The 122,019-nt window shown below is 48.8% G+C and overlaps 1 protein-coding gene and 1 long non-coding RNA gene across 2 annotated transcripts; one reads left to right on the top strand and one right to left on the bottom strand.

Annotated features, from left to right (window-relative positions):
- Positions 1–438: 438 nt before the first annotated feature.
- Positions 439–104,487, bottom strand: LOC116945525 (myotubularin-related protein 5-like). Its single transcript, XM_032959889.2, has 40 exons — positions 104,151–104,487; positions 61,140–61,225; positions 58,966–59,103; positions 58,072–58,215; positions 57,085–57,195; positions 55,804–55,909; positions 51,672–51,804; positions 50,970–51,078; positions 46,546–46,659; positions 43,561–43,638; positions 40,309–40,422; positions 39,675–39,803; positions 38,643–38,741; positions 36,874–37,081; positions 36,046–36,161; positions 34,704–34,853; positions 33,269–33,337; positions 32,432–32,578; positions 31,529–31,767; positions 27,209–27,381; positions 26,293–26,366; positions 25,497–25,695; positions 24,322–24,449; positions 20,971–21,149; positions 19,759–19,895; positions 18,850–19,048; positions 16,413–16,627; positions 15,554–15,694; positions 14,472–14,716; positions 13,881–14,060; positions 13,019–13,120; positions 11,863–12,048; positions 11,348–11,474; positions 11,007–11,131; positions 8,422–8,685; positions 7,153–7,248; positions 5,694–5,923; positions 3,439–3,526; positions 1,396–1,527; positions 439–603 (listed from the first exon to the last, which is right to left on the bottom strand). The coding sequence occupies exons 1-40, from the start codon at positions 104,206–104,208 to the stop codon at positions 505–507; spliced, it is 5,667 nt and encodes a 1,888-aa protein (XP_032815780.2). The 5' UTR covers positions 104,209–104,487; the 3' UTR covers positions 439–504.
- LOC142928908 (uncharacterized) lies at positions 24,297–26,986 on the top strand. Its single transcript, XR_012945202.1, has 2 exons — positions 24,297–24,403; positions 26,249–26,986. It is a non-coding gene; the product is annotated as an uncharacterized LOC142928908 (long non-coding RNA).
- Positions 104,488–122,019: the final 17,532 nt, after the last annotated feature.

Below are 122,019 nucleotides of genomic sequence, written 5' to 3'. Positions count from 1 at the left end.
GTTGCTTTAAAAGTCAGAAGTCACCGTGACACCGACTGCCCGTTCTCTCGCGCCCTGGGCCACGCTGGGCCCGCAGCACGGAGAGCGGTTTCACCGGCTCGTTAATTACCGCGGGGTCCTCGCTAGGGACGCGAGGGAGGAGCTCGGCTTGGTGGGGGGGTGGGTGGGGGGAGGAGCTCGGCTTGGTGGGGGGTGGGGTGGGGGGAGGAGCTCGGCTTGGTAGGGGGGGTGGGGAGAGGAGCTCGGCTTGGTGGGGGGTGGGGGGAGGAGCTCGGCTTGGTGGGGGGGTGGGTGGGGGGAGGAGCTCGGCTTGGTGGGGGGGTGGGTGGGGGGAGGAGCTCGGCTTGGTGGGGGGGTGGGTGGGGGGAGGAGCTCGGCTTGGTGGGGGGGTGGGTGGGGGGAGGAGCTCGGCTTGGTGGGGGGGTGGGTGGGGGAGGAGCTCGGTTTGGTGGGGGGGGAGGAGCTCGGCTTGGTGGGGGGGTGGTGGGGTGGGGTGGGGGGAGGTCACGCGTCCGAGAGGCAGCCCTGGATGTGGTCGCTCCACTGCTGCGCCGACGCGGCATCCTGGGCGCAGAAGTTGTAGACGCGCTTCGTGGTGCGCACCTGTGTGCCGACAAGAGCGCCCATTGTTTACCTTGCAACCGTTATCGGGTTCCAAAAGTGCAGTGTCGCCGACAGAAAGTTAAATGATTGACTATTATTGAAAGTTGCTTTGTTATGCTGTACTGCGCAGCGCTGCGAAACCTCCCTGTGGTCTGGTGCGCGTAACACATTTAAAAAATAAACATGTTAAACTAAACTATTTTCATTTTAGCAGGTCAGGCCCACTGAGCTATGTAGCTCTTTAACAGAAGCGACCGGGCCACAAATGATAGTTCAACTGAAAGTGGCTCATCATGTGGAAAGTCAGGGGTCAGAATCAAACCCACGGCCTCCTGTAAATCAGGCGAGGTAGTTAACATCTTGCCACCGTATCGCCCCTAACAGTACTCCTCCCTTGTCTACATTTATTTAATCCATGAATGTAATTTGTATGTACTTGAAGTATGACTAGGCTTACATTCAATGTTTTCAGTTTGTGGGGATAATTATGAATTGGAAATGTTATTTTTTCAATGTTCTTAACTCCCGTTTGTCAGTCAAATGTAGCTACAAAATGTAGTTTGACAATTGTCAAACTGCAATTAACACGACCGAGGGGAGAACATGCAAACCCCCCAAATATACAGCAGGCGTTAGGGTCGGGATCGAACCCACGACCTCCTGCACACCAGGCGAGGACGTAAACATCTGGCCACAGCGACACCCCAAAAATAATTAGAGCCCGGCTCCAGCTCAGTTCCCTCGTTTTAAGGACCCGTGGTGAATCGAGCGGTGGGCGCGGCGCCGACGTACGTCGAAGAAGGCCTTGTCCTCCATGTTCTTGGGGGCTCCCAGGGTGGCAGTGGCCGGAGTCACGGACTCCACGTCCCCCAGGTCGATCTCGCCCCTACAGTGCTGGTCGTCCGCCGTGTCGTAGTAGCGCAGCTGTGCGGGCAGACACGAGTGCACGCACGGTCGTCACACACGCAGTCACGCACAGGGCCACAGGCACACGTGCGCGCAAATACACGCGCGTACACATCCGCCGTCTGGCCGTGCGAGACTTCCAAGTGCTGTTAGCGAGCACCCACGAAGGTCGGTGGCGGCACACGAGGGGGTGGGTGGTCAGCATCACGCCCATCCACTTTTGTTTCCCTCGTGGCGATGTTTACACACTCTACTAGGTGCTCATTGAGGCCAAATTGATCTGCAAATGAAATACGAATAAGCTGTTCAGTTTCTGCGTTGGTGCAATTATACGTGAAACGCCAGGCGAATAGAAAATAACACCAGGTATTTTAAAACAGATACTGCCACAAAGAGGAATAAAACAAAAATCTCAGTTGTTTGACCGAATGGCCTTTTTGCAACAAATAGTCAACAATCAACTGGTTTAAAATATCATAATGATATTTTAAAGGGAACTGCAGATCAAAAAACTTTTTTACCAGGTATATAGCTCTTTTTCAGAAGAAAGCTGGCTATCACAAATGATAGCTCAACGAAGTGGCTTAGCATCTTGTGGAAATAAAGTATTAAAGCTTTCGTGACTGCATAAAATTACTCATTGTTTTTTGTTTTAATATAATTTTATTGTATCTTGTGGAAATTTATAGCAGCCAAATACTCTAAGCATATTGATTGTAAATGTGGAGGGAAAAACCGGAGGACCCGGAGAAAAATCCACGCAACCACGGGGAGAAAGACACCGCAAACTCCAAATATACAGCAGGCGTCAGGGTCGGGATAGAACCCACAACCTCCTGTATACCGGGTGGGGTAGTTAACATCTCACCACCGTGGCACCAGCTCACTGCCTGGCGGCCTTCCATTCTTGTCTGTGGTTCCTCCTTGCAAATACTGTGCAGCATAATGGTGATCTGAAATTAATATTAATTGTTCTTGAGGTTTTCAGGGAAAGAGAAGAGAGAGTCTTAAACAGTGTTGTTGGGGCGAAGGTGGGGGCAGGGAGAAGAGTGGTTGCTTACGGATCGATAAAGCATTCCAAAAAAGTTAATATTTGTTGATTGTCTGACTGGAGCGTAATCAGTTTTTCATCATCCTAATCAGCCGCTGGCCAAACGTGACTGATTAGCACATTTGTAATCAATAGGACTGTGAATGTGAATAAGCTCTTTGAAGTTAAAAGAGCGTTTGAAGATAAGGGTCCTGCACAGTATCTGCATGCCACATGCCTGTAAATGGGGCCGCGTGGGCTGCTTATTGGCGCGTGTAGGCAGAAGACGCATTTTAAATGTACAGTGCCGAATGCCTCTATGGAAATAAAATGTCGAAAGAGGAGAACCAGACATAACTGCGTAGGTTCGCTGCAAACCAACAGATTCACAGGTGACGAATACACTTGAAATACGCACAATTCTTCCACCTAGACAGCTTAAGCAGTGAAATGAGAATTTTGAAAGTAAAATCTTTTCACTTACAGAGGATATTCAGATGGTATCGTGAAGTGAGCCCATGCTAGTAAGCCCACAGATGACTAAACCAGCTGCTGTGCTGACAACAAACATCGGCACAGGCTCAACACCATCCCCCTCCTCACCCTCCCATCCCAATTACCTTCGCTCACCCTCACACACCACTCACTCACACTCCCATCCCACTCACCCTTCCGCCCCACTCACCCTCACTTATCACCCACCCTCCCATCCCACCCTCCCACCCTCACTCACCCTCCCATTCCACCCACCCACATTCATCCTCACACACCACTCACCCTCAAGCCTCACTCACCTTCACATACCCACCCACCGTAATGTACCACTCCAGCTCGCAAACCACTCACCCTCGCATACCGCTCACCCTCACGGCCCACTCACCCTCCCACCCAACGTGTACCTGGTGTTTCGTTTTGTCCAGCACAAACCAGCGCGCCTTCCAGCCCTTCAGAAGGGCACCTCGCTTGTAGAGGACACCTTCGTATGACCTGCGCACACACGAAACAAAGACAAACATCAGCTGCTGAGACCAACGGAGCACGCGTTGTTAATGAGCACGCTGAGACAGTGGGCCCTGGCCGTCTTTGTCTTCCTAGTGTCAACGTGCATGACCACACCACAGAAACCCATACGAGGCTCAGTGCAGGTTCAGGCATCGCTGACGTCGCGCGTGGTCAGGGATCGAATCAAGATCGCTGGGATCGTAGCACCACGCACGATCCACTAAGCCACTGTTTGGAACTCCCCTCGCACACGTAAGACAAATGTCTCCCATATTGCAATATACATCTTTTGGGGGCAAGTTGCTGTGAGTGAGCACCCATTAAAGCAGACACGGCGTTGCTGAGGAGGTGTTGTTGTGGCCGGTACCACGGCTGGCCACCTCTGTCTCTACAGTTCAGTAGTTGTATACACACTGCACCAGGTACTCAGAAACCAAGTACTCGCATACCAGGTACTTGCGGCAAATAGTCTTGACGTCATTGCACTGTGGAGCACAATGTAATGCTCCTAAGGCATCCTGATAGCCACTCTGGTTTCAATGAGAACATTTTTGGCAAGAACAGTTCATCTTCACAGGTGTAGAAGCTTACTTACACACCAAAAGCATTTTCAGCTAAAATGAACATCGGCGAGGCACACATCTACACTGGCAGCCCTGGGTTAGTGGTGGACATTCCACATTGCTTAGGCGATGTGCAGAGTTGGTACTAATTTTGTCAACCTCGCCAACTGCAGGTCTAGTTGAACATTCTGTACTTGGTTAAACGAATTATTTGGTGATGCTACTGCTGCGTTGGCAGTGCTGCACACACAATTAACAAAAACACTCAACCCATTCGTTCAATGAGCATAGGCGCAGGGTTCATAACTGTAGGCCAGTGGTAGAGATTCCTTGGTCTTATGACGGGGCCCAGTTTGTCCGTGGGACATCTGATGCAGATTTTGGAATGAGGCATAAACCCCATGAGAGGGATGATGATGATGATGGCTACAGCCAGTGTGCCAGATAAGCTGCGTGCTGGGTATTTATGCATTAAAAAATATGTATGAATTCTGCATCAAATGTACATTTAATGAATAATAATGTGTTCGTGTTGCCCGCTGAGCCACCTCTATCTTTCTCCAGCCATAATCGTAAGAGAGATTTTTGCATGACAAAAAAACCTGATCACGTAAGCCTCGGGGCCCACGAGGTCACAACGACCTGCACAGACATTTTGAGTGATTGTTACAACCATATATAAAAGAAAAACTAATCTCAAAAAGATGTTGAACAACGTTCTGAGCTGCAGAGCCACGTGACATGCAACTTGATTTCCTGCAGCCTTGCAGCCAACGTTTAACGGGTCTCGATGAACAACAGCATGGCTTTAAGCACTTGGCAGGCAAGCTGCACTGTTTAATTTGAGCCTCACAATGTAATCCTCAAAGCCATATTTCACTCGTAATTAAACCGTGATTCCACACAACAACAAAAAAAACCCATCAAGTTAAATCTGATTCTGCATTGAATTTGGCAAAATTCTAGCTCTGAGACTTAAACAATATCAGTTTGCCTGCCATGCAAAGGACATTACTGTCCGGGACAGCGTAGGATGTCAAGTGTTGCCTCCTATCGCGTGGACCGGCGGTCACTTAAAGGAACGTCAGGATGTAGCTCTGTGAAATCCGCTTATGTTTTTCCAACACAGAGGGCCACGCGCACAGCTCTGCCAATAACAGCAATGGATTCTTCATCTCGTGACATGACACCGGTGGCGTAATGGGGATGAAATGTGGATGAAATGTGCGGAAAAATATGCAGACAATTCAACCATTTCCCAATGACGTACGTCAGCGGGTCTTCTTCCGATTCGGTTCCAATTACCTATGTTTTAGTCATCGGAAAGGAATCGATTCTCATCGGAATCGTAAGTTAAAGTCAAAGTTTGGCGCCAGCTAACGTAGAGTGCGGTCGTGTCGCTATAGTTCTCTGCAGTGAGTACAGTACAATGCCTCTAAAAACAGCGGCGCTACGCCTCCTCTCAACAATAAAACTAACGCTGAGTCGCTTGCGCGTTCCAAGATCCGGCGGTGAACGGGACACTCACCCTGCAACTTTCAGAATTGTAAAGGGTGGAGGAAAATATCAAGAGGTATCGGGAAGCGAACCTCTGCTCCGAGTCGCTGATGGGGAAGCCAGAGTAGTAGTCGACGTCGGGGGTGAGCGGCGGCTGCGGCTCGTCCATGCCGGACGACGTCGGGGCCCATGAGGCCACGCTGTCCCCATCTTCGGGCCCGGCCGGGTCCCCGAAAGGGGCGTCCAGGGCCTTGAGCGACGCCCCCATGCTCCCGAGAGAGGGACGCGAGTACGGGGCCCCCGACGGGACGAGAGAGCCCTTCTGTTGGCACAGCGAGCGGCTCGTTTTTAAATGCCTCCGTCGCTGCTACGGTACCACCCCCCAACATCGTCATAATCAGCCACGATCTGTCTACTGCTGCGTGTGTGAAGGCCTCCTCCAAGCCGGAAACAGTCTCTCGCGGTCCTGCGTTGTCACACTCAATCTACCATGGAGCGAGTTGGCGGCCACCATAATGAAGGTATATATATACACACACATGCACATTATACTCCCCATATAGCCATATGGACTACTGGGGCAAGTGCATTTAGTAAGCACTTATTAAGGCCGACGCAATACATGATGGCATGCTTTTTGGCCAGCATCACTCATGGTTGCCTCTGCCTCCCCCATTGCAAATGTTTACACACTTCACCAGGTACTAATTTAAGTCCACCTAGGGTTGGCCAAAGGCAGGTTCAGATACCGCTTGCCACTGATGCTAACTGTGGATGGAAATAGAACTCAGGTCTCTGCTACCTTAGAGCAGTGTAGACCTAACCACAGTCCCTTTGATAAATAGACACACTGGTAACTACATAAAAATGTTGCATATCCGGCTGCTCACATATCCACCTGGACCGATGAACCGCCTCGCCCAGTGATGTATTTGTACATCGTGAAACTGTCATGCTCTACAGACGTTCACAGACCAAAACTTTTCACACATCTGCTTATACTTCAATCCCCAGAGAGACAGACATGTGACGTTGTACCACTGTACTACTGTATTTGTATTCACGTGAAAGACAAAGACCCCCCACTGCCCCGCATAGACTTCACAGACTGTTGGAGCAAGTGCTGTGTGCGAGCACCTACAAAGAGCGACGTTGGCACACGAGGGGGTGAGTGGCCAGCACCATGCCCTGCGGCCGCCGTTGGAACAGCACAACAGATAAAGACAAAGATCCCCCGTATAGCCTTAACAGACTGTAGGAGCAAGTGCTGTTAGCGAGCACCTATAAAGGCCAACACCGTGCCCGGCCGCCTTTGTCTCCCTAGTGGCGATGTTTCCACATCGCACCAGGTACTCATTTGAGGCTGAGTCGACCGAGGGGAGGCCTAGTACCGGTTCAGATAATCGTCACTGGTGTTTGCCGTGAACGGATCGTCCGGTTCATAGTCCAGCGCTCTAACCGCTACACTACCACTCCCCGTTGGGACAGCACGCACACACACACACATGCGCAGTGCGAGAAGCTACCCCTCTCGGTTCCGTGCAGTCTCACCGGGGAGGTGTGGGGAACCTTGGCCCTGGCGCGGTCCCAGGTCTCCTTCCAGCGCTCGCCCGTGCGGCCCAGAGCCGTCTCCAGCCGCTGGATCTCCTGCCAGGACACAGCGGTAGCAGCAGTGTCAGCCCTACACTCGTCCAGCTGTAGCAGCACTTGTCCACAGACGGCAGGGTGGTGCAGTGGTGATACAAGGCCTGGGTTCGGTTCCCGACTCGGGTGCCTTTCTGTGCGTGGAGTTTGTATGCTGTGGTCCCCTGTTCTGCATGGGTTTCCTTGGGCATCTCCGGTTACCTCCCATAGCTAAAAGTATACAGTGGCATTGGCGTTAGCCCAGTGGCACAATGCAGGGCACCCCTTAATATTTATTATTGGACCTATTGGCTTTCCTGGGTAGATAAGTAATTATTGTGATAACATCCCCTCATAACTTCGGCCTCGTTCGCATGAAAAACTTCACATCGAAACCTTTCAAATGACACCGCATCCAATTAAATTGGCAGAGCGGTCTAGAAAAAAGGTTTTCCGGACAATCCTACACGCGTAAATACGTACAGATTAACCGCTAACTATATTCATGTGCATGTGCATACGTGCGAGCATCTGGGGAGCGGTAGTGTAGCGGTTAGCACGCCGCACTATGATCCGGGGGACCTGAATTCGATTACCGCTCACGGCCAACACCCGAGACAAATATCTGAACCGGTTCTGGGCCTCCTCTAAGTTGACTCAACCTCAAATGACCACCTGGTGCGGTGTGTAAACATTGCCACTAGAGACAAATGGACCTCGTGGTGGTACCCCGGGGTACCATAGTACCCCGGCTCCCGCGTAATGTCCGTGATGCAGTCACTTTTAGTCTGTTGATGGTCGGCGATGCGGAAATCGACTCATCTCGACGAGCTGTACTCACGATGTACTATGATTGCGTACGAGCGTTCAGGGTTTCGGCGCAATCCTCCTCGCTGCGTTGCGACATCGCGGAGTAGCACTGATTTGGGATTGATTGGTAACCCAGTCGAGGAGTTAAGTTACACCCCAGGAAAAAAAAAAAAGTGTCCCAGAAATACAATATTTAATTGCCTCGGCCAGTTTGTATTATTTGGTACCCCGGGGTACCGCCATAAGGATAAGACGCAGCTGGGTGTGGCGCTGGCCACCCACCCCCCTCGTGTATTGTGCCGGCCTTCATAGGTGCTACTCGCGAACAGCCCTTGCCCCAACGGTCTGTTAAAGGCTATAGAGGGGGCGGGATCTTTGTCTTTGCACCTGCAGCATGGCGGTGATGCCATCGGGCTGAGTCCGCGCCACCGCGTCGTAGCCCCACCACAGCGTGCGCCGGCCGCTCTGGGCCACGGCCGTGCCGCAGCCGGGGCCGCCCCCCCCCGCCGCCCCGTCGGGCGCCCACTCGTCCGCCCCGTGCCCCGCTTCGGGCAGCAGCTCGGGGTCGTAGGGGGGCCCCTCCCTGAGAGCCTCGCCGGTGTAGTAGCCCCAGAGGTGCAGCGCGGCCGTGGAGCAGCACAGGCGCAGCACCTGGCATGCGGACGCACGGACGCTTGTTATTGTCGCGAGTGGAGAACCCGTTGCGAGACAGCTCTCCTTAAATTTTGACATAAAAGCTTTCGTGACTGCGGGAATTCAAATTCATGGGTCTTTCGGTAAAGTCACGTACAGTGAAGGAAAAAAAGTATTTGATCCCCTGCTGATTGTGTACGTTTGCCCACTGAGAAATAAACGATCAGTCTATAATTTTGATGGTAGGTTTATTTGAACAGTGAGAGACAGAATAACAACAAGAAAATCCATAAAAACGCAATCAATCAATCAGATTCCAAACTCTCCACAATGGCCAAGACCAAAGAGCTCTCCAAGGATGTCAGGGACAAGATTGTAGACCTACACAAGGCTGGAATGGGCTACAAGACCATTGCCAAGCAGCTTGGTGAGAAGGTGACAACAGTTGGTGCGATCATTCACAAATGGAAGAAACACAAAAGAACTGTCCATCTCCCTCGGCCTGGGGCTCCATGCAAGATCTCACCTCGTGGAGTTGCAATGATCATGAGAACGGTGAGGAATCAGCCCAGAACTACACGGGAGGATCTTGTCAATGATCTCAAGGCAGCTGGGACCATAGTCACCAAGAAAACAATTGGTAACACACTACGCCGTGAAGGACTGCAATCCTGCAGCGCCCACAAGGTCCCCCTGCTCAAGAAAGCACATATACATGCCCGTCTGAAGTTTGCCAATGAACATCTGAATGATTCAGAGGACAACTGGGTGAAAGTGTTGTGGTCAGATGAGACCAAAATGGAGCTCTTTGGCATCAACTCAACTCGCCGTGTTTGGAGGAGGAGGAATGCTGCATATGACCCAAAGAACACCATCCCCACCGTCAAACATGGAGGTGGAAACATTATGCTTTGGGGGTGTTTTTCTGCTAAGGGGACAGGACAACTTCACCGAATCAAAGGGACGATGGACAGGGCCATGTACCGTCAAATCTTGGGTGAGAACCTCCTTCCCTCAGCCAGGGCATTGAAAATGGGTCGTGGATGGGTATTCCAGCATGACAATGACCCAAAACACACGGCCAAGGCAACAAAGGAGTGGCTCAAGAAGAAGCACATTAAGGTCCTGGAATGGCCTAGTCAGTCTCCAGACCTTAATCCCATAGAAAATATGTGGAGGGAGCTGAAGGTTCGAGTTTCCAAACGTCAGCCTCGAAACCTTAATGACTTGGAGAAGATCTGCAAAGAGGAGTGGAACAAAATCCCTCCTGAGATGTGTGCAAACCTGGTGGCCAACTACAAGAAACGTCTGACCTCTGTGATTGCCAACAAGGGTTTTGCCACCAAGTGCTAAGTCATGTTTTGCAGAGGGGTCAAATACTTATTTCCCTTATTAAAATGCAAATCAACTTATAAAATTTTTGACATGCGTTTTTCTGGATTTCTTTGTTGTTATTCTGTCTCTCACTGTTCAAATAAACCTACCATAAAAAATATAGACTGATCATTTCTTTGCCAGTGGGCAAACGTACAAATTCAGCAGGGGATCAAATACTTTTTTCCCCTCACTGTAGATAGCTTCAAAGAAAATAACAAAAAAAACCTACGACGTTTCGATCACAACACAAGCAGTTGTCTCCCTTTTTCCTGAAGACGACCGCTTGTGTTGCAATCGAAACGTCGTAGTTTTTTGTTGTTATTTTCTTTAAACCTATCTACGTGACTTTACCGAAAGACCCAAGAATACAGCTCTCCTTGTTCGTACTTTCATCACAGCCCTCCTGTACTCGCATCGCTAAAAGTAACCTGCTTTTTTGCGTCATGAAATGCCAAGATAATGCAAATTTTGTGAGTTTAAAGGATATTCCAGTGAAATGAATACATTAATTGGAGCACGAATTCAAAAGTTAGAGCGATTTTAAATGAACCATGGTCAGTTTTCTCTGTATTCACTGCTCCCACCTCTTCGGTGTCGCTATATATTATACACCTGAATTTCTTCCATTTCAATTCCACTCAATGCTCATTTATTACATGGGAAATCCAGCCTGTATGTGTGTATGTTGAACTTCTTTCGAACCTTACGTAGCCAAATGTGCCAGTTACTCAGCTAGTTTCGGTGGCAACAGCCCACGGCCAATAACAAAACAGAGTGACTGTTGGGGTGGAGAGGAGCTCAGCCAGCCAGGAAACTCGAGGCATAGATGACTATTAAAAGCAGTACGAATATGACGCCCGTTTGCCCAGCAAAGCCTCGCCGAGTCCGAAGACTCTCTCTGTTCACGAGGGTCCCGTGCAGGTTTCACACTCCGCGCGGTCCCCGCGGAGTCACGCGTGCACCTCGCTGTCCTCGCCGGGGGAGTAGAGGAAGCTGTAGAAGAGTGGCGCCCTGCGGTGCAGCGAGTCCACGTACTCCCAGAGCGACTGCCCGCACGAGCGCGCGCCCTTCTCCTCGAACAGCACGCCTGCGGCACGCGGTCACACGCACGGCAGCCTTCAGGGCGCGCGTGTTTGCGGGTGCGAGCGCACGTGTGTACAGTGTGCTCGCTGGGCTAGGAGCCCGGCGGCCCGAGATCGTGGTGACCATGTGCTGTGTGTGCGTGTCGCTGCCCAGAGCTGCGTCTGAGCGCTCACCCCCGCTCACCCCGCACGACGCGCTCACCCTGCTCATAACCGCTCACCCTGCTCGATGCGCTCGTAGTCCGAGTCGAGCAGGAAGGTGCGGAAGCGGTTGGATACGTGGTGGTAGGCGAGGAACCGTAGGTAGTAATCGTTGAACTCAAACTCCGTGGGAAACTGATACTGCACCTATGGGGGGGGATGGGGGGAGAAGAGCCGGATCAAGCAATGGGTGAAGCAGGTTTGCGTGCATGATGAGCCACTTCATTGAGCTATCATTTGTGATAGCCAGATCGCTTCTGAAAATGAGCTTTACATCTCAGTGGGCCTTACCTGGTAAAATAAAAAAATAGTTTCAATAGTTTAGTTTCAATCTCCAGCACTGATCACGGCCTAGTCTCGGTCTATAACCATCCGTGCTTCCGTCTCGGCTTTGCGGAGTTATGGTGCGTTATAAACGTCACGTTGATCGATCAATCGATCGGAAAACGACCGGCGAGCGAGCGAGCGGGCAGGGGCGAGCGAACGTTGCCAACTGTTTGCAGACCGCTGTCGGGCAGCCGCGGGAGGCAATCACCTGGTGCACGCAGTCGAGGAACTGCAGGAAGACGGGGGTGAAGTTGGCGCTCTGCCCGCCCGCGCCCATGTTGCTGCGCTGCCCGAAGCGGTGCCCGAACGCCAGCCACTCCTTCTCGATGAGCAGCCGGAAGCCGTCGAGCGTGCGGTAGAACGGGTCGCTCAGCAGCTGCACCAGGCTCACCACCTGGCTCGCGGAGCACGGGGGGGGGGGGGGGAGGGCCGCAGCGGGGGCATCGGCCGTCAATCGACGGCGCGTGCACGCCCGCCGACCCCGTGGCGGGCGCGGATGGACGTACGCCCGTAGGCATGTTTCACTACTTTCGCACAGCACGTAGCCAACCATGCTGATCGGATAACGCGATCGCGTCTGCCTCATAGCGAACGGCCCTGATCGCGCCCCGCCTCGTCCGTTTTTCCCGAAGCCAAGCCGCGGTGAGGATCGCGAGTGCTTGGATGGGAGACTGCCTGGGAATACCAGGGCAGAGAGAGGTCGCCGGAAAACAGCAATACAGCGACGGATTCTTGAAATTAATCTCTGCAAGCTGTGTACCCCCCAAGTTTACGTGGGTTACTAAGATAAAGCCTTTCATGACGTGAATTTAACATATGTGCCGGTGAGCCGCTTTATTGATCAGAATTCGATCAACACACTGGCCACTGTGTAACTAGTATCTTTGTAAATGTGACAATCTCCATGGGTCGTGGAGGGGTTTAATGATGAGAATTTGGTCATTGCACTTCCATTTGGCCCACACAGAAACAACTATCAATTGATGTTGCTGTTGTTGTTTCTAGACAGTATCTGGGTTTACCAATAGCGTTATGTTTGTATGTACAAAAACATAGCGGCCATGCACATTCACAGGTGTGTGTGTGTGTGGGGAATGGTAGTGTAGCGGTCAGCGTGCTGCGCTACCAACCGGGGCCCCGAGTTCGAATCCCGCTCACGGCCAACACCAGTGACGATAATCTGAACTGGTCCTGGGTCGGTGTGTACACATCGCCACGAGGGAGACAAATGCGGCCGGGCGTGGTAGTGCTGGCCACCAACCACCTCGTGCACCGTGCCGGCCTTCATAGGTGCTACTCGCTAACAGCACTTGCCCCAACAGTCTGTTAAGGCTATACGGGGGATCTTTGCCGTTACACCGTACCTGCGTGGTCGTGTCCCAGCCATCCTCCAGGCCCACGATGACGGACGATCCTCCCTCCAGGAGCTCCACGACCAGGCCACTCAGCTGCAAGAGGCGCTGCAGCTGTGGGTAAGGACGTCACATTGTGTATGTGGGGGGGGGGGGGGGGGGGAGCGGGGGGAGACAGAGGAAGAAACAGAAAGCTGCGTTTGAATTCCACTATGGGTTCCCCCCCCTTCTCTCTCCCCCCCTACTGCCGAGGCCTACTATATAACCTCGTTCCACGGCAGATCTCTCGCCTACTTCAGCAGTTTGTTATTGCTGTGGTTGTCCCACCTGATGACGATTGTTTGTGTTGCGATCGAAACGTCGTGATATTTTTTTACCACTTTCAGCAATCTTACCGACACCAAACATTGTTTGCTTAGCTGGGGAGATGTGGTTCTCTCGCGCACATCAAGTATTCCGAACGTCGCCGAAGCAGTCACCCCCTCTGTACCCGTAGAACAGAACCAATCACAACGATTCCCCAGATCTCTCGGACTGGCTCTCAATCAACTCGCAAATCATCTGCAAGACTGCGCTCCCTCTCTTCAAGGTCCTGCAGGAGTAAACCCGCTGCCTGCCCTTCTCCCCCCCTCTCTCATTGCTCTACTCACATTCACATGCTCACCCCTCCAGCAACCAAGGCCTCCCCGTCGACACTCTTATCAGTCCAAATTGGCTTCACAAATCTGACAACTTCCCGACGCATTTTCAATTGAATGCACCATGATGGCATCCCGATAACAATCAAAAAGGTGCGAGTGAGCCGAATTCCCAAACCCTTCGGCTAAAATATTACGGTCAGTTCCGCCCGGACACAAAACACGATGGACGGCACCTGTGGCAGCCACTCCGACTGCTCCAGCGCCGTCAAGAAGGCGGAGGAGCCGCCGTCCGTGGGCGCAGAGCTGGGGCAGCACGCGTGCAGCAGCTTACGGAAGCTGCTGCGCATGGCAGACAGGTCGGCCATGTCCACAGGGATGGTCTCCATCGCCACCAGGCCCTCCTTCCTCCAGCCCTGCGGGGTCGGAGGGCGACGGCGGGCAAAAAACACTGAGCGCGGGAACGACGGCGGTCGGTGACCCAGTGGGCTGGCTATCCACGGCTTTAGAGTCAACGTCTCGGGGGAGAGGCGGCAATCGCAACCTCGGTGGAATGTATGTACTGTGTTGAACTTCTTTCGCACCGCACGTAGCCAACCGTGCTAATCGGAGGCACGGGGGAAGGACAACAAATTAAACACAAAAAGCAGTTCCAAATAAATAAAATGTCAATCTAGACGATTTAAGAGTGCATCGCTCCAGTGGTTTTCTAATATTGGAACGGAGAGCGTTCCAGACGGCCACAGAGATGAGCGGGCAGATCGTCGTGTTTGAGGGGTGGTGGGGGTGGTGGTGGGGGGGAGCGGTGGTGGGGGGGGGCCCCCCACCTTCAGCTGGGCCTTGTCTCCCACGACGTAGAGTGCCGCTTTGTGGATGCTCAGCGGCAGCTGGTGAGGGTTGCGGCCGCCGGAGGCCTTGCCGCGCGTGTCCAGGCGGGGCGTGCCGGGCGGCGGGGTGGTGGTGGTGGTGGCCGCCGAATCGGCCGGAGTCTGGTTCAGCGTCTGGTTGCTGCCACTGGTTGTGCTGCTGGTGCTGGTGAAGCGACGGCTCACGCGCAGGCTGCCCCACTTCGCTGCAGTGCGAGTGCGCCGGTGTGTGCATGTGTGTGAGCGTGTGTGTGTGTGTGTGCAAGCGTGTGAGTGTGAACGTGTGTGTGAGCGTGTGTGTGAGCGTGTGTGTGAGCATATGTGTGCGCGTGAGAGTGTGTGTAAGTTATCATTATTGTGTGAGAGCGTACCGGTGTGTGAGCAGTGAATAGGTAAGCATGTATGTGTTAATGTGCGAGGCCACGCCAGTGTGTTAGAACAGAGGGGACAGACATACATAAGCTCATGCCCATGTGCACAAGCACATGCGGAACAGATTAACTTTCACGAACACACAGACAGCACACATGAAGGTGTACACACACACACGCAGACATGCACGTACAGGTGCGTGTGTGCACAATAACAACAGCCACCAGTGCGTAGACCACTGATCTTAACCATTGCTGAGAATTGAACTCCAGCAGTCGTGTTCGCAGTGCAGTGGAACGACCACGACACTGCAGCTCCCCACTATGCACACACCTGCAAACAAGATCCCCCGTGCAGCCTTAACAGACTGTAAGGAGCAAGTGGTGTTAGCGACCACCTATGAAGGCCGGGACGGCACACAAGGGGGTAGGTGGTCAGCACCGTGCACGGCCGTCTTTGTCTCCCCAGTGGCGATGTTTACACACCATCAACTCATTCGAGGCTGAGTCGACCTAGGGGAGGCCCAGAAACGATTCAGATAATCGCTGGGTTTGTAGCACGGCGCGCTAACCGCTACACGACTGCTGCACACACACACGTGCACCTTAACCCGCAGCCTCACGGAGCGTTGGGGCGGGTGCTGTTCGCGAGGAGCGCCCGCGAAGTCTCACCGGCGTCATGGTTGGCCTGGGACCCGCGGACGGTGACCCCGCGACCCCAGATCTCCGCGGCCGCTCCTGGCATGGTGGCCATGATGGCCAGCAGGTACTTCTCCTGCTCCAGACTCGCAGAGGACTCGGACGAGGCCGGACCTGATTCGGGTGTCAAATCAGCCAATCAAGAGATCAATCGATAAATAAGCTAATCGATTGATCAGACCGACCGACCAATAAACAAAATAATCAAACCAAACTGCCGACCGATCGATTTTAATTATCTGATCAATCAGCTGACTGACCAATCAATCAGCTGATGATAAATCAGTCGTAAATAAATTAATCTGGCAATCAGCCACCCAATTAATCAATCAGCCAACCAATCGTACAATCAGAGAATAATTCAGTCAACCAATCAATTTAGGTGACCAATCAATCACTGATCAGTTGCCCATCAGCCAACCAACCAGCTGATAAAATCAACCAATCCCTCACCTGATCAATCAATCAACTTATCATTTGACCAATGAAGCCTGCCATGGCAGCCACAAACACTGCATTATATAATGACGATGACTGCTTTGATTACCCAGGACAGCCTCAGTGGATCTCGTGATGAAGGTGACAAGAGTGATGATGATCGTCCGTAATTTCATCTTTGTTGGACCAGCCGCAGTGACCGCCATTCCCGATAACCTTCGGTCGACTCAAAAATTCAACCGTCGATCAAAACATATGGAAACAAAAAAAAACCCACTTCGTCGACAAACATGAACGTCTCTGATTTCAGTTCGCCAAGGGTTGGGCGGGGGCGGGGGGTGGGGGCGGGGTGGTGGTGGGGGGGGGGTGGCACGAGGGGGTGCGGAGAGCTCACCGAGGCCACCGTTTCCGCTGCCGTGGGGGCTGGGGTTGCGGAAGAGGCCGCCCACAACCCCCTTCTGCTGCAGCCCCCCCGAGCGCAGCAGCACGGAGCGGGCACGCGGGTGGCGCCAGCACACCACGGGCAGCCGGCCCTGGCGGTAGCAGCGAGACACGCGCTGCAGCGCCGCATCGCTCGCCACCTGCGGCACGATCAGCAGCCCCGGGTAGCTGGGCGGGGGGGGGTGGGGACGGTGCACAGGAGGGGAGGAGGTTGCCCACGTGAGTGTCGTTTAACGTCATCGTCACTGCCGTTGCCATTGGTGTCATCGTCGGTAGCAGCAGCTCCAGCAGCATTCCAAATGCAGCCGGAGAAGGAGATTCATCGTCATCATCATCAGCAGCAGCAGCAGATTCATGATCATCAACAGCAAAAGCAGCCGCATTATCGTCATCAGCAGCGTCACCGTCATTATTAACAACAGCCTCATAATCATCTTTGTCTGTGTCACCACCAAAAGCATTGTTATCATCATCATCGATGCTGCAGAAACAGCATTAGCAATATTTCAATATCAGCAGCATGATCATCATAATATTTAGTATCATCAGTCACCACCACTATAAAAATATCAACTTGTCAGCTTCGATGACGCCCACGCTCGGTAAGTGTAGAAGCTATCCAGAAGCATGACGTGCGTACGCGAGTGTACGTACGTGTAGGTATGTGTAGGTATGTGTACGTACGTGTAGGTATGTGTAGGTATGTGTAAGTATATGTAGGTATGTGTAGGTATGTGTACGTACGTGTAGGTATGTGTAGGTATATGTAGGTATGTGTACGTACGTGTAGGTATGTGTACGTACGTGTAGGTACGTGTAGGTACGTGTAGGTATGTGTAGGTATGTGTAGGTACGTGTAGGTACGTGTAGGTATGTGTACATGGGGAGCAGTGGTAGAGTGGTTCGTGCACTGCCCGTGGCCAGATCCCAGCCACGGCTGACGTCAATGGCATGTCTGCTACGTGAATCTGTCCAGCTACCTGCCCTCCTCATGTCGGGCTCAGCCTTAAATCAATACATCGTGCACGGACAGCGGGAGGGCTGGCCACATCACCTCCCTCGTGTATTGTGGAGTCCAGAGGAGGATGCTCCAGTCGCGTAACCACATTATCGACTCAGAGGGGTGTGGCAATCGGTCAGGTGGGGCCCCGATATTTGATTTGCGTGATTTGTGGAGGCCAAACGTTACTGCTCTAATTAAATTTAAATAAAACGTGAAACGTAAATGAAAGCATGTTCATAAAAATTAATGTAAACTGCGTTTTAAATAAGTTGGTGTTGTTAAGAAGATATCTCACTGTGATTTAAAGCGTTCGTGACTGCAGTGATTCATATTCTTGGTTCTTTCGGTAAAGTCACGTTGAAGGGAAACAATAAAATAATAATAATATATATAAAACAATAAAATTCGCACGACGTTTCGACTGCAACAAATGTTCTTGCCGTTGATTTTCACACCTGATGATGACTGCTTGTGTTGCAGTCAAAACGTGGTGAGAATTTTATTGTTTTATATATATTTTATTTTTTCCCTTCAGCGTGACTTTACCGAAAGAACCAAGAATATATATCTCACTGTGGTTGTCAAGGAGGCCCCCCCAACTCGTAGGCTTGGCCACCAGGGGGGGGGGGGGGGGGGCAAGGCACCCCCCTGCCCCAACGCTCGTAACGCTACAGAGATTCTCGCAAACAACACAAAATTCTGTTTGGCTACACGAGGACACCGTCTGTGTACTTATCTACACATAGACGAAGCTTCCAAGGTCAAAGGTGGCGCGGTGGATCAGAGGTCACAGCACTGCTGCTGAGATCGTGGGTTTGAATCTAGAATGAAAGTGAGTTCTCAGTCGTGGCATATTGATGGTCTCAGCCTGGTAACCAATGAATGCGCAATAAAAACATAAAACCTTAAAAAACTGCTTTGAGCTTAATTCGGCCAAATTCTAGCTCTGAGAATAAAGCACGATATTAGTACGATTACCATATGACAAACAATTCTCAGTCGAAAATCCTGTGGTGAGTTGCATGAGTTTCCGAATGGACACTTTGTCTCATGACATGACACCAATAATAGCACGTACACAGATGTACAGCCCTCTATCAATCCGCTGCTAGGTGAGTGCCTCCCCACACCATGTGGGTCATAGCGGTTATCAGACCATACTTCACCACGCTGGATCAGTGTGGCTTGGCGAATGCGGGGATCAAAGTCCGCTACAACAAGAGACACTGCTGCTCACAACAGGAGCCCCGCAGCCCGTAAAAACACCCGTTATTGCACGGTGGTAGCCCATCCAAGCATTCCCGTGTGATTTGCCCGTAAATCGGTAACGGCCATATCGTAACGACACTGGGGAAGGGGAGGCAAAAGCGGAGAGCCGGCCGGCCACCTGTGGCAGAGGTGGTAGAGGCGGTTGGCGGCTGTGATGCGGAAGGGCTCGGTGCCGGCGCGGTTCAGGCTGTTGCTGAGCGTGCCCAGGCCCAGGCGCTGGTAGTCGAGGCAGCACGAGCGCTCCGAGCGCCGCTCCAGCGTCGCCCGCTCCGGCCGCAGCGTGGGGCTGCCCTCGGGAGGCTCGCCGTCCTCGGAAACTGCGGCCGCGCGCAGGCGCGCACGCAACACGGGCGCGCACAATCCCGCCGCACCACATGGTCAGCCACGACGACGGCCGCGTCACCAGCGACGATACCCACGAGCAATGTCGACAAGGCAAAGTCGCGGAGTTTTCGAGCTTCCACGAGTTAGGGCTGCCGATCCTCAGAGACTGCGGCCGCACGCACAGCCGCACGGCCGGCCACACGGCCAGCCAGACCTACAGCCAGCCACATGTGTGAGCAGCCGGTCAATCATAGGCAAGAGGGGGGAAAAAACCGAAGGCCTTGGAGCTTGGAATTCAACAGGGCCAGTAAGTCAACAGCACGGATGGCTGAGTAAAGAGATTTCCTGATTATGCGAGCAACATAAGAGACCTTACACTTGGCAAAGGTTGACTGAGGGCTTGTTTAGGTCGCTGGAGTGGAGAATTCAGGGATATTTCCTCTCCCACTGGTTGGTAAAACGTTATTTTACAACGTGTAGGATAAGTGCAAAAAAACCAACACAATTGGTCATGCCCTGTGGCGAATACCACCGGATGCTAAACGTGAATGGCATCAGTGTGAGGATGTGGCCGTGAGCCCCGAGTAACGGTGGAGAGAGGGAGGAGGGGAGGAGAGGGAGGAGGGGAGGAGAGGGAGGAGGGGAGGAGAGGGAGGAGAGGAGGAGAGGGAGGAGGGGGGGAGGAGCGAGCCGTGTGTCTCACTGGAGAGTGTGTCGTCTTCCTGCATGACGGGCAAGCAATGGCCGGGCTGCATGCCCAGCTTCTTCTTGGTCGGGATCTGTAAGCCGATGGTCCTCATCCCGGCCTTGGCGTTCCTCACGATGTTCTTTGATATCGAGCTGCGACAACAGGGACAGAGTTGCACAGCAACAACCGCAGCGCAGGTGAGCGTGGGTCGAGCGAGGGTGGGCGCGTGAACGAGCGCGGGCCTGAGTTCGTGAGTTGAGAGATCAAGTGGGCGAGTGATGGAGGTAGCGAGCAAAGGAATAAGTGAGTGGGTTCGTATGTGTGGGGCGGTGAGTGAGCGAGCGAGCGAGCAAGACAGGAAATGACTGCTATCAGTAAGCGAAGTGAGTGAGTGGGTGAGAAAGTTAGTGGGGAGCGGTAGTGCAGCGGTTAGCACGCTGCGCTATGAACCCGGCGACACGGGTTCGATTCCCGCTCATGGCCAACACCAGTGACGATTATCTGAACTGGTCCCGGGTCTCCCCTAGGTCGACTCAGCCTCAAATGAGTACCTGGTGCGGTGTGTAACCATCGCCACTGGGGAGACAAAGGCGGTCGGGCGTGGTGCTGGCCACCCACCCCCTCCTGTACCGTTCCAGCCTTCATAGGTGCTCGCTAACAGCACTTGCCCCTACAGTCTGTTCAGGCTATACAGGGGAACGTTGTCTTTGAGAAAGTTAGTGAGCATGTAAACTATCAATTGAGTTATTGATTGTATATATGTTTGTTGAACTTCTTACTTCGCCAACCGTGTTAATTGGAGGTGCGGGGATATATTGAATAGGCTGGTGAGTAAAGCCAATTGAGCTAAGAATCAATTTTTCACGGGCGACTCGGCTAGCAGACAACAACAAAGCATTCCACAATTACAGATGGAAAAAAAAAGTAAGAATAGCAATCATATTGAAAGATTACATTCACACTAAAGTAGTGCAGATGCCAAGAGACGAAACGTTGGGGCAGCTACATTCATTGCTTTTGATCCGAAATGCGTGCGAAACCTCGGAACTGTTAACTGCGTGAGAGAGTGAGCGAGTGAAAAAGCGAATGAGCAAGGACCTGATCAAAAGAGCGACTGAGCGAGCGAGCGGACGCCCGCAAGCGATTCGTCAAGCCAGCGGGACGAGTGCGTGCGGCACCGTGCGAGGGAGCGGGTGAGCCGGGCGAGTGGGCGGTCGCGCGACTCACACGATCGACTGGTTGTGCTTCTCCTTGGGCTTCAGGGCCAGACTCTGGGCGGAGCCGGCGGAGTGCGACAGGGCGAACGTGGCGAGCGCCGAGGGGGGGAATCGCAGGCGCCCCAGGTGCCGCCGGAATCCCTCCACCGTCTCCGAGCTGACCTCCACGTCGAAGCCCAGCTTCAGCAGCTGCCCCCGAGAGTGAGGGGGCAAGCCCGGAGGGAATGATGCACACGTGAGCACTCCGTGCAACGCGCCTTCCTAAACGCGCTTCGTCTCAAAAATTATTTGGATAGTTGATTGCAAACCGGCAGCTAGCCGTCAGGGTAAATGTGTTTGCGCGTTTGCGAATTGTCGTGTTTTTGCTTTGGTTTGCGTCTCCAACGTTTGGGAAACCATTTGATCAATTTGGCCGAATTTCAGAAGGATGAGTCTCGAACAGCTGACGCAACTTAACACTACTCTATTATTATTGGATCATCTTTACGACCGTCACAATCGCCTCCCATTCAGGACAAACGGAGCGAATGCAATAAAAGCATTCAACCTTAGTTGTTAGATGTTAGAAATACTCCCTTAAAGACCACAGGAGCAAAGGCTGTTATAGTGAGCACCTGCTGAGGCTGGGGTGAGACACGGATGGATGGTGTGGCCAGCACCAACAAGAAAACCAACTACTCGTCGCAGTGGCGGTGATGTCACCACAGTGTGCCAGGCTAGGTGTGCCTAGCCTGGCACACCTTGAGGCCACGCACAGTGTCGAAGGCTCGCTGGAAGGTGCATTTTAAGCTGTTTGTGTGTATTTAGCTGTGTGCCAATAACCAGAGAGTGGCATGTGCGGGGTTCTGTGTTGGGTTTATTCAGCTGTGTGTGTATCAAGCTGTGTGTGTGTATCAAGCTGTGCGTGTGTATCAATGTGTGCATGTGTATCAAGCTGTGTGTGTGTACCAAGGTGCGTGTGTGTATCAAGCTGTGCACGTGTATCAAGCTGTGTGTGTGTATCAAGGTCTGTGTGTGTATCAAGGTGTGTGTGTATCAAGGTCTGTGTGTGTATCAAGCTGTGTGTGTGTATCAAGGTGTGTGTGTGTATCAAGGTCTGTGTGTGTATCAAGGTGTGTGTGTGTATCAAGCTGTGCGTGTGTATCAAGCTGTGTGTGTGTGTCAAGCTGTGTGTGTGTATCAAGGTGTGTGAGTATCAAGCTGTGTGTGTGTATCAAGCTGTGTGTGTGTGTATCAAGCTGTGTGTGTATCAAGCTGCGTGTGTGTATCAAGCTGCGTGTGTGTATCAAGGTGCATGGGTGTATCAAGGTGCGTGTGTGTATCAAAGTGCGTGTGTGTATCAAGGTGTGTGTGTGTATCAAGATCTGTGTGTGTATCACACACAGACCTGTGTGTGTATCAAGGCTCCAGTTTAACAGCAGAGGTCTCCGAATCAGTCGAGCGGCAATATCTTTTAATTGGTTGCGTAACGCTGTGTGGAAGCTACCTGGTCTGTCGCTCCGCACTAAGCTTCAGGTCTTCTCGGCCACGGTCATTCCCTCCCTTCTCTACACTTGCGAAACGTGGACCCCCCTAATGGAACATCTTCGCCGGTTAGAAACATTTAGGCTGGCCTGCCTACGATCCATCCTGGGTTTAACCAGACTGGATTGTGTGAGGAGCTCACAAATCCTTGGAAGATCTGGGCAAGGTCCCATCGGTGAGCTCCTCCGGCGGGCAAGGCTGCGATGGCTGGGTCATGTAGCCCGCATGCCCAACCACCGCATGCCGAAACAGCTTTTGTTCGGCCGGGATGAGGGGGCTAAACGGGCGCGGCACGGGCTAGAGAAGAGATGGTGTGACGTGGTACAGGAGGACGTGGAGCTGAGTGGACTTGCCGATGACTGGTACCAGCGGTGTCAAGACCGGCCCTCTGTGGAGGAGGCTCGTGAAGGACGCTACTGGGCAGTTGGAGGTAGTCGCCCTCCAACAACAACGGAGGGCGGAGGAGCGACGCTCACAACAACGAGCGGAGCACCGGGTGGCTGAAGCACAGCGGGTTGGCACAGTAGGGGGCACAGGTGGTGCATCAGCCAGTCATCTCAGTCAGTCGACCCGTGGCACCTGGGTCTGCCCCGTGACCTCCTGCCAGCGGGCGTTCGACACTTCACGTGGCCTCAGGGTGCATATAGCCTAGCACAAGCGTCCTGGTGGCGTCACCGCCACTTAGTGGTGAATGGCGGTTGTTGTTGTTGTGTGTGTATCAAGCTGTGTGTGTGTATCAAGCTGTGTGTGTGTGTATCAAGGTCTGTGTGTGTATCAAGCTGTGCATGTGTATCAAGCTGTGTGCGTGTATCAAAGTGTGTGTGTGTATCAAGCTGTGTGTATCAAAGTGTGTGTGTATTAAGCTGTGTACGTGTGTATTAGGGGAGCGGTAGTGTAGCGGTTAGCGTGCTGCGCTACGAATCCAATGACCCAAGTTCGATTCCTGCTCATGGCCAACACCAGTGATGATTATCTGAACCGGTCCTCCCCTAGATCGACACAGCCTTAAATGAGTACCTGGTGTGATGTGTAAAAATCGCCACTGGGAAGACAAAGGCGGCCGGGCGTGGTGTTGGCCACCCACTTCCTCGTGTGCAGTGCCGGCATTCAGAGGTGCTCGTTAACAGCACTTTCCCCAACAGTCTGTTCAGCCTATACAGGGGATTGTTGTCTTTATGTGTGTATTAAGCTGCGTGTATGTGTGTGTATAAAGCTGTGTGGAAATGACCAATGAGTGGCATGTGCTGGGTCCTGTGTTGGATCCTGTGCTGGGTGTGGTACAGGACGCTGTGCTTTGCACTGTGTTTGGTGCCGTGCTGGGTGCTGGGTGCCGTGCTGGGTGCTGTGTGCCGTGCAGGGTGCTGGGTGCCGTGCAGGGTGCTGGGTGCCGTGCTGGGTGCTGGGTGCCGTGCTGGGTGCTGGGTGCCGTGCAGGGTGCTGGGTGCCGTGCTGGGTGCTGGGTGCCGTGCAGGGTGCTGGGTGCCGTGCTGGGTGCTGTGTGCCGTGCAGGGTGCTGGGTGCCGTGCTGGGTGCTGTGTGCCGTGCAGGGTGCTGGGTGCCGTGCTGGGTGCTGTGTGCCGTGCAGGGTGCTGGGTGCTGGGTGCCGTGCTGGGTGCTGGGTGCCGTGCTGGGTGCTGGGTGCCGTGCTGGGTGCTGGGTGCCGTGCTGGGTGCCGTGCAGGGTGCTGGGTGCTGTGCTGGGTGCTGGGTGCTGTGCTGGGTGCTGGGTGCCGTGCAGGGTGCTGGGTGCCATGCAGGGTGCTGGGTGCCGTGCTGGGTGCTGGGTGCCGTGCAGGGTGCTGGGTGCCGTGCTGGGTGCTGGGTGCTGGGTGCCGTACCTGGAAGGTGGCCGACTGCAGCTGCAGGCCCTCGTGCACGTCCTGGTGGAGCTGCGAGTGCACTGAGACGCGCTTCTCCTTGGTGAGCGACGACACGGGGAAGCTGCGCACCACCGGGTACTCGCCCACTGCACAGAACAAAGACAAAGATCCCCCGTGTAGCCTTAACAGACTGTAGGGGCAAGTGCTGTTAGCGAGCACCTATGAAGGCTGGCCCGGCACACGAGGGGGTGGGTGGCCAACACCACGCCCGGCCGCCTTTGTCTCCCGAGTGGCGATGTTTACACATCGCACCGGGTACTCATTCGAGGCCGAGTCGAGGCCACCGCCACGCAACCTGCCAACTGACGGAATAGTGGAATAACAATTTACGCTGCTGGGCGGACACAGGTGGGAATATTTTTTATAAACTTGCACCTCTGTTTCAACTGCCACGCTCGCACGTCTAACCGGCGACCTCTGGATGGAAAGTACTGTGCCACAGCTGTTAATAACTTGCAGTCAAAGGGGCCGTGGGTTCAAATCCCATTTGGAAGTCAACCCTGCCCGTCAACCCTCGATGCTCATGTTCATAATTACATTCACACCAGCTTTGCGGGAAATCAACGGCGGTCGTCCTTTGGACAAACTGGGCCCAACCGCAGGAATGTGGAATGTCCACCTCTGGCTGCGGACCACATGTGAAAACGAATGCCAAACCACCCTTGCATGAGCAGGGAGACACTTTGTCGACGACAGTGACTTGAGAACTCGCTGAGAGACATCGGGTCTGTGAGCAGGTCACCAGTGTGGCACATTCCCATGCTGACACTGCTGCTGCTGCTGCTAGTACTGCTGCCCTGTTACTGCTGCTGCTGCTGTTTCTTCTCCTACCGTTCTTATTCCTCAGGCTAATATTGGTCTTGCTACCGCTGATGCTCTTCAGACAGTAGCTGATTATTTCGCCTCTGCCGCATCTGTTGCTTCTGCTGCTCTCCACTGCTCATACAACCGCTACTGATGGTGCTCCATCTGCTGCTGCCACTGTTACTTCTATTGCTGCCAGTGATACTGCTGCCAGTAATCCTGCTGCTGCTTCTTCTGTGGCGACTGCAGCCACTTCTACTGCTGTTTCTGCCCCCGCCGCCGCCGCTACCGCTGCAGCAGCAGTGGCTGTGCGCGAGCACGGCGCTCACCCAGGGGGTCGCTGGGCGCCCCGCGGAACATCACGCGGTAGGTGGTGAGGAAGACGGCTCCCTCGGCCGGCAGGAGCGGGGGGGCCCCCAGGAGGCGGCCCCCCGCCGCGCCGTCGCGCCCGTCGGGCAGCAGGACGGCGCGGAGGCCCTCCATGAGCAGCTCCTCGCCGGGCAGCAGCAGCGGGCGCACGATCTTGGGCTGCCGTGGCGACGGCGACACGGGGTGGGGGGTGAGGTGAGGGGGGGAGGAGGGGAGAGAGAGAGGAGGTGGAGATGAGGGAGAGGTGGGGAGAGTGAGAGGAGGAGAGAGATGGGAAGGAGAGGTGGGGAGGAAGAAGGGGATAGAGGGTGAGGAGGGGACATATGGGGGGGGGGGTAGAGGGAGAGACGGGTAGGAGGGAGTGAGGGAGGAGGGCATAGAGAGAGGATGAAGAGAGGGAGTAGAGAGGGAGACATGGGGAGAGGAGGGCAAGATGGATGAAGAGAGAGAGGGAGGTGGAAAGGAGTGGGTGAAGGGAGAAAGAGAGATACAGGTAGAGACAGAGTGACAATGAGATAGAAAGAGACGGAGAAAAAGGAGAGACAGGGACAGAGAGTGAGACAAGACAAAAGACGGAGATTAACACAGAAGGGCAGAGAGAACAGACTCAGTATTGGCAGAGAGCCCAAAAATATATACGTATGCTGTGCGAGTGCATGTGTGTGTACGTGTCCATGTGTATGTATGTGTGTGTTTGTATGTGTCTCTGCAGAAGAGCGATGCTGCTTGTGAGCACACACGACCACACTGCGTTACCTTCTGAATGGGCGGCAGGCGCTTGCTCTCCCGGTGAACAGCTTCCAGGGACTCCAAGTGAAGGGCGACGATTCCTGCAACAAACGTGAACGGCATCGAGAGTTAATGAGCGACCAACCCGCGTGCGGCGAGTTCACGTGGACAAACTCGTCAACGTGTAGAGTTACCGTGAGGGTTATCAGACAGGGGCACCCGGGATGCGAAGTCGAGCTCAGTGAATCATCACTAATGTCAGTCATGGTCAGGAACTGAACTAAAGTACCCCCCCCCCTACCCCGGGGTTCATAGAGCAGTGAGCGAGTCACTGCAACACCGCTCCCCCAAAGTTTGCTGACGTACGGAATATTCATGGAGGAGGAAGGAAAGAAAGGGATGAAAGGGGAGGGGGAGAAGGGAGGAGGAGCGGGGTGAAGGCGTGCCACTGTTCAGTGTGACTTTAGGTAACGAAATTGGGGACGAAAACATTCGCCAACAAAGTGTTTTGTTTCGTCTCTCTCAAATGTAGCAATCTTTGGAAGAACGTAATCAACCAGGTAGGGTGTTGACTGTTATGTTAGCCGACTCTCTGTGTTGTACTGCATTATATTTCTAAGTTTACTAGATTTGTTTTCTCGTTCATTCGTACCTGATGACGATTGCTTGTGTTGCAATCGAAACGTCGTATTCAATTTAATTAAATTTCTTTCTGCGTGAATTTCCCGACAAAAAAACCAAAGAGTGTTTTATTTCGTTTTACCGAGCGACGGCTCCGAGGGGCCAAACGAGCAAGCGCCAAACTCACAGACTGAGACCGTGCACTAAAATCGCTGGCCACGCACGTACATGCATGCAAGATGCTCAACTTCTTTCGCACCGTACGTAGCCAAACCGCGCTAACCGGACGTGCGCGAATACCGCCACCGCCGTCGCCGCTCACCGGGCAGCATGGCGTCCAGCGCTCGGACGTGCTCGTTGGTGACGCCGCACTCGGTGCACACCTTGTCGGCGAAGCGCATCACGAAGCGCGTCACGGTCCCCGCCACGTCGGCGCCGTCCGCCTCCTCGAAGCCGCTCTCCATGTCGAAGCTCTCGCCCACGCTGCCCCCCACGCTGACACGCGGCGCGCACCACGCGCACACTCGTTTACTGCACGACTCAAGACGGCACGCGCTCACACCACTCACTCACTACACTCACTCACTCACTACACGACTCAAGACGGCACGTACTCACTCACTCACTCACAACACTCACTCACTCACTACACGACTCAACACAGCACGCACTCACACCACTCACTCACTCACTACACCATTCAAGACGGCACGCACTCACACCACTCACTCACTACACTCACTCACTCACTACACGACTCAACACAGCACGCACTCACACCACTCACTCACTCACTACACCACTCAAGACAGCACGCACTCACACCACTCACTCACTACACGACTCAAGACGGCACGCACTCACACCACTCACTCACTACACTCACTCACTCACTACACGACTCAAGACAGCACGCACTCACACCACTCACTCACCACTCAAGACAGCACGCACTCACACCACTCACTACACGTCTCAAGACAGCACGCACTCACACCACTCACTCACTACACCACTCAACACAGCACGCGCTCACACCACTCACTTACTACACCACTCAAGACAGCACGCGCTCACACCACTCACTCACTACACCACTCAAGACAGCACGCACTCACACCACTCACACCACTCACTCACTACACGACTCAACACAGCACGCACTCACACCACTCACTACACGTCTCAAGACAGCACGCACTCACACCACTCACTACACCACTCAAGACAGCACGCACTCACACCACTCACTCACTACACGACTCAAGACAGCACGCACTCACACCACTCACTCACTCACTACACGACTCAAGACAGCACGCACTCACTCACTCACTACACGACTCAAGACAGCACGCACTCACACCACTCACTCACTCACTACACCACTCAAGACAGCACGCACTCACACCACTCACTCACACCACTCACTCACTCACTACACCACTCAAGACAGCACGCACTCACACCACTCACTCACTACACCACTCAAGACAGCACGCGCTCACACCACTCACTCACTCACTACACGTCTCAAGACAGCACGCGCTCACAACACTCACTCACTACACGACTCAAGACAGCACGCACTCACACCACTCACTCACTACACCACTCAAGACAGCACGCACTCACACCACTCACTCACTACACCACTCAACACAGCACGCACTCACACCACTCACTCACTCACTACACCACTCAAGACAGCACGCACTCACACCACTTACTCACTCACTACACCATTCAAGACAGCACGCACTCACACCACTCACTTACTACACGACTCACGACAGCACGCACTCACACCACCCACTCACTCACTACACCACTCAAGACAGCACGCGCTCACACCACTCACTCACTCACTACACGTATCAAGACAGCACGCACTCACACCACTCACTCACTACATGACTCAAGACAGCACGCACTCACACCACTCACTCACTCACTACACGACTCAAGACAGCACGCGCTCACACCACTCACTCACTCACTACACCACTCAAGACAGCACGCACTCACACCACTCACTCACTACACGACTCAAGACAGCACGCACTCACACCACTCACTCACTCACTCACGACACGACTCAAGACAGCACGTACTCACACCACTCACTCACTCACTACACCACTCAAGACAGCACGCACTCACACCACTCACTCACTCACGACACGACTCAAGACAGCACGCACTCACACCACTCACTCACAACACTCACTCACTCACTACACCACTCAAGACAGCACGCGCTCACACCACTCACTCACTCACGACACGACTCAAGACAGCACGTACTCACACCACTCACTCACTCACTACACGACTCAAGACAGCACGCACTCACACCACTCACTCACTCACGACACGACTCAAGACAGCACGCACTCACACCACTCACTCACAACACTCACTCACTCACTACACCACTCAAGACAGCACGTACTCACACCACTCACTCACTACACGTCTCAAGATAGCACGCACTCACACCACTCACTCACTCACTACACCACTCAAGACAGCACGCACTCACACCACCCACTCACTCTCTACACGACTCAAGACAGCACGCGCTCACACCACTCACTCACTACACGACTCAAGACAGCACGCACTCACACCACTCACTCACTCACTACACGACTCAAGACAGCATGCGCTCACACCACTCACTCACTCACTACACCACTCAAGACAGCACGCGCTCACACCACTCACTCACTACACGACTCAAGACAGCACGCACTCACACCACTCACTCACTCACTACACGTCTCAAGATAGCACGCACTCACACCACTCACTCACTCACTACACCACTCAAGACAGCACGCACTCACACCACCCACTCACTCTCTACACGACTCAAGACAGCACGCACTCACACCACTCACTCACTCACTACACGACTCAAGACAGCACGCGCTCACACCACTCACTCACTACACGACTCAAGACAGCACGCACTCACACCACTCACTCACTCACTACACGACTCAAGACAGCATGCGCTCACACCACTCACTCACTCACTACACCACTCAAGACAGCACGCACTCACACCACTCACTCACTCACTACACGACTTAAGACAGCATGCGCTCACACCACTCACTCACTCACTACACCACTCAAGACAGCACGCGCTCACACCACTCACTCACTCACTACACGACTCAAGACAGCACGCGCTCACACCACTCACTCACTCACTACACGACTCAAGACAGCATGCGCTCACACCACTCACTCACTCACTACACCACTCAAGACAGCACGCGCTCACACCACTCACTCACTCACTACACCACTCAAGACAGCACGCGCTCACACCACTCACTCACTCACTACACGACTCAAGACAGCACGCACTCACACCACTCACTCACTCACTACACGTCTCAAGACAGCACGCACTCACACCACTCACTCACTCACTACACCACTCAAGACAGCACGCACTCACACCACCCACTCACTCTCTACACGACTCAAGACAGCACGCGCTCACACCACTCACTCACTACACGACTCAAGACAGCACGCACTCACACCACTCACTCACTCACTACACGACTCAAGACAGCATGCGCTCACACCACTCACTCACTCACTACACCACTCAAGACAGCACGCGCTCACACCACTCACTCACTACACGACTCAAGACAGCACGCACTCACACCACTCACTCACTCACTACACATCTCAAGATAGCACGCACTCACACCACTCACTCACTCACTACACCACTCAAGACAGCACGCACTCACACCACCCACTCACTCTCTACACGACTCAAGACAGCACGCACTCACACCACTCACTCACTCACTACACGACTCAAGACAGCACGCGCTCACACCACTCACTCACTACACGACTCAAGACAGCACGCACTCACACCACTCACTCACTCACTACACGACTCAAGACAGCATGCGCTCACACCACTCACTCACTCACTACACCACTCAAGACAGCACGCACTCACACCACTCACTCACTCACTACACGACTTAAGACAGCATGCGCTCACACCACTCACTCACTCACTACACCACTCAAGACAGCACGCGCTCACACCACTCACTCACTCACTACACGACTCAAGACAGCACGCGCTCACACCACTCACTCACTCACTACACGACTCAAGACAGCATGCGCTCACACCACTCACTCACTCACTACACCACTCAAGACAGCACGCGCTCACACCACTCACTCACTCACGACACGACTCAAGACAGCACGCACTCACACCACTCACTCACAACACTCACTCACTCACTACACCACTCAAGACAGCACGCACTCACACCACCCACTCACTCACTACACGACTCAAGACAGCACGCGCTCACACCACTCACTCACTCACTACACCACTCAAGACAGCACGCGCTCACACACCGCCCCCCTAATAGGAGGCACGCCTGTGCTCGTCCTCCTAACCTCTTCCTCCCTAACCAGACACCTGCATTGCATCGCTCTCTCCCTAACCAGAGACTCACCTGTGCTCGGCACCTGTTCCTCCTAGCAAGACACACCCCGTACCGCATGGCCTCTCCTCCCAGCAGCAGACACACCTGTCCCACGCCTCCACGGGCGCCCCCCCCACCCTCACCTGTTGGTGGGCACGCTGTTGCTGCCGCTCTCTCCGTCGCAGGCGCCGCTGGCGCGCAGGAGGCCGCGGCCGCGGCTCGTGTCGAGCGGCACGAGCAGGCAGGCCATGCGGTGCGCGTACTGCACCGCCTGGCTGAACACGACGCCCTCCTCCGCCGCCTCCTCCTCGCGCCGCCGCTCCGCCCCCGCCGGGCGCCACGAGCGGAGCCGCTCGGCGGCCACGTCCAGCGCCGAGCGGTCCTGCCGCGGGAATTCCGCGCGGTTACGTCCCCCCCCACGCCGACGCTGGTGCCGCCCCCCCCGCCGGCCCGCCCGCCCGCCCGCCCCGCGCTTCTCTCGCTCTACCCGCGCAGCTGTGGTTAACGGTCCGCAACAAAAGCAGTGACGCGGCCTAGCGGGAGCGCGTCCGCCACTTGTTGTAGAGTTTTTGAGCCAGTTTCTCTCCAGTACAATTTGTCACGAAGTGCCACTGATTTTATCTGCCCCGGATGCATGATGGGGTGAGTTCAGCATCATAATTTTAATGGAGAAATCCGATGAGCTACGATTCCTTTTTTCACTCAAGTCCAGTCGGGGTAGGTCAGAAAGTTACAACAACAGAGTATAGAAAGGTAAGCGAATCACTCAAAATAAATACGTAAAAAAGTATATAAGTTCAAATTGCATAATTACACCAATTCCAAAGCTTGGGCAAGGCAGCAAAACAACAGCAAGAACAGTCCCAGACCACACGAAGACAATGACACACAGTCGCTCAGTAGAATAGGGCATTACATTTGAACTTTCGATACATGTGTAAGGATGCAAGAAGTTACAAATCGCAATTGGCGTTAACCCCCAACGAAGGCTCTGACCCCACGGCCGGGCTGGGGCTCGGCCCCCCCACCGCGGTACGGAGCGTCACCTCGTTGTCAGGCTGCGGGAGGTACAGGGCGCGGATGTCTCTCTGCACGTCATTGTAGAAGGCCGCCTCCCAGAACTGCGTGTTGGTCCACACCGGGTGCTCCTGCACGCACGTGTAGGCAAACTGCACCACGCCCGGGCTCAGCTTCTGCAGTGGACAGGGGAGGAAACGCGCAGTGCGGCGGTAACTTGCTGAGCGTGTGGGTGGATGTCTGGGCGGCCGAGCGCGTGGGTGGATGTCTGGGGAGCTGAGCGCGTGGGTGGATGTCTGGGGGGCTGAGCGCGTGGGTGGATGTCTGGGGGGCTGAGCGCGTGGGTGGATGTATGGGCGGCTGAGCGCGTGGGTGAGTATCCGGGTGGAATATTGAGTGATTGGGAAGGTGGTTGGGTGAGTGATTACATGTCTCAGCAGGTTGCTGGATCACTGATTGAGTGAATATCTGAGTGGGTGGCGGTTAGTTGGTAAGCAAGTGTCCGGGTGGGCGAGTTTGGCGGATGGATGGGTGGGTGAATTGATATGTGGCTGGATATCGGGCTGACTGGATGGGTGGCTGGGCGAGTGCATGCCTGGGGTCTGGTTGGGCGGGCGGGTTCGTGGGCAAGTGTCTCGGTGGCAGAGAAGATTAATTGAGTGTCTCGGCGGAATGCCGTGGCGCTGGCTGATTGAGCATCTGGGGTCTGGCTGGATGAGTGGGTGACAGAGTGGTTGGTTTAGTGTGTGGGTAAATTGCCGTATTACTGGCAGGCTTGGTGGCTATGTGAATGGGTGTGTAGCTGGCTAAGTGGCTGTGTTATAGCCAAACAGAACCTTCCTCTGGCTATCGTCCCGATCGCTCACCCTACAGAAAATGGAGGTGATGGGAAGCAGGGCGGCTGCCACCCCATATTCATCCATGCAAGAACAGTCCTGCGGGGAATAAAATACCTCCTGTCACATCACCGTACGCATTCAAAGCAGAGATATCACGTGATGCCGAGGTTAGAATATTAAACTCGGTTTCGGAAGGTTGCGAGTGCTAGTACCGGTTGATGTTGACCCGGACCATCATTCACCCTCGTCATTGAAACGAATATCACTTTGTGGGAAGTCAAGTTTGGTGGTTCTATGATAATACCCGACTTGGCTCGGGAATGTGCAATTTCCACACAGGTCTTGAACTTGCGCATAGTTGTCTAATTCTTGCGTTCCTCCTTCTGTCTCTCGGTGATATTCCAAGCATGCACATTTCCTAGCTTGTCTGTGCACCTTTTACCTTTTGTTCCAACTTCTTTGTCAATATTCACGCTTCTGGTCCATGTGTCCGAGTAGGTAATAAATACATTGATTTGCATCTCTCTTCTGTAGGCACATTGGCAATGTTGCTTCTCATGATCTCATTCAGATTTCCAAAAGCACTCCAATCTTCCTCTTGTCCACCTCTTCATTTCATTATTTTGATTCCGGTGCAACTTGAACAATTACCCCGAGGTACACATACTCTGCTGCGTTTTATAGTTGTGTCCCTCACACAGATATCTTCAGTCGTCTATCGCAAGCGTTTTACACGACCTTTGTTTAGCTCATATTTTCAGCCTTCTTTACAAATCATAACGGAGGGCACATTAACCGTCTCAGCTTTGCCGACGACATGGTCATCACAGCTGCAGAACAATCTGGGTTTCTCTCACTCTCAAAGACAAAGATCCCCCGTATAGCCTAAACAGACTATTGGGGCCAGTGCTGTTGGCGAGAACCTATGAAGGCCGGGATGGTACCACGCCCGCCTGCTTTTCCCATCCAGTGGCAATATTTACACACCGTACCGGGAACTGATCTGAGGCTTAGTCAACCTAGGGGAGGCCTAGGACTGCTTTAGATAATAGTCACTTTATGTCGGCCACGAGAGGGGTAGCCGGGTTCATAACATAGCACGCTAACCGCTACACTACCGCTCCCCATCATGACAGATTGAACAGCCATTTCCATAGATTGAAAGCTCATTTCTTTAGAACTGCTTTTTGTGTTTAGTTTGTTGTCCTTCTCCGTACCTCCGATTATCACGGTTGGCTACGCACGGTGCGAAATAAATTCAACATACACAGATATATACTAGACAGACATCCACAAACAACCTCGAGATTTACAAACCCCGCCCCCCCCCCCCCCTCGCCACCGGCGCCTCCACCTGCCGCGCGGAATAGAGAGAGAGGCAAAAGACAACGAGCGCGTCGGCTAATATCAGAGCACCATTCGCCGTGCCACGCTGCCGACCCGGCGGCGGGCGGGCGCTCACCTGCAGGGCGCAGTTGACCATGCGCACGACGTAGTCGAACTGCTGGTGGTCGAGCACGGTGCGCGGCTGCTGCGCGTACGAGCCAAGCTCCTGGGCGAAGGCCTGGCGCGCCAAGCGGCCCTTGAGCGCTCGCAGGGCGGCCGGCAGCGCCTGCGTAGCGGAGGGAGCGAGGGGGGGGTGGGGGGAAGCGGCGAGAGACCGGGAGAGGCGATTGTCTCTCGGCACGTAGGTGTCCGCCGAAAAAAATTTGAACGGTTCGTAATCGACTTTTTTGGGCGAGGCCACGTAACGATCCAGCCGAGATCACGCCGCGAGACCCTTCACCACCCGATATAGGCAACATAATAAAGTTGTGCAAGCGCCAATTGTTAAAGAGTGCCAATTGTTCATGTTTTAACCAACCGGTTAAGTGGAAAAATGATTCTCGCAGACAAATTTGGCAATTAGATACCCATCTAAAAAACTATGATTACTTTTATCATCATCATCATTTGAACTATCACCATTACTGTCAATAACCATTATCAGTCACCATGATCATCATCAGCAGCAGCATTATTATGGACAAGCAAGGATTCATCAATGGAGATATATTCTTACTCTCATGATGCAAATAATCACAGGTGTTAGATTACTCAAAATGCTATGCATACTAAATAGAAATGTTGCTGTTAAGCTCGAGCAGGGTCCTTCAACTGTTTGGGGTGGCGAGATGTTAACTACCTCGCCTGGTATACAGGAGGTCGTTTGTTCGATCCTGACCCCGACGGCTGTATATTTGGAGTCTGTATGTCTCTCTCCCCGGGGTCGCGTCGATTTTTCTCCGGGTCCTCCGGTTTTTCCCTCCACATTTAGAAACATGCTTTTAGAATATTTGGCTGCTATAAAATTCCACCTGATAAGCCACTTCATTGAGCTATCATTTGTGGCCAGGTGGCTTCTGAAAAATATCTATATAGCTCAGTGGGCCTTACCTGGTGAAATAAAAATAGTTTATTTTAGTGTCCACCAGTTGGCCAATTAATAAAACTCACGTATGCTGGCAGACCATGTAACTTGATGTAACGAGTGCAGACGTGATGGTATCACATGGCTTCATGACGTTATAACCCACGTACATCATCATCATCAGCCGTGATCTATGCACTGGTCTCCACAAACTGTCGCCATCCCTGTACAGCCACGCGGATTCAACAATCCATCACGAGCCTGCACACAATCTCATATCATCGCTCCATCTCTTTGGGAGATGCCCACCGATGTCCGACTTTGGTGGTAGCGCTGCCCCCATCTCTCACAGCACTCTCCGTCATTGTCAAGAGCCCACGGAGGGACGGAGTACCTTCTTGGCCTCCAGCAAGTTGTTCTCAAAGATGTAGGTGATGCAGTTCTTGATGACCTCCAGCCGCCGGGCGCTGTTCAGCACGGCGCACACACCGCTCCTGTCCAGCGCAGACGCTAGGAGGACACAGCAAGAGACAACATCCACACACCGTTGGGCAGTGTTCACGAGCATCTCAGAGGTGCCGGCTCCGTGCTCAGACCTACGAGCCGCCCGGCCACCCCTTGCTCCGTTCAATTAAACTTCACACAACCCCATCCTGAGTGCAATGGAACAACTCCACCTATCAGCCATGGCCAATCTCGACCACCTGGTGGACACACGCTTAAAGCTAAGGAGCCAGATTTTAAAAGATCCATTCCTCAAGAACCCATTTAAACCTCTCCCCCCCTCCTCACGTCGAAGGCCCTCAGGCCCAGTGTGACCAGGGCATACACCTTGATAACTGTGCGAGATCCCCAGGCAATGTGCACAGCTCCTCGTCGTCCCACGTGTTAGCCACTCACACCCTCCCCTCTCATTTTTCCCCCCACCCCTCATGAGTTTGTTTAGAAATAAAAGTTCAGCCAATGCTGTAAAAATCCCAATGACGCATGCATGCGCGCGCACAAACACACACGACCTGCAACACCCGGGCAATGTGTTTATTGTTGGAATATACCACGCATTCGGGAATGCAAATAAATAAATGCCTCTTAAAAACAAGCAATAACTTTCACTCCCGAAGCGTCCGATCGCTTGCGGGGGGGAGAGCGGACGAGGAGCCCGTTGGGCGCGGCCGGAGGACCGCTGCCATCGCCGCCACCGCCGCCCGGGGGCCCCACTCACCAGCGGGCGGCCCCGCGGGCACCACGGCGCGCCTCTCGACGCGGGCGCTGGCCGGGGTGGCGCTGCGCTGGCGCGACGACGCGTCCGCGACGGCGCGTTCCAGCGCGTCCGCGGCGAGCGGCGGGAACGGCTGCTGGTGCAGGCGCAGGTGGGCGCCGTCTGTGGGGCGGGGCACCTTGTGGTGCGACAGGTGAGGGTTGGGGTTCTCCTGCCGAGGGGAAGGGGGGGGGAGGGGCGACACGACTATGCGGTGAGGTCGAAGACGAGGCCAAAACATAGGCATGGAGCGATTCCAATTCGTTAAGATTTATTGTTTAGCTCATGATAAATTACCTCGCCCGGTGTACAGGAGGTCGTGGGTTCGATGCCGACCCTGACGCCTACTGTATATTTGGGGTTTGCGTCTCTCTCCCCATGGTCGTGTGGATTTTTCTCTGGGTCCTCCGGTTTTTCCCTCCACATTTAGAAACATGCGTTAAGAGTATTTGCCCGCTACAAATTTTCACACGCTAAGCGACTTCGTTAAGGTATCATTTGCAGCCAGGTCGCTTGTGAAAAAGAGCTACATAGCGCAGTGGGCCCTACCTGGTAAAATAAAAATAGTTTTAAGTGCAATCAGATCGTGAGCGTCACGTTGATTGATTTTGAAACGTTCAAATGTTTTGGGATACTTTTTTTCTTTCAGGCTTAAGGCCAAATATAATTGGACCCAACAATAACAGACGTTACAAACGAGACTGACTATACAAAACAGAACAATTGAGACTAAACAAATGAGACAGACCGTACAGACAAGCCAGGCAATAAGCGAGATGGCACGGGTGATACATTAGCAATGAGAGTTGACGGTACAAACGAAACAGGCAGTAGAAATTAGGTGATGTCAACAAAGACAGAAAATAAGCAATTATTGAATCAACTCGTGATTTATGAATCAGAAAAAATACCTAATCACAGGGTGGGGAGGGGAATTCAATAATTCCACGCCTGCCGTGAGATTATCATGGCCAATGCATTTGATTGCACCATATCAATGCACATCAGTGTATCCCCATACACACAGCATGCAATCGAGCATAAATCTCAGCAGACTTGATGCCCACTTTCAGCATTAATATCACGGCTTTCCGCTTGATCCACGTCAGTCGTCTTATTCGGGGGTCACAGCGGTGCCTCCGTCAGGCTGTGACTGACGCTGCCTGGTGCACGACTGCGATGGCTAACCGAGTTAACAAACGGTGGTGGCTACCCACGTGGCCTGTAATCCGGCATTGTGGAGGCCGTGAGGGTCGGTGGATCATCACAAAGATGTTGTGAAACCCCCTTCCCGTGTGCGTTGAGGGGGTGTCGCACCCCTAGCTCGCGACAATGCAGTACGGAAAAATGTGGACTCCATCTCTTCCGTCTGTACGAGTATAGAGTGTCATCCCCACATACGTGCGAGGTTTTCTCCGGGTGCTCCAGTTTCCTCCCACGTGTAAACACTCATTATTTTGCCAAAAAAACACCTTTATACATAGAGGACCGCAGAACTTAAGCAATCATTGCCACTGGCTCACCGCCTCCAAACCTTCCTGCTGGTTCCTCACGCCTCCGGATCATTCTCTCTCTTTGAGAGCAAGTAAATAATTTGAAATTATTATTAGTATTACGAAAGGTGGTTTGTCTCTAAGCACGTTTGTTCGCAAGATCGGCTTTCGTATGACTCATATATTGGTTTATTGACAGATTAAACGGCCAACTGAACGATTAATTCGTTGGTTGCTCACGTTGCTGTACAGCTGATGAGCCAGCTCCATCACGTGCTTCAGCGTCTTCCTTCGGTCGCCCTCCTCCGCCCGCATGCGGTCAACCTCAAACGCCACCAGCTGTGGGCAACATCCATGGCCAAGCCGGCTCATTCACACTCTGCACAACACCCAGCAGCATCAAGAACCACAATATAACCTGGATCCTACCCTTTTAATACCGCACGGTGTAAATACGTGCAATGTGAATTGTCCGTTGGCTTTCTCGACGGTGAATTTGTTGGACTGGAATAGACTGGTCGACTTTAGATATTCAAGGTACACAAGTTCCATCACCTCCTTCATGCCCCCCCCCCCTCTGCCTTCAAGAACTAAAGAACAAAACAACTCCACGCAGAGATGAGCCTGAGTCAGCAATGGAACCCAGGTCCATCTTGCTGTCAGGCACACGCATTACCACTTCGCCACCCTGCCGCCCAGATTAAAATAATGGTCATCATTACGATCATCCCCGCCGATGATGATAACGATGATAAGTGTTAGTGCTGTTGTGATGTTGCTTTTAACGATGGTAAAGATGTTGGTGATATTGTTTGTAAAAAAAAACGTTTACCCCTAGCAAGCCACGGGAAGGGGGACAGAGTTAGTTACACGAAAGGGCAGCAGACAGGGTAAGGTGACCAGGAAAGGGATTGCTGGGAAGGAAGTCCCTAAAGGCAGACGGAGAAGGCATGGCTCAAGATGAGCAGCAGGGAGAAAGAAGGAGCGCCAGGCAGGAAGGGAAGGAGGGGGAGAAGGAACGAGAGGGCCGAGACGTCGGGGATGATGAGAGGGTAGGAGGGAAGAGAGGACGAGAGAAAGAAGGAGTGAGCAGCAGTGAGCTGCACGGACCAGCCTCTGTTTACACAGGGGGCGGGGAGAGGGGAGGGATTAAGAGTGGGGGTGGCCACACAGAAGTCACGTGATTTACAGGAGGCTGGTTTAGATCTATAGATCGATGGCCGCACTTGGACGCTCTGCGGGTGAAACCGGAGCTGCATTGAGGTGTGGGACCTCGTCAAAGATGTCGCAGGGTCGGTAGGGAGGGCCCCTGTCGGAGATGAAGGTGGCGAAGGACATGCCCTCGAGCAGTCGCGACAGGAAGTCGTCCTCCACAAGGCCCCGCTGGCCCAGGAACGCCGACTGCACACGCGGCGCACACACGTAAAAATGCGCAGGCACATTTACACACGCACAAACATTTACGCACGCACACACATTTACACACGCACAAACATTTACACTCGCACACGCGATAACACGCGCAAACATACGTGTTAACGTGTATATGGGGAACGGACGTTAAGTTGTTAGTGGCCCGCGCTACGAAGCCGACCGCCCGAGTTCGATTCCTGCTCGGGACTAACATCAATGGCGAATGACTGAACCGGTCCTGCGGCTACCCTATAGGTTTAATCAGCCTTAACTTAACACCCGATGCAGTGTAGAAACTTACAGACCGGGGATAAAATGGTTCTCGGCACACGACCCACAAGTGCACCACGCCAGCACTTCATTGGCGTTCACCGGCAGCACTTGGCCCAGCAGTCTAGAGAGGCTGCGAGGGGGAATCTTCGTCTCCGTGTGCTCCTTTTCTGCGCTGGGGCGACGACTCTCGCTCCCGGCTGCGACCCCGTGACATAATCACCTTGTGGAAGCGCAGCACGGGCGTGGGCTGCACTCGCACCAGCTGCAGGCACGAGCGGTAGCCCTGAAGTAGGCGTCCGAACAGGCGCAGGAAGATGGCACGCAGCTCCTTGTCCTGGGAAAATGCAAAAAACACGGCTTCTGCGTAGGTTTTCGCGCTTGCGCTGTTTACCGCTCCGGCGTGTTTTCGCGTCGGTCCGCGCGTTGTTCGGCACGATGTCCGACGTTTCGTTACGCCTGTTGGGGGCGTCTTCAGGAAATGTTTCAGCGGCACGTGCGGTGGAAAGTCGGACTCCGCGGTGATTACATGGTAAAACCTGAAAGCTAAACTAAGCTGTTTTTATTCTACCAGGTAAAGCCCACTGAGGCTACAGAGCTCTTTATCAGAAGCAAAACTTGGACACAAATGACGAAGTAGCTTATCATCGTGTGGAAATTTATAGCAGCCAAATACTCTAAATGCACGCTGTTTCTAAATGTGGAGGAAAAAAAAAACGGTGGACCAGGAGAAAAATCCACGTGACCAACGGGGAGCCCATGCACACGCCAAACACACAGCAGGCGTCAGGCTTGGGATCGAACCCACAACCTCCTGTATACGAGGCAAGGCAGTTAACATGTTGCCACACATCGGAGAACCAACACGCACACGTTAACGACGATGTGCGAGTTCGCGGCTCTGTGCGCCCCTCAGCCCCCACTTTAGACAACTCAAGCGACAACGAGCATTCAGGAATACTTTAGTTCTGCCAATGGCACGCGAAGGACGACCCTCATGAAGCATTACGTCAGCTCAAGCCATCAAGAGAGCTGTGCTCACAGGGCCGTCATTCAGATGTTGTGTTGTAAAGACGACACGAAGAGCAGTCGTTGTCGGGGCTGACACCAAACTGTTTATCACGGGCTTTTCGCCTCGGTTTAGGGGAAGGGATAATACAAGACTTGGCTAAGCTAATCTCCCCAGGGGAAAGGCTACTGGGAATCCCTACGCTTCCCAGGCTAACGGGCTCTTCCCACAGCGCTGACTGATGGTTAAACCAACTCAGCCAGCCGGGTAAAGTAGCCCCCCCTAGCCTGGTGCTATTTCTCCCCTACCCTGGGTCCCCACTTCCCTACCGCTCACGAACCCGGCTCCTGGCAAAGACCTCGTCCACGTCACCGGTCCCCCCTCAAATACCCCGAGGGGACATGACGTCACTCCTCCCGAGGCGAGTGTGACATCCCGTCACCACTCCACTCCTCAACACAGAGGACGAGGCTGGACGGGACAAACTGATGTATGGCGTAGCGCTCAGTGAAATGCATGATCTTACAATAACTGTTGGTGCCGACGTAAAAACACGAAATGATGATGATTTTGATTTAAAGCTTTCGTGACTGCAGTAATTCATATTCTTAGTTTTTTCGGTAAAGTCACGTTGAAGAGAAACAACAAAATAATAAAATATATATAAAACAAAAAATTCTCACGACGTTTCGACCATAACTCAAACGGTCATCTTCAGGTGTGTTGGTTTGCATAAATTATTTTTTAAACGGCGCATTTATTTATTTATAAAAAACGTTAGCGCCACGCGCAGCGATTTGGCAGTTTGCCCAGGACTAGTCCATCTTTGAAAAGAGGAGGGAGACGAAATTTTTTATAATGTATGCTGTCTGAAAGCCACTGTAAGCGTGAACAATCAATTAAGAACTGAAATGGTTTATCAAATCTTTCCAATGATTGCTAAGATAGAATCCATCTTCTCGGTTGAAATTGTCTCTGTGCTTGTATATGTGGATAGCCTCATGAACGAATCTCTCATGGAAGCCAGATGGCTTAAAAAGAACCTCTGTCTTGGAAAAGTCAATGGCATGTGAGCTCACTGAATTAGAACAATGATCTGCTACGGCCGAGGTGTTGGTCCTACCGTGTTTAAGGTCTGCCTTGTGTTCACGAATGCGGTCCGAGACATGCCATTGACTTTTCCAAGACAGAGGTTCTTTGTAAGCCATCTGGCTTCCATGAGAGATTCGTTCATGAGGCTATCCACATATACAAGCACAGAGACAATTTCAAGCGAGAAAATGGATTCTATCTTAGCAATCATTGGAAAGATTTGATAAACCATTTCAGTTCTTAATTGATTGTTCACGCTTACAGTGGCTTTCAGACAGCATACATTATAAAAAATTTCGTCTCCCCCCTCCTCTTTTCAAAATATAGATGGACTAGTCCTGGGTAAACTGCCAAATCGCTGCGCGTGGCGCTAACGTTTTTTTTATAAATAAATAAATGCGCCGTTTAAAAAATAATTTATGCAAACCAACACACCTGAAGATGACCGTTTGAGTTATGGTCGAAACGTCGTGAGAATTTTTTTGTTTTATATATATTTTATTATTTTGTTGTTTCTCTTCAACGTGACTTTACCGAAAAAACTAAGAATATGATGATGATTATTAGGCCGGCCAAGTGAAATTACCCCCATGGACAAACATGCATTCACGCAGCTCTTATCTACATTTGTGACATTGAACCAGTGGTAGAAATTCCACACTTCCATGGCAAGTACCAATTTCCCTTTAGCACAACACCATCGACGTCTCACCAAGTGTTTTTACTTTGTAGAGATCATGGACAGATGATGACGATGATGATGAATGCTTGATGATGATGCTTACAATGCTGCTGCTGTTACTTCTGCTGTTAACGATAATGATTAAGGCAGAACCTGGCTCAAATATGAAGTAACTATAATCTATATGAAACACAGTTAAACAACAGCCAAGTCAGAACTACTTTGACTCTCTATACAGCAGCACAGGGGTTGGCAAGTCCTAAGACCGTCATCACATTACAGTGTTGTGGACAAATGCCCCCCCACATTTGTAAATAAAACTGTGGCTCTAGAAGGAGAAGCATAAAATAGGCGACGTTTTAGGGCATGGCCCTTCTTCATGGCACATAGAGAGGCCGGAGAGTCACGGTGATTCGTAAAAGTTGGAGACAGCACTTGTTGATGAGCATTACATCATAAAGATGTTTTATGATGACCAGTTTTTAGATCCACATTTTCGTCGGCTTAATATCAGCTACTGTGCAACAGCTGAAAGCCTTCAAATAATCAAACACAATTATTAGAGAAAATTATATATATAAAGTATCATTATTTATCAATGTTACAATCCACAAAGTGCACCAGGCTCTGAGATGGCAGTGATATTGTTGTGTTGTCGTTTCCACCACCCCCCCCCCCCCCCCGGGCGTTACCAGTCTGTCGAGGGGCGAGCAGGCAATGCAGGAGGGTGGGAAGGCATTGTCTGCGACCCCCAGGTCTGGGTTCAACACCTGCAACACAGGGCCCGCAAACGTCATCTCAACGGCACCGAGTGCTTGCCACAAGCAAACCACAATACCTTGCTGATCTCATCAAGGACCATAAACCATCATGCAAACTCCGGTCACCTTCACAGCAGCGGCTTTTGGCTGCTGGCCATCGAACAAAGACGGTCACCGCATCGCACGCTTCCAGATGCGCTTCTGTGGCCGTCTGGAATGCTCTTCCTTCCGATATTAGGTAGCCAATGGAGATATGCACTTTTAAATCACCTAGATTGAAAACGAATTTCATTAGATCTACTTTTTGTGTTTAGCTTGTTGTCCTGCACACACAAATCCGATGAGCACAGTTGGTTACGTACAGTACGAAAGAAGTTCAACATACAGTGAGGGAAAAAAGTATTTGATCCCCTGCTGATTTTGTACGTTTGCCCACTGACAAAGGAATGATCAGTCTATAATTTTAATGGTAGGTTTATATGAACAGTGAGAGACAATAACAAAAAAATCCAGAAAAACGCATGTCAAAAATGTTATAAATTGATTTGCATTTTAATGAGGGAAATAAGTATTTGACTCCCTCTCAATCAGCAAGATTTCTGGCTCCCAGGTGTCTTTTATACAGGTAACGAGCTGAGATTAGGAGCACACTCTTAAAGGGAGTGCTCCTAATCTCAGCTTGTTACCTGTATAAAAGACACCTGTCCACAGAAGCAATCAATCAATCAGATTCCAAACTCTCCACCATGGCCAAGACCAAAGAGCTCTCCAAGGATGTCAGGGACAAGATTGTAGACCTACACAAGGCTGGAATGGGCTACAAGACCATTGCCAAGCAGCTTGGTGAGAAGGTGACAACAGTTGGTGCGATTATTCTCAAATGGAAGAAACACAAAAGAAGTGTCAATCTCCCTCGGCCTGGGGCTCCATGCAAGATCTCACCTCGTGGAGTTGCAATGATCATGAGAACGGTGAGGAATCAGCCCAGAACTACACGGGAGGATCTTGTCAATGATCTCAAGGCAGCTGTGACCATAGTCACCAAGAAAACAATTGGTAACACACTACGCCGTGAAGGATTGAAATCCTGCAGCGCCCGCAAGGTCCCCCTGCTCAAGAAAGCACATATACATGCCCGTCTGAAGTTTGCCAATGAACATCTGAATGATTCAGAGGACAACTGGGTGAAAGTGTTGTGGTCAGATGAGACCAAAATAGAGCTCTTTGGCATCAACTCAACTCGCCATGTTTGGAGGAGGAAGAATGCTGCCTATGCCCCCAAGAACACCATCCCCACCGTCATATATGGAGGTGGAAACATTATGCTTTGGGGGTGTTTTTCTGCTAAGGGGACAGGACAACTTCACCGAATCAAAGGGACGATGGATGGGGCCATGTACTGTCAAATCTTGGGTGAGAATCTCCTTCCCTCAGCCATGGCATTGAAAATGGGTCGTGGATGGGTATTCCAGCATGACAATGACCCAAAACACACGGCCAAGGCAACAAAGGAGTGGCTCAAGAAGAAGCACATTAAGGTCCTGGAGTGGCCTAGTCAGTCTCCAGACCTTAATCCCATAGAAAATCTGTGGAGGGAGCTGAAGGTTCGAGTTGGGAAACGTCAGCCTCGAAACCTTAATGACTTGGAGAAGATCTGCAAAGAGGAGTGGGACAAAATCCCTCCTGAGATGTGTGCAAACCTGGTGGCCAACTACAAGAAACGTCTGACCTCTGTGATTACGAACAAGGGTTTTGCTACCAAGTACTAAGTCATGTTTTGCAGAGGGGTCAAATACTTACTTCCCTCATTAAAATGCAAATCAATTTATAACATTTTTGACATGCGTTTTTCTGGATTTTGTTGTTGTTATTCTGTCTCTGTTCAAATAAACCTACCATTAAAATGAAAGACTCATAATTTCTTTGTCAGTGGGCAAACGTACAAAATCAGCAGGGGATCAAATACTTTTTTCCCTCACTGTACATAAATACATAGATACACCGAGGCTCCACGTTATTACAGAGCTCTGTCGCACCATCAACGCCACGCAACGAGAAGAATACAAATGCACGCGTGCAGCAGCAGCAGCCCTGTTGCCAATCCCCTGCTGGACGAGGGTCTTCCCCACACCACGCACGTCGTGGGTGTTTTTCAACCGTACTTAATCACGCGCTCGTCAGTGTGAGTTGGTAAAGGCGGGGAGCCAAAGACGTTGAGAAAATAACATGGGACAACATACACACACGAGGAACGCAGTGATTCGCTCCTCCCTCCACAGGTTTGCTTGATGAATTGTCACAATTCGGGGGTCACAGTTTGATGCAAGAGCCGATTATTTATTTGCCTCGTTTTTAAGTCTCCTTTGGTATTTCCGGTCTAATTTTTTTAAAAAAATCTTTACTTGTTGTAATCGTCTAATGATGAAAGTGCACAAATCAAATTATTTGGTGATGCTGCTGCGCTGGCAGCAGCGCACTCGATCGAGTAGCCAAACAATGCCACGTGTTCGTCAATAACACTCTCGCCTTCAATTGAAAAAAATATATATTTAATAAGCGACGTTTCAGGCAACGACCGTTCTTCATAGCGTCGGATGTTGGCTTTTTTGTTAAGCGTAAATTTGGATGTTATTTGTATGTAAAGAATAAAAAAAATTCCACTGCTGGATGAAGGCCTCCCCATGCTGTGTCGATCATGAGGGCTGGTCGTGGGTTGCTTGACCATACTTCACTATACTTGTCGGTGCACTTTTGTGAAGGCGAGGAAGGGGCACAGGACGAGTCCAATTCTTGCCGACTCGCTGAATCACCGGGGGTAGAGGAAGTGGCGAATAGCACCACCCCTAACGAGCCCGCGCTTGGGGTCACACCCGGTCAGAACCGTGGGTGTGCGGATCGTCGTTTTGGTGTCAGTACCATGGACAGCGCCGTCAGGGTTTGTTGCAGCAGGGGCTCGGGCAGTAGAGGGAGGTGCACGCATTCGGGAACGGCCACCGTGCCTCCGTCCAGCTCCACTACGATCACGTCCAGCTGCGACGCACACCAAAGACAAAAATCCCCACCCGTATAGCAGCCTTAGCAGACTGTTGGGGCAAGCGCTGTTAGCGAGTAGCACATATGAAGGTCAGCAAGGCACACGAGGGGGTGGGTTGCCAGCACCATGCCCGGCCGCCTTTGTATCCCAAGTGGCGATGTGTACACATTGCACCAGATACTCATTTGAGGCCGAGTTGACCTAGGGAAGGCCCAGGACTGGTTCAGATAATCGTCACCGGTGTTGGCCATGAGCAGGACTTGAACTCGGGTCGCCAGATTCACAGCACAGCGCGCTAACCGCTACACCACCGCACATCACCAACACAACCGGCAGGGTCAGTGTGAGATTCATTACCATCATCGTGACCTCAATAACAATAATATAATACATAACTTTAATTATATCAATAATAATCACCACTTTGACAATGAACAACATCATAATCCGCACCCACTGGGCTTCTATCCAAACTCGCCGCAATCATGTCAACTTAAGCAGGAATAATCAGTGCCATTGTGATTATCATCATTATTGTTATCATCATCATCATCACATCAATCACCTGGATGATCATTAACACAATAATCTCAACAACCAGATTAATGTGATCATTATCATCTCAATAATCACCTTCATCATCTTCTTCATTACCGTCTCAATAATCACCTAGATCATTGGCATATTAGCATGATATCGTACTCTGCATCGCCATCGTCATTATAAATCACTTTCCAAATGATCACCACCAACTAAACATCTTGATTACATCATTGTCTTCCCTTTTCATCTAAAAAAAACACCATGATCACCATCATAATCATCATCTCAATAATAACTAAGAATATAAACAATAATAACTTTCATCATCACCACCACCACATGATAAAAAAAGTTTGACTGATTGCAGCAATATGTTTAGGAGCTAAACGCCAATGTCGAAGTCTACTAGCCACCAGAAAGATTTCAGCAGAGAGTTTGTGTAGTTTTGCAGGAGCACACACTACAGTAATTTACTACATGCTCCATAGTTTTGGTTGCATAACCACAATCGTACTCCTGTGGCCTGTCTTTAATTTTCCATTCATGAAGGAGATGTGTGCATCGGCCTGTTGATAATGTTCCGTTACACCAGTGGTGTATTCGAGGAGGAAGAATGTCAAAGCCAGGTGGTGCGATGTTTGGGTCTCGAATTACGTGTTTATTCTGGATGTCAGCATTTGTTCCACTTTGTTCGCACAGTAGCAGCCTTCTGGATCTGGCTGAGATTCTAGGATGGTGGCAGCAGCCCGATCCCAGAAGGGGGATCGGGACTTTGAATTTCCATAACGTATCACCTCCGTGGATTCTAATGCTTATGTCAGGTGTCCCACAGTTTAGCTGTGACCTACTCATCAAGTAATTGTTTACAGGAAGTAAACTTTACGCAATTGCATACAAATCATAATGCATATAACATATATGTAAGTATGTGGTAAATCAATGGGCTCACGTGTTGTGTTCTCACACACACATATGTGGCTCGAGTATTTCCACTACCTCTCTCAGCAAGAGCGAGAAGCTCAATATCAGAAAGTCAAATCCCATTTTTTGTTGTTGTTGACTCAGCCCATCATCCCTCCACCGTCGATAAAGTGAGTACCACTTTGTGGTGACGACATCGGCGGTTGTCCTACGGTTAAACTCGCCTCCCGCCATAGGGATGTAGAATTTCTTACCACCGGCTCAGGGCTGTAAGCGGGACAGTAGCACTGCCTTAAGGCCGACATGAGCAAGAAATCACTTTGACTCTGTAACGCGAGCAAGGGCAACGGTCATGTGAAGGTCACGTACAAACTCTTGGAGCAACATTTGCAGAGTCAGGATCTCAAAGACAAATACACAGCTGTTCGGCAGCCAGCTCGCTCGGCTGCTAAGCGGCAGCTCATGTTCCTTGCACCTGAACAGAGTCAACATTGTATTGAATTTAAAATAATATTTTTGTACTGGTTTTGTTTTTTTGTTTAATTTTACAGCTGCAACCAGAACGATCCTAATATTAAAAAAAAAACACTTTCTGATAATCGAAACTGAATTGGCTTAGCATTAGAAGTAAGATCATCCTAAAAAATGAAGTCTCGAAACTCAGTGTGACTTTCCTGCTCCCCCCGCCCCCCCCCCCCAGTACAAAAGCTACACGTTCATATCCCCCCCCCCCGAGGTACACATTACGTCATTAATTTCCACAAGATGAAGGTAAATAAAGTAAGGGTCGGAGTGTGCTGTCAATATTAACATCCAACGTGACGTCATTACACCACGTGACAGCAAAGCTTAACACAGGACAAGGCTAAAAACAAATATTTACAAATAAAAAGCCTCACCGAGTCTCAAGAATAATTTTCATGATGTTCCTGTCGAGGATTGTTGACCAATTCCATATTGGGTATTTTGTTTTGTGTGCGCGAGGACATCAAATCGACTAGAGAAAACTCACGCATATTAGGGGAAAGCACCCTTCATGCCAGAGAGAAACTGTAAGGTGCAACACTGAGTTTCTGCACTGCCTTCCAAACAGGGGCGGAGCCAGGATTTCAGGCCGGGGTGACATTCAACAAATTTTAATTTCAAGAATGATTAGAGAGTCAGGCTGTTGAGCTAGACGCCATCGGTTGGCGACACACTCTGACAATGCAGTTGCACGGGGTCCGCCAGACCGAGTGTCGTACACTTACACGCAGAATGTCACCCCTGTCACCCCCCCTGGCTCCGCCCCTGCTTCCAAAGGCACCATCTCATTACCATCTCACGGTCTGCAGCTAGATCTCTGCGTGATCCGAGAACCCCGCCTCCAGATGAGTGCCACCACGGGAGGTGTGGTACAAACGCTCGGCTCACAATCAGGACGTTATGATTGAAAGTGCCGGTTGGGGATCAACTTAGGTCATCGTCCCTTCGGGTTGAACAAATAGGTACCAGTTTGTGAAAAGTCGACAGTGGTAAGCCAATTTTTAACTGTCCCCTGCCATATGAATGTGGAATTTCCACTACAGGTTTGGCTACCAACAGAGATAAGTGCTGCCACCAATACTCATTGAGCAGTAAGACAATTTTATTTTATTGATGTCATTAAAACTTTACCTCAGCCATTAGGGAATTATTTTAATTGTTTTCTTAATTGCCCCAAATATATTCAAACTAGTTGGGGCCCGCATGAAAAAATAATAATAGGTTTTACCCTTTCTGGCAATAAAACCGGATGTGTTAAGATGTTCAAACACCAAACAGAAACATTTTGCAAGGCATCAAGTTTGCATTAACCACACACAGTACTTGTGGTGAACATTCAAACAAACACGCTCTGATAATATATACTTGCATTGTATTTGAAACTGATTGGCCTACACCAGAGACAGCCTTCTTTATAGCCTAGTCCTGCCAGTGTGGCCACATCTGTGGCACTAAAGGTTTGCTGCCTTCTCCGTGTAATTGATTATTTACCTTAATTCCCATAATCAACAGGGTAGTTCAACCTCTGTGTCACTCGGTGCTCTTTAAGTTCTGCCTCCTTCCTCTCTATGCCCCACCCCCTTCCTCCTTAGGCTCCACCCCTTCCTGATGAGGTGCCACCTCTTCACACTTTCGTCTTAGGGTGCCTTTCTCTTTTTTGACATCGCCCATTCTTCTTTAGACCACGCCGCCCCTTCCACCCGGACACAATGGTGGTTTGGGGGCTGATTTGGATCGTTGTGGGAGTTGTTGGTGGGGGGGGGGGGGAACTGTTGGGGGGGACTTTACGACCACAAAATTCTACTTTGAGCGACAATATTAGAATAGATTCTGCAACCGGAACCACGTCACGAGATAAGGCAATTTTCAATCGTAGCTTACGTAGCCAGACATCACAGAACTATGTTTAAAGTCACTTCAGTTGACGTTTGAGTATAGCTCATGAGGTTTTGTTGGTACCACCTGGGGCAGAGAATTCCACCAATATTCACCATGCACAGTACTACACACCATGGGCGCAGAGCTTAGTAATGTACGTACCGTCTGTTTCGTAGATGCACTTCCTGTTATTTACATGTGCCGTAGATGTTTCACTTCACAATATTCTTTGCCAAACGTACCACAGGACAACATTTTTCTCGTAAAAATAAACGTTGTATAGCGAAAAGCAAAGCACGGTGACATTTATATCATACATCGTTGCGATCTCGAGATGCATTTCTTAAGTAAAATCATTGTTAGCGTTTGCCACTCTCGGTTGTACCGATAAGCCATTTGTGGCCAATGACAGCTCAAGGACCAATGCTGTGTGTCTCACCAGGTCTGGCAGGTGGTTGATGAACATGGAGTGAACACCGATGATGAACGGCGTGGGCGTGCTCAGCACCTCCAGGAGCTGGGCTGGCAGGATTGGGATGTAAGGGTAGCTGTAAATACAGAAACAAACAAAAAAGACAATCAATCGCCTTTTAACAGACTGTTATGGCAAGTGCTGTTAGCGAGCACCTATGAAGGCCGGCACGGCACACGGTGCACGGTGGGGTGGGTGGCCACGACACAATACCAACAGCACAACTCTCATGACACAATATCGATAGCACAATTTAATTAAATAGTGGGGGAAAAGATAAAAAAAAAACAATTCAATTGTAATCGATGAATCGCATTCTTAGTCCCCACTCGGCTCACGCTTGGCTCTGGCTCCAATGAGGCGGCTCACAATGCCAAGCTTACCCTTGAGCCGGCTCCAAGCAATATCCCAGCCGTGCTCAGGATTTCCACGAACCGAGCCTGAGCCAAGCCATGGCCGAGCCGCTTCACACGTCCTCGGGAGGCAACCGAGCGGCTCAGGCCCGAGCGGAGGTGCGTCAGGAGGCCAAACCAGAGCCGCCAAGGCATGATTGAGAATACTCGGGCCATTCCGAACCACCGGGCCAGCCAGCCACATGGCTGGCTGTGTGCGGCGCAAAAGAAGTTCAACGTACATACACACATGCACAGACCTCGCCGCGCGGCTGACCTGTACTTGAGCGGGAACATGAGCGCCAGCATGGCGCGGCACGCATCGCTCAGCCGCTGGTAGCTGCTCGAGTGGAACAGCACCTTGTGCTCCGTGACGGCGGCACAGAAGAGGTTGAGGACATGACGTATCCCTGGTCAAAGGCAGCATTCACGCAGTGGATAACGACCCCCACACACACACACACGGGATACAAGCACGTGGCTGGGTGCGCTTAAGCTAGAGACACAAATCGACAAAGATACTCCTTGTAGCCTTGACAGGCTGTTGGGCCAAGTGTTTTGAACGAGCACCTAAGAATGCCGGCACAGTATACAAGGGGGTGGGTGGCCAGGAGCACACCGTACCACCTCTGTCTCCCTAGCAGCGATATTTAAACACGATGCCTGGTACTCATTTGAGGCTTAGATGACCTGAGAAAGTTCCAAGACCGATTCAGATAATCGTCGCTGGTTTTGGCAATCAGCGGGAATCAAACTCAGGTCGCCAGGTTCGTAACGCATCGCACTAACTACTGCACTGCCACACCCTCACATGGCGTATGTATGTTGAACTTCTTTCGCACCGTACGAAGCCAATCGTGCTAATCGGTGGTGTGGTAGAGAAACACATGGAGGAGAAGCATATAAAGGATAAAGACACACAATAATTTGTATATATTGTATGCAATCGGTGGTGTGAATATGAAGTTAGCAGTTGCAGTATTAATCCTATTCGTCCTGCAGCCCATATTCACTGATATTTCCCCTCTCTGGCAAAAACATAAATAAATCACAGTTCAAGAAGAGAAACGGGTCTGAAAAGTGTCGAGAACACACAAGCGTGGTGCTCTGAGAAGTGCCGGCATGGCACACCGTAGTAAACCGGGCACATTGCGACCACCGCATGTGATGGTTTCACGTGAACCCTGCAGCCACGAGTGGTAAAATAAAATACCCTTGGATCGATTCACGACCTTGGCATTGTGGGCTTTCATATCCAATCGCTGGGGCGGGGGGGGGGCGGGAGTGGGGGAGCAAATTATTCCACCTCTAGTCTAACGACAATGTCAGACTGGTCCAACAGTCTATTGTCAACAGAAGGGCTTTCCTCACTCCAGTCGTCATGAAGCCATAATGAAAATCTGAACAAGTTCATAAATTCACCTCTATTGTCTAGAGACCCCATCAGAGACCGGTCTGTCAGTCTATTGTCTCAAGACCCCATCAGAGACCGGTCTGTCACTCTATTGTCTAGAGACCCCATCAGAGACCGGTCTGTCAATCTATTGTCTAGAGACCCCATCAGAGACCGGTCTGTCACTCTATTGTCTAGAGACCCCATCAGAGACCGATCTGTCAGTCTATTGTCTAGAGACCCCATCAGAGACCGGTCTGTCACTCTATTGTCTAGAGACCCCATCAGAGACCGGTCTGTCACTCTATTGTCTAGAGACCCCATCAGAGACCGGTCTGTCAATCTATTGTCGAGAGACCCCATCAGAGACAAGTCGGTGAGACTACTGTCAAATTACCCAAACTGTCCTTTCTTGAATGCCTGCTGCCGACCGTGAGGCAATGCCTGTGAACCAAACTGCTGCAAGGCAATACTTGCTGACAAGGACAACGGCTTCAGTCACCGTTGCAGCCTACGTCAGCAGTACAGCAAAGGCAGGCGTTGCTTTGATTGGAACGAGACAAGGGGCTTAGACTTGGCGTCTGCAGTCACCGCTACAAAAGCGCTCTGACCTGATCGGATATTGAGTTCATAGGACGTCGGCCCAAGATAGCAAAAGGCTTGGCCGTGCGACGGCTTGCGAAAACGTCACAACAAAAACGGGACGTCCGAGATTTTCCAAGAGCTGGCACAATGCTGTGGCGAGCGTCGAGTTTCCACCAGTCAGCTCCGTCAATTCCCGGGCGCGCCTTCTATAAACTAAAACTACTTTTTTTATTTTACCAGGTAAGGCCCACTGAGCTACACAGCTCTATTTCAGAAGTGACCTGGCCACAAATGATAGCTCGGCGAGGTGGCTTATCACGTGGAAATCTATAGCAGCCACATATTCCAAAATGCATTTTTATAAACACAGAGGGGAAAAAAACCGAAGGATCCGGCGAAAAACCCATGCGACCACGGGGAGAACATGCGAATTCCAAATATACGGGCATCAGGTTCGGGATCAAACCCACGACCTCCTGTATACCAGGCGAGGTAGTTAACACCTTGCCACCGTGGTGAATGAACTTTCCCGTATAAATCAAGCCTCTGACAAAATCACCTGGAATGCCCCCGATTGTCATCTGATCTCAGCAGCTAAGCAGTTTTGAGCCTGGAGTGTGCTTGGATGGATGACCATTGTGCACGGGCCGGTTGTCACATGGCTTGCGGGGCTACATGGTAAGGAAAGAGACGTCAGGGTCACGATCGAGCCCACTGAAATTCTGACACGGCAGACCGGTGCAAAGGACAGAGTTCCTCCCTCCTCAAGTGAGCAATGGCATTGGTGATCATCTCTGTTGGTGATCCTCCGCCAGTGGTGGAAATCTCACATTCCCGCAGCAAAGGCCTGTCATCTCCTCTGTGGGCTTGCGATAAAGTGGCATCAGGTGTCAAAAGACAGGTGTCTGATGGGGATCTCTGGACAAAGCACTGAGACACTGGTCTACTACCCGTGGTGTCCCATGGGGACAATACACTGGCAGAATGGTCTGATGGCATCTTTGCACAATAGACTGACAGACCCGTCACTGATGAGTTCTCTAGATAATAAACTGACAGACCTTGACCTCTGGCTGGGATTTGAACTCATGCCCTTACAATTGTTAGTCGAGCCCACTCAGCACAGCTCCACACAGAACTAAGTACACGCAGACGGGCGACACGTGCAGTGATCTGGCCAAAGGAAGGTAAGCGATGGTGAGAAGTGGCAACATCAATGTAACTGGTTGCTATGATCTTGATGATACGCAAGTCGTTATGCGCGTCTCTCCTACTGTGTAGGTCAGAGAGCTGGACTTTAAGAAAGCCACTGGAACACAAATGCTTATAGTCCTTGAGGAGGTGACAGCGGACGTTGCTCTGAATGTCAGAGTGGTATAAGGGGTATGCAATGTGTATAGTAAGAATGGAACATGTCAGGAGAGTAATGCAGATGTAATGAGGAAGTAAAGGTCGTGATGGGCCATGTGGCAGGATGGAGAAGAGCAGATTCCTAAGACTGCCACGTGGGCACCCAGAGGTAGGAAAGCAAGAGGAAGTGCTAGAGCCAGATGGTGGTGGTGGTGATAAGACTGTAAGGGCGGACCCTTGGCAAGTACAGCACTGACTGTGCAAGAGTTGTTTGACCTGGCAAATGTATATACATATGTTGAACTTCTTTTGCACCCTACGTAGCCAACCGTGCTAATTGGAGGTGCAGGGAAGGACAACAAACTAAACACAAAAAGCAGTCATAAAGAAATTCGTTTTCAATCTAGATTGAACAGTGCCTCCCAACATCGTAAGGAAGAGTGTTCCAGACGGCCGCAGAAGTTGATTTGAAGGCACGCAATGCGGTGACCATCTTAGTTCGATGGCTGGCCAAAAGCCGCTGCGAGAATGACTGGAGTTTGTGCGATGGTTTATGCTCCTTGATGAGATCAGCAAGGTATTGTGGTTCATTTGCGACAAGCACTTTGTGTGTGTGCAATGAGTACAACCTTATAAATTATTTGTTCTGCAACCGGGAGCCAAAATGGAAGGGCATTACGACGAGTGTGGTGGCAACCAACAACTGGCCCCCTGATGAATAGTGCTGTGTGTGCATTAACCGTGAAGATACGAACCACCTGCTTCACAGTGGACGTTAAAGACCTCGTGACGCCATTCGCAAGGTAGTAGGCTATCGTGTGCCGGTGTCATGATCCCAATTTGCCAAATTTGAAAATGACACCACGCATTACTCTATTGTGACTACACACACATAGCAATCATCGCCACCCGACCACAGAAAGTTGGCAGGACCCTTCCAAAAAAAAAGCCAGAAAACTCTCCGTAAGGCTTTGCCGGGTAAACAGGCGTAACACGTAAACAATAGCAATCAACCGCACTGGCCATGGTGACCCCTCGTCCTGGTTCTGCTCGGACACCGGTGACTTGGAGGGGTCGTTACCAAGCTGCCGGAAAAGAATGGCGACGCTGCTCCCGGTGATGGGGAGGGTGTCGTTGAGTGGCGCCTGGATGACCTGCCTGTCTCCCGCCCCCAGCGAGAAGAGTTTCTGCAAGCACACAGCTCGTCATCAGCATCATCGGCATACAATAGCCAGACACAGGGTCAACTAGAACTGTGATCGTTTCATTTTCAGTGAACCGCAATAACGTTGTACAGTAATATCCTGATTGACGTCTCCCCCTTTCACGTCATTTCGCAAATACGTCGCCTCAACCCCACACTTACGTCGCTGCCAGCGTGTTCTGTCCTTTCTCGTTATCCTGTCGCCTCTCAGCCTTCGGCTCCACCTACCCTGCACATGAACTACTTTGCGTCGTGCATAATGTACTGTACTGTAGGGTACAAAACATTACGTGCATAGAGTATTTTGACAATTTTGCAAATATGCTTTGCTTTATGTCGTTTCAATATTCGTTGTACCTTTCACGAATGCATCCCCAACAAAATCCGGGGTATGACTGTAATTGTAATTTCCAGGGTTGAGAGTCGAGACTGTTTTGTGTTCGGATGGGTCGCTACGATGCATAGCAGGATGTTGTCGTCTGCAGTGCAGCATGCATCCATTGCTGCACTGAACGTCTCTATCCCCCGCATCTATGTTGCCCACCTTCACCAATCGGACAATCGACAAGCGAGGCGAAGTATGGTCAAAACCCCACGACCTGCAGGGCGTGGGGAAGGCTTTTTATTACTTTCAAATTGTAAGGCACTCAGTGTTCGCTCGCTCTCGTACAGAGAGAACGACTCAGAGGCGCGGGGAACGACAAACGAGCAAGAAGGCCAGCCACGCGATGAGCCGGGCCCAAAAATTATCCAAGCTCTGCGGTTCTCTATATATTAAGGTGTTTTCAGCCAATTAACGAGCGCTTGCATGTGGGTGGAAACCGGAGCACCCAGAGATAACCCACGCGTGCGAGGGAGAAACACTATATCCCATACAGGCGGAAGAAGTGGAATACGAATTTTTGCTGTGCCGGCTTCTCCAAGAAAGCCAGGGGCGTGACATTCTAGAACGCAACGCGTGAAGGAAGTTGTGCAACATTTGTGCGATCCACCAGCCCTCGCCCTCCACAGTGCTGGATTGCAGGCGTGCATCGTCACCGCCGCCGGGCCCTCGATCCAGCAGCGGATTGACAAAAAAAGAGGCTGTGCATGAGCGTTGGCCGTTTTTCAGTGGGGTCTCCCAAACTCAGTTGGGGGGGGGGCGGGGTTCCTGGTTACCTGCGCTCCGCCTGCCGTGGGCACCACACATGACAGCAGGTTCCCCACGAGCGTCTCCAAGGGTACGCGCAGGCTGTCCGTGTGCGCCGTGTACAGCAGCCCCAGGCAGTTCTGCACGAGCGCGAGAGACGGAGACGACCATCCAAGTAGTTTTTTGTTATTGTCTTTCAAACTACCTACGTGACTTTACCGAAAGACCCAAGGATATGAATTCCTGCAGCCACGAAAGCTTTAAGTCAAGATTCACCCAAGAGGCTTTAACACGACACGCCGCGGGACACCCCCTTAAGAGGGCGCACGAATTGCGGGCCCTTTTGTGTGTGGCCGCCTCGGTGGTTCATTTCCGTTCATGGATCGATCAGCGAGCGAATGGAAATCGCCGAGCACGACGATGACTACGACTGACGACCCAAAGGCCAAAAAAGCGATCGACTGTGAGGAAACGAAAGTAACGAGTTTGGATGAAGGCGCCGGACCAAGATAGTTTAGCTACGTGAATGAAAACAGTGGGGAGCTGAGAGAAACCAAAACTGCAAAAAATGTTGTGGTATATTTATATTAAGAAGATTTACTGAGTTCACTGATAATATAGGGCTGATCAGATTCAATTGGGTGGAAGAGAATTGGCCCACCTTATACCAAAGAATTATGATGATGTTTGGCTAAATGTCTGACTGCTTTAGTCGAACTAAACTAATAGAATTACTAAAATAAATCCAGTCTAAGGCGATAGACTAAAATTAAAAAAAATACTGCCGACAAAAAACCTCGATTGAAGTGACTGCGGACATAGTTCTGTAACATCATCTACGGGGGAACCATCTCCTGACGCACTGTGATGTGAGAGCTCTCACTGCGAGGGTTCAGCAACGACGTGTTATCGTCCCGCGAGAGACGGTGTCGACAGCATGAGCTGCGTCAACAATGAACGCCGTTCAAAAGGAGATGCACATTTTATCGAGGAACGAATTACGAGGGACTACTAACCCTGAATATTTCGGTGCAGTCCCGTCGTGATACCAGGACAAGGCTCTTGGGAGCAAACACTTGGGCCGGCTTCACGAGACCTGTGTCATCCACTTCCTCTTGCTCCTCCTCCTCTCCATCACTGTCATCTGACGTCTTCCCCGCCTAGACTCACACAAAACACGAGACAAGACAAGAGTCTCATCGCCCCACGGACTGTCGGTCAACTGGCGCTCAACATCAGCCATGATCAATCCACTGCTGGATGAAGGCCTCCCCCCAAGTCGTGGCCATCTCTCGTGGATCCTGCGATGCAGCGTTCCACCTGGCACCGGCAAACGAGCCGATTTCACTGCCGCATATTCCTCGGTGGACGTCCTCCCAGATGCGTTCCATCCTGTGGTAGCCACTCTGTCATTATCCTTGACCATCAGCCATCATCCATCCCTGCTCGTGATGAAGAGATGGCCGGCCAAATGCGCGCAACATTTTAATCCAGGTTCAGATTTTTCTTTACATTGGGTTATGAACAAATGTACCCACGCAACATTATTTTTTAAACTGATACATTTTTATTTTTTTATTTTTACCAGGTACGATCCACTGAGCGATACAGCTCTTTTTCAGGAGCGACCTTGCCACAAATGAAACCTCATCGAAATGGCTTATCACGTGGAAATTTATAGCAGCCAAATACGTGAAACGCATGACTCTAGATGTGGAGGGAAAAAACCGGAGGACCCAGAGAAAAATCCACGCGACCACGGGGAGAGAGAGAGAGACACACGCAAACTCCAAACATACAGACGTCAGGGTCGGGGATCGGAACCCACGACCCTCCTGTATACCAGGCGAGGTCGTTGACACCTCGCCACCGCAGCGCCCTTGGGGCTGAACTATTGGAAGAGCACTCACACTGGGCTCGAGGAAGGGCTCCTGGAAGGTGAGGCAGGCACAGTAGTGCCTCTCCGAGTTGATGTCCGTCAGCACCACCACGAAGAACGAGGGCGGAACCCTCTCGGTGCTCGTTTTCCATCCGCTCGGCTGGCAGAACTGCACGCAGGCACGCACAGCGACGACGGCGAGAAGCTGCAAGTTTGTGTCGTTTAACCAGGCGAGAACTCACGACACCAGGAGAGTCTCATTTGCAAGAGTGACCAGGGGCATTAGTCTACCAGCATGGGGGCGATGATTGCTGCGGATAGTAATTTGTGGTGTCGTTTTTTTAACATGGCAAATTTGGATCCTCAACGTCAGCACACAATGGCCTACTCTTGCGAATGACGCCAGGTGATCTTTAACACCTGCTGTGAAGCAGAGGGGGCATAGCACTGTTATGGTTTTCACACCGGCAGTAATAATCAGGGCGGCCGGTGGATTTGAGCCCTGAACAAGAACAACAGCTGCCACTTGGCACTAAGTGGTGGTGATGTCATTACACCACTGGTGGCAGGCTACACACACATATGCACTCAACCGCGTGCATACACACATTCGCATGCACACAAACAGCATGCGCACACTCACGCAAACAACACAAAATAAAAAAAACACACATAAGCACGCGGAAATGCACAAACATACGCACGTACAGAGACATGCGCATGCGTTCGCACACACACACACACACGAATGCACATGTGCGCAACAAGTAAGCACATGTGCAGACGCAAAACAATGCAAGCGAAATACAGGAACATCGATCCTTGAAGTCACTCAAATTGCCCAGGTCTGATGGAGGGAACCTGCTTATTTATAACTGTTTGCCTCTCTCTTTAATATGACTCTGGCGCCGTGACATTCTCCCAATGAACACTTGCGGGAAAGCAGTTGTAACACCATCAAAACACACTCTTTGGTTCTTTCGGTAAAGTAACGTAGGTATAAAATAAAATAAATCACGACGTTTCAGGCGCAACACAACCGTCCGTCATCAGGTGGGAAAGCATGGTCTGCTGCTGAGGCAGACTGCTTTAAAAGGTTTGCTGTGCCCGAAACGACGCGATTGATTTTATTTTCTACCTACGTTACTTAACCGAAAGCACCAAAGAGTATGGATTCCTGCAGTCACGAAAGCTTCAAATCACCATCAAAACAGTGTAACATCATCCCTCGTTGAGCGGTCTGCGGATGGTGGTATCATAGAGATGTTCATCTCTTGGCAGGACAACCAATACATATTTTAGTGCTGAAAGCTTGAAATATGCAATGTTGATTGAAAACCAAATGTATGTATGTGGAACTTCTTTCGCACCATACGTAGCGTGATGGGATTTTGTCGTGCAGCTATTGGTGACCAGGCCGAGACCATCAAATCGTTCTACTTGAGAACCTGGTTTAGTTCTACTTGAGAACCTGGTTTAGTCATGGGCGTCTGAGCCCCAGACTCAAACTCAGTTCAAGAGTCGCTGAGCTAATATCAGCAGCCCCTTGAGCCTCGAGGTCAACTTCATGCGATTTTCATCTGCAAGATTATCATCATCATGTATTATTTATACTGCACCTCTCACACACCACATCTCGAGGTGCCAGGACAAAGGGCTACCTGATATAATTACTCAGTAAGGTAATCATTGCATTGCCAACAGTGTAAAAAAAAAACAATGACAGTATTGAACAGACGGTGCACACAACAAACCAACAAACGATGACCAAATACGAACTAAAACCAAACTTTTTATTTTACCAGGTAAGGCCGCACTGAGCCATGTAGCTCTTTTTCAGAAGCGACCTGGCCACAAATGACAGCTAAACAAAGTGGCTTATCACGTGGAAATTTATAGCAGCGGTAGAAACCGGAGGATCCGGCGAAAAATCCATGCGACCATGGGGAGAACATGCGAATTCCAAAGATACAGGCATCAGGGTCGGGATCGAACGCACGACCTCCTGTATAGCGGGCGAGGTAGTTAACATCTCGCTACCACGGCGCCCTTTGCTTGTATGTATATTGAACTTCTTTCACACCGTACGTAGCCAACCGTGCTAATTGGAGGTGCGGGAGAAGGACAACAAACTAAAACACAAAAAGCAGTTCACACAAAGTGAGAGGCTAAAACACGGCGCTCGAGAGAGAACGAGGCACCCACCAGCTCGAGGCCCTGCGGGAACGGCGCGTCCTCCCACTCCTTGGCGGGGAAACGCTGGAGGATCTTGCCCCGGCCATCACCGCAGCCTGGGTGAGAGGGTGAGCAGCAGACACGCGAGCCGCCAGTCACTCACCACGCGGCTACTCATCCCTCCCAGCCCCGCGTCGGCGGAGGGGGGGGTGGCGGACATGGCCCGGTAGTGGCGCGTTCGCCGCTCGTTGTCATGGAGGCTCGTGGTTTAGGCTGCCCCCCCCCCCCCCCCGCTGCAGGTGTATCGACCGTAAAATACTTACGCTTCCGTCTGTGCCGCGGTGGACCTTATAGATCCCATGACGTCACGATTCAAATTTCGCCAAATCCGAATAGATGTGGATTACTCGATCGGGGATTACACACAGCAAATCACTTCCGAATGGCAAACTATATCCGTCTGTAAAATTGAGCAGTTTCATGATTTCGCTAAATTCCAGCTCTAAGAATTAAAATATTAGTTTCACTGCCATGTGACAGACATTACTCTAAATGTCAGAGTGAGTGGGAAAATGTTTCCTTCTATTGTGTGGGGCCAGAGGTCACTTAAAGGGATCTCAGAAGTAGTTCTGTAATATTCGCTTCCACAGTCTGTTCTCCAACACAAAGGGATGCTCTCCTCTGTGAAAGATCGCATTGGATTCATCTCATAACATGATGATGACAGCACAATTAGATACAAGCGGAAAATGTAAAAAAAATGGGTGTAAGATGACTCTGTGAGAATTGTAGAGCATCTCTCCTCAATAAACCTTTCAGCATGCACAATGGAAACCTGCACCTTGATTTCCTTCGGTGCTTTTCACATCTACGTTTGTAAATGTTTAATTTCGTATAATGCTCAATTTATGCATGCCTGATTTTCATGTTCCAATTCCCATACAGTTGGATTACAACATTAAGCAGAATGACCTTTGATATTTTTTTCGATTTAAAGCTTTCTTGACTGCAGGGATTCATATTCTTGGTTCTTTCGGTAAAGTCACGTAGAAGGGAAATAATAAAATAATTAAAAAAATGCTGCGGTTTTTCACACCTGATGATGATTGCTTGTGTTGCAATCGAAACGTCGTGAGAGTGTTATTGTTTAATATTTATTATTTTATTATTTCCCTTCTACGTGACTTTACCGAAAGAACCAAGAATATTAACCTTTGAGATTCCTATGTATATAATTGCACGACCATACAATATTAACGAGACTTTCAGTAGACCTTTGTGGAAAGTAAACATGGAGTCCCTTTGCAAATGTGGACTCCTGGTATTGCAATCGCAGCATCGGAGAATCTTCAAGCATCACCCAACGACGCACGCAAGTTACGCGATGCGGCAGCGTCAAAATCCTCGCGTCGAGATTTCATTCGGAGATTGTGACACCAGGGGTCACCAGGGGTCGCTGAGAGCTAAAGCTAGGGCCAGCAACGCGGACATCGGCATCGCCGCCGTCGAATTACCTAAACAACTCATTCGGCCTTTCCCAGGAAATACAAAAAGAAAAACAACGTTGAAAGGACCAACAGGGCTCTTAGCGGAACGCTGCACATTTCCCCAGGCGTCACTGGGTATCTCCCACCGAGGACAGGCCCCTTCCTGTGTGTCCCCGGCGAGACGGCAGGGCCGTCGCACGCCGTGTTGTCCGAACGTACAGCAGCGTGCGAATCCGCGCTATTGTGTGTCACCGGCACACCAATTCGAGCGAGAGCCAGGGCAGGCAGCATGCCAGAAAGCAGAGGAACGTTTAAAAGATTCTGCTGAAGTGGGCGAGCGGACGAGCGAGGGACTGGCAGGCGGGTGGGAGGGCAGGCGGGCGGGAGGGCGGGCGGGCGGGAGGGCGGGCGGGCGGGCGGGCGAGCGAGCGAGGGATAGGTGGGTGGGTGGGCGAGCAAGGGATGGGCGGGTGGGTAGTGTTATGCCTGAGCATTGTGGAGCAGACGTATTCATAGTTTTTCCCATCGCAGTGCCAGCATCACTCGTTTCTCTCTTTTCTGTTCATCGTCATGGATAGCAGGGATGCTCCCTCGGTGGATTAGCAGGGCTCCCAGTTGTAAGGTTGAGAGTTAAAAACTGCAGCGAGGACTGAATTGTGGTAATATGAATAACAATACGAATGCTTTTATTTATCCAGGAATGCCTAAATGAGTCTCAACCCTCTTTTACAGAAGGATCCTGCATTGGGATGTTAGGATTAGTGAGTGTTTGCCATGTGGGAGGAAACTGGAGTACCCAGGAAAAGAACAATGCTACACTTAGACAGAATTAAGAATCCACTGCAGCATTGCCATCTACTGGCCACATTGCAGCCCAGGCCTTCAATAGCTGGGTGTTTTCAGGAGGTAGTATCCCATCCAGTTACTATCCAGGCTAATTCATGCTTAGCTGCTGAGATCCAACAAGAACAGGTTAGTTCCATACATGTTCATCGTTATCTCCCTGGGTTCAGTTAAATGAATACCAGCTAAGAATCTTGCAGAATAAAAAATTGTACTTAACCTTCAGAAATCCGATGAGCTTTGAAAAAAAAACCTGTTTGAGGCTTCACAATTTGGCCAAAGAGTGGTGGTTGTCCGATGTGGACATTGGGCTCTGCCGTAGCAATGTGGAAGTTCCACCACTGCCAAAGAGCAGTGACTAATGCTAAATAAATATGAAGATGGACTCAGAGGCACATTACATGTGACAAAGATTTTCTTTTGAAGATTTGTCTCGATCCCACAATAAAACAACCAAATATGGGCTTCAGGAGCCTAATATTGAGTGAACCTGCATGAAATTGGCAATTCAATACCTGCCAAAGCAAAACAGACGATTATTTGGGAGATTACCAAAGCGTGTCATATGTTGTGTAAATATCAGCAAACATTGAGTGACGTTAGGGGCGCCACTGTGGCGAGATGTTATCGCCCTCGCCTGGCATGCAGGAGGTTGTGAGTTCAATCCCGACCCTTGACGCCTGTATATTTGGAATATGCATGTCCATCCCCGTCGTTGCGTCGATTTTCTTCTGGGTCCTCCGGTTTTTCCCTCCACATTTACAAACACGTGTTTGTTTTATTTGTCTGCAACTATAAATTCCCGCATATGATAAGCCACTTTGTTGAGCAATCATTTGTGGCAAGGTCGCCTCTGAAAATGAGCTAAAAGCTCAGTGGGCTTTACCTGGAAAATAAAAGTTTTTAGTAATGGACACAAGAGTAGTTAATTGGCTACTGATGTCATAATCCAAAGCTCAAATAATGCATCAATTAGTTCATAGATTAGTTAATTAATGGATTAATTACCCTAACAATAATATTGCATAATAATTAGTTTTAAATAGAGCACCCTTCATGGCAGGGCGTTTCGGATCAATGTATAAATTATATAAAACGTAATTAATTAACAACGAAAATTTAAGAATGTAAAATTAACCCTCTGGCTCATACTTTAAATAGATAATTTCCACCACTTATAGCCACCGGCAGAGATGATCGCCAATGCAGTGTGGGTTTGAGCAGTGAGCCACTCACTCAGACTCGGTTTTGCTTAAAAACCAGTTGTCTCACCCTCGCAATGAAAACAGATGGCCGGATGGACATGTCCGAAGTACGCGCGGGCTGCTAATAAAAAAAAACCTGCAACCAAACCATGCATTACATTGCTTGGTTGTTTCGTATTTCATCGCTGTAGTTAAGCGCATGACGCTGTTTAAAAAAAAAATCAACTTTGAAAGGAAATAAAGGAAACGTCTAATCTAATACGTCTCTACAGGCATACTCCAAGATTCCACTTAATGTAATCAATGTCACAATTTCCGTGCCCACCGTGACATCCCCGGGAGTAAAAAAAAACATCAGCCTTACTCCAGATCATCCAAGGACACTGCAGCAATTGTAGCACTGTTCGAATTAACCTGTACAAGGGACCTGGACCTCGTTCCACCAAAGTCTCCTTAAGTAGACGGTGGCTGCCCTGCCGTTTCTGTGCAGTGACCCTGTCTTATTTTTAACCCAGGAGCCCTGCCTAGAGACAAGCCCAAGGAGCTGCGGTGATATTGCCAACGCTCCAGAGTATTCTACACAACACTGAGAGGTGTGTAGCTTAATATAGATAAATGACGATTCAAACAAAATTACGTGGGAATTGATCGTCTTGTCTTAACAACCGTGGATTAGATTCAACGTTTAAAAAATATATATATTAATATAGGTGCGGTACAACTTGGCATATCCCAGAGTCGCGTAATATCCGCCCCGATCAACTAACAGCGCAACGCCCAGTGCAGTGTTTGTGCGTGGTGTCTATTGTCTGTGTGCGGAGATATTCACAAATCTGACATTTTTTCGCAAACAGCAACGCACGTCAATGTCGCGTACATCCGTTCACTTGTTGAGCACAGCGAAGCGTTGTCTCCGTGTTTAAAGCCGTTTGCGCATTATTTCTGTCCAGTGATCTATGAGTGCACGCACGGTGTAACCTGCCATCTTCTGTAGATGCTCACGTAACCGACCTTTTCACATATTCGCCTCCGCCTCACTCCCCGGCGAGTCCGACTCTGCGATGTTGTACTGTACGCTGCATGAACGTCAGTCACTACCTATCCACGACAGCATGAACTGACAACCCTCATGGCCCTGCGGTGCCACTATCCATCTCACTCCTCCACGCGAACTGATCTCACTGCTCCATTTCCACAGGTGGTCGCCCTCACAGTGGCATTCCGTCGCCAGTCCTGTCCATCAGCTATCGTCCCTCTTCTCTGGTGATGTGACCTACCCAAGCCCACATACTCGCCCGACTGCTGATGAGACGCTTCATGTCGAATCCGGTCCAGAGTTTGCGTGTCTTGAATCAATGCCGTGCGGCTGATGGGTCGTGTAAGAAACATTTTGGGGTATTTTTTTTTTTACGTGGAAAGATAAATATGTGAAGCAGACGTATTGTCTTCTTATTATTGTGATACTTTTTTTCAAAGATCAATTTGATGCATCTAACTCGCATTAGTTCAGTAATAATGTACTCCTCTGTCTGTCTCTCAGTATAATAAATACACAGCACTGCATACTACAGGGATTTATTTTTGTATCTAATCTCTGTAAATATTGATTTTATTGAATTCAAACAGACCATTGAGACAACTATGAAGGATTTTAGGTCACATATTTATAAAGTGCAAACAATTAACTGCAGTCTATTCCTAGAATAAACAAGTGATACTCTTTTTGTATTCTCCGGCATATTTTCATAAACAACTCATTAAAACATCAGTGGCTTAGACATTCCAAAGCAGGCCATGACTGAAAAGAGTAATGCAGTCATTCAGGCTTGTCTGGATTAAATAAATAGCATTTAAGGTATATTGTATAAGTGAGTAATGGCAAACTTGCAAATATGATTCTCTACCTAAGACGTCAACACGTAAAGGTTTACTCTTTCAAATTAAGTTCACGTCCACACTTTTTTGCGAACAGTATATTTTAACTACCATTAAAAGAAACTTTAAATTTTACCAGGTAAGGCCCACTGAACTATACAGCTCTTTTTCAGAATAGACCTGGCCACAAATGGTAACTCAATGAAGTGGCTTATCATGTGGAAATTTATAGAAGCAAAATACTCGAAATGCATGCTTCTAAATGTGGAGAGAAAAATCGGAGGACCCAGAGAAAAATCCACACGACCACGGGGAGAAAATATGTAAACTTCAAATATACAGGCATCAGGGTCGGGATTGAACCTACGACCTCCTGTATACCAGGCGAGGTAGTTAACATCTCGCCACTGTGGTGAATGGACTTTCCCGTATAAATCAAGCCTCTGACAGTCACCTGGAATGCCCCTGATGTCATCAGATCTGAGCAGCTAATCAGGGTTGAGCCTGGATAGTGCTTGGATGGGTGGCCATTGCGCACGGACCGGTTGTCACATGGCTTGCGGGACCACGTGGTGGGCAACGCAGGGCAGTGCAGCCAAATCCATAATTGTACTGCACTTATCTATGCTGCTCATCTTCACCAAAACTGTATTGACCAGTGTGGTGAGGTACAGTCAAATAACCCACAAGGCCCATACGGTGTGGGGGAGGCCCTCATCCAGTAGTGGATTGGCAAAAAGGGCAGTATGTGTTCATAGACATCACCCAAATTATTTGATGAAGCTGCTACGTTGGCAGTGATGCAAAGGCGCAAATAACAAAAACTCTACACATTCGTCAATACAACTGTGGTCTTAAAAGAAAAATATATATAATGGGTGACATCTCGGGCAATGGCCCTTCTTAGATGTTCTATGAAGAAGGGCCATTTCCTTAAAATCACCTGTTATATCTTTTTTTTTCCATTTAAGAGCACAGTGTTATTGACGAATGTGTTGAATTTGTATTTTTATATCACATTGCAGCTTGAAACAGGAACAGAACCGCGGAGCCGATACAACCTGGCTCAGAGCTCAAGTTGATCGCTGAAGCACACAACGCTAATTCGCAAATGCTTACAGCATTTCACACAAATTAAAGTACTAAATCGTGCACTGTATAAAAATGCTACATGTAGTGAGCATTAACGACAATAACAGCAGGAATACTGACCAAGCCACAGAGGACATTTCGCAAAGAGATTTGCTGGCCAGCAAATAGCGAACGGATCAGAAAACACAAGCATCTTGAATTCCAAAGAGGCCTCGCCACCAAAAGATTTGATGGGAAACATTCCTCCTCCCGTGCTTGAATGCGGACACTGCGTCGCGTGGGCCCCTCCGTACGTGTGCAGGAGGCCCAACCTCACCCACGCCTCCTCGCTGCCAAATTCGTGCACCTCCAGCCGCGTGAACCGGCGAGCGACGACGACTGCTGTGGCGCCCTACAGCCCGCTCCACGCCAGGGCCGTACTGAGCCAGCGTGGCAAGCATGAAAGGGGCGCTGGATTGGTTATTTTTCTCCCACTGCAGAACCAAAAGCCATGCCTTAGACGTCGCATGCACTGAACGGGGATCAAGATGTTATGGCCAGGTTGCGTATGAAAAAGAGTTACACAGCTCAGTCGGCCTTAGCTGGTAAAACAAAAAATAGTAATAGAGCTCACCGACTGGTGCAACATTTGAATCATTTGGCGGGACCCCGGGGTCCCGCAAAAATCAGGTGAATAATTATTATTTTTCAGTCCGCCCACTCGTGACCCCGACAGCAACGCGCCGCCCGCCCAGACTCGCACCAACAAGCGCCAGCAGCAGGCGGCGATCGACACGATGGGCGCCACCCCACCGGCCAAACGCGAGCCCCGGGGGACGTTCGCCGCAGCCGCGTGCGGCGATAACGCCCTCCGGTCAGCCGTCGATCCTCAGCTTCTTTGCCAAGGCGAGTCTGCCCCCCAAGCAGTGAATTTAACGTGTTTATGTAATTTTTCAACTGTTTACGAAACTTAGTGCCCCGAGTAGCTCTCGACGAGGCCAATCGATTGACCACTAGTTTTGTTGTCGGTAAGGCAACAAGACTCGCGTCACTACGCGGTTTTTCCCACCCCGGGGCAGTGATGGGACCCCGGGGTCCCGCCAATTGCTTCATTTGACAAATACAATAACCTCTCGACCCTGGGCCCTGCTTGGCTACATAGCTTGAGATGGCTCGTGAGGCAAAAGTTTCACAGTTTGGTTTTGGCTCGGCGCGGAAAATAACCGGTGTGAAAACGACCGTGCCGTGAGGGCCCTGGGCTGGCTCACTCGGGGGTGTGGCAGTGTAAAATTAGAAGATAATCACTTTCGGGTTGAAGTGACTCAAATGGAACACAACACCTAGACAGGTTGATTTCTGCAGGCCACCACACCAGATGCTCTCTCATATCTCCAAACGTTCTTATCTTTTATATATATGGCACCTTATCCCCGCACCTCCGATAAGCGCCAATGGCTACGTACGGTGCGAAATTACTTAAAGATGAATACAGATAGTCCCCGAGTTATGATGGTCCGACTTACAATATTTCGATCTTACGATGGCAATAGCGATATGATAAAATTGTAAAATATTTAAAATTTCGCGCGGCAGGCAAACGCAGCAGCGTACGAATCTTGGTGAGTACAGTACAATATGATACGTAGCTTTAGCGATTTAATTTTATTGTTACCGTGACACTATACGTTCAATGCATGTTAAAAGTTTTTATAGCAGATAGGATTGTTTCCTGAAAAACTTTCTATTAAATTGCAGTTCATATAGGTAGGCTAAGAATTTACCTTGTTTTTTTACTTTACATTTTACTGTGCAATACAGTATTGTAATTAATAAATACACACAGTATATAGTTTATACAGTACGGTACTGTAAATTGCTCTGTTTTGCTAAATTATCACCATTCTTTAAGACTCCTGGGTAGGCTAGGCCATACTCTTTGTTTCTATTCGGTAAAGTCACGTAGGTAAAAAATAAAACAAAAATCACGACGTTTCGGCCACAACACAAGTGGCCTTCATCAGGTGAAGGGACCGTGCTGTCACGAAGACAGCGTAGGAATTAAGAAAGTCAAGCCAGGTCGCGTCCTTTAAGCTGTGTGGGAGGAAACCAAACGCTTTGACAAAGGAATTAGCATAAAGTGCTGATAGAGCACCTAACACGGGGAGGGGGAGGGGAGTTTACAAACGTTGTTTTGAAGGGAAATAAGCTGCTGTGAAAGTTTGGTATATCACTACTTGGATAAATATACCGTACCATTGAAAATTAGCTTAATGTTTGGTACGATGTAGGCCATCTTCGACTTACGATACTTTTGACTTACGATGGGGTCGTTGTAACGCATCTCCATCGTAAGAAGAGGACTACCTGTACATATATCCCAAGGCACTTTCAAGCAGTCGTAAAATTGTATATAAGACGGTAGTGGTTGAGACGTGAGACTCTGCGCGGGGTTCCGCTGCCTCAGAAGGCACCGTTGTAGACTCTGCATGAGGTCGGTCCATTTCACCTTCTCCACCATCGTCACCATGTGATATTATTGTTATTGCCATGCTTGCTTATCCAGAAACACCTCATCGAGTCTCAAGACTCTTTTGCAGGAGGGTCCTGACAAGTTTTTGCAGGGGGGGGGGGGGGGGCAAATGTTGCTGTGTGAAATCCCAATTGAATATTTTGAAGGTACAGTTTCAGCATTGAGATATTTGGCCAATAATTTATATGTATATTTTATAGCTATTGGAGGAAATCGCAGAACCCAAAAGGAAACCCATGCAGTATAGATGAACTTGCAAATGCATAAAGGTGCCGTGGTCTGGAATTGAACCCAGGTCCTTCTTGCTGCGAGGCACAAGTGTTATTCCTACGCCACCCTGCCACCCACGTGGATCAAGACAATCAGGAATATCTGAGCAGAACCCGTGGATCTTCCCAAAAGCCTAGCTCATATTTCTTTCTGACATTGGGAGGCCTTTTAATTTGCAACGGATTCTTAAAAGGTCTATAAACTAATATTATTACACATTGGCATGGCTCACCACAAGCTCCCATAGCGCTACTCTGCAGCAACCATGCATCCGGCACATCGATGCAAAAGTTCCCACCCCCTGCCGCGCTGCGCGAGAACCTGCTGCCGGCTGCATTTGTTGCCCAGTGTTCCCGAGAACATGAACACTCAAGGGAAGTGCAGCATTCTGCTTCCTTCCCTCCCTCCCTCTGCATAAAAAGCCCACCCCCCCCCCTCATCACCCCCAACCCACTTCTCAGAAGCGGGTCGTACACACAGAGTGGCAACGAAAGTGAAATGAAGCGAAGATCGAGCGAAAACCTTGACAGGACAAAGCCCATGGCGGGAAGGACAAACTCCTCGCTGGGCTCAGCCGAATCTGCTCCGCCTTCCGGAGCGCTGGCAAACGCTCCCGCGGCGGCTTGCGATTCAGCGGCGCTGCGCAAGGGGAACGGTTTCCAATCCCGTTCGCACGGCCGTTTGTCGACGTTTTCCTTTTTGCTTTTTTTGTTTCTACGAACGGGGTGAGAAGGCACTGTGATCGCCACGACAGCAGTAGAGGGGCGAGAGCGATGCTCGGAGGATGACGCTGTGAGCCGTGACGCTGCATTCAGCGGGCGATGCGTTTCCGAGCCCAAACCCGCACAACATTTTGCGAACGCGCCCAAATTGACCGCAATTACTACTACTCCACAACGATCGCGCAGCCGACGTACGTGCACGTGCTGTATGTCAGGATCATGTGTGACAGCGATTCTTGTACACGGAAAATCCAGCGGCGGTTGGAGGTGGGGTTGACGGATGTGGGGGTCACCCAGTGCAACAATATGCCTCGTACAACAAGCAGGTTGCTGGTCTATCTGAATATCAGAATCTTCACTTAGACTGGAGGAATCCATGAGCTGTGAAGATTCTAGATTTGAAGCTTTCGCGACTGCAAGGATTCATACTCTTTGTTTTTTTCGGTAAAGTCACGTAGGTAAAATAAAATAAATGAAAACAACTAAATTAAATCACGACGTTTCGGAGGCAACACAAGCTTCCGTCTTCAGGTGGAACAGTCACAGCAAAATAGCTGTATTAAGTGAAGAGCTCTGAGATTATATACAGGTTAAGGGGGGGGGGGGAAGGAGCCAGGAAGGGACGTGGGTGGGGAGGGGACGGCTAAGTTAAGCCGCCTTTTAGTTATGCTGCAGGGGGTTCGGGGGAAGCGGTGGTGCACTGCACCAAAGCCAGTACAACCACTGGTAGAAATGGAAATGGCTGTACAATTATAAGGCAGCTAAAGTTTGACTTGGTTGATGACATCTTTCCAATGAAGCTTTTTCACAAATATCCGATAGGGGCGGGTCAGCAAGTAACATAGCTTCTTCATCTTCGGTATGCATGGGTTTTCTCTGGGCATTCCTCTTGCCTCCCCGTCAAATGCAAAAAAAAAATGCTCAACAAGTGACTAAACATCCCAAGCGGGCAGGGCACACATTTGAAAACGCATCTTGAGTTTTGAGTGAGGATTATCTCAGAAAATTAAAGTGTCTGGAGGTAGCCAAGTGGCTCAGATGGCTCATTCCGTGTAACAGCACTAAGCCGGCTGTGCTGAGATTCAGGGTTTGAATCTGGGAAGTCACCCTATGATTAAAACTGGGTTCTCGAGCACAGTGATTTGACGGTGACTTTGAATGCAGTTCTGTGAAACTGTCTTCCAGGGCCGATCTGACACAAGGATGTGCACTGGCGTTCTGAAGTTAGTTTTTAAATGGAAATGTCATACTCTCATCTAAATATGAAGCCGATAGCACAAGAAGAATACTGTCTAGTGTCTCCGCACAGGCAAGCATAAGCCGGTGGTGTGAATTCCACATTCCCACGGCAGTTGGTCAGTCTCTTGATAGGGAAACCACTGTTCACTGCCCACAAAGTGGTACTCGTTTTTTTGACACTGGAGTGATGATGGACAAATCGTGCCCACAACTAAGATTTTAAATGTGAGTTAAGTGCTGTAATTATAGGGGAGGCACAACTATTGACATTAACAAACCTTCAACAGGCTCAATGCAATGCCATTGCTCTCTGATGCGATTCCAGGTGGCATCAATTACATTTTCCTGAACCTATCCATATTCTCAAAAAGCTGCCAGCACGCGGAGCAAAAACGTTGGACATCGTGCCGAACAACACGCCGAACAACCCGAAAACACATCGGAGAGACATCTATACAGCACAACCGCAGATGCCTACACAGCAGTATCAATGCAACACTGTATATTGACAAGGGGCGCGTGCGACACACAAACGTTTTGTGCAGCACAACACAACTAATGATCCGAGAAAATGAGTAGCCAGGGAGCGGTGAGTGTGATTGCCAGTTATCTTATTTTTCGTATGGCTTATGTCCATGTAGGACAACGACTATTTTATTTTACATCGAGGCGGAGCGGGAGACGGCAAGCCTTCACGCGGCTCACTCCGTTACGTGAGAAGCCACGACAAATGGCATCAACCCGGTGACCGAACACCGATGAATGATCTCCCCGTCTCTAGAGCAACAACTCAAGCCAGTTCGCTACGTTGCACGGCGCCGGCAGTTGAATTCGTCACAGCCGCCCGTACTTTCTGGCCGTCGTTACTAAGCCACGTAATCCGCTGCAAAGTGGGCACCAAAGCGTATCAAGAGCCTGGCCACTGCGCACCAAGTGTGCAGAGTTCATGGCTTGTATGTGACATAAATGAATGGAGATGTTTATTTTTCTAAATTAGAGGAACACCAAGAACGACTCCGAAGGTATTTTGCAAGGAAGGGCTTCATCTTGATGAAGATATCCAAATATAGCCTGTGATTGTATAAGCAGGAAGCCGGGCAGATTAATAGCTCGTATCGGCAGCGACCACTGTGCAAGGCTATGAATAACGCGGCGCGTTGCGTATTCTCTCCGAAGGGGCTGTGTTCTGAGCACAGGAAATGCTTGCGGGTCCATCATCTGTCAAAACGTTCCCGTGTGTGATTGGTTGCTAGCAGGAAGTCGCTACCCCCAAAAAAACACGCATGAATGATCACACTGGAAAAATACCTAACTATAACAAGAACTGTCCCCCCCCCCCCGCTTCTGACAATGTGGTGATCATTTTATCAGCCACAGAGGGATGTGATGGGCCAAGTTCTTATTATGTATTTGGGTGCTCTACTACGTCCTACAACGATTGGACTTCAACAATGATTCGACATTATTTTTGCCCAGATTTTTCAGGTGGCATTAGTGTGCTTCACTCAACCAGGTCCCAAGTGCAAATCCTGGTCAGAGGTCACCTCAAGCCAAAGTGATTTCCTGCTCAAATGAACACCGAGATGGTGTCTACACCCTGTGTACGTACATCCATTAACGAGTGAGGAAAATTTCACATTCCTACGTCAGGGACAACCACTGTTGACTTTAACATGAAGTGGTGCTCATTTTACGGAACATGGAGGAATGATGGACCGAGTCAACCCCCGACCAGGATTTAGAACTGTAATACTTGTCATTGTCAGCTGCTGGCTCTACTGCTGAGCCATCTCTGCCAGATGCCCATTATTTTTCCAGGATCACACGAATGAGCACCACATTGTGGGAAGTCAACCATGGGGTCATCATATTTAGCCTTAATCCACCGTCGTGGGAATGCAGAATGTCCACCACTAGCTTCGAGCCACCAATAGATGAGCATTTTAGCAGAAGACACTTTGACTGAGCTTCTGAATGAATTCCTCCTGCCAAAGCAACGGTCACACCAATTCACCAAAAAAGTACTCCCCATGGTTACATGGATTTCTCCGAGTCCTCTGGGTTTCCCCTCCACATTTATAAACATGTATTTAGATTACTCAGACTATTTTGCTGCTATAAATTTCCACATGATAAGCCACTCTGTTGAGCTATCATTTGTGGCCAGGTGGCTTCTGAAAAAGAAAGATAATAGCTGAGTGGGTAAAATAAAAATTGTTTAGTTTTATTTCTATATATTTTTTAAGTGATTAATTTACCTTTTCTATACTGTACACTCATATTGTGTTTTTGTATTGTTGTTGTAAGTTTCTGACCCGCCCCTACTGGACATTGGATTCCTCCAGAATAAATATTCTGATTCTGAATAGTAAGAAGAGTACAACATCCGTGGCAAGATAAATATTTGCACAATAGCAATCACTGTGTGCGGAGCTGGTGAGATGACTCAGAGGGTTAATACTTGTGCATGAGCATTGAGTGGGCACTACTAAGATCCTGGGTTGAAAAAGACAACCACTCAGAAATAAACCCGCTTTCCCGAGCGTAGCGAGTTGATGATCTCAGCCTGCCCACCAATGACTGCATTAAATTTGGTTTTCACTCAATGCCGCTTGTTCCAGCTCTGGAGAGAACAGCATTCGTGGTTTGATCATTGTGTGAAAAACTCTTCTGTCTACAGCAGGGCATGTGAGAGCATGTGAGGACATGCAGAGTCTCTAGTCTGCATACGAGGCAATTGAAGGGAACTCGGCAATAGCTATGTGATCTATTCTTCCACAAACTGTTCTCCGTCATACAATATTCACTACTCTATGCAACAGTTCCAAATTATTTCTCTCTCTGGGTTATGATGCCTATAGCACAATCAGAAGATAACTTGGAAAAGTTTAATGAATAAAGTCTCCGTTCACTAAATATAAAAATGTAACTGGTGAATTTGCTATTTTACTGAAACCTGAATGCATTTGCATGAGAAGATTTTAGAAGCCGCCTACAGAGAGATTTTAAAATCCCATCACAGGGAGAATCTGGAATTCACTCCCAGAAAAAAATCCAAGATCCATTCACATCCAGAATCCAGAAAATGGATTCTGGATGTGAAAAAGATGGAGAATGTGTAATCCATTTACAGGAAAATCTGGAATCCAGAATACCATGAGAGAGAGATAAAAACTAATTTCACAAAGAAAATCCAGGATCCACTGAGAGGGAGAATCCATAATCCACTCACAGAGAGAATCCAGAATCCACTCGCAGAGAGAATCCAGAATCCACTCGTAGAGAGAATTCACTCAAAGGGAGAATCCAGAATCAGCTCACACAAATCGTAACCACAGGCAACCGTGTGGCTGCACAGCTGAGCCTGCCCTACAGGGAGGGGGCTTCCCCTTTGTCCGTGCCACAGAGCGGAGGCCAAGGCCTGACAAACCAGACGCCTCCACACAGCCGCTCTAGGGGACATGGTCTCCAGAGCAACCCCGGTGGAAAATCGCTCCCAAATCATAGAGGCACTAATCCATCTCAAATAACCAATAACCGTGTGTGTGTGATGGAGCCTGAGGGCGGAGTGGTAGCGCAGTGGTTCGTACACTGCACCACAAACCTGGGAACCTGGGTTCGATTCTCGGTAACACCTGGTGAAAAAGTTCCGCCACCTACTGCGTGGCATAGAGGTCACCTGAGGAGGTCTCAAAGGGTTCTCTCCAATATCTGCTTCCACGGGCGATTATCTAACAAGAAGAGTCGCACTGCTCTGTGAGAGCGCCCGATGGATTATTCGTCTGATGACGCAACGCTGATCGTACAGTCCGGGATAAAATTGGGGAAACAGACGATATAAAATATTTAAAAACAGACTCAATGAACAGAGGCCACATTTTTTTTTATTAACGGACAACGTGCTACGATCACACCAGGAAATCATCTCGATTAACCGTCGACTTCCCCTTTGCTTCCACCTGGCCTTGTTAATTTCAGTTCTAGTTTATTTAGTTTATTTATTTATTTTGGTATAGACTTGTGAGCCATTCGGCTCTTGAATCGGGTGCAACCACAACAAACAAAAAACACGAACAAGAAAACATCTTAAAGTGACTATGTGACTGTGCAAACAGAAAATCCATGAAAAAAACAGCAAAATATTCCTTAAAAAAGCACCGTACACCAACGCTGTGTGCAAAAAATCCCAGTGGGATGCAAGTCAAACAACAACCACAAAAAAACTTAGATTAAGGCCATCAGTCTAACTCCATACTACAACAAAACAACCATGTCCAAACCAAAAAACGTTTTCGAAATCACCAAAAAATAAAGCCATAATTGCAACGTAACAGTGATCATAGGGACTGTGACCGAATTTTTACAATAAACTACATAAATAACATGTAACACCAAATCCTAGAGCCATAGCTGGCTGCATGAGTTACTTCACAACAACAAAAGCATCAGTCGGAGTATCAAATTTTTCAATGCACCTTTAAGATCAGCACGCTAAATCAAAATACAGATAATACTTTGCAGCGTCATCCGGAGCGAAAACATTTTATTTTATCTTACGCCAATGAATAGCAGTGGCAGCTAGGGGTGTACAACTCCTCTAGAGCAGTGTTGAGAGAAGATCTCATTGGTAGCGATTCAAGTTGCAGTTTATTGGCAATAGCATTCCAGACCCTGGGGGCGTCAATAGCAAAGGCCCTTCCTCCAGTTTTTGTACGGCAATAGGGAATGTGAAGCTGGCTAATGAGCGAAGACCTGAGGTCAAATTTGTTCTTTGAAACAGAGGCTAGATCCAGCAGGTAGTCTGCGGATTTTTTTGTAAGTACATCGTGAATAAAAGCAACTTGCAAATATGCAGCCACTGCGCAGCATATAGAGCACACACACAAGCCACGCTGGGCCACCGGGCTCTCTCAACGCAGTACGCCCTTGCAGCTGGGAAGCAGAGCATGCCCAAGTCGACCATTATGCTCTCCTGTGAATCTCTTAAAAAGAACATCGCTTAATGCATTAGATTTTTTTTTGCAATGAAAGTGCTTTCGGCTAAAATCGTATCCATCTATGGCACCCTCGGTATCCTTTTGTTGTTTTACCGGATCGCAACATCAAACAATGAATTATATAAGCTGCCTGCTCGCCTTGGAGAATACGCCTTGTGCCTATTCCGCCAATCAAGGCCAGCAGCAACAGCAACAAAAATAGCTGCGGCAGCCTCCGGTTCAAATTTGACGGCATGTCACGAGCCAAATAATTTTTGGTAGAAATATGAAGGGGGAGGGGGGGGGAAAACTACAACATCTTAAAACGTCGACTCTCAATGCGTTCAAACCGGCACGCTTTTGCCAGCAATCCTGGACGAATGGGACACACAATGCACGGCTGCTGCAGATCTCTAACCGCGGTGGAATGACGTAAGGTTTCTAAGCTGCCACACAACGTCGAGCAAGATGTGCTTCGAGGACCCCCACCTTACTTGCATCAACGCGTTCCCTTAACGTCGCCCCTTGTAAAAATCACTGGCTATCAAAAAACAATTGAAAGAAAATTACAATTCCCCCCCCCCCCCCCATGTACCCCCAGCCTGCTAAGAGAGCGAGGGCAGTTGCTGATGCACACCTGCTGAGCGTGCCACTTCTACGAGATGAAATGCAATTGCATTGTCCACTAAGCGGGGGGGGGGTCACTTAATGTTCGGGGAAATTCAGCAAAAAACACGCAGCACGCTGCTTGGACGGTCCGAGTGCCGCATCGCTTTGGTGGTGGCCACCAACCGGCTTACAATGCTGAAACACTGCACGGTGTCGAAATGGCTCCTCCTCGTGTGTTATCGCTTTACATTTGCAGCCCCCATATAAATCCACTGCTGCATGAGGGGCCTCTGCTGTGCCATCCATGTTGGTTGTGAGTGTGCTTGTTTGACCACACTCTGCCACGACGGTCAGTGCGGGCTGGTGGAAGGGGAGGGAGGGAGGGAGCAAGAACTGGGGTTCGAATATCACTCGCTACCGACGTAAGCCTTCGCTGGGAATTGACCTCACGTGGATGGGGTTACAGTGCAGAGTGCTGACCACTAATGCCGCCTCGCCACGCCATGTGGCTGTTCACATACCCGGCAATTCGATCATCTGTCACGGCTCAAGATTGTGATTCCATTCAAGAATCGATGATTGTTTTTTTTTATATTGTCGATGGATGTCGTGGCCTCAAGTGAATGGAGGGGCCCAAGTGAGCCGATGGCATGCATCATTTACCTCTCGAAAAACATTACTTCGTACACGTGCCATTTGCTGCACACACCGTGATCTTTGGATTGAATATGAATCGAAGCACAGTTAACAACCCAACTACAAAGTACCGCAGGTGATCGGCCTGTGCCGACCAAAGGATGCAGGGAATTCAAAATTCAAAATTAATTCATGTTTGTGCAATATTTTCCATTTCTCATGTGACACATACAGTAGATGTTATTTCATTCTCGGATTTCTATTTGCTTTATTACTGTACTTGGTTCCATTTGTTTTGCCTTTGTCATTTTGGTGGCCCTGGGTGAGTTCTCACCTGGTTACACAAACGAACCTCACCTTGAAACCTGAATGCCACAATTCACAGGCAACAATTTAAACATCCTTCAACCTAAGCCTTTACACACAAGCCAGGTGGCTGGTGGGCGGGTGGTGGTGGCTTTGCATACCTGTAATCCAGCACTGTGGAGGTGAGGGTTGGTGGATAGCACAAATGTTGTAAGATTCCCTTCCCGGTGGGCGTCATGCTGCCATACCCTGGCTTGCCAGGAGAAGTCAGTACAGCAAGAGGATTATCTCCATTTGTACGGGGTGCTGCCCTCCCACACACGTAGGGTTTCTCCGGCTTCCTAGCACGTGGATAAACACTCATAAAATTGGCTGAAAACATTTCAAAATCAAAACCCAAAGCCGCAGTACCCTCCTGATAGTCCTACCACTCGGCGTGGCTTTCCTGCATAAATAATAATGCCAATCGGATATAATGCAATGAATGTAGTAGGGAACCCATTTTTTTTTAATAAGGCAGACGCGAATTGGATACAGCGCGATTGAGTGAAGAGAACTACGTCGTGCGAGTAGGGATAAGCAGTCGTGCGGCTGCCTCGGCGTAGCATCACACACGTCGAGATGCTGCTAGATGCTTCCAGACGCTACCCACAGGCCTCAGTCTTTGCTCAGCCTGCATACGCATCTCACGTGTTATCACGGACTGTGCTTTACCCTACATTATATATTATTTATAATTACGCCTATTTTTCCATAGCGCGTTACAGGCGAACAGGCTACGTTACACCAAAATGCATGTTGGTGTCTGCATTATATCCAGGTCCGTGTCACTGTGGCGATACCTCGACTTTCAATCGAAAGGTCACGAGTTCAAATCCCAGCCGTGGGTTGACTCGGCCCCGCCATCCCTTTGTGGTAGATAGTATAAATTTAGCTTTGTTAAAAGTCAACAGTTGTTGACCTCTGGAGAGACTTGACCCAGACTGACCCAAGCGATGAGAATGTGGAATCTTCTCTGCAGACTCACTGCTGCCAATGTCGAGATGAAGCATCGCCCAATGCTTGTCTAAGCAAGACGTTTTTTGGCTTCACTTTAATCCGCAATATCGTGACTTGTAAACAATTGTCATCATATCTGGGCAGATTAGTGGCCATGCAGTTTATAAGTTTCAACGACTGCAGCATAACTTCCTCGGGGGGGTAGGGGAGGTCATCCTGAGCAAATAGCATAGGATGGCAGCAGTAAACACAGTACATATTAAAACTCTAAGCGACAGACGCTTATTGGCACTCCAGTCACCTGGTGGAATTTCCCACAATGATGCAACACTGTCAGGTGATGCTCATTTTGCCTCCGCTGGAGGGATGAAAATAACGATCAAAACGAGGATGATTCATAGGAGGCCAATGAGGATGACAAAGGTGATGATGAACATGGAGATGATGATGATGCAATGTCAACCCATTCTTGAAATCAAACTCATAACCCTTTTACTGAAAGCCCTGCTTCACTACCAACTGCACTGCACCACAGAGGCACATCCTGTATGTCAAACACACACACAATGTATCAGAAAACTCAACATGTTCATCAACAACACCACCCTAAATGGGGGAAAAAACAATAGGGCGACACTTCTGGCACTATCCCTTCCCCACATCATACAACTATCACAGGTTTGCCGAGGACATTGATATTAATACAGGTCGATCTACGTTCCCACCCTCACCGATGGTCATGAGCTTTGGGTAATAACCGAAAGTATGAGATCGCAGGTACACGGGGTTAAAATGAGGTTTCTCCGCAGAGTTGCCGGGCTCACTCTCCGTGATCGGGTGAGGAGTTCGGTAATCCGTGAGAGCCTCAGAGTCAAGCCACTGCTCCTCCGGATCGAAAGGAGCAGTTGAGGTGGCTTGGGCACCCGGTAAGGATGCCCCCCGGTAGACTCCCCCTGGAACTATACCGAGCAAGTCCCACTGGGTGAAGACCCCGGGGCCGGCTCAGAACACGGTGGTGGGACTACGTCGCTTGGCTGACCTGGGAACGCCTGGGAATTCTCCAGGGAGAGCTACAGTCTATGTAGTGTATAGTGTAGTAGTGTTAAGTAGTGTAGTGCGGTGTACAGTAGTGTATAGATGTGTTGTAGTGTATAGTGTAGTAGTGTATAGCAATGTCGTGCTAGAGTCTGTCGCCAGGGAAAGGGAGGTCCGGACCGCCACTACAAACATGCTGCTGCCGTGACCCTCATCAGGATAAGTGGACAGAGAAACGAACGAACTTCATATGAATGTGAAAAATAAACCAAAGAAGCTATTAATACCCTAATCAAGCAGTCATATGTGGCAACACCTCTAAACCCCATGGCCATGCATTTCACTGCAGCTATGACTCCACGTTGCGGGTCTTACTTGTGACTACAAAGACGGCGCGTGACTGCACGAAAACACAGCTCACACTGTGCGAGAGTATACTCATCTGACATTTGAGATTGCAGCCGCGTGCCCGCCGAAATGCCAAGACCACGTCTTTTTTTTGTTGGGAACGATCCACGGTGCGGTTAAATAACACAAGGAATAAATAATGTCACTGCGTGCAAATGTGCACACGAGGTGGTGCGGTGGCGAGGTGGGGGTGGGGGGGGGGTGGTTGGCGGGGGGCAGGTTTGGGGGGGGCATCCGAAGTTCGGTTTGCAGGCACGGCTAACATCAGTGGCAAGTGACATCTGAACCGGTCCCGGCCACCTTCTTTGACCAACCCACAATTATTATAATTCAAGGCACACTAGTGCTGAGGAGATTTGGTGAATCAGATATACCAGGCTGGGTGGCTGAGTGGCAAGAAAGCGCCCTCACCGAGCCAGTTAGCAATGAGTTGAAGGTTCGATTCCCATTACAGTTGCACGGTAATTTTTGTCGAGAATTACCAAAGTAACGGCCGTAAAAATGTATGGAAAAAATAAATCGTTATTCATCCGCGCATTAAACTTCCCTCTAGTGTACAGGCCACAATCCCAGATTTATCATTGAAACTGCTAACAAATTATGAATTTTCCTGTATGTATGTATGTAGATCTTCTTTCGCACCGTACATAGCCAACTGCGGTGTGGAGGAAGGACAACAAACAACTGCCAGGTCTCTCTGAATAGAATTAAATAAAGCTGACTGGGATTGGCTCACGCCTGGTTGAATTGAGGTGCTCGGCTAACCTGTCATTCCTTTGGGCTACACAAGTATACCATTCTGTATGAAGTATCGTACGCCAAATGGGATACTAACGTGAAGTAGCTTTAAGTAATAATGCTGTATTTACATTGCAGGTCGCAAGGTGCGCATCAAGAAAGACCGTCTGTGAGTCCCATTATCCTGCCTTAAGTTCACTCCCACACCTTCCCTATGAGCAAGCTCATCACCAAAAAAAAAACCCACACCCAGTGGTATTTCCCCGCGATAGCGACGGTGGCAAAGATAAACTCCCCTGCAAACGGTGCTCTCACGCGTCGACGCAAATACCAAAACAACCCAGACTCGGCACGCACGTCGATAAACGCTGCGGCCTTAACAGGAGAAATATATAACAAGGTGCCGTTGCGGGTGTAGTGGCCCTTCTTCACGGCGCACACACACACACACGGAGAGAGGCCAGAGAGGTAAGCGTGGGCCCATGCCCAATGGCTCTACGCGGTTGCGCGCCCGTTTGAAATAACAAGAGAAACCGCGAACAATAAAACGGCGTGCCGGGCGCGGGCGCAGAAAATCACGGCGACGGCCCTCGCTCTGCAGTTGCAGTCCTTCGTAGCAGCAGCAGCAGCAGCAGAGGCCGGGACAAAGAACAAGAAGGATGGAGATTGGGGGGGGGGGGTGTGGTGGGGGTGTAAATAAATAATCGAGTACGTCGAGCGCTGCGAAATAAATGGGGCCCTTTGTACGACCCGCGCTCCAGCCCGCGATTTTCCGAGCAGCAAACTCGCCGGGGTTTGCTCAAAGGCGGCGGGCGAATTCGCGCAGCAGCTTTAGCAGCAGCAGCAGCAGCAACCAGCGAGCGGCTAAAAGCAGAGAAAGAGTGCGGTGGGTGGAAAGGAGACAGCCAGCGGCTTGTTTACACGCGGGCGGAGAGCGGCAGCAGGTTGAGAGAACACATCTAATCTGGATTATCGACAAAGCCATCCATCAACGCGCTTCCGAGGAAAAAAATGCAGCGCTTGTTTGGCGGTTTTGACTGCACGCATGCTGCTATATTTAGTGGCTTTCTAAACGCCACGCCGTTTTGCATATGCCGCCGTGCTGTGTTTGTTCATAGATGAAGACGCTCCCCAATAAAACAAATAGAATAGCTCTCGTGTTACAGATACGTGTCTAGGCTGTGTCCAAGACCTCCCAACACGCAGTCTGAAGTTGTATTTATGATGACAAAAAGATACTTTCAATTCGTGCAGAAATTTGCCAACCAGTTTTGGCCGAACACCTCTGAAAAAGAGTTCCGCTGCTAATCAGGTTGTTCCAGCTTAAATCTAATACCATCGCAACGCCACCTCTGCACATTTCCATATATCACATCAACACTGCGATGTGTCGATGTAACACGATAATTACATGCCTGACCGGAATTATTAAGTCTATTGTTGTTCCTGGGTACTACGTGTTATTTTTAAATTGCTTATGCCTAAAGAGTATAGAAAATGGCTATTATTCCCCACAAACTGTGCTTTTGTGACCCAGGAACAAAATGTTTTTTTGTTACACAGTGTAGTCATTACAAATATAACGCCGGGAAGCGGTGGCGCAGTGGACTAGCTTACTGCACAATTAAATCGGGCATCCGAGTTTGATTCCTGGCCATGGCTAGCATCAGTGGTGAGCGTTTTAGAACTGGTCCTGGGCCCCCTCTCCTTTACAGAAGGGCAACAAACCCCCATGACTAAAAAGGCACTGGGAGGCCTTCATCCAGCAGTGGATTGACATTCCGTTGTTTATAGTGTAATTGTAATGTGTTACATTTCTATTAATGGAGTACAAATGAGATGGAAAAATATCAGAAACAATACAAATGAGAGAAAAAGAGGAATTGATTAATGAATACAATCATTACATCGAAGCATGAAAATGTTTCGGATTGCTGGAGGGGTGAGACTCATTACATCTCCAATGACTGGTATCAAAAACCAGACAACGGGAAACATTGAAATTGCATAATTGCGGTAAAACTTGACCGGAAAACCCAGCAATATCAGAATATTCTTGCTTAAAAATAAAACACAAAAAAAATTACCGTTTAATGAATCAAATTACCCACATGCAATACAACAGTCACACGTTTGTAAGTTTCAATCAAGCAGTATAATGTCTCGAACAAGAAGCCAATTCATAAACCGATTCATGTCTGGTGGGCCTATGAATGCTTAAGATTTATCAGCAAGGCAGCTGCACTGGTCAACTCAGGCCACATCTGCCACCGCTCTAAACAATTCTCAAAAGGCGGTCTTGGTTTTACTCCATAATAAAGGGTTTTTTTGGGTTAGATTGCATAAATATAAATGTGTCATTCACCCACCACCACCCGACACAGTGAATTAGTAAGGCTTGTCAAGAAAATAAAACGTGCCAATTGATTACTACTTCAGCACACCTGTGTGTTGGAGAGTAAACCCACAACATTGACGATTTAAGTTCGAGACGTTTCGTTGGCGACTTGCCAGAATTGTGGGTTTCCTCTCCCACACACGGGTGTGCTGAAGTAGCAACTCGTTGGCACATTTTGTTTACGTGACAAACCTTACTAATTCCCCGTCGGGCGGTGGTGGTGTTAATGACACATTTATATTTACGTGATCTCACCCAAAAAAAAACCCCTTGAGTATGGATAATATCGAATGCGAAAGCCTACGTGTTAAAATTGGTTTTACTATTTACAGGTCAGGCATTTCCACGAAACACTGCGAATCTCGTAAGCTGTATATTTTCTTTGGCAGCTCTGTCGCGTTGACTCACTGGCCGTGAAGGTATTTCTTACTCCTTTTATGTTTAAAGACAATGTTTTTTTTTTCCCCATGCAGATGTAACACAATGCAACGTGGATTTACGTGGGATTTAAATGTGACCACGCCTCAAAGCGCTCTACGCAAAAACAGTGGGAATATTTTGTTTTATAGAGAGAGGCAGTCGGTCACAGGCAGATGAGAAAAGGAACGTCTTGAGCCTGGAATTAAAAATGGGCAGGGAGTCAACAGCACGGAGGGCTGGGGGAAGGCAGTGAAACGTAAACTTTTAAACTAAAAACATTTTATTATTTTACTAGGTATGCCCAAATGAGATGCAATAGCTCTTTTTCAGAAGCGACCTGGCCACAGATCTTATAAATTGTCACGTCGACATTTATAACAGCCAAACACTCGACACGTATGTTTCTGAATGTGCAGGGGAAAAATACATGCGACCACGGGGAGAGACATGCAAACTCCATAAATACAGGCGTCAGGGTCGGGTTCGAACCCACGACCTCCTGTATCCCAGGCGAGCTAGTTAACATCTCGCCACCGAGGGAAGAGGAGGAAATGGGTGATGTCTCACTGAGCTAAAGGTTGACTGGCGTGGGATGGTGGGGGGGAGTGCTGGAGGGTTTCTGGAGTGGAGAAAGTGTCGAGAGTGGCAGAGTGAGATAAGAGGTAGGCAGGGGAGAGTCCATGGAGGATCTTGAAGACGCTCAGTGCCGTCTTGAAACTGATCCAGGGTCAGATGAGATTCCGAGCCAGTGAAGAGAGTGGAGTAACATTGTAAATTCTACATATTGATAATTACTCTCCATTATGGTGCCCGCATGCTAGCACAGAGAGCACACGCACCATTCGACTGAACATGCGGGGGCAGATCACGCGTTCTTAGCCACCAACTTGCTAACCACTTTTATTTTTGTACATGCCAAATTTTTTATCGATAGTCCTCAATATAAATTAGTCCGAGTGATTATATTTCCTGGAAGGTATTTCATACCGAAAACTACAACAGTGGCCATTCCAGTAGTTACTGTAGTAGTAGTAATAATAATGAGAATTTTTTTTGTTAACCGTCAAAACAATTTAAACATTTAAGCCACAGATGGACAGGCTTTCGCGATCTCTGTATTCCAGTGTCATTCGACCACACACGGAGTTACAGCCTTGTATTTACTCAAAAGCTGACCTTTATTAACCATTCACTGCTAAATTGGCTGAAGAGCATTGCTCCACCATTTGTTGCGTGGACGGCACGAACGAGGAAAATGCCTCTTCCGATTGACCATCCGTGGCTTAACAGCCAATTAAGTCGTCAACATAATTACGCCTGAGAGATTCACGGGGGTGGGAGATGACATCTGTTCGCCATTCACAGAAAACAAAAACTAGAGCCAATGAACTGACAATGTGTGGCTAGACAAAACAAGGCTTTCCAAAAAAATCCGCTCTTGCTCCGTCTAAAACGTGATGAAAGGAAGGGTAAATAAAAAGCTAATAAAACGAGAGACGGGCAGACTGCGGTGGTTTATCTTGGCATTGTGAGTCCACATGGTTTGTATTTAAAGATACAGTGAGCAACACGCGATACAGCAAATGGCTACCAAGTCATCTCAGGATAAAGAGCAGCTGGAATAACATAGAGATGGCGCAAACAGCGTTGGCGAATACTAAAAGTGCTGAGCAATCCATTGCCAGGGTGTTCACCAACATACACGGCACGGTAATTGAATACCGTTTACTTAACGAGCTCGGGGCATTGTGAGATTCGGTTTGGGAGGGTTAAGCGAGCGTCTCGTGCCTCACGTGGAGTGAAACGTATTCGCACCACCAGAGTGGACTGTAAATCCGGAATCATCAGAATATTTATTAAAACTGGAGGAATCCGATGAGCCGTGAAGCTCTTTTTTCACAGATGTCCAGTCGACTTGGAGTTAGGGTCACGTGGTGCTAGGCAATTGTTCGATCACCACGTGACTGCCACGAGAAGAATGTCAGAGTCCGTAGCTGCACCCCCTTTGCTCCTGTCTAACCCTGATTGGCTGACAGATTACTAATTACCTTATAAAGTTCAGCCAGGCGAATAAAGCAGAATTTTACTTTGGACAGCCTTGTGACGTCACTAAAGTGAGACTTAAGTGGCTGTTACGTGACGTTACACGTGTTACGTGACGTTACACGTGTTACGTGACGTTACACGTGTTACGTGACGTTACACGTGTGATGTTACACGTGTTACGTGACGTTACACGTGTGATGTTACACGTGTTACGTGATGTTACACGTGTGATGTTACACGTGTTACGTGATGTTACACGTGTCACGTGATGTTACACGTGTTCCGTTAGAGCATCAAGTGTGAGGAGCATCAAGAGTGATAAAGTGTGAAGCCACACTTCATATTTTTGTTTTGGGAACCTCCACACCACCTATAATTCGTCCAGGGTGGATGAAATTTGTATCGCTTCGTGAAAAGTCAACAGTGGTTGTCTTATGGAGAGGTTATTTGCCATGGGAATGTGAAATTACCACCACTGGTTCAAAGCCACCAAGGGAGTTGAGCAGTCCCTCACCTGTATGAGCAGGGATACATTCGAATTGATGATTATCGAACAGTATTTATTATAATTAATTTCATAGGCAATCTGGTAAGTTTTTTTTATTTTGATATCAGAATACTCTTGCGAGTTACATCACAGGCTCTCTCACATTCACTTTACAGCATAAGGTGAGCTTTGTTCATTTTCCAGCTGTAACAATGTAGGAATTGTTTTCGATTTGCAGCTTCAATTATAAACGTGGGGTTGTGCCTTTGACGCCAGAGCACAGTTTAGCTATGCTATTCAATAACTGTTGCCTTCTCTGACATTCACCTTGTGGCAATGTGCTTTGGTGATTCCATGCAGCGGCCGCGATGGAAATCGAACCGTTGACTCAGTGCAAAGTGGCTCAGTGGTGAGTGTGCTGTATATACGGCACAACGTACGTAGGCAACCGCACCGTACGTAGGCAACCGTGCTAATAGGAGGTGCAGGAAATGTATAGCAGCCAAATACTATAAACGCATGTTTCTAAATGTGGAGGGGAACACTGGAGGACCTGGAGAAAATCCACGCGGCCACAGCGAGAGAAACAATGCATACTCCAAATATACAGGTATCAGGGTCGGGATTGAACCCACAATCTCCCGCACACCCGGCGAGGTAGTTAACATCTCGCCACCGCGGCGTCACCGATGCCACCAAGCCACTCCCAAAGTTGAAACGTGGACCAAGGCACCTCTCTGTTCACAGCTGCTGCGTTCTGCCTTCCTGTCTGCACCCCCTCCTGGCTGACCTCTACCACCTCTCTGGGACGTCTACACGCGACGCGGGGTCAATGCCACTTCTCCACCCTTGCTATAAAGACAACAAAGGCAAAGATCCCCCGTATAGTCTTAACAAACTGCTGGGGGCAAGTGCTATTAGCGAGCAGCTATGAGGGTGTGGGTGGCCAGTACCATGCCCGACGCGTTTGTTTCCCCAGTGGCGGCGATTTTAAACAACACAACAGGTACTCATTTGCGGCTGAGTCGACCTAGGGGAGGCCCAGGACTGGTTTAGATAATCTCCACTTGTGTTGGCCGTGAGTGGGAATCAAACTCGGGTCGCCGGGTTCGTAGTGCAGCGCGCTAACCGCCACACCACTGCTCCCCACTCTCAACCCTCGCTACACACACACACGCACACTTGCTCCAATTAGGTTGGTACCTTTTGATTTGTTACACAGACGATCCCATCTAGCCAGTTTCCTAGCTATTTTGCAAGGGAGATGTGCGGTGCGGCGTGCGCACAGCAGCAAAAAAACGCAAAAGGCTAGTCATGTTTGTTCAACAAAAACTTTGTACACTATTAATTGTAATATTTTATAGGGTACAAAAGAGGACCTCTGGTCGGTTTCTCCACAATGTTTCGTCTTTGCGACCTATTGGCCCTATGGATGTAAGTGTTAGCCAGCAGCATTCGTTTAAGCAGCGGTGTGGTGTTTTGTTTGTGGGCACTGGTAGGCGTATTGCCTTGAGTTCATAACATCTTGCAGGCCAGCAGTATTTGTTTAATAAGCCTGAGCATTGATGTGATCCAAAAGGTCAAAAACATTCCAGAGTTTTGCTTGCCTAAACAGTTTCTGCTGGATAACATAAACGTACCATATCCCGAAAGGCCGATACACCAAAACGCATTTATTTTCATTTGGAGATGCAAGCCGGTGACGGATTTTGTTATCACGCAGAATGCTTCACAGCGGCACATTCTGAGTTTGTATACAACTTTCACAGGGCTCTAAAATTCAGTTTACCACCACAGTTGTTGTGTGTGCTTTTGCTAAAAAAAAATACTTCACGTACGTCACGTAAAAAAAAGAAAAACGTTATATCGTAATTTTTCTTGAATACAAAAAAAAATACCAAGTTGACAAAATTACGAAAGCAGGCACGGACGCCACGTGAGAAACACCGCTTTGATTATATTTCAAAAGCGGCCACGTCAAACGAGGCTCGCACGTCCCTTTGAAAATGTCAGCCAGGTGATCCACGGCAGAAAAGCGCCCTGCCCTGTGGCCACGATTAAAACAGCCCGTCGTTACTACGACCTCAGCCCCGTTGCCTGGGAAACAGGCCACACAAACTCTACTCCTTCACACAAAGACCAAGCCGACGGCCGCCAAGTAATTAGGCCGGCGCATTTCAATACGTCACGTAAAAGGGCTTCAGACCCAGCAGCCCGCGAGGCCAAATGAACGTCCCGTTTATTTTTTTTTGCGTGCCGCAGCCGCTGCTGCGCTGCTGCTGCTGCACGAAGAGTCGGTGTCCTCGCGGCTGACCGCTAAAGTGACAAGTGGGGCAGCGGTTGCTAATCTGCATCGGTGGCCTGAGGCGCAATCCACCTCCAAAGCGCTGGATGTCTGTCGAGACGAGCAGTGGAGTGGGGGAGGCTCCTCGCCACGACCGGTGGCCCCTCTAGTCGATGGCAGAAATTCCACTTTCCCATGGCGGGGCCACTCTCTCCGTCGGGCAACAACCACCGTTGACTTCCCGCAGAGGGGACTTTATCGACCATTAATTTAGGCTGACGACGTGAGTTGGAAAAAGCAGCCTCCTGCTCGTGAGTCACCCCACTCTGTGCACGATGTCACCCAGCCACGTGTGTGCATGCGTGCGTGTGGGGAGCGTGCGTGTGGGGAGCGGCAGTGTAGCGATTAGCGCGCTGTGCTACAAACTTGGCGATCCGGGTTTGAGTCCCGCTCACGGCCAACAGCAGTGACGATCATCTGAACCAGTTTTGGGCCTCCCCTTGGTCGACTCAGCCTCAAATGAGTACCTGGTGCGGTGTGTAAACATCACCACTAGGGAGACAAAGGCGGTCGGGCGTGATCCTGGCCACTCACCCCCTCGTGTGCCGTTCCAGCCTTGCTAACAGCACTTGCCCCAACAGTCTGTTCAGGCTATACGGGGGATCTTTGTCTTTACCGCGTATAAAAAGGGGGAGCGGTGGCACGGCAGTTAGCGTGCTGCGCTACAAGCCTGGCGACCTGAGTTTGATTCGCGCTCACGGCCAACGTTCGTGACGATTATCTGCACTTGTCCTGGGCTCCCCCCCCCCCCTAAGTGGCCACCCACGCCCCTTGTGTGCCGCCGTGCCGGCCTTAATAGGTGCTCACTAACAGCACTTGCCCAAACAGTCTGTTAAAGGCTACACGGGGGATGTTCATCTTTGTGAACGCGTGTGTGTGTGTGTGTATACGCGTAAAGTGCTTTCTTGAGCAACTGTCTCAACAAAAAGCCACGGCTGCAAGAACGAAGGATGGGGGAGGGGGGGGAGATACTGCGGAACACTGCACCAGCAGGATTCAGGAGTGGCACGTTTTCATGTTCCTAACCAACACTCTCACCCTCTCACCTCCCACCACCTTCCCTTCGCCCTGGGGCTGAAGAGGATCGGGGAGGGTGGGAAAGAATAACGCTTCCCTCGTTCATGTTTGAGGTCTCGTTAGCAGTGCACGGCAGCCTGCTGGTGCGCAGCTGACCGTGACCAAGCGGCCAAAAGTGGCAAATCGCTCGCTCCGTCCGTAGAAGGTGGGGATTGGACAGTGGGGTAAACTTTACATAGCAAAGAAATGTTTTCATACAAAATGTCGTAAAATGGTTACACAAGCGCAAATCAGACATGTCATGATGAATGTTAAAAAACACATTCCTGCGGAGGGGGCTGGTAGGAACGTTGGTTGCTCGGTCAGTGGCCAGGGTCAACGGCAGCGTGGTGTATTCCGCAAATATGCCCGACTGTGAGGGCAGGCACAAGCCGGCGTGAGTAGGTTAAACATTGAGTTTTATGAGGGCACCACGGGGTGACCAGCCCCTCCCCACCCAGCCCCTCCCCACCCAGCCCCTCCCTACCCTCCCCTCTCCACCCAGCCCCACCCCTCCCATTTTTTATATCCGAATGTCCGGATACACGTGGACAGACATCCACAGACATACACAATTAATCCCCTGCCTCCTGTGAATTAATCCCGGTTGGGCTTACAGTCCACTACGTTTCCTACCAGTATAAAGTGGGCTCCACCCTGTCCTTCCACTCGAGGGTTATCCGAGTTAACGAGGTAGACACCAGCTATGTGGAATTTATTGAAACACAAAGACAGATTCAAAATATAAAATGTTGGTAAAAAAATTGTACTTCGCATTGTGCCTATCCTGGTTTCGATTACCATGCATGCCCCCTGTGTGCACCTGAATCGTTTGTTTGATAAAATACCTTTGGGGTAAAAAAGATCAAGTGGGCTTGGGCAGGACACATCATGAGCATGGATGGTGGCTGATAGGTGAGACTGGTAACAGAATAGCAGCCAAAGCAGGGAGGATGCCCGAGAGGTTGCCCACCATGGAGAGAAACCAAACACAATGTGTCTCAGTGAGATGGATCGTGGCATCGCAGGATCATGAAGCATGACAATGACGCCTTCATCTAGCAGCAGGCAGCCAATGGCTGATGAAAATGATTATGCAATCGGCAATGACTTTATAATCACCAATTAGCTGGGTGGTCATGGCGTACACCTGTAATCCAGGACTGTGGAGGCAGTAAGGGTTGGCGATTCGCACAAATGCTGCGAAACTCCAATTCCCGTGGGCCTCGTGGTGTCATATTCTGGCTCATCAGGGCAGTACAGCAAATTGCGAACGAGTATCATCTGTTCATTCTGTATGGGATAGAGTGTTGCCCTCTCGTATGTGTGGCTTTTCTCCAGCTGCTCTGGTTTCCTCCCACGTGGATAAAGATTCATTGGCTGGTTGAAAAGATCTTAATATATATAGAGGACTGCAGAGCTTGGGAAATTGTTGATGCTGGCACACTGCCTGGCTGCCGCCTTCCAGCTCGTCTGTGGTTCCACAGCGATTGGGAGATGCAATTTACATCAGTCACAACGCTATGTAAAACTAAACATTCGAAGTTAATTACTGTAATATTTAATAGCCAATAGATGGTAGTGCAGCAAATATACGTTTCTGAACTATATCTGTATGAGCATGAGAGTGTTAAGCCCTTTTATCAGTGAGATTTCCTCCCAAGGAGGAACAAAAATACAACGGTCGACACATCGCATGAGATATTACGCTTTGGAATACTAAAATGACATTCTTTGACAATGGCACTGCCACTAATTCCATGCAAAATTGACAAGGCGGACCTCGCAGGAATACAGCCTTCCGCTGGGTGTAAAATGGCTTTGTGGAGAGCGCTCTAACCAGGAGACCACTCAACCAACCAATATTATAAATAGTATTTTATAGCACATACACAAAAACCTATAGCACATTTTTCAGAGCAACTCAACTCCGCAATCTTGACGAGCGTTTGCTCGTCTCTTGTTGAATTGCAGGTAACAAATAGTACGTCGAGGGGTTTACAAAACGGAAGCAAAGGTGGGGGCTTTGTGTTACATTTTTCAAGCCACATACTTAAGCCAAAATCGCCCAACCATGACCAAACACAAGCGTGTTTTCCACTGCACCCCACTCTTTTGACAACTTCCTACCACTGTATGACTGACAGCCCAGTCACCCACTTGGCACCACTTAACCTCTGTTTGTGATCTTTACGAAACAAAAACCAGTTCAGACTTTTGTGGTGATAATGCAATCCGATCCCAAAGTTAGGGCAGACGCAGGCAAGTTTCTAAGTTGCCGCCATTTGATTACCGCGGTTGCTAACAGTACAGGTGCAGAATAAGTTCAACATACACACGTACGTTCGTTATCAAGCACGCGAGCGGTATCGCGCAAGATACCGCTCGCGTTCTAAAAAAACTTCCAAGCTCGCGTGCGTGCCATCCGTACATCAGTGTTGCCCCGTATCGTTATTGTGCACGAATGCTATTGGGCAAAGCAGCGCCCGCTCGTAACACGAGAGCTCAGAGCGCGCAAAAAATATCTCGGCGAGCGCACGCCCTTGGTGAGATGAGCCCAGGTAAAACACACGCAGGCCACACAACCACTGCAGGAGGAGGGAATTCACGAAGCGGCGTAAGTCCACCAACTTGCGCGCACAATGGACCTCGGGCGGTCGAGGTTCAGCCGACCAAATCGCCGGCGCCAGGCTGTGCACGAGAGGCCCGACAATTTACGATTGCACGCCAAGGAGCGACCCGGTCGCTCGTTCGCTCACTTAATAACGGCTCAGAACAGTGTGGCCCTTGTGCCCAAAGTTCTGCACCATTGGGTGCCACACCAGCCGGCATTATGCATGTGAAATAAGAGTCGCCTGTGTTTCGCTAATTTAGGACTCAAACCAAATGCCCAGTGCTATTGAGTTGCGAGCATTTTTTTTAATTCTTGGCCACCAACGTGACAGCCATGAATAAATATATAAACCCACCATAAGCATGCTATGACCCACATCTTAAACTGGGGATGTATACAAACATAACAGGCTTGCCGTTTTAAGAACCTTTTAAGGATAATTGGAACGTAATTGAAAAATGAGATTGGTGCGACCTAAATATTTCAACAAAGCATGTACAACAAAAATAAATGTCGTATCAGGTTCACTGCGTATGACAGGAGTGATGAATGATTTATTTTGCAGCGGAGATTCCCTGCCAACACTGAATATATTTTTTTTTCAAAGATCACCGTTAACAACAAATTGGTGTTAGGTGATGCTCACCTCCGCCGGTAGTCGAAAGGCTATGATGAAAATTTCAAATTCTATAAACCATTTTTATTTTACTGGGTGAGACCCACCCATTGAGCTATATAGCTCTTTTTCAGAAGCCACCTGACCACAAATGATAGCTCAACGAAGTGATTTATGTGGAAATATATAGCAGACAAATACTCTAAACCCACGTTCCTAAATGTGGAGAGAAAAACAGGGGGGACCTGGAGAAAAACCCACACGACCAGAGGGAGAAAATACAAACTCCAAAAATACAGGAGTCAGGATCAGGATTGAACCCACAATCTCCCGCATACCAGGTAAGAGAGTTAACATCTCGCCACCGCAGAGATCAGTATCTCTAGGAACGTAAAGATTCTTCCCCTTCCCCTCCACCAAGCGATTCAATGAATTGTCACAATTCTAGGTCACGATTTGATTAAATAATAGATTCCTCTCCTTTGGCCTCAATGCTTCTGTCTTGCTTGTACAGTTTTATCAGCTCCATCAAAGGCTTGGGTAAGACACGTAGCCTATAAGGGATGATGGAAGATAGCAAAGACAAACAGCAGAGTGGCAGCCAAGGAATGGAACCACATCTGAGAGGACATCCGTCAAGCAGATGGAGTGCTGAGATCAGTTCATGTGCAGGTGCTGTTTGGATTGTTGCATCGCAGGATCACGAGAGGTGGCGACAGCTTGGGGAGGCCTTCATCCAACAGCGGACTGATCATGGTTAATGATGATAATGACACAAAGATTAGAGAATATATGCAAGTTAGAAACATATTTTTGACCATAATTAGCATAAGTGGGCTTGGAAAGGACATCGAAAATGGATGACGGTTAGCGATCGAGATTAACAATGGAGTGGCAGCCAAAGGAGTGGAACATGCCTGCGAGGGCGACCACTGCGGAGATGGAGCAATGAATTCAGCTCATGTGGAGGCGATACATGTTTTGTTGCATCGGCGAGGCCTTCATCCAGCAGCGGAATAGCCAGGTCTGCTGACGACGATGACGTTATTGCATACATGAATGTGTTACAAGGTTACAGTTCCTTAAAAAAAACACTCTCTTAAGTATGTCTAAACATAGTAACACGTAAATCAATGCACTTGGTCCATTACTGCGTATTATTAATATTTAATATGTAAAAGTGAATTTCAATGTAAGGGCAGTTCTGTAAAAGGTCAGCACAATATATTCATTCTCGTCACTCTTAAATATTTTGAATGCTCTTGGCAAGAAAGCAATATTTTCCAAAATGCTTATCTTGCCGAGCTAGCAGATGCTGCTACCGGTAATGCACGGCAATATTAAACACCATTACCAAATAACAGCCTGTGATCAAATCAACTTAGATGCACCGTCACATCTCGGAAGATAATCTGGTTTGAGACTGAATACTGTTTGGATGGGCGACCACCGTGAATAACAGCTGTTATAGGCTGCCAGGCTACAGCAGATAGCAAAATTCATTATTGTACTGCGCTTCTATGCTCCCGCATATATGCTCCCCCGTCTTCATCAACCCGCATTGACCAGCGTTGTGAAGTATTGTTAAATAACCATCGCGACCCGCACATCATAGGGAGGTGCTCATCCAGCAGTGGAGTGCCAAAAAGGGTTGTTCAAGCACCATCGTGTTTTGTTCACCCAGGAAAGTCTCACCGAGCATCATGGCTCCTTCTTATGAGGGTCCTGCTTTCGAATGTCCGGCTATCCATTTATTGAAAGCGATGAAACTGCACGGATAAAACCAATGAATAACACAGAAATCTTTAACCCCACAGCGTAGATGGCCCGTCAGACACCGACTTGCGAAACTGCCCTCTTACAGGCAACTCGATACCCCTCCGGTCAGGTCAATCTCTGTGTAATCCACCAACCCTTGCTACGGGGTGCATGTTAAACGTGTGAGCACCGGTTAATGAGAAACCTGGACGAGTGGTGCCGAGGTCAGATCTATAAACTATAAAAATGCCGACCGAGGGTCAACTCAGCCCATCATCATCGCCACCATCTCTTAAGGGCTTATAAAATAGTTGCCACTTTGTGTAAACTTGGGCCTGCCATAGGAATGCAGATTTTCCATCATTAGCTCTAGGCCACAAGCAGACATGAGTGGTGCCCTAATCCTCATATAAGCACAGAGAGAATTTGACTTTGACTATCAGTCAATAATAACAGGCGGCACAGTAAATGAGCAAACACGCCATGACGCCACAATGCTCAGCTGCGAACGCTGCCGCCCGTTGTCTAGCGTCACAAATCAATCGTGGGTGGTCACTGTCTCCTCTTCTGTTCCCCCCCCCCCCTGTCTGCAGGAAACATGCCCTTTTCACCCACACTTCCGACTTTCTGTTTTCACTTCTTGTATGCGCACCTGTATTGCACTGTATGCGTGGAGTGGCGGTAGAGTGATCAGCGGACCCGGCGATCCGAGTGTGATTTCCGACCGTGGCCAACATAAGATGCGGCCACTTGCTCCACAAGTGGAGCATGAGGACCAGCACAAATTGTGACCGTGGCCACCAAAAGTCATTGAACCGCCCCCACGTGCCCAACTCCTGCCCTGAGAGATTAATTCACGGTGTCATCGCAACCGCTCACTCTGCCTCGCCTGAAGCCGTTGAATGGGGTTTTAACCTCGACATCTATAACTGCTTCCCCAGCCATACGCAGAAAAAAGTGGTTGTGTGATATCTGAACTGGTCCTGTGCTTCCTCTAGGTGGACTTGCCACGAGTATCTGTTAGCGTGTGCGTGTTAAACATTGGCACTCGGGAACGGTGGCACTTACCACTCTACCCCTTGTGTGCCTTACATGCATTAACAGGTGTTCGCCAACAGTACTTGCCCCAACGTCATGTTAAATGATACAAGGAGGATCTTTGTATGCATGTATTTTGCTTCTGTAATGTATGTGTTGCATGCCATATCCACGGTGCCTCAGTGTGAAATATAATAAGTAATTAACATGAGGATTAATTCATTCTTGAACAACGCAGTGAATCATAGACGTTAGGACCAAGAGGCAGTTACAGGCAGATGAAACAAGGAAGGTTTGGAGCCTCCCGGACTTAAGCATGGGCAGGAAGTCGAGAGTTGAAAATTAATTAACATGTTTATATCAGTAAATATTCCATAGATTCATACAACTATAAATGTAGTGAGGATCACAATGGAATAGACAGGAACTGATTTGAGAATAACAATAACATTTCCTCGAAACATGGAAGCGATGAATTGTTACCTCCCAAATGGTAGCGCGGTGCTGTGTACGTCTACCGAGGATGTGACATCGATGCATCTGTGCATTGATTAAAATCGCCTCTTTTGCTCATGGACACACGCATCAAATGGCACCTGTCAGAATCAGATAGTAACGATTCATGCAAATGATGCACAAAGGCACGCAAATGTTACAATTAAGACGAACGGAGTGAACAAAACGGGGTAAATTATGCAAATGAGATGGTAATATCAAGACTAAAATAGTTTCTTGTAATGAATCAATCGAGTGAATGAAATCGCTGTGGGGGGGGGGTGAAACATCACATGCCTAATTTCAAATATGCAAGTTTAATTATTAACACTAAGCATACACGTACAATGTGTCGTGTATGAATTTCCATCGCAGTGTGTATACAGTGCTTCGATATTAATTAAATGGAGTGTATCATATTTAGCATTGTGTGTTGGAGACATACTTTTACACGTAATTTTTGTTTTGCTTCTGTAATTTTTCAGACATATGCCAATCCACTGTTGGATTAAGCTCACCCCCCCACTGCACACATCATGTCAGTCTGGGCTGTTTGTCCATACTCCGTGTTGGTCAGTGCAGTTTGGTGAGGGAGGGGGCCCAGGACCGGTTTAGGTTATCACTTGCCACTGATGTTAGCCGTGGGGTTCATTGTGCAGCATGCTAACAATTATGCCACAGTTCTGCATTTACACATCGCACCACATGAATTACTCTATACAGTACACCAAAGAGAACATTACAGACTGTAGTGTTTGCATACAATAATGAATGAGTATGGTGCCTCTTAATAATCATATTTTCCATTGGTTAATTGCTGAACACAACTTGAGTTGGGTTTGTACTCAATAAAACTCAACAATAAGCCACAAAACATACAACTTGCCATTGGAGGCCTGCCAGCAAAAAGGATGTACATTTTTTTATATTTCTGAAAGTCAAATATACGCCTGTTATTGTACAACAATGACAACCTACTATTCACTGAAACAGCGAATTACTTTCATTATAAAAATTTGGCCAGAGTATGACTCAGTGAGCAAAGTAGTAGTGCTCCAAGTCATGAGGTCCCATCATAATCGGTCCCATCAATAATCATAATTCGTCGTGGGATACTAAAATAGGTACAGGCCCCTGCTGTATTATTATATTGCTATTCACCATGGGCTCTTCTGCGGTAAATAAAACGATTACCACTTTGCGCAAAATCATCAGTGGTTGTGAGACGAACAGACTGTCTCCACCATGTGAAAATGGAATTTCCTTCACTGACCTGTATCCAATAACAGAAACAAACACCACCTAAATTGTTGTTTGAAAAGGGGAATACTGACTTTCTTTAAAGACTGAAATGTACATACGGTATTAACCCTTGAGCAGTATTTTCTGTACGTGGGTGAACATGTGCATACATTATGTGTGAGGACCTGTGCCATCCTCCATCGATGCACACTAACAGCACTTGCCCCAACAGTCTGTTTGAAGGCAAGCAGGAGATCTTGGTATTTTGTTTGGTGCTATATATGTAGGCATATGCACGTGTGTTTGATGTTGTATGTGTTTGGTCAGTGATTGTGTTAATGTGCACGTGTATGTTTGGTGTGTGTATGTGGGCAGAGGTTTGTTTGCTCCGTGATTGTGTATTTACTTGTGTGCATTCATTTGTATATTTGATATGTGTGTGATGGCATATATTCAGGTATTTGGAGCGTGGGCATGTTAATGTGTTGTGTGTATGCAGTATATGTGGGAGTCAGCCCGGTATGTGTCCTTGTCATTTGTGTTGATTGTGCCTATATTTCTGTATGCGTGTGGTACATGGCCATGCATTTTTTTAAAGTTTGTGTTGTGTGCATGCATGTGTCTGTGGGCAAACACATGTAATATATATGCGGTAAAGACAGAGTGATGCAAATACTAATGGTGTTCTGTTCTACAGGGGCTAGGAAGTAGAAATTTGCCACGAATATTGTCAACGAGGCTATGCTTATAACCTAACAAATTTCACAAGCTACATGATCCAATTTGGATCAACCATAGTTCAAAATTGCATTCTCCTGCTAAGCACTTACAAATATGATTCCCTTCTAGATTTAAAGCTTTCGTGACTGCAAGGATCCATACTCTTTGGTTCTATTCGGTAAAGGCACGTAGGTAATAAATAAATAAATAAACCGCGACGTTTCGGCCGCTTGTGTTGTGGCCGAAACGTCGTTATTTTTGTTGTTTTATTTTTTACCTACGTGACTTTACCGAATAGAACCAAAGAGTAAATATGATTCCCACCATCAGCGAAACCAAGAAATTCACCTTCCGTGGAGTGAGATACTCACGCCGGAAAGCCCCTTAAAATTCCTCTTTTGTACGATTGCACTGTACATCCACACACTCCGCTAGGCACGGAACAGGACACGGCAGTTAACCTCAAACAATGGCATCACAATTCAAACCAAATGATTTCCCAGAGCTCCTGCCGGAAGGGTCCGTCGCTCATCAATGCCCGTCCCGAAGCGGGTTCAGCATTCCCTGTCTCACAGATACTTGACACGCAACAAGGCAGCAATCCGCACACATTCACGCTGGAGTTCAACAGCTGACAAGTCACCGCTGAACAAATACAAGAGACATTAATACACTGCGCACGGCTTGTAAGTGGGCAGTTTTGTTGAAGGGCAGTAACACTGCTGCAGACAACCAAGACAAAGCTCGCCCTGTGTAGCCACGCACACACTTGGGGCAAAACGTTGTAAGAGAGCAACCATTAAGGCTGGCACAGCACGCACGTGGGTGGATGGGTTGGTAGTGGTGTGGTCAGAACCACTTTTAACCCACCTTTCTCTCCCCAGTGCTCATGTTTACACGGTGCATTAGCTGCTCATGTGCGGCTACTTGTTTTTTTTTGGACCTCGGAGAGGACCAAGATAAATTTAGATGCCGTTTTCCACCGATGCTTTAGATGCAATTGGCCACTGATGGCAGGGAATTAGACCTCTACAATGCCTTGGCTTCGCTTTTTGCAGCGAGCTCACCGCTGCAACAACCACTACTCCAACTACTCCAGCCGCAAACGCGTAAAGGCAAAAAAAAGTTGGCAACCACTCGCATACAGTAAAGTTTGTTTTTTGCCGCCTCAGTGAATTCTGATACTAAAAATAGATAAGAGTGTTTATTAAGTGGTTTAAAGGAAATAACATTGTGTCCATCTGGCTTTGGGGGGGGGGGCCTCAGAATAATACGGTTTGTCGGAGCAAGGTAAACATTAGAGGCAAGCTCCACACGGTCACTGCGAGTGCATTTCACGCGTGTCTTTAGGGGCTCGTCTGGAGAATTCACAAGAAATTCGTAATAAAAGCCACATGCAACCACACTGCATTATGTAAGTGTCTATGCGACCGACTGTGGGACCCATCCAGGTCTCCATTACGGAAAGGTAATGAGCCTCAATGGTCTCTGGTCCGGTTAAATAAGGCCTGTTGAATATCATGGCAAGTAAAGAATTTTGCCCGTGATAAAAATAGTGTTGGGCAGAGCTCAACTACTGGGCCAGTGGTGGAGATTCGACATTCTTATGGCAAGGGAACAGTCGATAAACGTACAAAAATAGACGCTGTGTGTTTGCACATTAAACAGGGTGGGTAATAAGTCCCTGTGCATGAAAGCATATTATTAATCTCGTGAAGGTAAAGAGCATGGAAGACTTCCTTCTCAATACCGTATATATACATCACAATGACAACCCGTATATACTGTCCACAGTACTTCTCAAAACTACAAATTCACAGAGGATGAAGGCAAAGAGTGGTATTCATCTCAGAAGAGTAAAATAAAAATGTCAACTCAGATGGCTGGGACATATCGGATCGTGTTAGTGGTACCCATCTCAGACCAGCCGAGAGCAACGTAGACTCAGATGGACAGGGGGATCTGTCGCAAGGAGAGAGGAACCACAGCTGACGATAAAGGTGATGAACATGGGATCACCAGGGTGGAGATGGAGAGGTAGGCTGAAGTGAGAGGCGCTTTCCAAGTGGTGAAACAGGACATGAAAGACGGTGGAGTGGATGTTGAGATGATAGCCCTGGACAGGAGTGGACAGAGAGGGGGCCAGGATGGCAGACCACCACCACGTGAGTGGGGAAAAAATATAAGCAAGAGGATTTTACAAATTCGGAATGTTCCACCTGTAGTTAAATGCAAATGCTGTGTAATTATGGAACATTCGCCATCATAATGACAACCCTGGCATACCCTGCATGAGTGGGGAAATAATGCCAGGAAGAGGATATTAGAAATTCAGATTATTTTTTTTTACCTGTCGTTAAATACAAATGCAGTATGAATATAGAACATTCACCATCACACTGACAACCCTGATTTGAACCTGATGACAGGTAATTAAGGCAGCAGGCGGCCAATATGCACACGCACACGTAAATAATAATGCAGTAAAATCCATACATGACCCAGCCATTGTGGCCCACAAAGACAAAATGCGAGCCAGCCACTGTGTGTTAAAGTCCATTGTGCGCATTCCATTGTGTGCATGTCATTGCAGTGCATGACCTGTGTCGCGATGACATAGGCTGCGTCGGGTGGTGGCGAGTTAAACGACACATTTATATTTACGCGATCTAACCCAAGAAAACCTCTATGATGTATAACATTGGGCGTTAAAGCCTACGTGTTAAATTGCATAGTGTACATAGTGTCATGTTGCAGTATGCATGTGCATTATCGTTAATGATATGCATTATTGTGTCGACTATACACACCAGTGTGTATGTTCTCGCATGTATACACGTGTGTGTGTGTGTTTATATGATTCCCACCATCATGTATCGCATCATGCGTCGTGTATTTAAGTGTCTGTGCACCATACGGTCCAGGCCCTCATCAGTGCCCTACCTTATCACAGACCAATTCAGACATTATTGATCACCTTTATTAATATCAACGTTCATCCTACAAAGTCCCATCGCAAGGGAGAAACACAAACAATAGCATTGCTTTGCTCGTATTGAAACGGCTGTACCCCTTATGGACCCGAAAACTAAATTTCCCTGTACAAGCATACGGGGTAAACCGCATGGGGTGACAGCTGTGGTGCACGTGTGTGCACATGCATGATTGTGTGTCACCATGAATTCAGGCCTCGTCTGTAATGCTGTATCATCATCACACGTGATACCAGTGTGAATGCCAAATACATATGGTTTCATATTATACTGTGTATGAATTGTACGCCTGTATGGTGTTTACATGTATAATGGATGTATCTCTGTGTGTGTGAGTGTGTTTCACCATTGCTCCCAATCTCGTATCCATCAAACACGTGCTACTGTACCGGTGTACGCCTCAATAAAGCATTGTATGTGGGGTAGCATGTGTATGTACACGACATGTATGAGCTTGTAATGTACGTGTGTGTGTTGTGTATCGGTGTGTGTTGTGTGTCAGTGTGTGTGTTGTTGTGTGTGTGGATGTGTGTCACTGTCTGTGCTGTGTGTGGGTGTACTGTGTCGGTGTCTGTGGATGTGTGTTGTGTCGGTCACTATGCACTGCTGTGTCGGTGTGTGGATGTGTGTCACTGTCTGTGCTCTGTGTGGGTGTGTCTGTGCTGTGTCGTGTCTGTGCTGTGTCGGTGTCTGTGCTGTGTCTGTGTGTCAGTGTCTGTGTGTGTGTAGTGCGTCGGTCGATGTGCTGTGGTGTGTGTGTGCTGTATGTGGTGTGTGTGTGGTGTGTGTGCTGTGTGTGTGGTGTGTGCTGTGTGTGTACTGTATGTGGTGTGTGTGTGCTGTATGTGGTGTCTGTGTGCTGTATGTGGTGTGTGTGCTGTGTGGTGTGTGTGTGTGCTGTGTGTGTACTGTGTGTGCTGTATGTGGTGTGTGTCTACTGTATGTGGTGTGTGTCCCGTGTGTGCTGTATGTGGTGTGTGTACTGTGTGCTGTATGTGGTGTGTGTGTACTGTATGTGGTGTGTGTACTGTATGTGGTGTGTGTGTACTGTATGTGGTGTGTGTGTGCTGTATGTGGTGTGTGTGTGTGCTGTGTGTGCTGTATGTGGTGTGTGTGCTGTATGTGGTGTGTGTGCTGTATGTGGTGTGTGTGCTGTATGTGGTGTGTGTGCTGTACGTGGTGTGTGTGTGCTGTATGTGGTGTGTGCTGTACGTGGTGTGTGTGTGCTGTACGTGGTGTGTGTGTGCTGTATGTGGTGTGTGTGCTGTATCTGGTGTGTGTGCTGTATGTGGTGTGTGTGCTGTATGTGCTGTATGTGGTGTGTGTGGTGTGCTGTGTCGGTGTGTGTGCTGTGTGTGTGTGCTGTATGTGGTGTGCTGTGTCGGTATGTGCTGTATGTGGTGTGTGTGTGCTGTATGTGGTGTGTGTGGTGTGCTGTGTGGTGTGCTGTGTGTGGTGTGTGTGCTGTATGTGGTGTGTGTGTGGTGTGCAGTGTGTGGTGTGCTGTGTGTGTGCTGTATGTGGTGTGCTGTATGTGGTGTGCTGTGTGTGTGCTGTATGTGGTGTGGGTGTGCTGTGTGTGGTGTGCTGTGTGTGGTGTTCTGTATGTGTGCTGTATGTGGTGTGCTGTATGTGGTGTGCTGTATGTGGTGTGCTGTGTGTGGTGTGCTGTGTGTGGTGTGTGTGTGTGCTGTATGTGGTGTGTGTGTGTGGTGTGCTGTGTGTGGTGTGCTGTATGTGGTGTGCTGTGTGGTGTGCTGTATGTGGTGTGTGTGCTGTATGTGGTGTGTGGTGTGCTGTGTGTGTGCTGTATGTGGTGTGCTGTGTGTGGTGTGCTGTGTGTGGTGTTGGTGTGTCTGCGTCACCCTTGCTGCCGGCCTCGTCGTATTCCACAACGACAAAGTAGTCGGCGAGTCTCGCCATAAGCTCGTCCTCCCCGTGGGCTCTCTCTCTCCTCGTCGTCGTCTTCGTCTCTCTCTCTCCTCGTCGCGGGGCTCATCGCCCGGCCGGCGATGATGTTGATGAGGAGGAAGGAGAGGACGAGGAGGAGGCGGCGGCGGCGATGAGCGGTGGAGGAGGATGAGAGGGGAGCGGAGCGGACATGGCGAGGGTTGACTGGGAGCGAGCGAGGGAGCGAGCGCCTCCAGTGGCCGCCACGCAAAGGCAAAGGTCCCCCGTGTAGCCCACCGCAGCACTGGTGGTGGGGGGGGGCAAGTGCAGTTCGGACGGCGCCGATTGCAGCTGCTGCGTTAAAATCGGCACCGCGCATCAGCCAAAGGGGGGTGGGGCCAACACCACGCCCGGCCGCCTTTGTCTTCCCCGGTGCTGGTTGGGTTTATTTACGCACCGCACCGGGTACTTTTTTTTTATTTCAGTTTCTTTATTTTGGTATAGCCCTGTGAGCCATTCGGCTCTTGAATCGGGTGCAACCACAACAAACAAAAAAACAAAAACACGAACAAGAACAAGAAAAACATCTTAAAGTGACTATGTGAGTGTGCGAACAGAAAATCCATGAAAAAAACAGCAAAAAATATTCCTGAAAAAAAGCACCATACCCGTTCAGTGCCCCTACCTTATATTACAGACCAATTGAGACCTTATTGGTCACCCCGTGCACTTATAAATCTAAAAAATTCATCCTACAAAGTCCCATCGCAAGGGAGAATAACAAACAAAATAATAAAGAATTAAAGCTTTCGTGACTGCATCAATTACTCATTGTTTTTTTTTCGGTAAAGTCACGTATATAGAAATACCATAAAATTATATTAAAATAAATCAATCACGACGTTTCGACCGCAACACAAGCGATCTTCATCTGGTGTAACAAAAACAAATAGCACATAGGGTGACATCAACGCAACACGTAGAGAGCGTTAAACTGCACGGAGGTAAATCCAACAAGAAGATGAGAGACGAGAATTCAACAAACCTAAGAAAAATTTCCGTGATGCAAAACCAGTCGGCCAAAATAGACAACATTTTTTGTTGTTGCCCTTTTTGAAACGGCTGTAACGCCTTACGGACCTGAAAACGTAATTTCCCAGTACAAGAATACGCGCTAAACCGTATGGGTTGACATCTGTGTGTAAGTTGACCTCGGGAGGGCCTGGAACCGGTTCAGATATTCGCCACTGATGTTGGTCGTGGGTGGAGAATAGAACTCGGGTAGCGCGGTTTTGCAGGGCGCTGCGCCAACCACTGCACCACCGCTCCCCGTGAATACTCACAAAGCCAAAGTCCCCCCCCCCCACCGTAGCCTTAACAGACTGTTGGGACAAGCGCTGTTAGCGAGCACCTAGATGAAGGCCGGCACGGCACTCGAGGTGATGGGTGGCCAGCACCACGCCCGACCGCCTTTGTCTCCCCAGTGGCGATGTTTAATACACACCGCACCAGCGTCTCATTTCAGACTGAGTCGACCGAGAAAGAGGACCCTGGACCGATTCAGACAACCGTCACCGGTGTTGGCCGTGAGCGGGAATCGAACTCGTGCCGCCGGGTTCGTAGCGCACCATGATACCCGTACACACGGGGCTTTCATTTTTGGCCGGAGCATTCCCAGGACAGAGCTCAGGAAAATGCAGGGTGCTTCAAAAAAAAAATGTTAACACTTCTGAAAATTTGCAACGATACCACAAGAAAGGTGCTGCTGCCTTTGAGGGCTCTGAAGACCACCTGGAGAAGATTCCAGGCACGCGTTGACAACGATGGTGAGCAAGTGGAGACTCTTTGACTTTCTGCAAGCTTTTAAAATACATTTGTTATCATGTTACAGTGTATTATCCGTTCTTTTTCCGTTAAAAATGATAGTCGCATAAAAAGTGTTAACATGTTTTTGAAGCACGCTGTATTTCTACCCCTTCTCATCTGTCTATAGTGGGGGGCGGGGGATGGACGGATGTTCGGAGATTTTGTCGGTCCTAGATAATAAGTACCGTCCATTATTCTAAAGAGGGGTTCTTGTTCTTTTTACATGTTTATTTTTATATTATTATCTTGTTGGGGCATTAACATGCATGAGTTTATGCGTGGACACGTCTTGTTAAGATAATGGCCATGAATCATATATTGGCGAATTTCCCATTTTTTAGGCCAATATCTGACAAAAACGACCCAATGTCTCTCTCCATCGTCATGATGACATGTTTCGGCTATTTCGTAATACAATATGTGAACCAGGCTTCTTCAGAAACTGAGGGGAATGTCAATACAGTTGATAATCCAGGCATGGAAGATTGTCTTCTGACAATAACAACGATTTCTGGGACTGTTGACATTTCATGTTCCACACGGGTGCCTCGACTTTTGGCCATCACCCAGGAGCACAGTCATACTCTCTGTGGCTATTACAAATACAATTATTTAAATATTCTCACCAAGTTTGTGACATTCGGTCCATCGTTTTTCAGGACATCGGTACCATCCACCAGGGAAAAATCGAGTTAATCCCTCTGTTGGGCTAAATGGTGGTCTCCGTTTTATGGGAAAGTAAATAAATTATACAGTACTGACAAAGCTCACCTATAGGTGTGTGTGTAATTCCAGAGAGGGCTCTTTGAATATAGTAGGAACATGACTACTCTTTTGTGATATTTGCATGTTTATTTTGTAACCGTATGTATGTTGAACTTCTTTCGCCCTTGTATACAGAAAATCATATCAATTAGCCACTGTGGAGATGATGTGATGCATCGCGTCAGTTCATGAGCAAGACCGATTGTGGCATCACAGAACCGTGAGGATGGTGATGGCGCACAGTGAGAAAGTCTTTAACCTAAAGTGATCAGAGATCATGGCTGATGCTGATGATACAATTGTTTGTCTGTATCCTAGTTTATTATGTGAAATTAGGACGCACCATCACCGGGCATTATCACACAAATAAAATTGAAGAATTCAATCCAACGAAACGGTAGAAATGAGGTGACTACAAGCCCTGAGTTGTGATGGCTACAATTAATCATGGCCGATATTAATTAATTGGTCAATCGACCCCATTCTCTTCACGCTTGGCTTACATTTACTTTGACGTGTGTCCACAGCCAAAGTACCACTTGTGGGGGAAGTAATAGTTGAGTTATAATTAATTGATGATGTGTGTAGTAAACAAGAGGTTGAGAAGCACAACAAATAGTTCTCTCTGGCAAGAATTCAAATCTTAGCAAATCTATGGATCACGTGCATTGTACCTCAAGGGAAAATGAACATAAAGAAAACAGCTCCATATCAGAACAAATATTTTTCAACCCACCGTGGTGTGTGTATCTTTGCGTATATGTTAATGCCCACTTACCCTCTACACCAATTTAAGCAGTGGAGTGCAGATGTTTTAATCCTTTCACCAAATACAAAAAAAATATTTCTAAAATTTACCCGGATAGTTTCAATTCCGTTAGCAATCTGGATGAGGCCTTCCCCTGCTGTGCCAGTCATGGGTGTTGTTTACCCATATTCCACCACAATAGTCACTGCAGATGGTAGAATACTTGGTCAGATATCAGTGATGTTAGCCATGACCAGGAATCACACTCATGTCACCAAGTTTATAAAGCGGTATGCTAACCGCTGTAACCGCCCCCTCGGATTAAAATTGGCTTAAAACGAGTACCGAGTGTGACCATTAGCGGTGGGTAGACAAAAGCAACCAGATGCTGACGTTATGATTGCTAACAGCACATTCCCCAAAAGTCTGCATGGCCTTAACAAGATATTTGTCAGCATCTGCGGGGTTCCGTGTGCCTCTGTGCTGCTCTGTGTGTGGTCGTACCAGTCGCTGTTGCTTCTGGAGGCACTCAATAGGCTTGGGTTTCTGTCCCGTGGCTCCTGCAGATGGGGATTTGGCCAGGGGACATAATCACAGCCTTCCCCCTCAGGGTCTCCGTTGCACATTCGGCTTGTCGTACACGGCTTTATTGGCAAGCCTGCATTTGCGAGCTCGTCAGGCAGGCGAGGCTGCGGTTGGCTGGACTACATGGCCCGGATTATGTGGCCAGCGTGCCCCGCTATCACATGCCACAGCAGCTGTCACTTCTGGGGACCAAGCATCTACTGGCACAGAGCTGGGGTGGAGCTATGCACCAAAATCCGTGATGCATGTGGACGTGCCAATACCATTCATATTGCGATTGCACAATGACCATTTTAATTTATGCAATCTCCATGGTGGAGGTAGTGGTGGAGATGGGGTATGTGTATGCTGAAGGCGATGGTTATAGTGATGGTCGTGATGATGGAATGATGGCGGTGTTGATAGCGGTAGTTATGATGTAATGGTGCCGGTGATGATGGTAGTGTTCATGATTGTGGTAATGGTGGTGGCCGTGGTGATGGTAGAGTTGTAGTGGTGACGGTGCTGTTTGTGTTATTGATTGTGATGTTGACGGTGATGGTGGTGGCGGTTGAGAAACTGTTGTCGCACCCTATGCGCTTTTGCACTGTGTTGTTCGTGCCCTGGCAGAATGGATATATTTTACAGGAAGCCTTGCAACAGACGGTCAGGACCGCCAGTGTCAGGATCAGCATCTGTGGAGGAAGCTAAAAAATGATGCCACTGGCCAGCTGGCGGTGGCTCCCTTCCACCAACAATAGGAGGCAGAGCAGCATCACTTGCAACAGCAAGCAAATGGCGGAAAGTAGAGGTGACAGGAAATGTATTTGGCACCAATAACTATCGCCTGCAAAGCAATGTCTACTTCTGTCCCATGATGTCCTGTCACAGTGTGCTTTTACCGGATACGATGGTGACATCACCGAGACCATGGCCAATAAAGATCAAACGACCGCTGCACTCTTCTGAGACTTTGGCAGTGCCCATCTCTTTCAGTGGTCTTGGGTCAGAGGTCAAAGCTCCACATTCCTCTGGCGGGAATCAGTCTATCCGCAGAATAGACCCACTGTTGACTTCTTGAAGGCACTGAAGCATGTGGCTTTACCCATTCTAATTAGTATTCTCAGATTTTTGGTTCTTTCGGTAAAGTCACGTAGAAGGGAAACAATAAAATTATAAAAATATAAAACAATTAAATTCTCACGACGTTTCGACTGCAACACAAGCAATCATCATCAGGTGTGACTTTACCGAAAGAACCAAGAATATGAATCCCTGCAGTCACGAAAGCTTTAAATCAAAATTTAGTATTCTCAGGTTTATACAATGGAATGCTGCTATGGGGGTAATGACTGGACTTGTAATCCAAAGGTCAATCTATAAGGTCAGCAGTGGTAACAATGGTGCAAGTTTGAACCCCCCTCCCCCTCCCACCTCTGTCCACCTGGCAAAATAAAAGAGTACAGCACAATTAATCGATCGGTAGGTTCCCTGTGGTCGGGTAAAGTGTGGGTACTCCCAAGATGTCTCGCCAATATGGAAGAGTAGGCCAACATACCGTCTAGAGGGGCTCTCTAGAGCTTCCTGGAGCACAGGCCGCTTTCGCTAGCAGTATCTTGAACAAGCAATTGAAGGGTTGCATCTTTATCTTTTTACCATTTATTCTCAGATTTCCCTTGCAAACGAGGTCATTAACCTCAACGGGATTGCTACTGGTCACATGGAAGACGCGCGTAAGTGAATGGTTAACAATGCAAAAGCTTGTCATGTGACCACATACAGTAACTTGCTTATATTAGCAGAGCATAAGTAGCGCGGTGAAGTATGGTCATATAACCCCCATGGTCCTGGACGGCGTGACGAGGCCCTAATCCAGCAGTGGAGTGACAAAATTGAGGCGCGTGACCATGTGCAGTAATTTTCATACGCATTTCTGTGCATGCACCACAGTTACGTTTAACTGGATTATGTAGAAAATGGTCAGGCTTCTTTGCCAAAAGATATAATTTCCCTTTTGAGTTCCTCATTAAACATTGGGTTTTGGTCCACATTAAGGGGAAAAAACTCCTTGCATTTTATTGTAAAATAGACCAACGCATCAACAATTACACCATGCAATTCAGCTGTCGGCTTTAAAAAAAATAAAACCCAACACATTCGTCAACAGCATGAATGCATGCACACACACATACTTGCCGTTTATGGTAAATTAACATTTATTTAATAGTAATGACTTGCCTCTGACCAACTTAACCGGCAGGTGCCCAATCTCAGAAACTACGATTGGTTGAGCCCGGATAGTGCTTGAATGTGGGTGACCTCCACGCATGCCATGTTGTCATCGGCAGCTGCGAGGCAGTACTAGATCGTGGTCAGCAGGGGTCAGAGTCCTGTGAAATGTTTTGTATTGTACTTCTGTGCTCTCACGTCCGTGCTCCCTACCTTCACCAAACCCCCAAAACAAGGTGAATTATGACCAATTAACCCCCGTGACCTGCACGGTGCGGGGAGACCATCATCCAGCGGTGGATTTACAAAAGGGCATATCCAGTTACCCAGCTTGTTTTGGTGACAACAGACCGCGGCCACGAACAACAGCGTTAGTGTTGGGGTAGAGAGGAGCCCAGTCAGCAGCCAGCCAGGAAACTCGAGGCGTAGATTATTTCAAATAGGCGTATGATAATTAATAAACGATGTTTTGGTCACTGGACCTTATTTATAGCACGCATCATGAAGAAGGGCCATTGCCAACAGCTATGATAGTGCTTATATATAAGCGACTAATTTGAAAATAATGAAACAATTTACAGCTGCACGATGGCCCTCTCACGTCATGTGTCAGTCACGGGGGTTGTTTGACCATACTTCACCACGCTGGTCAGTGCGGGTCGGTGAAGGTGGTGCCCAGGACCAGTTACAGATATTGCTCGCCACCAACGTTCGCCATTGTCGGGAATCGAACTGAAGCCACTGCGCAGTGCGCATCGACCACCGCGCCACCAAAACTATCGAATGTTCCACTCTCCAAACATTTCCTATGAACTAAGCAAACGCGTGCACTGCGCCCGCGTTCAGGTGCACGTCCATGCGTCGCTCATGCTTTAGGAAAAGGCAGTGGGATTTTTTTGTTTCCAATGTTTCATTTTCGCGCCCTCTCCTAGCGCCGCACGTTGTTAGATCACGTCTCACGCGCCGTGGCAGCTCGGTGCGCGGACTCGAGAGTGAGGAGCCCTTCTTCAATCTTGATTTGAAGGCCCTTCTTCGTTCCACATCGCCGCACGTCGCAGGAGCCGCGCGCACCCGGCGAACGATCCATCGAACGAAGACGGTGGTCACCGCATCGCGCGCTTTCAGATGCGCTCCCGCGGCCGTCTGGAACGCTCTTCCTTCCGATATTAGGAAGCCACCGGAGCTGTGCATTTTTAAATCATCCGGATTGAAAACTCGTTTCTTTAGAACCGCTTTTTGCGCTTAGTTTGTTGTCCTTCCCCCCCGCACCTCCGATTAGCACGGTTGGTTATGTACGTTGCGGAATACGTTTAACGTCCGTAGTACAATCGTGCGCTCTGTTTCATTCCAGGATGGACGACTCTGGCAGCCGCGTTAAAGTGTCTCCTGCTCACACGGACCCGGCGTGCGTGGCTGGGACAATCATCTTCGCTGGCGACCCCTGAGCAAACGGCAGGAGTGTCAGTTTCTCCTTGAGGACAGCTCCTGATGGAATATGGCAGTTGTAATAACGCAACAACCCCCAACGATTTGTGACCCCTGCAGCTACGGTATCGTGCTCCAATGCACGCGCTCATATATGGCACGCCCTATTTTTGCCACTCTACTGCTGGACGAGGGCCACCCCACGCCTTGAGAGCCGTGAAGGAGAGTTGACCATACTTCACCACGCTGGGGAGTGTGGGTTTCTGAAGGTGGTGGGGTGGGTGCAGAACAGTTATAAATTTTTCTGCACTGCCCTCTATTGCCCACAACGCCCATTACACCTGTACTGTATTAGGGGCCGTCCATAAATGACGTCACGCACCTGGGGGGGGGGGGGGTCAGACATTTGTGAAGATGGGGGGGGGTGGTTTGAGAAATGTGACGTTTACATCAAAATGCGCAACTTTAAATAAATATAGACAGCACGTTCTACTTAATTAAATTGACGTTTTAATAAATGTTTTCTCCTACAACATCAGAGTGCAGCGCCCCATTAAATACGCACTACAATGACAATAGTTTCAATAATTAAAAGCGATTTGAAGCATGTTTTAGTTTTTTTTGGGGGGGAGGGGGGGGGCAGAGCTTTGTGACGTCATATTTGAGGGTTGGTCTGACTTTTTGTGACGCCGTGTGACGAAGGGTAGGGTGGGGGGGGGTGGTCAAAAATCGTCCAAAATCGCGTGACGTCATTTATGGACGGTCCCTTATTGCGCATGCGGGTCACCCATCCACAAACCCCGTCCGGGCTTAACCATGTTGCGCTTCAGAGATATGATGAGATTTGGTGCATTCTGGGTGATTTGGCCATCGGCTGTGATCCAATAGAGAGCAGTGCTTCGCAACCGGTGAGCCGCTGCGATGTTCCAGTTGTGCCGCGGAATATTCGGAATTGTATGCATGTTGAACTTCTTTCGCGCCGTACGTAGCCAAGCGTGCTCATGATTGTATGCATGTTTGTATGTTTAACTTTTTTTGCACCGTAGGTAGACAAGCGTGCTCGTGATGATTGTATGCCAAGCTTGCTAATCGGAGGTGCGGAGGAAGGACAACAAACTAAACACATTTTTTTTTATATATATAGGAGGGGAAAACCTTACAACCCAAACCAACTCCCCACCTCCCGTCCTCCCCTCTCCATTGGTCACGGCTCAGAATCAGAATCTTTATTTTTTTTTTCTCACAGATGTCCAGTAGGGGTGGGTCAGAAAATTCGGCAGCAGACAGCCGTCAGCCTCCACCCCCAGGCCTTCCAACTCCCTCGGTCGCGCACGCTCAGCTGCCTCGGTTGTGCCGCGAAGGTCCAGCAAGCTGGAAGGTGTGCCGTAGAATGAAAGCAGTTTAAAGGCACTGCAATAGAGACATCTATAGCTCAAGTCAGACCAAACAAGCCCAAAACAATCCCACCTCACCGGTGCTGTTATTTATTGTTGCGATAAAATCAGCACAAATGCACCGAATATCATCAGATCCCACACAATATCATCAGATCCCAGAAGCTAAGCATGGTTGAGCCTGGTTAATACTTGAGATGGGAGACTGCATGGCCATAGCAGGGTAGTTCAAGTGACCTGTAGAGGGCACTACATCAATTAATTCCTCAATCCATCTGTGTGGAGCTTTTGAGTATTATCTCCTTGCAAACGTGCATTTCTTTCTCTCTCCTACCAAACACTGGCTAAACATGCCAATTCAGGACCCTCCTCAAAAAAGTGTCAAGGCGTAATGATGCAGTCCTGGTTATATTATATATGTACATAAACATAAAGGACCTTTTTATTTTATTATATGGTTGGCTAATGTGGCTAATGGCCATCCCTGGCACTGCCTGGCAATTCTGGAATCAATATGATTCATAATTGGCTGTATCACAAGCTAAAGCCCAACATGGCAATGCTTTCTTGCGTTGCATCGATCGCGAGACATTTCGCAATCTATTATAATAAGCACTTAGCTCACCAATCGGGAGGTCTCAAGTTCAAATCCCAGTCAGGGGTCACAAACAGTCCATACTCTCTAGATAAAATGAGAACTGCTCTGTGGGAAATTAACAATTGATGTCACGTGGGCAGACTGGCCCATATCATAGGAATGTGGAATTTTTACCACTGGCTAAAAGTACAGCAACACCCGAGGTGAGGGACACTCATGCTGGGTTGGCATGACAAGTCTCAATGTTTCAAATGTGGCTGTTGCCCATGCACTTCTGTGGCCTCTAAGTGGCATTTGTGTTTGTTTACGCAGGAGGGCACATTTTCTTATTTCAAACCGGCCCCAATTACCTTCCCATGAAAACACCATCACCTTTGCCAGCGTACACACTCGCAAAGAGCGTTATGGAAATCCTAGCTGAATAAATGCAAGCGTATGCCTGCTTCGACCAATTCTCACGTCACTTTGTTAATAATGAATCGCTGTGTACTCGACTGATGTTTAGCGCTGTCAGAACAATTCACCTTCTATGCTGTAATGTGCCCAAACAAATACATAATGTTCTGGTTTTCATTGAAAAACCGAGAGACAAACACGGGATTGATCACACACTGCCTCGTCGGCTAAAATGTTACAAGTGAACAGAAGGTCACGGTGCTTCCCTGATTAATCAATAGATGGGGTAGAACTGTTGCCGAGATCTCTATTGGAAGCCCTGAGCAAGTGATGGAAATACCACATTTCTATGGTGGGTTTTCACACAAAATAGAATCACACAGTTATTTTATTTAAAAAAATACTGTACTAGCAGCAGCCTGCACATCCTTTGCGTGTGACAGCCTGTCTGTCCGTGCTTCCCTCCCTTCGGATGTGACCGTTCTTTTGGGCGTGACCATTACAGGGGATATGATACTCAGAGGGAAGCAGTAGATAACACACGTCCAGCCAGCAAAACTCAAAACAATATATAATGTAGTACGATAACCTCGTTCAAACCATCTGGCTTGCGTGAAAGACGAGGCTAAATTCTGTTCTCTAGATCTCCCAAATGCAGAGGCCCTTTAAACAGCAGTGACATGAGCAAGCAGTTACAGGCCTGCACCTTTCCACCTTATACACTGTATACAACGTTTTGGTTGGCTCTGTTAGTCTTTACACCCAATTGCACCTGTATTGTTTCTGCAAACAATGTTTGTTCCCAAGTTTTTCCCGGATAAATGAAACGTATTTGACTGCGCTATTAAATTTAATTGGCTGTCACGCGATGGAATAATGCAAGTGAACTACACAACATCAAGTTTAGAAGTCATTTCGGTGTTTTTGAGCCCCGTGTCTCTGTGTCTCACGTCGAGTTTCATTTGAGGCCAAACACCTGGTGAGGGCCAGTCTCTGCCAGAGAAGGTACGACCGCTCTTAGGGTGGTACTCTGGCCACACGATGGTAAGCCACTTCGTTGAGCTATCATTTGTGACCAGGTCGCTTCTTCAAAAGAAGCTACTAGCTCAGTGGGCGTAACTTGGTAAGATAAAACATAATTGAGTTGTATTTGTATATATGTGTGTGTGTTTTAAGTGATTGGTTTACCTTTCCTATACTTTGTGCTCCTATTGTGTTTTTGTTGTATTGTTTGTTGTAACCTTTCTGACCTGCCCCTACTGAAAATCTTTGAAAAAAAAAGATTTATCATCGGATTCCTCCAGTCATACGTACATATTCTGATACATATTATTTGTAAAGGCAAGGTTCAAATCAATGTTGTTACAAAACGGCAGTGCGTGTGGTTCCCATGCGCCGGCTCTGTTATGCCCCTCGGGCTTCGGGGGGGGGGAGTGGGGGTGGACTTCTCTCGCTGCTAAGTGAAGGTGTTGGATTGGCATCGTTCATTTCCCGCGAGCTACGCGGTTGCCTCAATGGGCCCCTTCTGTTTGAGCGGCGTTTGTTTTGACGACCGCCCAACTTACAAAAAAAAGGGGGGCGTCTTTCAAGAGGAAAAAAAAAAGCAAAATCCTTTAACTTTTTTGTTGTTGTATTAACGTCATTCCAAAGTGGGCGTAAGCAGCGTCCATCCACCACACCCGATCCCATTGACCGTTTACCGCCTCTGCCCCCCCCCGGGCCCCCCAAAAACCCACCCTCCCACCCTAAAAGGTGAAGCAGTTGCATACATAAGGTGCACAGGTGGAGCAGTAATCCCTGTTGGAGCGCCATAAGCCTGTGCAGTGGTGGTGCTAAGATTGTCAATAGTCATTTTCCTTTTCCTTGAAACTAAATCTTTCCGCAAACTTTTCTTCAAAGGTACGTAGACGCATGGATGTTTGCATTACATTGCCATTTAAAAATGCTAAATGAAGTGTACGTGCGTTTCATTTTCACATGTCGCAAAGAGCTTTATTCATAGCAGTGTTAATACGTGATTATATGTGTCTAATATTCATATCCAAGAACGAAGCTCTTTTAAAATTGTTTCGCAGTTGTGCTGTATATGTTTGGATAGTATATTGGAGTTACCGGCCCCGGCCATAATAACATGGAATTTCTGCAACTGGCTCAGGGCCACCAACTGAGATGAGCACCAACTTCTTGCTCGTTTGAGCATGGAGGCACTTTGTCTCTTGCTCCAAAGTGTTTAATTCTTATATTTAAAATGTTTAAATTAGAGGTCGAATGTATAATTCGGTAGGTGCACTGCTGCGTGCAAAAATGACAGCTTTGGTAAATTATTCTAGCGATTCAGGTGTCTGGTAGACGTAGGAGGCTCATAATGATCAGGTTAGAGCACTGAGCTAGCACTATAAAAACTATTTTTTTTATTATACTAGGTAAAGCTGACTGAGCTGTATAGCTCTTTTTCAGAAGCGAACTGGCCACAAATGATATCTCAATGAAGTGGCTTATCATGTAGAAATTTATAGCAGCCAAATACTCTAAACGCACGTTTCTAAATGTCGAGGGCAAAGCAGGAGGAACCAGAACAAAATCCACGCGACCACGGGGAAAACATGCAAACTCCAAATATACAGGCATCAGAGTGGCTACTGAGATCCTCATTTGCATTTGGGTGTCAGCTACTCGTATTGAAACCAGTTGATGGTCTCAGCCCAGTCGCAAATGACTGGACACAAACACATGCATTATAATTACAGTTTACTTTAGTGCAAATTATTAAATTAACGAATTATAATAATGTACATCCCTTTGTAAATTTACTGCTAGACGAAGGCTTCCCAAATCTGTCGGTAATGGGATGATGTTTTACCATATTTCACTACACTAGTGAGTGCAGCGTAGTTAAGAGTAGCGCCTTAGACCAGTTCAGATAATCACTTTCAAACTGATGTTAGCTTTGGCCAGGAATCTAACTCAAGGTCGCTTGAATTTATGGGACAGTGCACTAGCAACTGCTCCTCGCAGCGACCTGTTTTGTAAGCTTCTTTTTATGCAAGACAGGCATAGAGAGTGACTCTCTTGGTCATCTCCAGAGAATTTGTGCTCAAATAGGGCCTTAAAGCATGGGATAATTTTGGGTATTATCAAGTATGATTTGAGGCTTTGCTGACTGCAACAGCATCGTCTGTGCTCTGCCATAGAAGTTTTTATAAATGTAATTTCTGAAACAATAAAAACCAGCAACACATCACAATGAAGGAATTGGTTTGTATATAAAGAGGCGCTAAATGTTATAACGGCTTTTGCATGCCCAAATACAGGATGCATAATTAATTAATACCCTCATTAACGTGGGGCTCAGGATTGCAAGTCTGTCGCATGCACTTGTGAATATTAATGCGCGTTCCGAGTTATCGATGTGACAATCTAAAGCCTTGAGATTGTCACATCTCAAAATACGCTCAGTTTTTGCTATGGCATAAAAAAACACAGATGCATCGTAATAAAAAAAAACCGGCGTGGATAATAGGATTGCTCTCGGAGTTTAATAGGATTGTTATTGGAGTTTAATAGGATCTGAATTAAAGGTTGAATAAGAATTGTATTCAAATTACATCGCTGTATAAAATCGGCTCGTGTGGAGGAGTTCGATGGAATGTTGCATCGCAAGACCCTGAGAGTTGGCGACGGCGTCGGTATAGGAAGTCTTCAACCATCAGTGGATAGAACCTGGCTGGTGATGAAGATCGATGTGTAATCAAAGAGTATAATCAATGTCAAAGTGTCGCCCTGCTCAGATGAAAGGTACTCATTTCCATGGTGCGATTCTGTGATCATGGATTTAGTTACGATGTATGTGACGGCACCTGGTCGTATTGGTGGCCCCACTAAATCCATCATCACAGAATCACACCACGGATATAAGCGGCGGGAAACATTCATACGAGCAGGGAGACACCTTGACTTTGACAATACAATGCGGATTCGTGTAGGTTCTAAATGTAACCGCATTACCGTGCACGAGGGGTGGGCCAAGCTTCCTGACCATTATAGCCACGTCATACCTAAACCTTCACGTTGCTCAGAGCCGCACGTGTGTGTGCGCGTGCGTGTGTGCGCGTGCGTGGGGAGCGGTAGTGTAGCGGTGAGCGCGCTGCGCTATGAACCCGGCAACCCGGGTTCGATTGTCCCTAACAGCCAACGCCCTGTGGCGATTATCTGAACCGGTCATGGGCCTCCCCTAGGTCGACTCAACCTCAAATGAGCACCTGGTGCGGTGTGTGCAAACATCGCCACTGGGGAGACAAAGGCGGTCGGGCGTGGTGCTGGCAACCCAGCCCCTTGTGTACCGTTCCGGCCTTCATAGGTGCTCGCTAACAGCACTTGCCCCTATGGTCTGTTAAGGCTATACGGGGGATCTTTGTGTGTGATACGGGGCGACTCGCTCGATTGCGCGCAGCTTTGGCAACGGAAGATTTGAAATTTTATAAATCTGCGGCAGCGCCCTTAGCGCGTGCGCTCGCTTCTTTCCCGGCTGCGCAAAGCCAAGGCACCGGTGCACAGACCGCTCCTGCTTCCGCGGGGTTTTCTTGTTTAAAATGAAGTTACGATGAAATGTTATATATATGGTCTGCGTCTTTATAAAGCCAAACTTGAACTGCCTGGGAGCTGTGCGCATGCCACGACTTGACCATCCCTGCCAAATACCATATGTGTGTGTGTGATTGGACAATAGCGCAGTTGCTATAGCAACAGAGTTTAAAGAATGAGATTATGAGTTCAAACTCCGGTCAGGGTTCACTTAGTCCCATTATCACCATCATCGTCATCATGATTTTGGCCCTCATAGAACAATAATGTGAGCACTGCTTGATAGCTATGTAAGGAAGTCAATAGTTACTGCTTTAAGAATAAACTGGTCTCTATATTCTTGGTTCTTTCGGTAAAGTCACGTAGAAGGGGAAACAATAAAATAATAAAAATATAAAACAATAAAAATCTCAAGACGTTTCGACTGCAACACAAGCAATCATCATCAGGTGTGATTGCTTGTGTTGCAGCCGAAACGTCTTGATAATTGCATTGTTTTATATTTTTAATATTTTATTGTTTCCCTTCTACGTGACTTTACAGAAAGAACCAAGAATATGAATCCCTGCAGTCACGAAAGCTTTAAATCAAAACTGGTCTCTGACATGGGAATGTGGAATTTCCACCACTGTCCAAGGATCACGAGCAGAGGTGGCCTCTGCCCAATACTAATTGAAGCACGGGAAACCTTTTAAAACGTATTTATAGCCCTCGAGTGTAAATAAATGCAGTGGAACGTCTCTCATCCGTGACCCACGTACCCGCTTCTTCCTATTAATTATTCCCAAATCGATTTGCAAAAAGTCCCGTAATACACATCTACCCGTGGATAGGAGTCACGTGGAATTGGTCTCACAGAGGTAATAAATTCATCCCGTTACCAGTGATATGTTCATGAAACAGAGGGCGCTTGCGTCGCCTGTAACGTTATCACCACGATAACAAGACAAACATGCTCGGCGTTCTCACCCGAGTTCGACTCCCGGCCACAATTTCCGAACCGGTCAGAGGGTACCCCCCCCCCCCCCTTCACCAATCTGCGCCGACCGGCATGGTGAAGTATGGTCAAACAACCCCCATGGCCAACATGATGTGGGGAGGCCTTTTTATTGTTGTTGTACGTGCTATAAACTGTTGTTGTTTCATCTTGACTTAAAGCTTTCGTGACTGCAGGAATTCATATTCTTTGGGTCTTTCGGTAAAGTCACGTAGAAACAAAAACATTTTTAAAGTACGACGTTTATAAATTTGTGTTGTTTCTACGTGACTTTACCGTTGTTGTTGTTTTTGTTGTCGACGTTGGTGCATCTTGCCCACAACCTGTCTAATTGGGGCTGTTGTTGCTACAGCCGACAGCGAGATGCGGATGCTCCTGTGGTCGGTGGTCCTGTCTGCGTGGTTCTTAATTTGGGCACTAGAGGCCGAGACGGAGGCAAAGCAACTGCACAGGTGAGCACACAAAGAGCCCCCTTCGCGTACGATGCCAACCCCTCTACGATGGGGGTGGGGAATTGTATGTACTGTATATATTGAACTTCTTTCGCACCGTACGAAACCAACCGTGCTAATCAGTGGCGCTACTTCACGCACAAAGGTCTTTACACAGCAATTCTCACCCCGTGTGCGTCATCCAGTACAGGTGGCCACCAGAGGATTCGGGCAGAAAATAACTATTAAAATAGTGAAAGGTTTCGATTTAAAGCTTTCGTGACTGCAGGGATTCATATTCTTGGTTCTTTCGGTAAAGTCACCACGTAGAAGGGAAATAATAAAAAATACTTTTTTTATTTTATTTATATTTTTATTTCCCTTCTACGTGGCTTTAACAATAAATGTATTCTATTTTTTATTTTTTTATTTCCCTTCTACGTGACTTTACCGAAAGAACCAAGAATATGGTGAAAGGTACGAAAATGTTTGGGAGGCTTAGCCGGTACGAGCGGTTATTTGGTAGCCCCTCGCTCAATCAGTCCAGCCCACTGAAACACGACCCCAAACCCCTCCAACAAGAGCCGAGTTGGGTCCTCCCTTCGCTCTTTCTGAAGTTGGCCCCCACCTGTAGAGCTCAGTGAGCCAGCCCACTCCTCTGCCAACCGCGATCACGACGACTCAGGGAGCTCTTGCCCCATTGCCCCGTATCGTGACTCAAGAAGGACGGGGGGGCAGACACTCACACAGCTGTCAACCCATACGGTTTAGTCCGTATTCTTGTACATGGAAATTGAGTTGTCAGGTCCATACGGTGTACAGCCGTTTCAATACGGGCAAAGCAATTATATTTGTGTTTCTCCCTTGCGATGGGACTTTGTTGGATGAACTTTGAGATTTATAAGGGGCACGGGGTGACCAATTAGGTCTGAAGTGGTCTGTAATAAGTTAGGCACTGATAAGGGGTTAACAGGTATGTTATTCTTAAACTGGGACTGTATCCTGCGGGACACCGGGACAGTCGTTCCGGAACCAAGACTTTTCCCCCATCCAAAGCACGTGTAGATATGGATATATAAAAAATAAAGATGGACGAGGCTCACGAAACCACATGTTCACGTGGTTAGAACAAATTATGCTGCGTAATCGTGATTGCCATGAGTACATTTTATGTCACCTCAGGGAGACGTGTGATTGATGGAGACACGTCTTTTTTTAAGTATCTGACAACCTCTTGAGATTCATTTTCGCTTCTCCATCGGAAACCATAAGGCAGTGACAGTTAAAAACATTTCTTTTTTATACAAATCTGCCGTCTTAAATGCCAGTAATGCAGGTGCTTTAAAATGTTTTCGTAAAAATCCCCATACTCGGATCAGTGTTCGGTAGGGTGATCCTGATTGGGAATTCCGCATTCCTATGGCAGGCGCCAGCCTATTAAGAGAACGAGCAATCTTTGCCTTCTCATTAAGTGATTACTCATTTTTTTTATCAACCCAGAGGCATCACGACGACTATGATGATGATCATGACGGACTTGGTTGATTTCCGAATTCAAAAGCTTCCTCTTGTGAGTCTAGGAACACCCACCGAGCTGTAAAAGATATCTTAGACTGAGAACGTCGGCAAAAACAAAAGACACTCGCCACATCTGGAGTGTGGCGTCTCTGGCGATAGCCGTTCAATCCACACCAATGGGGATTATACGGAAACAATGCAATGGCCCTGTGTTTGATTCTAACACCAACCAGAGCAAATCCGAATCTTTATTTATACTAGAGGAATCGGATGCGCTGTGAAGCTTTTTTTCACAGATGTCCATTAAATCACCCATAATGCATCCGATCTTG

This window comes from Petromyzon marinus, chromosome 24 (genome assembly GCF_048934315.1).
Source record: "Petromyzon marinus isolate PM22_M1 ecotype Great Lakes invasive population chromosome 24, UKy_Petmar_22M1.pri1.0, whole genome shotgun sequence".
NCBI lineage: Eukaryota > Metazoa > Chordata > Hyperoartia > Petromyzontiformes > Petromyzontidae > Petromyzon > Petromyzon marinus.
The sequence above is the reverse complement of the archived record's forward strand: the minus strand, read 5'-3'. Positions and strand labels throughout refer to the sequence as shown.

What these genes read in the sequence shown, in the direction of transcription:
- LOC116945525 (XM_032959889.2), bottom strand. Translation starts at nt 104,208, where the DNA reads ATGGCGAGACTCGCCGACTACTTTGTCGTTGTGGAATACGACGAGGCC. An exon ending in AGCCCTTCCTCGAGCCCAGT is followed by an intron (nt 58,216 to 58,965) that starts GTGAGTGCTCTT and finishes GTGTGAGTCTAG; the next exon opens with GCGGGGAAGACGTCAGATGA. An exon ending in ATGTTCCCGCTCAAGTACAG is followed by an intron (nt 51,079 to 51,671) that starts GTCAGCCGCGCG and finishes CTGTATTTACAG; the next exon opens with CTACCCTTACATCCCAATCC.